Source organism: Phascolarctos cinereus, unplaced genomic scaffold (assembly GCF_003287225.1).
Source record: "Phascolarctos cinereus isolate Bilbo 61053 unplaced genomic scaffold, phaCin_HiC Scaffold_7;HRSCAF=346, whole genome shotgun sequence".
Taxonomy (NCBI): Eukaryota; Metazoa; Chordata; class Mammalia; order Diprotodontia; family Phascolarctidae; genus Phascolarctos; species Phascolarctos cinereus.
Genome location: NW_027556180.1, coordinates 12,715,035 through 12,836,930, shown reverse-complemented (window position 1 = coordinate 12,836,930; position 121,896 = coordinate 12,715,035). Strand labels below are relative to the sequence as shown.

Sequence of the window (121,896 nt, the reverse complement as noted above, 5' to 3'; positions counted from 1 at the left end):
GCAACGGTCCAACTACCTAGGGAGGTGACAACTGAGCCTTCCAAGGGCACCTCTGGAAGCAGAGGATCCCTCCTGTCCCCCAGTCTTTACCAGCTCACTGCTGTCAAAATCATCTCCTACACTGACCCCATATGAGCCCATCCTTGGCTCAAGAATCTTGAGAGACTCCGTGTTCCTTGTGCAAAAAGTTCAAACATCTTCACCTGGAATTCAAGGCCCTCCAGTTAGGCCCCCACTTCTTAGCTCTTTTTGGTGTTAATTTAACCATCAATGAACATCAGCATTTTACACTGCAAAAATAATACCACGAATTTCTCTGAGGTAGTTTGCTGAGGAGATACAAATTAAACCAAACAAAGTGGTAACAAGACAGCTCTATGCGTGACCCCTTCTGTGCTTTTGGTTTTCTTTTGTGTATAAAATAAGGAATTGTATTAAGGCCTCACTATCCACAGATCTGCCATCTCTATCCCCCTCCCAGTGTGGAAGTTCACCCTCTTACAAAAAAATGCATACGGTCCAGTGAGGTGGTGCATCGGGTTCAATATCTGTAGCTACAGACAGTTACTAGCTGTGGGACCCTAGGAAAGTCACTTAACCTGCCTGCCTCAGTTCCCTCAACTGTAAAATGGGGATAATAATAACATCTACCTCCTAGGATTGTTGTGATGGTCAAATGAGATAATTTTTATAAAGTGCCTAGCACAATGACTGGCACAAAGTAGGTCCTTAATAAGCACTTGTGTTTGTCCTTCCCAAACCAGGTAATGCACACCTGAGAGCACACCTCTCATTCTGCCTCAGAAGTCCCTTCCTCATTTTATCTTTTCAGCCTTGCCTCCCATCCCTCTACATGCATCCCTCTATTTCATTCAGATTTATCTCCTTTCTCTCTCTGTCTTCTCTCCTATTCCTCTCTTCTTTGGCAAGCCTTTTCCAACCTTTTCCCTCATATGTCAAATATACCAATGTACTTCCACAATCTTATATACCATATTATGGCCATTTGTGAAGGGGTCATTCTTTCAAAAGACTTGGAGCTCCAAGTGGGAAAAGACAATTAAATCAATCCTCCACCCCAGCTCTTAATTCCCGTGTTCTGCATACAATACATACTTAATTATTTGCTGAATTCAAGATTTTGTGACATTTTCCAAATAAGATATTAAATAAGATTTTTAGGAATAAAATTAACCATTATCATTACTTCATGACTTCAGGGAGCTATAAGGAAGATAATGAATTGTATTAATTTAGCATAAAATTATAATTATATGAAATTTAAAATTCCCTTTTCTATAGAGAATATATTCCAGTGCAGTATTTAAGACAAATAATGCTATGAAATTTTAATGATATGATTTTAATGTAGGATAGCTCTAGAAAGTACTGGAATTTTAAAGCAATTTAATATAAGATCTGAGAGTGGCTTTGAGTCATTCAGTTTGACAATGCGACTTTTTTCCCCCCCTAATTTTAAGGATTCAGTCTGATGAGCCTTCTGGTAAAACTATAGCTGAGAAGTTAGGAATGATGATTGGTATTTATGTCCCAAATGTGGAAATCAATCAGGCTAGTTCAACGATTCCACCATCTTGTGGATGATTTTGAGATTCAGTCTTTTCAATGCATAAAGGTATGAGAGGGCCAGAGGAAGAGGTCTAATTTCCATCAGCTCTGCAGAAAGGGAGGCTACTCTCCCTGGCCATGGCATACTGATAACTGTACCATAGCTAGGAAACTTCTCTGAAATAACTGGAAAGAGATATCTTTGGAGGAGACATCATTATTGTCTTGAGTATTTGATGGGTTTTTATACTGGGTGAACAAGGGACTAGCTTTGCTTTGGTTTTGCCCCAGTGGACCAAAGGTTGGAAGCTGCAGAGCCCAATTGCAGCACAACTTAAAGAAAAATCTTACAGCTTTCCCATAGTTCTGCTTGAGGATGCAGTGAGTCCCTGTTGTTGATGGACAGCCATTGATTTGCTGGGGATGCCATAAGGATACGTGCCCAACATGTAGTTTCAACTAGGTGACTATCTGAGGTGCCTTCCAACTCTGATATTCTGCACAGCATGATAACTTCTATCATTGGTCAGCAAGCATTTACTGTGTACTAGTAGGTGCTTAATAAATGTTTATTGATCATTGCACTGTGGAGAGCACTGAGAATACGAAAGCCAAAACCAGTCCCTGCTCTTGAGGACTTCCCAGTCTAATGGGGAGTGGGGTTAAACTCGGTCCTCCATTCAGCCATTTTTCTGTGTAACCTGCTGTAAACAGCTGTGTAACCTCTGAGCTTTGTTGCAACCCAGACCAGAAATTTATACATGAGAAGACAAATACAAGACTATTTCTGTGGTTTAAAAATGTAATAAATTAAGCTTAATTAAATTGTAAAGCAGACATACTGAAAGGGATGGGTTTTAAAACAACGAAAATAATTCTCCCTTCTTTGTGCCTGTTCTTTCGCTTTAGTTTGTTCTTTCCTCTTGGTTCCTTTTCTAACACCTTGGCTTCTACCTGCAAGGTGATTAACATGACCTCCTAAAACATTTCTGGCTCTGTCTTCCTGGGTGAGACAAGAATCTGCACTTGCATAGATCCCCTTCCTTTGATTTTTTTTTCAATGGATCCCCTTACTGTTGACAGCTGTAAGCAGTTGGTGTGTTAAGTGGAACAGAATGGAATGAAATGAATTACAGAGGGGATTTGGACTTAAAATTGACATATGCTGACCCTGAAAATCTTAACTCCATCAGGCGAATCTTCTTAATGAAAGTTCTTCTGGCCTGAAAGTTAGATAAATCATTGTCAAGTTCAAATCTGGCCTCAGATACTTACTAGCTGTGTGACCCTGGGCAAGTCACTTCATCCTATTTACCTCAGTTTCCTCATGTGTAAAATGAACTGGAGAAGGAAATGGCAAATCACTGCAGCATCTTCGCACATACTAAGTGCTGAAAAAGCACTTGTTTGCTACTTTCCTTTTGTTCCCCAGCTTCTTCCCCATCTCAGCTAAAGGCTCACCTTCTACAGGACGCCTTTCCTCATTCCCCTTCATTCTGCCTTCCCTCCACTGATTACCACCAGTTTATCCCATATGTAGCTTGTTTGTACCTGCAAGGGAACACCAGGAGGGTAGGCACCATCTTATACCTTTCTCTGCAGCCCCGGCCTACAGTGCAATGGCATACGGTTGGCGCTCGAAACTAGGGAAATTTAGGAGACCAGTGATAGTCCCAGAGAAAGTTAGGGGGAGAGGGAGCCCAAAATGGGAGCCAAGAGTCGGGGCGGGGGGGCGTTCTTCAGCTCTTTTCACTTTGTCTTACCTTTCAAGACTGAAGGAGATAGCATATAGAAATTCAGCCAATTCCCGGCTACAATTCCATTCCATTGTGTGGCTCAGCAAAGACGAGGCTGTAAAGCCTTTTAAAATAGAAAACTTGCTTTTAATGCACTGTCCAAGGTCACCGTGGTCCTGGAAAGAGAACAGGTGGTAGCTCGAGGTTCCTGTTCCAGCCTCCCGAAGTACTGGGCCCAGGGATAATCCATGCATTTCATTTCCCTGGTTTCTCACTAAGAATCCAGCACCATGGTCCTGCCCTGCAACACTGGGGAATGTCATGGGAATGAACAGGATTTCACAAATGACCAAGGCTGTAAGGTTGGTAGAGGGAGGACTCCAGGGCCCACCTCAGGACACAATGGGGATCAGCTAAATGAGAAGACCTTCACCTCTCAAGGGGAAGATTCGCATACAATGGTCAGTTATTGCATCACTAGCAGGCCAAACAACCCTGGAAAACCCGGAGCGGATTGGGAAGGTAGGAGATGGGAGAGGGGCTGGCTCAGGGGCCTCCCAGATAGAGGAGAGTGTGGAGCAGAATTGGCCATCCATCCCTGGGGAGGTCTCTTGCTCTAGATATGAGGCCTTGGCCTCAGGGTTAGGCTGCAAATCAGTCTCAGCATTTCACTTTGCCCTCATTTACCAAGACGTGTCGCTCGACACCTTGCACTCTTACCAGCTGTCCATGATTCGATAATCATTTATTAAACGCAGCCTTGCTGCAAGTGATGTGATTTTAGCTGGGACTTAAAGCAAGCCAGGGAGGTCGGAGAGCATTCCAGGCTTGGAGGGCAGTCAGAGAAAATGCCCAGAGCTGAGAGATGGAGGCTTCCTTGGGGGAATAGCCAGGAGGCCGGGGTCACTGATGGAAGAGAAGTAAAGATGACTGGAGCGCGGGGGGGGGTTTATGGGGGCTTTGAATGACAGAGAATCTTGCATTTGATCCTCTAGGAAATAGGGAGTCACTGGAGTTTATTCAGTAGGAGATGACATGGTTACACCCACATTTTAGGAAAATCCCTTTGGCCCCTGACTGAAGAATGGACTAGAGTGGGGAGAGACTGGAGGCAGGCAGACCCACCAGCAGCTGCTGCAATAATCCAGGTGCCAGAGGTTGAGGGTCTGCACAAGTGGGGGCAGGGTCAGAGGAGAGGGGGGGCATAGGTGGGCTTGCTAACAAGGCCAAAGGGACAGGCCTTGGCAACAGATATGGATATGGGGGGGGTGCGGTAAGAGATAGTGAGAAGGCCAGGATGACTCCCTGGTTGTGCGCCTGAGGGACTGGGAGGATGGTGTACTTGGGCAGGCAGGAAGGGGAGAGGATTTAGGGGGAAACATAATGGGAAGAATTCCAATTCCTGACATTTTCACAACAATTAGGATGGCTTTTAACACCCAGGATTACACTTGTAAATTCTATAGCTCAGTAAGACCTCTTCTAAACCAATTGAAATTCAAACAATCTTCCAAATTCTTCAACTATGACTTGCTCCTAGGGAAATTTTTAGTTTCCAACATTTCCTCCAGTACCTTTGGGAGTGCAGAGACAAGATACAAAGAAATCACAGACACAGTAATCCTGAAAGCCTGTCACTTCTTCCACAGCCCACTCCTCACCTTGGACAAGGCCATCCCTTGCCTCATTTTCCTCCTCTGTAAAATGAAGGAATAGGTCTAGATGATCCCTGAGGTCCCTTCCTGCCCTAAGACGTGGCTGGAGGAGCTGAATGTCCATTTTGAGGAAGACTGAACACTCCATCCCATCTCTCGGCCCGGCTGCATCTGCCACCCAGTGCCCTTGGCTCTGAGTGGAGCTCATGCACAGGCCGTCACAGAGACCCAGGCTATGACCGTGGGAGGGCCGAGAGGGTGCGAGGCTCCACCCCAATTCATATGCACCACAGTTTGGCCAGGTTGTGGGCTCTGTTCCCTCGCATCTTTAGTTTGCCAAATGGCTTGGAAAAGACCATGGTGACCAAATGGAAATGAATGTGTTTTAAGACTAGGCCAACTTCAGCATGAAACTTACTTATTTTCTGTAAACTAAAAAATGCATTTCCAAAAATGTAAGTGGAAGCAATGGGATGTGACAGAGGGCTCAGAGCTGGAAGAGACCCCAGAGGCCCCCTGGCCCAAGCCCACCATTTTACAGATGAGGAAACAGAGGCTTAGGAGGGGCTCATACATCTAAAGCTGGAAGGGAAACTAGTCCAACCCTCCTCGGGCTCAAGGAGATAAGGGTCTTACTCAAGGACACACAGGTAGCATTGGAGACAACATTTGAATGCAGGTCCCCTGAATCCAGAGCTAATGTTCTTCTTTACTGCTCCATGTTGAATTCAATTTGAGCGTTGAAGCATGGAGCACACAGATGACAACACTGGGATAGCAAACAATGGCAGATGATTCTGATGGGTTAAAAAAGATTCTGGTCCTGGAATCAGGGAGGCCTGGGTTCAAATTCTGCCACTGACTTCCCAGAGGGATAACTCTGGGAAAGATCTTAGCTTTCCTTAGGCTCACTTTCTCAAACTATGAAATGGAGATAATTCTCCCCTCACACCCGCCTCAAGTAAACTATACTCCTCAGAATCAGGGGCTGTTTTTCTTTGTGTTATCTCAGCCTAGCACAGTAGGTGGCATACAGTAGATGCTTACTAAATGCTTCATGAAGGGATAAGAGATAAAGTGATGTGAAAGTTTTAAAATCCAATATAAACGTTAGCAGTAAACCAATGACATCATCATCCAATTCAACAAACATTTATTAAGCTCCTACTATGTGCCAGGCCCTGTGCTAAGTGACAGGCCCTACCCTCAAGGAGCTTGTAATCTAGTGGAAGAGACAATGTGCAGACAAACCTATACAAAGCAAGCTTTGCGCAGGATAGATAGGAGATGTTATCTGAGAGAAAGCACTCCGATTCAGAGGGTCTGGGGAGCCTTTCCAGAGAAGGTGGGGTTTGAGTTGGGACTTTAAAGAAGCCGGGGAAGCAGAGGCAGAGATAAGGAGGAGGAGCATAGACAGCCAGAGAGAGTGCCCAGAGGCAGAGTCACTGGGTGGAGAGCACCGGTGAGGAGGAAGCTCTGAGAAGCCTGGAAAGCCAGGAGGGGGCAGGTTAGGAAGGGCTTTGGACACCAAAGGGAGCGTGTTGTATTTGCTCCTGGAGGTGACATGGGACCACTGAGTTTATTGAGTGAGGAGGTCAAGGGAGCTGACATGATCAGACTTGCACGCTGGGTAAATCCTGCTGTTTTTATTGAGATCTGCCTGTTCCTTCACTGCTGAAAGGAAGTCCTGGTGTGGGAAACTCCTTGTGAACCATAATTTATATCCTTAACAGAGCTTCCTGGGGCACTGGGGAGCTCAGTGGCATGGCCACGTGACCAAGGTAGGACTTGAACCCAGATCTTCTTGATGCCAAAGCCTATCCATTCCAAAGTCTATCCACAATTTTATGTTCTATCATTATAAGTAGAAGGATAAGATTTGGCCAATGAGGATGCAGTTCTACCCATGCCGATGCTTAGGAAGTCTACTGCTGCATGGGCAGTGGCAAGGTGGTAGGAGGAGTAATGATACAGAGGGGTAGATTGGCCAATGTGGGCCCGAGCATGAGGTGCCCCTAGGACTGACCCTTCATTGGCTGGTCTGCTCTTCTATATGTTTATGATGCCTATTTCTATCCTAACAATAACAAAAACTACACACATCTGATGGATGGCTCTCAATTATAGGAGAGTATCATTGGATCTGAGTCTGGGAGGCAGATACGAAAACATCTTTCCTTTCCCGTTGCTTCAAGTCCTGTTAATTAGACTACGGTGATTAGGCCGCACTCCAGGGAGATTATCCTTCATCCCTCCAAAGTTCTTTCTGTAGGCAGCTGTTAGCAGGGAGAGGGGAGTAGGCTAAGGTCCCCCACTCCCACACACTCCCCAAGCTTGTAACACTGAAGCTGAACAACCATTTCTGGGGAGGCCTGGGGGAGGAAAAGCTTCAGAAACAAGGGAAGCACCCTCCCCCTTTGCTGCCTCTAGCCGCCAGAGTTGTTTGAGCCAGCAAACCAAGGCAGCTTAACTGCCAATGATGGCCCAGCCAACTCTGTACGCTGTTCTCCGAGGACTCATCTTGTCTTCTTGTAACAGGCTTACTTTTAAATGTGGAAGGAAAGGGGTGCAATAGATGTGAGAAACAGACATTTCCTTCTCTATGTTTCTGAGGTTAGATCCTCTCTCTCTCTCTCTCTCTCTCTCTCTCTCTCTCTCTCTCTCTCTCTCTCTCTGTCTCTCTCTGGGTCTGTATCTCTCTGTCTCTCTATCTCTCACTGTGTCTCTGTCTCTGTATCTCTGTGTCTCTGTCTGTCTCTCTCTGTGTCTCTCTGGGTCTGTCTCTATCTCTCTGTCTATCTCTGTCTCTCTGTGTCTCTGTCTGCCTCTCTCTCTCTCTCATTTGGACCACAGACTTAAGACTCAAAGAGCCATCACTTGGACACATTTTAAACCCAGTCTGCCACTAGAATCTTGGCCTAAGCTCTCATGAAGAGTAATTACCGCCATTGCCAGTGGCTCTCCTTGTATGTTTTTGGTTGGGTTTTACAAGCCATATAAATCACAATAGCTTACATAAGCTAACAAAAATTATAAGGCCTAGATTCGGACTTTGTATACCAAATTCAGATGTAACCGCTGCCACACACGTTAAAGGAAAGAATCATGGAATCTCAGAGCTGTGGACCTCAGCTGGACCGGCTGGGAGCAGAGGAAGGAACCTCAGGGGCCATCAAGAATCCCCCCTCTACACCATCCCTGGTGAGAGCCTTTGTTGAAGACCTGAGTCAGGGACCACTTTTCACAATAGCTCTGCTTATGAAGAACTTTTGTCTCTATGCCAAGCCTATAGTTGCTCCTAGAGCTTGACACACTGAGTTTAATTTACCCAGGTGACTCTCATCAATTTTCTTTGAAGTTCCTTCTCCCTCTGCTCCACCTGGTTTCCTATTTTTGCTGCCATCCTACAAAGTTGATCATTTGTGAGGGCAGGTTCCAACAGATTAACAATATCAGCTTTCCGATGTCTCTAGGATAAAACCAAATTGCTTCTTTTGGCATTTGAGAATTTTAACAACCAGAATCTAGGTGATCTTTCCAGACCATATAAATATTACTCTTTATCACATGCTTTATGGTCCACAAATCATCCTTCTTGTTCTACCCTTAAGAAATTCCCTTTCTTGTCTTTATGAGTTTGCTTTGGCTGTGCCCTCTACCTGGAATGAACTCCCTCCTCCCTTCCACATCTTAAAGTCACTAGCTTCCTTCAAAGGTCACTTCAAGCACCAGCAGGTACTGAAGCCTTTCCTGATGCACACAGCTGCCCATTCTTTCCCTGATCCTTCCCAGCTCTGATACTGAAATTACCACCCATATACTTTTTATTATATATTTAATTGTATGGGTGCCTATAGTCTCAGCGGACAGAAAGAAGGTAAGCTCTTTAGTGGCTGGAACTATAAAGACTTTTGTCTTTGTATTCCCAGCACCCACCTAAACACAGTAGGTTCTGGCACCTAGATCGACGTATAGTCTTTAAAAATAATTACTGATGCTTTTTTGTATCTCTGTTACTTCCAAATAGCACAGCCACCATAGATTCTTTCCTAACAGAGAAATTAAACAACATAAATCAGCACGTTGACTGTGTCTGATAATGTATGCTCCATTCCATACCCATGGCTCACTACTTCCTTACCAAAAGGAGGGAAGGAGGCTTCTCTATCAGTCCTCACGCATTAGGTTTGGTCTTGACAACGATTGGTTCCAATCTTGGTGTCTCTTCTTTGAATGTTGCTTTCTTTTACATTATCATGATCTCCAAAGCATAGCCTTAAAGTGTTAAATTTACCTTTGAGTAATTCTGAAATTTAATGAGTAGTTATTCTAGAGTATAGCACATTCACTTCATTTTACTGATTCGAAGACTATTGAATGGTCTGCAAATACAGACCAGTGTTTTGGGGAAAATGCTTCAATTGTAAGGCAGAGTTTACAAATACTCAGTGAGGAAAAACAGTTATTTGGAATTGTTTGGCTGACTTAATCTAGGTCACTTCAAATCTGCTCTTTTTTATTGTTCAGTTGTGTCTGACTCATCAGGACCCCATTTGTGGTTTTCTTGGCAAAGATACTAGAGTGATTTGCCATTTCCTACTCCAGTTGATTTTACAGATGAGGAAAGTGAGGCAAACAGGGTTAAGTGACTTGCCCAAGGTCACACAACTAGTAAGTATTTGAGGTTGGATTTGAATTCATGAAGATGAGTCTTCCTGGTTCCAAACTCAGTGCTCTATCCACTACCCACCTAGCTGCCATTAAACCTGCCCACTCACTTTCAAAAAAAAAAAAAAAGATCAGCCTTTGAGCTGGAGCTGAAAAGTCTGAGAAATTATGGGTTCTTTGTGGCCCTGGGTCAGCCCCTTCATTAATACTTGGAACCTGTCTATTTCACTGGGCTGTTGGGAGGAGAGGGTTTCAGAATTCCAGCAGTGGGAGCATCTGTCTGGGGGATTCATTATCTCTGCTTCAGAAGCAAGGTCTCCTGGTTCACGGTCTCTGCACCAAAAGGAAATAGGAGACTTGGTCCATTTCTGAGCCCTTCTCAGTATCTAATCTGAGAGCAGAAAAAAAAAAGCGACCTTTCAAATAAATCAAATCATCCAAAAAAAAAAAAAACCACACACAGCCCCAAGAACTCTTGGTCCTACACAGCCTTTCATTCCCTTAAGTATAAACCTTTCCAAACACCACAACTACTTTCCAGAAATGGAAGATTTTTTTGCTTTTTTCCAAGGAACAACCCAAAGAGCTTACTTTTCCCCTAATAAAAACAGTGCCAAGAATGAACTTTTAAAAGGGAGGCACCCACTTACAACTTAGCACTGTTCTGTTCACAGATTCTGATAAAGGTCTGTCCTCTGTCAGAACCTCTGCTTAGACAACATTCACATCCACACTACATTGATTTCAATATAAGGAGTTATCAAATCTGACTTGGTCTAGGTGAAGTCAGATTTCAATGTCCAGTTCATTTAAATTTCAGGATGGCCGGGTAGAAAGAATGACAGACTTGAAATCAGGCAACCTTGGGAGAAAATTCAGTCCCTGAAATTTACTAGCTCTAGCTAAGCCATAATTTTCTCACCTTTAAAACTGAGACAATTCTCACATAGCTGTTGTGAAGTTCAATCAAGGAGCATTTTATTCAGCCCCTGCTGGGTGCCAGGAACTGAGCCAAGTGTTGGGGATACAAAGAAAGGTAACAACACAACCCCAGCCCTGAAGGAACTCCTGTTTTTATTGCAGGAGAGAAGAGGGAAGAGGCAACATGCAAACAACTATGTTCATACAGAATCCATACAGGGTAAATTGGAGCTAATCTCAAAGGGCAGGCACTGGGATAAAGCATGCCTGCACGTGGCTTCTTGCAGAAGGTAGGATTTCATCTGAGAACTGTAGGAAGCCAAGAGGTGGAAATGAGGAGGAAGAGAATTCCAGGCATGGGAGACAGTCAATGAAAATGAGCAGAGATGGGAGATGAAGCCCCGTGTACCAGGAATAGTAGGGGATCAGCGTCACTCAAATAAAGGAATGTCTGCCAAATGTGTTTCAATTTTTATAAGTTACACATTAATGACATTTATGATAATATTATTATTGATATTTAATTATCGGTGTCATTAATATGTTCCCAGGCTGTGGTCTGGTGGTGCTGCCTGGGTGCGGATTGGCTATTTCCTTTGAGGTGCTGCCCACATTCAACTTGGTTCTCTACTTTCACAACCTATTGAAAAGCAGGCTGATCCTTAACAAATTAAGCAGTGGGGTGGTGTGCAATATAAACTGGCCACCAATAGAAGTTCACTTCAAGCCACCAACCATGTAATATCATCAGGGATTATACCATGGGCATACTTTGGCTTTACTATTGATCTAGGAATATTAAAAAAAAAAAAAGGAGATTGAGACCATTCCACAGTAGAAAAATTATGGTACAATAGAAAAAATGCTAACTTGAAGTCATGGGAGATGGGTTCAAATCTGCACCCAGCCACTTATTGCTGGTGTGAGTTTGGGTAATGCCTGCCTCTCTGGGTTTAAATTTCCTGCTCTGTAAAATGAGAAGGTTGGAGAAGCGGCCAGGGAGGTCCCTTCCAGCTCTGAATTTAGGATCGGAGGGAATTTTAATTTGACTCTATCTGTGGTTCCATTCCCACCCAACATTTGGGCAATCTTTTTTCCACTGATCAGATTTATTAATAAGCCTTGTTGTTGCTGTTCCGTGATTTCAGTTGTGCCCAGCTCTTTGTGGCCCCATCGGAGGTTTTCTTGGCAAAGATGTTGGAGTGTTTGCCATTTCTTTCCCCAACTCATTTTACAGATGTGGAAACTGAGGCAAACAAGGTGAAGTGACTTGCTCAGGATCACATGGCTAGTCTGTGTCTGATGAGTCTTCCTGACTTTAGCCACTGTGCCACCCAGCTGCCTTTATTAAGGATTAGACGAAGGAGTTTTTTGTTTAACACTGACAAGATTAATTAAAACCCCATGAAGTAACTATAAAAGAGCCAGACTCATAACAAAACTGTCAAGAAAATATGTCTCTGATCATCTCCTCCCATAATCCTTCTGGAGCGCCTGGGACATTGGGAAAAGGATTAAGGGAAGGAATTACATGTTTGGAACTTGTCAAGACTGACTCAACAAGCAGCCTGAGAAAAGAAGAAAAAAGTGAAGGGGATACCTCAGTTTCTAAGCTCCTTGGATTTCATGGCAGTTACAATCCCATTCAGTCTTGCTCTTGTCTGATCTTCTGCTATCAGTCTGTCTTCCGTGAATAGGATCATATGATTACAGAGACAGAGAAACACAGAGAGAGAGAGGGGTACTAGTGTTATGTATTTACTTATACACAAGGCATGGGTCTTCCTGAAGCTGTGGAAAGCGACCTGGCCACTATTAGCCACAAATATGGTGCCATTGTCCTGTCCTTCTTGGGAGACCATCCAGAGATCTTCTGCCATCTCCACCCCCAACCCGAGTCTCTGGAGCTCTACGGCTAACTTGGGGTGATCGTCATAGCCTGCAGTTTTTAGGAGCCACTTGAAGAAGAAAAGGATGGGAAGGAACCTACTAATATCCTGAACCATATGGCCAACCCCAATGCCAATCTGGAATACTCTCCAGAATTATCTAAGAATGGTAGCTACCCAGCCAATTCCCAGAGGCCAAGAGATCTTTACCACCTATGGCCAGATGGCATATTTGGAACCTGGTCCCTACCAATGACTTTGCTGAACCATACCCTGGGAACAGACAACACAGCTAACATTTGGATGGTGACCATGGGCGTAGCAGCCCTACAGGAAACCCCAAATGAGGCAGAGAGATGTCTGATGTGTGAGCATTGGGATTTTGCATGCCAGCTGGAGATGGTGGCTACTTTTCATGCCAGCGAAGGAATTCAGGGAACTTAAGAAACAAGATGGCTGAGAGGAAGATGAGGGTGAGGAGGACAGCTTACCACTGACAAAGAAGATTCTCTCCACACTCAAAGCTTTGTGGAAGAGGCTCCTCTGAAGCAGTACCCTGAAGGCTTAGGCCTCAGACTTAAAAAGTGGACAATAGCTGCTTAACAACAAGGAGGCTGGGGGCAAATGCAGATGGAGGAAAGAGCAGGCCTTACAGGTCTTCTGCAGGCACAGAAGCATCTTGTATCAGCTGTTGGAACTGACCAGTTCATGGCCTCTCACCCAATTCCTTGGTCTCCATCCCTCCTCAAGCCAGGGAAGCAGATGCAAAGCATTTGCTTCTCAAGGAGTTGTTAAAGTCTGATGGGAACTCCCAAGGTTGGGGCTTTTACTGCTGTATTTTTGTTTGAGTTTCTATTCAGCTATAGGAAATTCCTTAGTTCAAAAAATTTTGGAGAGAAATAGACAGAGAGACAGAGAGACAGAGAGAGAGACAAACAGGCAGAGAGACAGAACACAGAGAGACAGAGATGGAGAGAGAGAGACAGAGACAGAGAGAGAGAGCTGGGATCGTAGGTGTAGGGCTTGAAGATACTTCAAATTTTGAGTCTAGTCCTGTACTTTTACAGATGAGGATACTGAGTCACAGAGAGGTTAGAGATTTACCCAGGACCTCACAGTTAGTAAATGCTTGACGTGGGGTTTAAACCCAGGTCTTTCTGCCCTTATTTCTACAGCCTTATCTTTCAGACATGCAACCTGCACACCTTGACCCCATCTCCACTCTGGCTCTGCATCATGGCTACCACAAACCTCCAGGATCTATTACAACTCCCCCACTGGGGAATTCAGCTCTGGCTGTAGTTACAGACCCTCAGCAGCCATGGTGGGAGCTTCAAGCATCCCATAGCTATGGGCTGTCTTGCTCCCCCAGGACCTTTTGATCTCAGAAGCTTCTCTAGTCCCAGTCATATGGAAAAAAAACAGAAGTTTCTCTCCATGGAAACAGTCAAGGGGTGAGGACCAAGCTGCTCATTTACATGAAAACTTTCACTGTCTCCTGACCTCCCCTGCACTTTTGCCTTTGTCTCAGACTCAGATTGAGCATGAGCTCAGGTGGGCCTGATGGTCAGGTGTGCTGAACTCCATGTGAGGTGTGCCCTCTGAGACCGTGACGTGGAGCTGAATCTGGGTGCCACCTTGGTAGAGCTTGCAATCCTCTTAGATAGTCCTCTGGAATGGGATGTAACATTGACTCCGCCAAAGGAACACAAGTCTTGCCAGGCCCTACCATGCAAAAAGAGCCTTAGGATGCATGTCCAAAGACGGATTGTCTAACCTCCAAACAAGAGCCCAGAGATGGGGAGCCTCAGTGCCAGGGTGAGCCCAGAGTAGTGACTGGGGACAATGAAATTTTTGGCCAAAGCTACTCTTGATGACTTTGAGTGGCACAGGTATTTCCATTATCTGCATGGGTGTAAGGATTGCTTACAGAACCTTAATGTAGGTACACGTATTTCAGAGGACTGACAATGAAACATGGCACCTGCCTTCGGACTGAGAGGTGGCAGACTCAATATGCTGAGCGAGACGTGGTCAATGTGGGGATTTGTTTTGCTCATGTAGATCCATTACAGGGGTTGCAGAAGGAAGAGAAAATGAAAGCTTGTAAACTGAAAAAATAAATTTAATTTTTTTGCAAGTACAGGCGAAGCTTTGGGTGAATCTCCGCACAGTCCCCACTGCAAGGTTGCTTCATTCTCCTTAGTTTGTTGACACAAGTCAAGGAGAAGAAGCTTGTTGGCCTTTGTGGTCCCTACAGGGACACCCAGTTTCAGAATATCATTGGAGACTAAAAGACGGAGCTCCCCTAATGAAGCACTTTCCTTTACGTGCAAGGCACCATGTTAGGGTGTCCATGGTTGTTTATAGTAAGCTATTAAGGGAGGCATTTTCCTTTTTAGAGGCAGGAAACGAAAGGTCAAGTCAGAAAGAGCATATGATGAGGGTCAGGAGATAGGGAGTCAAATGGGGCAGTGTTGAACTGGATGGAGCCAGCTCATACAGGCTCTCGGGAGCTGATTGTGAAATTTTCAACACAAGCATTTGGACCTCAGAAATCAGCAAATGCTATAAATCAGGACTTTATCGTTTTGTTGGTTGTTTAGACTTGGGAAAGTGATGGGGAAAATGCTGATGAGGCAGGTTACACTTTAAAAAAGTATAATACTGGAAAGCCAGTTGTTAAACATTTGCCAACATACCCTAGGTTTAACTTTTGGCTCTATTACTACCTGTGAAACTTTGGAGAAATCACACATTTTCCATGGGTCATACATACAGATATACAAGTATCTTTATGTATTTATATATCTCATATATCGTTATACATCTACTTCTGTCTCTACTTATGTTTATGTACACATATATGTGTAACATGTATATTGTCTATGTGTATGCATATACGTGTGTGTATATATGTACATATACATATATGCACACATTCACATATCTTTCCTTGACTTCTGCTACCATCTCAAGAGTCTTGCTTCTCCCTTTCAGCTATTTAACATCTCAGAAGAGTAATAGTCTGTACTTGCTACTTTCTCTTCACCCCTTGCAAGTTGACTTATGTTTCCACCATTTTGCTGAATCCATTTTCCAAGGTCATTTATCAAGGACCTTCTAATGTCCAAACCCAATGATTTTCAACTCCGTCCTCATTGTCTCTGAATTTCTATACACTGGACACTGTTAACCAGTCATTCCTTTGTGGAATTCCATTCTCCCCTGTCTTTTCTAGTACTACAATCTATTACTTCTCCTTCTACCCCTATAACCACTTTTTCTCCATCTCTTTTGCTGGATTATATTTTTCCTATAATCTAAATGGAGGCATTCTCCAAATCTCTGTCCTTCGTCATTCTCCCCTCTTCTTTCCCTTTAATGTTTCCCTTGGTGATCTCGTTTGCATCCATGGCTTGAATAATATTACCCCTTCATAGCTGATTTCCAAATCTTTCTCTACCCCTGACTCTCCTCCACACCAGACTCAACCCCCTCCTAGATAAATCTCTCCTGATGTTCTACCAGAACCTTAAGCTCAGCTTTTTCAAAACTGGACTTCAACTTCAGCCCCTGTACCTGCTTCCCCTGATGGCCTTGTTTCTATTAATGGCACCAGCATTCTCCAAGCACTTGGCTAGAAATCTCAAAGGTATATTTGTCTCCTCCTCTCACTCTCAATATTTGATCATTTGTCTTGTCCACCCATCACATCCACCCCTACCTTTCCATTCCCACCATCACAGAAGCCAGTGGAGTGCAGTGGGAAAGGTGCCAGATCTGAAGGTGGAGGACTTCGCTGTGAATCATAGTGTTTGCTCTATTTCTTTTTTTTTTTCTATTTTCTATTTCTATTTATCTAGAAATTTTTTATTTCTATTTCCTCTATTTCCCTAGACCTTGACTTACTAATCTGTAAAATGGGAGGTGGGTTCCATTAGATGATCTCAAAGGTCCTATACAGACCTAACTCTACTTAATTCAGATACCCATTCACCCTCAGCTGGATTATTGCGTTAACCTCTTAACTGGGATCCCTTCCTCTTTAGTTTCTCTCTGTCTCTCTCTGTCTTTGTCTCTGTCTCTGTCTCTGTCTCTGTCTCTCTCTCTCTCTCTGTCTCTCTCTCTCCAATAATCCATTCTGTACAACATTTCCAAATTGATCGTTCTATAACATAGCTTTGAATCTCGTGTTTTTACTCTGAAATAGTCAATGGGTCATCACTGGCAATTGGAAAAGGTCTAAACTCTTTAGTCTGGGATTCAAAGCCATCTGTTACGTGGCCCTAACCTCATTTCACACCATCCACCCTTTCTCTCCAATCAAACTGTCAGCTTAGTTGAATGGACAGAGAACAAGGACAAGAGTCTAGACTCAGTTCCTGACTTTGCTACTTACTGTGTGACCCTTGGACAAAAAACTCTGTCTCTGAGCCTCTCCTTCCTCATCTGTTAAATGAGAGGGTTAGAATAAATGACCTCTCACATCCCATCCAGCTCTTAATGCTCTTTGTGCCATACTGTGTTCATTGTTCCTTCAGGGGCATCTACCTTCATATTTTTGTTCCTTGAGCTGCTTCTGACTGGAAAACTGCTCAGTGGGGAGGAGGAGGAAGAGGAGGAGGAGAAGAAGGTTAGCTCTGGACTGAGATTTCATTGATAATAGTTTCCAGCAAGTAACTCCCTCAACCATTGGAGATAGGCACCTTTTCTGTAACTTAGATTTTAGAGAGAGCCAGTGATTTGACTATGACCACAAAGCCAGTGTGTCAGAGGAAGGACTTGAACCCAAGTCCTTTAAGGCCAGCCCTTCATCTTGACACCACTGATAATAATAATAATAATGTAACAAAAGTCTATGTGTACATATGCGTACACACACATTATTTTGTTTGCACCTCACAACCCTGAAAAGCAAGTCCTGTGAATATTGCTAACCCCAGTTTTCAAGTAAAGAAACTGAGGCTCCGACAGGTTAAGTGACCAATTTGCAGTCCAACAGCAAGTGACGATGAGAAGCAGATTCTGAGATGCCCAGAGTTTCGCCCTCCCGCGATCTTCTCCACCTGGTGGAGTTCAGCTCATGCTTCTAGGCCCCCCTCCCCCTTCCTCCTGCCCTTCATACTCCTCTTCAGGGGCTTACCAGTATCTCCTTTGTTTTGTGGTTATTTCTGTCTTGTGCCATCCTCATCCACCTCCCCTTGACACGATTGTGTCTTGTTCACTTTTAAATCCCCCCCCAATTAAATTCCAATCACCCTTGAAGAAAGCACATCTTCGATAAATGTTCATTGAACTGGTTAAGGAAATTACCATAGAAACTCATTTTCATCTTGAAACTTTGGCCCTTCTCATGGGGGAAAAAGAAGCCTTCCACCTTGGGTTTCTCCAAAGAAGATCCCTACCCCAAATCTAACTCTTCCCCTCCCACCTCCTTTCCCATTGCATCAACAGCCATACAATCAGCCCCTTCATTTTACAGATGAGATGATGGCGCACCAGGGAAGTTAAGCCACCCAGGCAAATTTGGGGTTTATAACCAGGTTTTCAGACTCAAAGTATCACGCTTAACTATTCTCTGCTGCTTCTTTTCAAATGCTGTTGGAATGCAGTATGATGTAGTGGAAAGAGGCCCTGAGTTCAAATCCTGACTCTGCTACTTACTACCTGTGTGACTTTAGACATTTAACCCATCTGTGCCCTACTTCCTTCCCCTGTAATAGGAGAGGGTGAGACTAGCCGACCTCAAAGGTCTTTCCCATCCTATCATCCAGTAAGTAAACACTGGAATTATTCACCAAATAGCCAGCAGACTTGTAGTCATTGCCTTGTGTTTCTTCTGACAGTGCTTTGCTTCAAGTTTTAGTGGGTTAAAATGATGACTTGGCCCTACACAGTTAGTCAGCAGTGATGAAGAGGACATAAGCTGTCATCACTCCAAGCCTGGACTTTAAAACAAAGTAAAATACACTCTTTTCGCATAGAAACAACAAGGATCTGTAGTTATTAACATAGCATTTCACACCCATTGAACCAAACTGTGGATGACAAGGAATCTCTTCTCCCACTGTAGCATTTAATAAAAGTGATGGTGGAGCAAGAGAGACACTGATGAAAGGAGCCATGGTATAAGTCACCACATTTTCTTGGAAAACCATGTAGAAAGTTAACAGCTAATATTCCTGAGAACGGCAGGAGGGAGTCCAATGGCAACAGCATTTCCTAAGGAGGAGGAAGCCACACTGCCTTGGGTGTGGCTGTGATATTTCATTGAATGAGGGAAAATATGGGGATGGACACTGGAAGCTCCTCTCTCATAACTCACTGTATTTTCTACTTAGAGGAGGCAAAATTTGAACCCACCCATTTCTCTTTCATTAAAATAGAAACGATAGCTCCCATTTGCCCCTTTCCCCCTTTGAGGGGGGAAAAGAAAATAGAAATTCAAAATACAAGCATTATAAAGTTTTAAAACCGGAAAACAATTTAGAAAGTAGCACTGGAGACCTTTGGTACCTGCTCCTAATTAACAGAGGTGTAGGGTAAGGGTGAGAAGAAGACACAGTCAGAGTTAAAGAATAATCACGTAACACAGACAGAGCAATAAGTCACAGCTCCTTCCGCCAGCAAGGAGAGTATCCTACGACCCCAGACTCAAGCCTCCAGTTAGGCTCATGCATGGAAAGAAGTGATTTCACTACTTGCTAGTGCAGACAATGACACTGTTGAAGAAGGAAATAGGAGGCTGGCTTAAGTATTCAAGAATCATAGAAATCTTTAATGATGTAGGATTTCTGAGCTGTAAAGGACCCTACAGGCTGTATATTACAGCTGACAGCTCTGTAAGAATCCCTCTGAATTCTTATCCTTTTTGAAATTCTTATTGGAATCATAAGGGATTTGGAAGAAAAAATGTAGTGGGGGAAGCTTAAGTGTATTTTATTTTTTGACAGATTAGTGCAAAATAATTTTTTAAAAATATATTCATTACTATTCTGATGGAAAGAGCATATGGTTTTAGAGTCGGATGACATTGGTTCAAAATCCCAGCTCTACTACTTGGTAATAATAATAGTTGCTTTTATATATATATATATATATGTATATATATATATATATATATACACACACACGTATATATATATATGTATATATATATATACACACACGTATATATGTATATATATGTATGTACATATGCATATATGCACACACATATCACATATATGTACACATATATATGTATTGCACCTAGTATGGGCATTATCTCAATAGGCGCTATTATTATCTGCATTTACAGATGAGGAAACTGAGGCAAACAGGTTAAATGACTTGCCCACAGTCACACAGCTAGTAAATGTTTAAGTCTAGATTTGAACTCAGGTCTTCTTGACTCCAGGGCAGCTAGCTGGTACAGGGGATAGAGCTCTGTGCCTGGAGTCAGGAAGACCAGAGCTCAAATCTGGCCTCAGGCACTTCCTAGTTGTGTGACCCTGGGCAAGTCACTTAACCCTGTTTACCACAGTTTTCTCAACTGTAAAATGAGCCCGAGAAGGAAATAGCAAAGCACTTTAGTGTCTTTGCCAAGAAAACCCCAAATAGGGTGTGTCTGAAACAACTGAACAAGAACTTCTTGACTTCAGGCCCACAGCTCTATCCACTGTGTCCCCTAGCCACGTAACTGACCTGGGTTCAAATTCCGACTTTGTCACCCATTACCCCTGGGCAAGTCTCTTTCTCTCCCGGCACTGCAATTTCCTCATCTCTAACAAACTGATGAAATGGGACTCCTTGATAACTAAGGACTCTTTCAACTCTAAGTCGACTAATGACATTATACAACTTCATAGTTTCATGGTCTTGACTGGGCTCATCACGGATCCAGTAATGAGCCTGGGAGTCATGAGAACACATGATAATTAGAGGGAGAAACAAAAGCAGCCTGAAATCAAAAAGGAGTCAAGGTATAAATCGCACGTTCGCATGAACAAAGGGTCATCCCACGGAAGGCAAACTGAGAAATGTGGGAATAAGGACAGCCTTAAATCAACATTTTGATAGTCATTGTTTCCAACTGTTGGGCCAACGAATAACTCTCCTAGAGAAATAGTGTGAAGGAGAGAAAAAAATGAAAGAGGGTGAGTGAGAAGGGAAAAAAGGGGAGGAGAGAAAAAAACAGTGGAAGAAAACAAAATCCTGTAACTTCAGCTTTTTTCATGTTTCCCACAGCTACACGTGGAGAAGTGATTTTGTTCATGTCCATGTTAAAATGTTCTAACAGGATAACACTTTTATTTCGGGCTTCCCACCCTGGAGAATCAGAAGCAATTGTGCTCAATTGATGTAGGATTTCCTCTGGTACATTTGCCAGAAGAACACAATCGCTGGCCTTGACGGATTTATTTGGGGATGTATAGTGTACATGGTAACGCTTCCCGATGGCATAAGCCCCGCAGAGAGAAGACCCAGCTGAATGTTGGCAGGGAGTCCTGGTACTTTGGCAGTCCTCACCACCTGCATTTCAAGGGGCTTAGCCTGGGGGCCGTCCCTTTCAGCTTTAAATCTGATAGAACTCACAATGGGCTAAATAAGCTATGGGCTGCAACGAGGGTTATGCGATGCTTGGTGAAGTGTGAATCATGACCAGCTGAGGAAGGACATGTATATTTCATGATCATACACCTGAGTTGTGTACACCTTTCTACAAATTCTCCTGAGAAATGCATCCAATCCACTTGTCCCCATTTTCCTTGGATTTGGGGTCAAGCAGACTGGGCGGTCAATGTGTGCTTCCTCTAGTACAGGCTTGATGATATCTATGGAATACAGTAGATTGTTAGCTATTCATAAGTTCAGTAAGGGATGTGAGGAAGCTGGCTCTGGGGGAAGAAGGGCAGTAACTCCTGCCCGGAAGGAACCCTAGTGCTTCTGCAGTTCTTTCCCACACGGAAGCTGCCCATATACAATGGAGAAAAGCAAGGGGACCAGGAGACCCCAACGAGACCTCATTGCAGCTCCACCTGAGACTGGTTCTGAGAGGCTTTTTCTGTCTGTCTATATTTGGACATGGTCGAGTTAGCAAACCAGATGTTTTGTCTGCACAAAGGGAAATGCCACACAAATATCTCCTGTATGTATGTGGGTGTTGTGCAGAGACAGCCTAGAACAAAGGGTGGTCAGCATTCCTGATTTAACAGTAAGGGATGGAAGCATGTGATTTCACTAACACTGGGTATAATCATCACTCTACCATCTTTGCATGTTGAGGTTTCAGGCACAGAGAAAACTGAAGGGAGCGACCAATGATTTTAACAAAGTCAGAGAGACAGATGCCTGATTGACACCCTCTTCTGAGACTTTGCCTACTCTCTGAGGCATCTCTGAGGCAGAGTTAACTAGACTCTTTCAATTAGAAGTCACTGGACCTTACCATCATAGGTACTATACATAGAGAAGCATATTCTGACAGAGGAAGAAAATTGACTGTTTGGACGTGGGTTTACATGATGAAATCTTGTTGGGAGAAATGATCAGAGGCTGTTAGAACTCATCAACCTCTGGTATCTTCTGGACAGATGCTTTCATTTTGTGGATGAGAAAACTGAAGCCTACAAAGGTTAAGCAATTTGCCTAGAGTCGTAAGGCTAGCCAGTTATTTAAAATACATAAGCACGTATTTGTGTATATGTATATATGAACACTTATCTTCCCCAATTGCTTGTCAGCTCTTTGTATTTCCAATCCCCTCATCTAGCAGGGTGCCTGGCACAGGGCAGGAGTTTAATAAACGCCTGTTGATGAATCGATTGTGGCAAAGAGTTAGTTAGGAGGAACAGCCCAACACTCCGGTGCAAAGGCTCAATCAAGGGGACAACATACCTCTTCATGGGTTATTTTACTCCTTCCAGAGCTCTCTGCCCCCTCTGCGTTTGCACCTGGATTTTTGTTTGTTTTTGTAGAATGTCATTTATCGCTCTATCACAGAATCAGAGAACAGCAGTGTTGGAAGGACCTTGGAGGTTACCAATCCAGACGAATCCCTTCGGCATCAGCCTCCAAAAATATCCAAAGTCAGGGGAAAGCCCTGGAGGGACAGGGACCTTGCTAGCCCCGAGGAGCTCCATCCCACTTTTGGACAGCTCAAGCTATTAGCAAGAGTTCCACATGAGAACACCAACCTCTCTACTAATGAATTTTTAAAAAATGACAGAAAATCACTTGGTTTGAGTAGTTTTACAATTTGCAGCTATTAAATCAATCCTTACTCATCCACATGCAGGATGCAACACTTTCTGCAATTGCTCTTACTCTGCTAACTTCAATACACTTGACAAATGAGGTTCCAAGAGATGTAGCTGAAGTGTCTCTTAATAGTGGAGATCACTCACAGTGATAATATGAAGTTTGTAGTTCAGAGGCTATTCGTGTGTTGCATGCTGGATGTCGTAAGAAGGCTAATGCCCCCTCTTAGCATATTTACACATAAATCTCTTAGCAGACATTTTCCTCCATGTGTTTCTGTTCTATCCTCGTAAGACTACTGAAGACCTTCCCTCCACACAAGTCTCTACTTTCTCTTTATTGTTTTTCTCATAAAACTTGGTTTAAAATTTAGTTTAACATGTTCTCAACCCAAAGAAATGGCAGATGCCACTTCTTCAATATATAAATTTTAATATTTGGGGGGAAGAGAGATTTGAATCAAAGTAACACATGGCACATGAATTATTTTCTTAACTTTTACCATGGCGGCTAGGTGATCTGCTTGGCCTGTGCAATTTTTTTCCAATTCATTTCACTCTGGAGGGCCATTGAACATTTGCGTGGTACTTTGTTGGTAAGGTAGCCTGAGCTTTTTGCATTTTTCAAGTGATCTGGGAGTACGGGAATACAGAGTTCGGGTGGGGAGTAGAGGAAGTGAGACAGAAGAACATTTGTCTGGAGAACTTAGCCAGTTGGCCTGGAACCTTGAGAATCTGACTGGCCTATGTGGGGGATATTATCCAAAATGGCTCCTGCCAATTTTTTTTTGGAACCAGACTTCTTTGGCAGTGGGAGAGACCAGACCAAATATGAACTACTACAAAATATAATCACTTCATACACAAACAACATCTAGTAGTCCCTCCCATGAAGACTGGGGAACACTGGCCATGCCCACATCTGCATGTTTGGGAGACATAAGCTCAAGGTGCTTTCAATCACCATTTTGACTTTTGAGTTTGTTGGTATCATGATGCTGGAGTTGTCTTATGACAGACCGATAACAATTAAGATGGTACATTCCTTTGTTTTCCTCTTTGGAAATTTACGAAATGCCTAACATCTAACTAGGATGGTGCAACTGTAGTGTCATCCCATGGTGCCAACATGTGGGGTGTGGCTTCCTCCTGTAAGATCGTCTTCATTTCCTTCTTCTTGAGGACCCCACCCCTTCCATCCAATTAAGTCAAGCCAAGAGTCCTATTGCAGTGGAAATGGGGATAAGAGTTGGAAGGGAAGAGGCTGCCCCCTCTCCCAGCATGACTGGCTCCACAATCAGCCTGTCCTCTGCACCAATGTCACCCCTACCCTGCCATAGTTACACTCCCCTCCCCCAGATGGTTTGGCCTCAAGTAAAACAATGTCTAGTTTTGGCAAGCCTGGTGTACTAGAGAAAGCCATTGTGCATTAGATAAAATCACAGATCTTCTCTCTGAATGTTGGGATCTAGCAATTCCAGCAGGAACAAAAGTAGCAAGCCTCATTCCCATCAGTAATTATATTTGCCGCTCTGAGTTCAAGAATTATGGGTTGCTTAAATGGTCTCAAGTAGCGCTGCTAGACCAGAGCCGACATCTTTGTTCCATTTTTCCCCATATGTGTATTTCACCCCAGAAGTCCTACTCTATGGCCTTATGTGAGTGACTGTATCCCTTGAATGGTATACATGAAGTGCACCCACTCCAATAGGCACCACTGAGCTCGAAAGGTTTCAGGCAAAGACCTGGTGATGGATTGTATGTATGATGGCTGGTGATTGACCCAGCTAAGTCTGAGGAGGGTCCTCACTCAAAAACGGACCTTGGGATCAAGTATTTTGGCCACAGACACTCCTCAAGCCTCCACCCAGCAAGAACATGAGAAGAGATGTCCAGCAGTAGGTGAGGGACGCCGAGGGCGTGGTCCAACAAGCCAATTAAAGAGGCTTGTTCTTTAATTGATCATTGCTTGGCTGGCACAGAGGAAGTCACAGATCCCTGAGTTAGGTTCAATCACATAAGAACAAGATTGATTCATGTCACATATTGGGTTTATTGCTGAAAATCCACATGCAAGATGACTTTTTTTAACTCAAACCTCAATTCAAATGTACTCTGGCAGTCCCCCTTTTAAAGAAATATTATATTATTGCATCATAGATTTATTATACTATTATGTTTATTATAGCTTATTGTAATACTATACTTTTGCTATAGTAATAATGAGCAGCTAGGTGGTACAGTGGATAGAACACTGGACCTGGACTCAGGAAGACCTGAGTTCAAATATGACCTCAGATGTTTACGAGCTGTGTGACCCTGGGCAAATCACTTCAACCTGTTTACCTCTGTTTCCTCATCTGGAAAACGAGATGAAGAAGGAAATGGCAAACCACTCACTCCAGTATCTTTGCCAAGAAAACCTCAAATGGGGTCATGGAGAATCAGATAGGACTGAAATGACTCAAAACCATAATAAGTAAAAGATACTTTAAAGTTTGCAAGTGCTTTACAAATCATATTGCATTTGTCCCTCAGAAGAAAGGTGCTATTGTCATCCCCATTTTCCAGGGGAGGCAGCTGAGGCCCAGAGAGGCTTTGCCCAAAGCCACGCAGCTGGCGAGGGTTGGGGCGGGATTGTGACCCGGGTCTTTTGGCTCCAAGCCTGGCATCCTAGACACTCGTGCTAGGGAGAATGGATCCTCTGAAAGGGAAGAACACCAGTAATTTCTGGCTTATGCACAGAGCTTTCTTCATAGATAAGGAAATCTGACTAGATTACTTACTAGCAATATCGGAAATGAGTCCTAGCAACTTTTGTTTGGTGGCCAGACTTTGGCGGCAAGACACGTGAATCAAGCAGGACGTCTTCCTTCCGTAGTCTCATACACTTAATATAGTAACAAATCAATGGCAGGTGACTGGAGGTTGGGGTGGGGGAGCAGCATGACTCTGCTCCTGTGGGCATGACTGGGGGACCCAGGCACAAAGTGCCCTCCCTTAGTTCATACAGCCAATCCTGAGGCTCCATGCATGATTAAACCTGCTGATTAGATATGGTGATTGTCTAATCAGTGATTTGAATGAAGGCATAGATGGCAAACTTAGTCAATCTCGGGATGGCAGGAAGCTGGGAGGGATAACTAACTCACCAGACAACAGAATTGGGATGTAGGAACGTGTGGATGGACTAGAAAACCCCAGAACAGTGCTAACAAGAGGAAGATGAATAGGGTCCTATACTGGGAGTCCAACTGCCATCTTCACGATTCATGATAGAGAAGCAATGGCTAGATAGCAGAATGCCTGAAAAGGGTTTTTAGTGAATCACAAGTTCGGTATGAGTCCAGAGGATGAGATCGTCATCAAAAGCCCCAAAACAAAACTGAACTAATCAAAACATAGGCTGCAGTGAGAGGCTCGGCGCCCAAGAAATCACAGAGCCGTTCCAACACTTGCAGACCATACCGCATGCCTTTCATCCATGGGTCATTACCTACACTAACCTAGGCTCCTCTCTACCCTTAGGATAATCAGTCCTTGGCCAAAGCCCTAAGTGTAGTCTAAGACTCACTGTTCCCTGCCCTACCGAGTCCACATCTAGAACAATCATTTTTGTGTCATGAACTTCTCAGAAAAAAAAATAGTTTTTAAGTGCAGAAAATAAAATACATCGGATTACCAACAATTATACTGAAATACAGTTATCATAATGTTAGAAATAAAAAGTTTAGAGACCTCTGAATAAGAATTCGATGGTCAGTTCCAGGCACCACCTTTTAGGACGAATATTGATAAACTGACCCATGGGGAGAGTGACCGCCGAAAGGTGAGAGGACTGGAAAACATACCAACAGTGGTTGGTTAAAGCAACTGGGGATGTTTAGCTGGAAGAAGAAAAAACTCAGAAGCGGCGCCATATTGGTCGTTGTCTTCAAAAATCGGAATATTTTTATGGTGGAAAGAGAAGAGACTTGGTCTGCTAGCCCTTAGAAAGCTAGAGCTAGGAGCAATGGATGGAGGTCATGGAGAGACATGTTGGCTCCATGTAAGGAAGACACTGACCAACAGAGAGAGCCATCCCAAAGTTGAAAGGGCTGTTTGGAGGCAGTAGGTTCTCCTCACTAGAAGCCTTTTCCAAAAGCTAGAGGTTGACTTGGGGTTGTAGGAGAGGAATTTCCTGTCCAGGCATGGTTTGGACTAGATGGCCTCTGGTCCCTTGTGAATTTCTGGATTGGTGAAATTAAAGAAGAGATAAGAAGGGGATGGGAATAGACACATGCATCTCTCCATCTGACATCTATCTAACAGCTACTATATTCTGAGCACCTACTATGTGCAAGGCATTGTACTAAGCATGTTTTTTCAACTATTATTCCATTTGACCTTCTCAACAACTCTGAGAGGTAGGTGATATTATTCCCATTTTACAGTTGAGGAAACCAAGGCAAAACGAGGTTACATGACTAACTAGTAGGTTACCCAGCTAGTGAGTGTCTGAGGCTGGATTTGAACTCAGGTTTTCCTTACTCCAGGTCTAGCACTCCATCCACTGTACCACAGGCTACCTCAGGAAGCCTGGCCCAGGTCAGCTTTGTTGAAGGTTTCTGATTTTGCTTCCTTATATCCCATCTATTACACTGAATTCGCTTTGCTAGAGTTGAAAATATGTGGCTAGAATTACTTGGTTTTATCCCATTTCTCTCACCCCTTCCTTCCTGTTCTGTCTCAGGCATTTCAAAGGTATTTTCTTACCTCATTTCTTGACTGTAAACCATTATCACCGCCATAAAACAGTAATCAAAATAGTCGTATATTCTCTTACCTCTGTCTTGCATGCCTGCCTTGCTCCTGCCCTTTGATAAAATGAAAGCAGTCAATGATCAACACCTGGCATGGTAAACGTTTATTGACTGGCTGATTGTGATGACAGTGACAGTAATCATGATGACAAAGCAGATAATGAAAACATAGACCTCTAACGCCTACTTAGTGTTTTCAGGACGAGTCTTCCTTTGTGATATGTTGGGGCTAATTCACCCCCATCATGTGAATCTCCATTGTTGTTGTTCAGTCATTCTTCAGTCATGTCCAACTTTTTGTGACCCCATTTGGGGTTGTCTTGGCAAAGATACTGGAGTGGTTTGCCATTTCCTTCTTTAGCTCATTTGACAGATGAGGAAACTGAGGCAATCAGGGTTAAGAGATTTGCCCAGGGTTATACAGCTAGTGTCTGAGGCTAGATTTGAACTCAGGTTTTCCTGACTCCAGGTCCAGAGCTTTATCCGCTGAGCCACCTAGCTGTCTCCTGGATACATTCATGCAGCTAGGAAGTACTCAGGCCACTTCTGTCTCCAAGTTCAGTGTTTTTGCCTCTAGGCCATCTGCCTCCCTTTGTGAAAATCAGTCTACAATCAATCTGTCCCTTAACATTCATAATAAACTCTGGTGTCATGCATTCTCAGCTCTGTCTCATGTGAGGTTTATTAAAGATTTTTAAAACCATCTCAGAGTAGTGCCTTTGGGTAACTTTGAATGGCTCCTATGGATTGGCCCGACTAGCTTTGTTTGAGAAAGTCTCTCAGCCCTTGCCTGCCTGAGGAATATCCTTGTTAGCATCTCTGCCCATGTGCTCAGCTGAGGGTGGAGTGCTGTGGGTAACCAACAGGCTAGCCAAGCATGTCTACCTTCAGAACCAGCACACCAGGAGCTAGTCAGCCCCATAGCATTCCTCACCAGATATTTTCTTAGGTCCGTGATCACCGTCCCCATCATTCTGAATCAGCACGTCTGATCTTCATGCAAAATATCTTTGCTTCAGGCCAAGAGCCGAATGATAGATGAGCAGGATTCAGCTTCCTCATCTGTAAAATGAAGTGGGTGAATTGACTGCTAAGCCTTTCTTGGCTTTAGTAGGATAGAGTGGAAAGGCCCTTAAAATCAGAGGAACCAGTGGGAAACCCCACCCTGCCTACTTCCTTCCTGAGTGACTTTGGGTCAGTCAATTGACCTTTCTGGGCCTCAATTTCTTAGATTAGATGGTCTCTAAGGATGCTTTCAGCTCCAAACCCTATGATTCTATGCCAAAAGCCATTGCATTATAGTCAGAATAAAGCTGGAGGTAGAGTCAGGAGAGAGTTGGCCTGATACTGGCTGTGTAACCCAGGGCAAGTTACCTCTCTGTGCTTCAGTGTCTTCACCTATCAAATAAGAAAAATGCCACCGTTAGTTACCTACTTCACAGAATTGTACAGGGTGTCTCTATGGTAAACACTCAGAGCACTATCAAAATGGCAGCTCTTAGCATGGTAGTGCCTGACAAACATCCTAGGATTCTAGGATTCCAAGCAGATCACTGACTTCAGTGAACTTGTTTTCCTGGTAAAGACATGGTGGCCCAGACTTTCCCAACATCATGTAACTACTGAGTAGCCATGCTAGGATTCAATCTCAAACCCTCTGAATCCCAGTTCTGGGTCCTTTCCTTTCTGTACCAAGTCCTCCGTCTAAGGGAATGACTGGCACAGGTGTTGCTACGTGTGTTTTAAAGTAATGAAGAAAGCCAGTCTCCTGTTAGCCCTAAAAACTCGTAGAGTCTGAAAAGGCAAAAGGCATTTCTCCCCAACCAATTTTATGAGTGTTTGGCTTTGCTAGACATCAGCTGAACACTTTGTCTTCCACCACAAGGAACATTTTCAGAGTTCCAACAGCACACTGTGTCCCCCATTTTTATTGCCACAGATTATCACGCAAGGAGCACCAAAAAAGATATGAAAGAGTTTCTTTGTGTGCCTACACACACACACACACACACACACACACACACACACACACACACACACACACACACACATGAGAGAGAATTTTGATCCACCAGTCTGCTCTCCCTGCACTTTCCCTATTCCTCTGAACCACACCCAAAGGTACTGGCTGCTGCCCCAGAGACAGTTTTCATGTGGAAGGTTTCAAAACTAATCTAGTTTGTTTAAAAATAGGGACTGTGTTTAAGTCCAAGGAGAAAGTCCTTTTTCTCAAGCCCAGTGAGGGAAACAGAGTTCTCAGGCTTTTTAAGAGTAATATCAGACACGCAAAATGTTGCTTCGTCAGGGATCTACTGTTTTTAGTGACAGGCATCATCGGTGACAGTGAAGGGATGCTGAATTATTCTGCCATCCTCTCCCATTCTGGGGGCTTTGGCAAGCTTACTTTTTGAACCTTCGTGTCATGGTGACATCATGGAATGTGTGCTGCTTTAATTTTTAATCCCTTTGTGGCTTAGGGGAATTTTCTACATCTAATCTCATAGGATTAAAGATTCAAAGCTGGAAAGGACCTCCCAAGTTAGGGACAGAAAAGCCCTCATTTTACAGATAAGGAAACTGAGGCTCAGAGATTTACAGAAACTTGTTTACTGACTCGAAGGGAGGACCTGAACGCAGTCCTCTGATTCCAGAGCCAAGGACCTTCCATCTGCTTCTTGGTTACTTTCAGCATTGGGTAATTCAGATCCTGAAGCCCCCAGCCCTTTGTTGGGTCATAAATAATTGTATTGTAGCAGAAGCTTAGGTCATAAACACTCCAGAAAAATGCATTTGCTGGCAGCCAACTTCTTAGAGATCCTGATTTATTTCGAACTGGGGTCCCATGCTTAATTTGTAATCCTGTTTTTCATTTTTCAACTTTTTCCCAAATATCTATGGGGATTTTGGTCACATCCAACCGTAAAAAGGGTAAGAGAAAGAAAAACAGTGGCATCCGTGGTTGTTGCTGGTGACCTTTTAAAGAACCTGAACTCACTTTAAACATCGACCTGACATGTTGTGTTGGAGGATTTGGCCCCACGCTATTTTTCAAACGGATCGTAGAAGGGTCTAGTATTTGGGATGAACTCAGCACCATGTACAGAACCCAGTTCTGCTTATTTTTTCTTCCAAAGTATGCTCATTACTACATGCCAGGCAGGTAAAGGGCACTTGGGAAAATGGGTCTTTTCTGTGTTGTGATAAACCTGACAGGGTATACTTTTTTTGAGACAAACTTACATTTCACTACAAATTACTTAATCTCAGCAACTCACAGATCAGAGATTAAGAGCTGGCAGAGTCCTTCAGGCCAAGGAGCCCAAACCCCTCGTTTAACAGATGAAGAGACTGAGGCACAGAGAGAGTAAGCAGCTTTTCTACAGAGGTAATAAGTGTCTGAGGCGGGATTTGCACCCAAATCTCCTAAGCGCATTGGCCTAGCCTTTTCTAATGCCTCGTCATAGCACACGGGTCATCCTGGGTTCTTGAAGGCTCTGCTAGTGGACCGTGAGCTCTGACAGGTTGTGCCACGTTTGCAAGGCTTCAAACAAAAGACTGTGTTTTTTCTGAAGGTCAAGCCTCTTGTTGCTTAATTCTTTGGTTATGGCAAACCAAGACATGAAGAAAAAAATACAAGATGGCCTTCAGTCAGATGCAGTCCACTTCAGTTCTGCAGGATACGAAAAATCACACAATATTTAATTTTTAGTCTATAAGCATTAACTCAATTGTTGGCATTCTAAAAAGATTCTTGCCCAGTGACTGAATCTGCGTACTATTGAAATGAAACAGATTGATCTTGACTTTCTCACTATAAACCAGAGGACAAAAAGAATTTACAATTAAATGAAGGGAAGAATGCAGGTTGTCCTGTGAGACACAAATATAGCAATTGGCAGAGTGGCTTGTTGGTGAATCGGACGTTAGCAAGAAACATAATTTTATGAGAAATTTGGTCATCCTATACTGGAGGGAAGATCATGAACATTTGAAAGGAAAAAAAGACCACCAAGAATATAATTGCAGCTTACATGCCAACATAGATTACAAAGAATGAAGAGACAAAGAAATGCTTCAAGAACTCAGTAAGATGATAATTAAATCAACACATACTTTAATGTTCAGTGACTTTGGGGGGAAATGAGCATAAGAGAGAACTGAGAAAAAATCACGCTGTAAAATATGGATAAAGAAAAAAATGAAAAAGATCAAAAGGGTTTTTTTGCCCCAAATAGAATCCTTATATAATATATTGTGGTGAGAAAATTGAGTCAGGAGTCACTAGGCAAAGTAAACATCAGAGATCATCAGAAAATATGAAAATTTTAAATTTAAAAAAAAAATTGTGATTAACAAGCTCGTATCTCTTTTCAAAACTAAACAATAAAAGAAAATCCTAATAATAAATGTACATAGTAAGCAAAACAAATCTTCACCATGGCCAGGTCCTAAAATGTATGTCTCATTCTGCATTTTTAGTCTACAACCTCTCTGGCAAGAGATGGGTAACATTCTTCATCTTTGTTCCTCTGGAATTGTGATTTATAATCACATTGATTAGAGTTCTAAAGTATTTCAAAACTGGTCTTCTTTGTGATGTGGTTATTGTTATTATTATATGAATTATTATGCCGGTCCTGCCCACTTCATTTAACATCAGATCATATAGTTTTGTTTTGTTTTGTTTTTCAATTTCCTCTGAAGCTGTCCATTTTGTCATTTCTTATGGAGCCATAATATTCCACTATATACCATACCTTTTTAGCCATTCACATATAGGTAGAATCCCCCTTAGTTGCCAGTGTTTTGCTACTGTCAAAAGAGTTGCTTTAACTATTTTTGTACATGTGGTTCCTTTTCTTCTTCCTGTGGTCTCTTTGGGAGTATAGGCCAAGTAGAGGTATCATTGGCTTAGTGACTTTGGGGCACAATTCCAAATTGCTTTCCAGAATGTCTGAGCCAATTCACAGTTCCACCAACAGTGCATTCCACTAACAGCCCTTGCTTTCCCATAAACCTTCCAGCATTTATAATTTTCTTCCCTTGTCATCTTCGTGAATCTGATGGGTATAAGATAGAACTCCAGAATTTCTCTAATTCAAATTCTCCTCATTAGTAATGAGTTATTCATATGTTATCAAGAGCTTGGATTTCTTTCTTCGAAAATTGCCTGTTCATATCCTTTGACCATTTATAAATTAAGGGAAGGCTCTTATAAATTTGAATTGGTCACAAATATTTTTTATATCCGACCCTTATCAGAAAAATTTGCTGCAAAGATTTTTTGCCACCTATTTATTTACCTTTTGATTTCTACTACATTTTTTTTGGTGCAAAACTTAAAAAAAAACATGTTATCCAAAGTATCCATTTTATTTTCTGTGGTTCTCTCTATCTATTGTTTATTTATAAACTCTTCCCCCAACCATAGATCTGAAGGATAGTTTCTTCCATGCTTCCTTAATTTTTTCACAATATCACCTTTTATGTTGAAGTCATATATGTATTGGGAGTTTATCTTAGCATACTATGAGAGATGTTGCTTTAAATCTAATTTCTTCCAGACTTAGCGGTTTTTGTCAAATAGTGACTCCTTCCCCTAGTAACTGGAGTCTTTGGCGTTATTTAACATTATGTTTCTGTGCTCATTGGCTTCCGGATGCTGGGTACCTAATCTGTTCCACAGATGAACCTCTCTAAGCCAATACCAAATGATGTCAATAGCTACTGCTTTGTGGTATAGTTTGACATACTGATAGGCTCCCTGCTTTTCCACTTTTTTTCATTGCTTCTTTGAGATTATTATATTTTAGCAGATCAAAAATCACTAGTCATTGATTTTGAAATCATCTTTAAGTCTGTTTTCTATGTCTAATCAATAGACTTCTTATAACAAAGATCAAAACCAATACCAAGTTAGAGGAAATAATAAAAATGATAAAATGATATGATGCTCCACTGAAGTAATTCAACACATTCTCTTTAAACAAGCTGTTGATGCTGAAATAGAATAAACTAAATAAATAGAATAAAAAGAAAAGACAATAGCATGGGCTACTTCCTAAGAAAGTCTAACTAATGGAAAGTTTAGCTAATGAGACCGAAAGATCCTAGAAGCCAATTCAGCTAGCCCAGTGGGGACTACCTTGTCTGATGGGGACACATGGCGGCCAAGTTTCAAATGCACCGAGCTCATTTGTGAAATCTTGTTGAAAAAGATGGCAGGATATTTTCAGAAGTGTCCCCTGACTAAACAAGAGGCACTGGGAGAAAAGATTTACACAAATCTTGGCCGTAGACCCAACTAACAGAGGTTATCCAGAGGACCTGACAAGAGGGAACTGGAAAAGATCCATATCCGTTGATGTGAGAAACTCTGACCTCCATCAGTGACAGGGGAGCTGCCCTGTTTGCACCTTAACATCATAGTCCCTGATGTGTTACATGAAGAAAGAGAAATAACCCTAAAGAAAACAAAGGTGAAAAGAGCAGCAGGTCCAAAGACAGGATACATAGAGGAAGGTCAAGAGTTTTGCTGGCATTGAGAGTTTTCTTCTCAAGATACCTGAAAGAGGATAATCTATCAAAAACATTGGGGAGGGGATTAAGATTTTATTAGTAGCAAGAAAAAATAAAGATAATGGAGAAAATAATAATAACTATTAACCCCCAAGCTTAGTTTATCAAGACTACATATTTATTAGAATGATCTACACAGGTATTGAGAGTATCAGTGATGAAGGTAGAAGAGAAGAGGTAGATATTTGGAAATGAGATTCTATAATACAATGCGTCTTTACAAATAGACCACAGAGCATATAAGGTTCTCTTGTGTGTATTGTTTGTTGACTATATTAAAAAGCATTTAACCATCAAAATGATGCCATAATGTCTGTCCTCCAGCAAGATATCTCTCATATGTAAGTCAAAATCACATAAAATTCCTTGAAAGTTTTGGCAACAGGGATAACTGTATTTGATGACCCTCCAGTGATTAATATCAAGTAGTGAATAAAACAGGGGGGTGTAGACTCTCCACTGTCACAGAGGGTGTTCAGTGTGGAAACTAAACGGAAGAGGGATTCTCTATAAAAGGTCAGGACTCCTATGTGCTCCTGTTGGCAGATCACCCTGAGCACATTGTGTTGAGCTCCAGAATGCTGCAGTGCTTCTTATATGGAGTCTAGAATCACCCAAAAGAATTCAGCTCAATTAGCTGTGCATGAAAAACCAAGTGGATGTAGAGTGCCTTTAGTTCAGGCACTGGCATGTCGTTGGAGATAGAATCCAAAGAGCTCGTTCATCAGGACCGATAGCTTAGAAAGATGCTGAAGATGGAGAATTTACTGGGCACGCAATTGAATAGGAGAGCAGGCTGGATTGCCCTTGGGAAATTTCATGATCCCAAGCTTCTCTCTAAAATTAATGCAGATCTGTTCTAACATTAATATTCTTCTAAAGAAGTTATATAGATGCAGGTCATAGGATGCTAAAGTCTCTGAAGAATCATTGCTGCAGTGATCCCAATGCATAAGGAAGCTGCAATATAAAACCAATGGTGAACTGCCTAGAAGATGTATACATTTAATTCAATTCAACTGAAATTGAATTAAATTCAATTGTACAGTTCTTAGCACATAGTAGGCTCTTAATTAAATGTTTATTGACTGACAGATTAAAAAACTTACATCATTGCCTGTGATGTACAGGGCACTTTGCTGGGTTTTGAGAACACAAAGACAAATGTGAAAAAAGTTCCTGCCCTCAAGGAACTTACATTCTCCTCAACAATACAGCTGGTAAACAGAGAAGTAAGTACAAAATAATTGCAGGAAGCAGAGAGCACTTACTAATTAGAGGAACCCAAAAAGGCTTCCAACTGGAGGTAGAAGCTAAGCTGAGTTTTGAAGAAAGCAAAGGTGAAGGAGGAATTAGAAGATTCTTGTTTGGAAGGCTAGCCTGCAGGAGAGAAGGGGGAAAGGGAATGTCTAGTTAGAGCAATGATGAGAAAGTCACTTTGGCTGGAATATGGAGTCACTGCTGAGGCGGTATAGATGATATTTCTGAAGAAGTAGCAGAGTTGCATTTTTCGGAGGGCTTTAAAAGCTGAATGGAAGAATTTGTATTTTGCCTCAGAGGAAAAGAGCCACTGTATATTCTAGCAGTGGCATGCACAGTGAGATGTGTGTGTGTCAGGATGATGACTTGGACTATTGTGTGGAGGGAAGAGAAGAAGCAGGAAGATCAGTCAGGAGCCCATTGCAATAAACACTTGATCTAGGTCATATCAACAGAGAGAGAAGGGGATGGATGTGAAACATGCTGTAAAGGTAGAATTGATATGATGTGACAACTGATTGAATAGGCAGGGACAAGGGAGAGTGACAGAAGGGGCAAGAATGATCCTGAAGTGACATACCTGGGCGGCTCAAAAAATAGTAGCATCCCTGGTGGAAAATAGGAAATTTGGAGAAGGCTGGATTTGGGAATGTGTTTATTAATCAGTAGAGCCAGCATTTTACAGCATTTTAAGGCTTCCAAAGTACATTCCATATTCCCTTACTTGATCTTTACAACAACTGTAAAACTGCTATTATCCATATTTTACAGATGAAGAAACTGAGGCAGGCAGATGTCACATAACTTTTGTCCAGGGTCACACAGCTAGTAAGCGTCCAAGGACAGGTTCAAATTGTTTTAAATGTGTGAGTTTGGGATGTTAATGGAATGTCCAGCAGGCAGTTGGTGATATGTCACTGGAAATTAGGGGAGATATGGGCTGGATGTATACTTTTGGGAATCACCCTAAAATAATTAGATCCATGGAAGCTGCTGAGAGAGAAGGGGGAGAGAGAGGAGAAAAGAGGACCAAGTAGAAAGCCATAACCTATAGTTGGAGGTAAGGACATCGCTTATGACCCAGCAGAAATAGTTACAGGAGCAGTTAGGCAGAAGAATCAGAAAAAGGGGTGTCATGAAAACCCAGAGAAGAGAGAATACTAGGAGAACAGTGGTCATAGGGTTGAGAGAAAAAGAGAGAGGCCAAGAAGAATGAGGCTGAGAAAAGACCATTGAATTTGTAATTAAAAGCTACCTGGTCACCTTGAAGAGAGAATTCTATTCCAGATCAAGAGCCTGAATGCCATCAATTATGAAGGGTTAAGAACTGAGTTCTAAGTGAAAAAGTAGAAGCCATGGGTATAGACAGTTTTTTTTTCAAATCATCTAGCTGTGAAGAGGAGGATAGATAAAGGATTATAGCTTAAGGGGATGGCAGAATCAAATGAAGACTTCCTGATAAAGAATATAATCAGAGAGATGGATGAACGGAAGAGGAGCACGGAGCAAAAAGCAGACAGTACTCCATTGAAGTCATTTGTACAATGGCAAGAGATGAAGAAAAAGGCTCCCATCATCTTGGGACCTTCCCCCTCCACCAGGATTTATGGGAGAATGTAAACATATCTCAAAGGGTGAGAGGGCAGGCATGAGTTCCAACCTGCATCAGCTCTCTCTGGGGCAGCCTTCCATCAGTGAGATCCTCTATCCACCAAAGTTACAAAGGGTGGACTCCTCATTTTTATCATACTCCTCTCTCTATTTCCAAATGTAGTATTCTGGCATTAGTTGTTCTCACCTACTTAAAAGTTACAGTCTGCTACATTTCTTCATTCTTCTTCTTCCTTACAAAGAGCAGGCAAGACATACTCAGAGAGAAAGACTAAAAAGGAAAGTGCTTCATCTACCAAAGATGAGGAGCAGGCTCTTTTGGCAGGCCAATAATCTTCCAGAAAGGATTACAGCAAAAGGTATTTCAGAAAACTTCATCCCTAAATTGGCCGCTCTGAGCAAGGTATTCAGATATCAGTGAGAAACAGAAGTGACGAAGTGCGAGGAAGCCCACAGAACACATGTTATTTGGGAGTGAAGCGTCCACTCCCTTTCATAAAGATTTTGAAATGCCAGGGAGCAGCACCATGCATCAGATTAGTACCTAAGGACCTTTAAATCACCCAAGACTGTGTAAAATTCTTCCAAGGAATGTGTTATGGTCTGCCCTCTCCTGGGACGTATTAATATACAAGTCACTTACTTGATTTACAATAATAAGAAATTTAGCTACAAAGGAATGGAACAAGCCAGCTGTCAACACCTTTACGTTCCTGGGCGCATGTGTGATGGTGCCACTCGTGAATGTGATTATGTAATTCCCCAGAAATCTGTGCCTAATGTCCTCCATTTTTGCTCCTCTCTTTACTGGCCCCTCCTTTTCTATTAAAACAAGCTACCTCAGAAGTATGAAACATATTTCCGAGGCCATCTTTCATTTGCATTCTAATCTTGTTTTCAAATCTCGTGGGAAGCATCTGTGAGTTCAAGAGAGGGAAATTCAGGAGCTAGAAGGGTTTCAGGTTGAAGCCTTCTTAAATCAGCTATTATTACTGATTTAATGGAATAATCATGGCATAAGGAAGAAAGCCAGAACCTTGGAATGAAGAAACCTGGGTTCAAGTTCTCACTCTGAGATAGACTAGCTCTGTGACCAGTGGGCGAGTTCCAAACTCCCAGCATGATCAAACCACAGAACTGAGGAGTCAGAAAGGACATGCAGTCCAAGCACACCTGAAAGGAAGTCCACTGTCCCTTACTTGCCAAATGGTCACTTAGTCTCCAATGGCAGAGCATCTCCTTCCAAAGCAGCCCATCCTTAGAGAGGCTCTAGTTGCTGGGAAATCTTTCCTTACATCAAGCCTGAAGTTACATTTTCACAACTTCCCTCTCTTGCTTCTGGTGAATACACAGACACACATACACACACACATACACACACACACACACACATTAAAGCACATATAAATAAACTGGTAAAAATATGTAAACATCAATATTCATAATAAATATCTATAAAAACAAAGATCAATAAAAACTTAAAAAGACTCAGTCATCATATTTTGGGCCATATTCACAATTCCATATCAATAGAATTTGCATCTGAATACCAGTGATAGAGACTCAGTAGTTGGGAAAGGTGAGTATAATCATTACTGTCTAATAATTGTAGAGTCTGTGTCCCTGGAGAAGATAATCCCTGATAACACTGAGGCAATTTGGGAAATGATGGCTATGTTTTACCTAATGTAGACATTTCTCCACCTTTTTGGCATCATGGAACCCTTTGGAAGTCTGGAGAAGCCTATGGACCTGTTCTCAAAAAGTTTTTAAATGCATAAAAATACATAAGAAGCCAATTTTATTGAAATGTGCTTGGCAAAATATTTGTTTTAAGTTTGTGGCCCCCGGATGAAGAACCCTTGATGTAGTGAAGACAGCAATGGAGGTTGGATTCAGAAGACCTGAGCTCTGACATTAACTGTATGACCCAGGGCAAATCACAGTATTTCTCTGCCTCACTTTCTTTGTCTATAAAATGGGCATTATGGAGCTTGCACAACATATCTACCTATAAGAGTTTTGTGAACTGGAGAGTACTGAAGAAATGGGAGCTAAAATTATTTCAGGAGGAATAAAACAAGGAGACCCAATGGTTCCTATCATGCCACCCACCATAACCAGGGATTTCTGGCTTTTTCCTGTTGGCCGAATAAAGCAGATTCCATAGTCATTGAGTTCAGTAAACTACTTCAGTGCTCCTCTGCCCCTGCCTTTCCTTACCCAATGAGGAAAAGAAAGAGAAAGGACCTTAAGATTGAAGGCAACTCCAAAAGTGGAAGGGGATCCAGTTCATAGATCATGGATCTAAGAGGACTCAGAAGTCCCCCAGTCTAATCCCTTCTTTTTACAGATGAGGAAACTGAGGCCCAAAAAGATATATTTACTTGCCTAGGATCAGATATCGAAGATGTATCTAGGGCAGGATTTAAACCCTTGTCTTCCTGCCTCTGAGTCTAGCACTGAATCCATTATACCCTGCAGTGGTCCTGATTCAGTCACAGCTGTTGCCCAATCCAGGGCAGAAAGGAAAGAGCGTTTGGCTAAAAGAATCTCTTGTTTCAAGCTGAGGCATCAGTTTCTCTGTCTTTTGGGAATCAACAGAGCAGGGCATGGAGGGAGAGAGGAATAGTTGATGTTCTCCCAGCTGCCCAAAAGGAGGGAAAGAAGAAGGGAGAAATTCAGGTGCTTATTAACTTTACAAAATTACACATGACAGGCATGAAATGCTATAAGGGGCAGTATACCATTAACTGGAGCCCAGAAACTTGGCAAATCTTCATTTCTCGTTGAGATTATTAATACTGGCATATATGCCAATGACCTCTATTGGTTTCCACCTGGACCTCAATCATAACCATTTATCACCTTCCAACAATGACTGGCTTATGATGTCATTGTAAAGTCTGAGACTGAGCAACTCGGTGCAGAGAGCTTTCAAGGTCTCACCACCCAAAGACAATCCATTTGTTTATGAGGTGGGCTGCCTCTCTCGCTCTGGTCTTAATAACAAGAGCGTTCAGGGTGTTGGAATGCTCTTTCAATAAACAGTGGCTTATCAAATGCCTCTACTGTACTGTTTCTATGACTACATAGTCCTCATACCAACAAATCAGCCCTTAACATTTAAAAAATAGTATGTATACATATCTTGATTTTCAGTTTGATTTACTATTGCTGTTGGAAGGTCTAGCATCACTTTAAACTTTCCAAAGCAGTTTCTAAGAGAAGGGGGTTGCTATGGCTCTTAGGGGAAACAAAGCCTATTGGTTAACTGTGGGGTGGGGGCTGTTGTCAGCTCTGAGCCCAGGGAGAGGGGAGCGCTGCCAACTTCTCACAGCACCTTGTCTCATCCTCATGCTAGCTTGCAAGGCTTTAACCTGGGCACCATCTACTCAGCTCTTATCACCCCCCAGTACTATTTTCCCTTATTTGTCTGTCTTTATTAATACCAAGACTCCTTTGAAGAGCTGGGACTAGGGCTGGAAACTTGGGATTTGCTTCGGGGCACTGGCATCTTCCAGTCCTTCATTGTGGTGGAAATAACTGATCTCAGCAGTTAGCAAGGCTAATTGGATAAAATAGGAAATTACCAAGGAGCAAGAGACCGCTCCTCTCCTTTTTCTTTTGCCTCTGGCCAGGCCTCTACAGATCTCTGCCCCAGACCACCAGCACCTCCTCCAAGGTGCATTTTGTGCTCTTTGCCCCCTCCCCTCAGTTTCTAGTGATGCCTTTGTCCCTGAGGGTGTGTAGGGGGGAGGAAGATGAGGTCCCAGGGTTCTCTTCACTCCACCCACAAAAACACTTCTCTTGGTTTCCTGAAAATGGCATATTCACAGGCCTTTCAAGGATAACTTACTACAATGCACTCCTGGGGGATGTTCAGTGGCCAAGAGGTGGGAGGGAGGAAAGAGAGGGGCATAGTACTTGAGGACCAGGGAGAGGATAGGTCTCCACAGTTGTGATTCGTCCAAGGCCTCAGTACTCGGCAGCTGAGGCCTCATCCCTCTTGACTCTCACTTCCCCCTGACCTGCTCTTGGCTTCTGGCTGTGGATTGCTCAGACTACACCATTCCTACCCAGCCCTTCAGAATTTGTTCTTCCAGCTCCCAGCTAGGAGATGTAGGACATGACTTAGGCAAGGACATTCTTCTTCGATCCACCAGTTCAGTTGTTCCCAGGATACCTCATCTCCACTCATTATCTGTGACTGGGGAAAGTGTGCCCCAACCCCCTCCACTTCACCCTAAGGGCCTTGGAAAGAGGGCCATGAAACCCTAAGATGGGCTGCCTCCCTGCCTTTCTTAGTATTGTTCCAATTCACCTTTCTTCTATCTCTCTCTCCCTTCATTCTTTTCTTTCTCTCTCCCTGTCCCTCCCTCTCTTTTCCTCTCCTGTCATCCTCTCCCCTCCTCTCTCTCCCCTTCTTTCTTTCTCCCCTCCATCTCTCTCCTCTCTCCTCCGCCTCCTTCTCTTTTCTCCTCTCCCTCTCTCTTCCACCCTCTACCCTTTGTTTCTCTTTCTCTCTGTCTCTCCTGTTTCTCTCTGGCTCTCTTTCTGTTTCTCTGTTTCTCTCTCTCTCTCTGTCTCTGTCTTTGTCTCTCTCTGTCTCTCTGTCTGTCTGTCTGTCTCTCTCTCTCTCTCTCTCTCTCTCTCTCTCTCTCTCTCTCTCTCTCTTCCCACTTTGCCTCTTCCACTCATACCCTAAAGACCATTTCAACCTGTCCTAGGTCCTCATGCCCCTCACTGGATGACTTCTTTCCCATCCTAGTGAGACCTCTCATTCACAGTTTGCACTTCCAGGTACAGTCAGTATTTCTGTTGCTATTTCCATACACCGGTCTAGAGCCATAGTCTGGAGACCCTTTCTTGTCCTCAGGAGCCAGTACCTTTCCTTCTTCCGGCAATGAGTCACTGACCTTCTTGGGACCCTACCTCCCTGGTGCGAGGAGTCTGAAGATGACATCTTTCATTCTTACTTTGATGGCATTAAAGTGGCTGATGACTGACAAGATGGGAGCTGAGGAGGGGCTCAGATCCAAGGACACAGAGTCTGATACTGGGTCTGGCAGCTTAGGGAAAGCTATGTGCACGTTCTTTACTTCCCTAATCTTTGGCTAGCAAAGCTATTTGGCTACATTCTAAGAACTGATGACTAGTTATATGGGAATTAGTTTTGAATAGAGGAAAAAGATGGTAATGAGGAAGAATGATGGCAGCTGCTCAGAGATAAAGGGAAACAGAAACTAGGCACAAACCCAAGGATGAACAGTGCTTATGTACAGCTTTACCCAGAGCCAGGACTAGAGTGGAGTGAATAGAGTTTTTGCCTGAGGATAACTAAATTTAGAGATACTGATGGAACTGTCCTGGGGCACAATTCCTCCACAAACCTTAATGTTACTGCCGAGGAAGCTCTTCTGAAAGTAGGAGGGAATTTTTAGCTATGGTTCTACTTTTGCCCAGAGATTGGGATAGGGGACCAACTCTTGTTAACATATATATGTGTGTATGTATATATATATATATATAATCATCTCTATAATAATATATATAATATATTCCTATGTTATATTATTATATATCATTAATTATATTATAATGTATAATATGCTATATAATAATTTTTATATATTTATATATACATACATATATATATATATATATATATATAGTGGCAAAGAACAGCTAAGGTGGTTTACCCAAGGCACTTACTGAATGGCATTTGAGGAGGTACATTAATGTCTATTAGCATCATTCATTTATTCAAAAATCTTTATTATACATTCGCTAAAAATTTACTAATACCTAGCATAGAAACTGCACTAGGTATTAAAGAGACAGAAAAAAACGAAATAGTTCCTGCCCTCAAGGAGATTCTATTCTATTGGGACCAATAATATATATATATATATATAGTGTGTGTGTGTGTGTATATATATGTATATATACATACACACACATTTATATATACATATACATACACATATATACATATACATATATACACATATATACATATACATATATAAGTGTGTGTGTGTGTATATATATGTATATATACATACACACACATTTATATATACATATACATACATATATATACATATACATATATACACATATATACATATACATATATACACACACACACACACACACACACACACATATATATATGCATATATATATACATATGAACACACAGAGTCCCCAAATCCATTGGCATGGGCCTCTCTTCTCATTGGAGGAGACCAATGCCTTGTCCCTGTGTGAAAGTCTCTTCAAGTTCTAGAGTTTCCTCAGGGGATTCTGGCTTCCAGATTCAAGAAAGATGGCTCATGTCAACCTCGCTTTAGGTTGCTGAAGGGAGAGTAAGATTCTGGAGAGAAGCTGACCCCAGCCTGCTACACTAGAGACTTCATGGAATTTCCCCTTTGGGTGAGATCTGGGACTCTCTCCTTCTTTGGAATGAGTTGAGTTATCTGGCCCCCAGTGATAGAACTCCTTCACTCTATATTATCTTGTAAAGACTCTCCAGTGTAGACTTCTCTGATTTCTATTTTTCTGTCAACTTGGATAAATGGGTTTCCTCACTACTTACTATGTCTGTTCATTGTGCAACTGGTATTTGGTAGGAAGAGAATCAAGCCTTGGATATAAAGCTTGGTCTTCCTTTTACCTTTAATGAACAGTGGCCAGAAATTTAACTTGAACCTGAAAACTATGTTCCTTAGACAAACTATTTAAGGGAGCAGATAGATGTAACCCTACGCTAGTACCCCTTCTCTCTGGGGAGAGCAGAAGAGCCAAGCTTCTGGCCTCAACCTCCTACTCCCCCTCCCAGCAAAAATTAAAGTCTCTGTAGGGGAGAAGAAGCTAGGGCACACACGGACACTCCGATGCTACATGTGGGGAATAGTCTCAATACACATACAAAATAAATATACAAAGCATACATATGGACATGTAGATGTAGGGTATTGTCTCGTGCCAGACAAGGATAAATAAAAGTGGTACATACCAAAGAGGACAATGGGTACAACCACACTAATCTCTCTCATGCTTCTGCTTCTTGAGTCATTTCCTAATTAAATTTCTTTCTGGGTCCAAAAGCAATCTGTGGTATTCTGCAAAATTGTAAAATATTACAGAACCTCTGTCTCTGTCTCCTCTGTCTCTCTCCTTTTCCCCTTTCCAGCCTGACTAGGAAAAACCATTTTCTCCTTTTGGGTCAGGTTCCTCTCTCTCAATCTCAAGCTATATATTTATAGCCTTGGACTCAAATCAGTGCCAATAGTCATGTACTTTAATAGCAGTATCAAATATCACAAAACGCAGAGAGTCATAACAAGGTATAGGAGACTAGAATATGGGGTGTAGCAAGGGCTAGGCCTATTCTCTCTTGCCTATCCACCCTTCCTCCCTCTCAGTCAAGAGAAGAAGAAGGAATCCTCTTGCTTTGCTGGCAGGTTCTGAGGACATCCCACCAGGGAAGCAAAGGAGGGAGAAAAGAGCCCAAGGCCACACTCTTCCTCTACTCTCTGCTGCAGCTGTTGGTGCCAGTCAGCTTTCTGTTTCCCTGTTTCCTTGCTCCAGCAAGAGCCTTTCTTCTGCTCCCGCTTCTTCCATCTCTTGCTTTGGGTGGCGACAAGGCCAAAGCACTCATCCCATGGTGGGCTTGACAGGAAAAGCATGGATCTGGGCACAGCCACACTTTCTCATCCATGCGTGGCTTCTCGATTGGATTCTTTCTCCAAGAGCAAAGCTCCTTCAAAGTCAATGGCCCAAGAAATGTGAGAGAGCTCAGATTCTCTGCCTGAGTACAGCCAGACTGTGGTCTTCCAGTGTCTCAGGGACAACGTCACTGAAAGCGAAGAGTCCCAGCAAATCACCTCTGGAGGAGGCCCCTAACCACAGAGAGGATCAGAAGAGGCTGCCCACAGCAGATGACGCTTTAACTGAACTTTTCTGTACACTAAGAATTGGAGGAGAGTGAGACAAAGAGGAATGGTATACAAGCAGTGAGGATGCACTGTTACCAAGTTGGGAGATAGGATGGATTATAAGGAGAAACGGGCCAGTAGTCTAGTATAGTTGGAATGCAGAGTATGTGTCAGGGAGTAATAGGACCTAAGCCTGGGGAGGTATGCTGGAACCAGATTCGGAAGGGCTAGAAATGTCAAACAGAAGAGTCTGTATTTTATCCTAGAGGTAAAAGGAAAGAGAAGAATGGAATGTAGCTTGATGAATATCAGGCTCTTGGATGCTATGAGAGAAGCCGGGCGCTGCATGGATAACAGCAGTCTCATTCCCCGTAACTTCTAGCCAGGCCTATGGAAGCTTAATGACATCTTAAATGGAAGATTCTGTAACCTCAGAAGGCCAGGACAGAGGGAGAGTCAGCGAGCAGCAACTCTTATACCAAAAAAAAAAAAAGACAAAACAAAGTCAAGAGTGCAGAGCAATATTAATCTCTTTCTACCCAATATTGACATGAGATCATATCATCCTAGTTAATTAAATCAGTAATGTGTTATAGGACACAAAATACGTTATTGGACAGATAGAACGGATGTAGCAATTATCACCTTAAAAGAAAAATGAGATAGAAATACCTCTTGTGTCATGATAAATAATTTAAAGATGGGCGTGGAGATGTTAAAGCATCTGGACATCCTCTGTCTTTCCTTCCCTCCTTCCCTTCCTGTTTCTGCCTTGTAGTGTCAGAGAAGATAAAATACACAAGGAAGGAGAGCAGGAAAAAGATGCAAGATCTTAACCGGGACAGGGAACAGATAGGAAGGGGATCCTCTCAGTGGAAGCCTGCTGGCAAGTGAGATAGAAGCTGTTTGGGGGCTTGGAAACAGGAAATATGGGCAGCCACCTACATGTGTCTGGAGGGGCCTTTGGGCACCAAGTTAAAACCCATGATGAGTTGGAAAAGAGTGGTTTCTGTTGTTGATACAGTTAAGAACCAAGAAGAAAAGATACACCTAGATATCTAAAAAATCTTGTTTGCTTAAAAAACTTTTAAGTATTATCAGTTTTACATGTTTAAGGTTTACTTACATTTAGCTATTCTGATAATAAAATGTCATATTTGCTTATATGCCCGGCATGGAGAACGATGGTTTTAAATCCAAGTGGGACGAAGTAGCAGGCTGCCATCAGAGGCCGCGTGTGCCTTGTGACTCCGTGACCCAAGTGGCAGCATAGCAACCCGTCACCGAAGAGCCATTCATCCATGAAAACAGCTGTGAAAACAAGCCAGGAGCAGAGGCAACATCTCTTGCTTCTTTCACTGCTAAGTTCCTTGAAAGTCACCTGTATTTGCTGCCTGTACTCCTTCTCTGTGCAATCTTTCCTCATTGCCTTGAAATCTGGATTCCACTGGAATGAAAGCTCTCTCAAACGCCACAAGTGACTACCTTTTAACTGCAGCAAGTGGCGCCTCCTCAGTCTTCATCCTCCTTGACCTCTGAGGAGCATGGGATGCTGTCGATGGGGTAATGCATAGAGGAATGCATGTACCTGCCCAGTTGGATACTCTTTGCTCTCCTGCTTTGAGTGATTCTCCTACGTCTCTCCTTCTTGCTTTGTTTTTCTTCTTTGACCCTCCTTAAGGCCCTGACCACATTCTACTTTTCTTCTCAGTGGTTTGGCAATCCATCGCCTTCACTATCTACTCATCAACAATCATCCCCATTCTGATATTGGCCAAATGAATATCATCACCTGGACCAATCTTCTGGGCAGTCACACGGCCTGCTGAATCTCTCTGCCTGGGTTTACTTCTAGAATCTCAAGTTTATCTCTTATTTAAAGATAAATTCCTTTCCCAATTTCTGTTCAACGTATCGCCCTTTTCTCCCTTGGCCTCCCCCACCCCCAACGCTAGCCATTGTAAGTCAGGCTGGATTTAGAGTTGGGAGGGAATTTGGAAATCATCCAGTTTCATGCTATCGTTTTACAAATGATGAAACTGAGGTTGAGGGACTGAAATAAGATCACACAGATAGGATGTGGCAGAACTCGAACTCGAACCCAGGACCTCTAACTCCAGATACAGTGAGTGTTCTTTCTACTGGTTCATGATGTTTTTCCCCTTCTTATCATTTTGGTTATCACCACCCTAGCACAGGCCCCCATGACCTCTTGCTCTGGCTTCCTAATTGGCATCATTGAGTCAGTCTTGTTTCCTTCAAACTATTCTACACTCACCAGATTAATCTTTTAATGTATCACTATTATCTATCTATCTATCTATCTATCTATCTATCTATCTATCTATCTATCTATCTTTCTATCTATCTATCCATCTAATCTAGTATTTGTTTCCTAGATGTAATTTTATATAATTCTTGTATATGATATTATATGTAATTAACAATATAACAACTAGATATATTTCTACAAATATGTATGTATATATACATGGATATGTGTGTGTGTGTGTGTGTGTGTGTGTGTGTGTGTGTGTGTGTATAGTGCATCCCTACAATGTTAGGCCCTTTGCTACACTGTCTAATGAGTAAACCTGAAACACCTTAATATGACATTCAATGCTGTGTACAATATCTCCAATAATCAATCTATCTATCTAATCTAGTATTTGTTTCCTAGATATAATTATATATAATTTCTATATATGATATTATAACAACTAGATATATTTCTACAAATATGTATTGGGTATTTTATATATATATATATATGTATATATATATATATATATATGTATATATATATATATATATTATATATGTATACTGCATCCTTATAACATTAAGCTCTTTGCTCCACTGCCTAATGAGTAAAGCTGAAACACCTTAGCACGACCTTCAGTGCTGTGTACAGTATCTCCGATAAGTCCATCAGTATGCATTTATGTCTGCCTTTATCTCACACTCCTCCCCTCGTATGCTCTAGCATTGTAGTGAGATGGAGCCGCATGAGTTGACAATGTATGTCTTGTGCATGTTGTCATTGATCAATTAATCAGCAAGGAATTATGAGTCTCTGCCGTGTGCCAGACACTGGACTAAGCCCTGCGGATGCAAAGAAAAGCAAAAATTGTCCCTGGCTTCAAGGGTCTCATACACTAATGGAAGAGACAACGTGAACACGACTGCATTCATTCAAGATACAAGCACTGTAAGTAAAAACAATCCCGGTAGAGGCATTAGCATTGAGGTAGGAGGGGGAATTGGGGAAAGCCTCTGGGAGAACATGGGATTTGATCTGAGTCGTGAAGGGAACTAGAAGCAGAAGGGAGAAGGAAGAGTATTTGAGGAGAAGAGACAAATAGGCTCTTCATCAATGCTCGCTCCCTTTCCCCCGCCCTGTGAGTGAATAGAGGAGGCAGCTCAGTAGAAGGCAGGGGGCAGACAAACATGGTATTGGGAAAGTGAGCATTGTGCCTGAGGAAAAGCAAGTGGGGACTCCATGAAAGGAGAAAAATACTCCCAGGGTGAGGAGTTGTGAGGTTCTACTTTACTCTACTGTGGTCTCTAAACCTTTGTGCTAAGTTTGAGCTTTTGTGCTAAGTATGTGTGTGTAGATTTGTGTACACTAGGGGAGAGCTTCTTTCCTTGCTATAAACCTTCTTAGTTAAATGTCCACCTCTAAAGCTAATTGCTATCAACTGGCTGATTGACGTAGAGGAGCACATTGGGTGGGGGCTTTTGAGTGATGGTAGCAAAAGTCACGCCTCTTCAAGATTTCCCCTAGGACACTGAGCAAGCGAGGGATTTTAGGAAGTGGAGGTGAGGAGGATAGGCACCCCAGGCTTGGATGATAGGAGATAGAATATATCTGTAAGACTAGAGTTGAATACTCGAGACTTACAGGCCACCAGGCAAACCTGATCTTATGGACCTATAGATCAGAGTAATCTCAGACAAGTTGTCTTGGATTCATGTCACAAATAAGGCAAGCACTCTAGAAATGCTTCAAAGGAAAAAGGAAAAAATGAACACTGATACGCTGTCGTTACGCACCCAGGGCAAACTGCTATTCACTAATACCTTAGAGACGCAAAAATTCATACTTATATTAGCTACAGTTCCCATAGTTCTTAACTGAATAGAAAGCTGTTTTTCTTTCATTTCATTTTAGTAAAAGGCAAGGTCTCCCACTGCATCCAAGGCCATCTCCAGTTGTCCTCATCTATATCTCACCACTGGTCCCAGATGGCTGCAGAAGAGAGATTGAAGCTGGTGACTTTGCACAGCCCTCCCATCACTTAAATCCAATTCACTTGGAAGTCATGATATCACCTTCCCAATGGCATGGTCCTCTTTGAGAATGAAGGACAAACACCAAGGACAGTGAGAGAAGCAATACTGTTCTCCCCTCTGAGACCCTAACCTGCCTGTGTAGTGCAAGTTGGACGTGTGGTCCCAGAGAGAGTGTTCCGAATGTATTCTGAATATAATTACATATGGATCTGTCTTCCCAATAGAAGGTAAGCCCCTGAGGAAGGGAAGTGCCTTGTATTAGTCTTTGAATCTTCAGCACCTAGTACAACACCTTGCATACAACATGCACTTAATAAATGCTTCTTGGTTGCTTGATCCATGGCTTGGATTTCCTCTTACTGGTCCAAATTCCAACTCAGTCTTGGTAGGTGATGTTCACAAGAAGCAAAGGACCAACAAATTCATTGTTTGAGAGTGCTAGATGGCCCAGTGGATAGAGTATTAAGCTTGGAGTCAGGAAGACTTGAGTTCAAATTTGGCCTCAGACACTTACTAGCTGTGTGACCCTGGGCAAGTCACTTAACCCTGATTGCCTCCAACAATTAAATTTTAAAAATTCATTGCTTGGTGCCTAAACCTCCAATAAGAGACAGTGAGGCTGACAACTTCTTGCAACTCTGCCTCACTTAAATTTAATTTACGCATGAATCAAAAGGGAAAAAAAAGGAAGAAGAAAAAGACTCTAGGACGTGCTGCTCCTCAGATGACTGCCTTATATATGGTCCATTGAAGCCTTTCCAGGGTAGCTTGTACTCCTGGGCTTTCAAAAATAATACCAGCAGATCACTCCCACTCCACAATGAGGTATCAGAGTGGGTCTGAGGTGGAGGGTGAGAAACAACGCATCTTTTTCATGAACTCTTTTTTTTTTTTTACCCTGAGCAACGTAAAGAAGAATCATTAATTCTCAGACATCACCGCAGGAAGAAAAGATAGGTCTTAGAAATAATAGTGCCTACCCAAGCATCCTTGAGTGATTAGACCACAGGGGCCCTCCCCACTGCGAGCCCTCACGGTGATGTTACGGAAAGGGGATCTTGTTTAATCTTGCCACTGTTTATTTTTATTGTAATGTTTTGCCAACCCGTGAGGATTTATTGTGCCACATAAGAGATGACACATTGTTAGGCTCTCCAGAGTTTGATTGGATTCAATGGCCTCAGAAGTCCTGTCAGCTCTAAATCTATGAACTTGTGAAGTAAGTCTTTCTAAGCCTTATTAAAAACATCAGAACCTCTTTATTTTTCTAATTAACAAAGGGTAAAGGTCCTCCCTGAACAGCTTTACTCGGGGACCAAATATAATGCTATGGCACTAGGTTGCACGTCCTTTCCAGTTTCATTTTTCAAGAGAAATTGAAAACCAGTGATTTGGAACCACATCCTCCTCCTCTTCCTCCTCTTCCTCTTGCTACTTCTTCCCCTCCTCCTCCTCCTCCTCCCTCTCTCCTCCAATCAGAGATTGCACCAAACCCATGACAGAAGCCCAAGTACTCACTATTTCCTTCCCAGGAACTCGTCTAAGAAAACTGGGAGCCACCCGATGCGACCTTTTAAGCTCTGTAAGGAGTCCTGTGCCCCCTCCCAAGACCTCAAGCTAGACCAAGGATGGCAGGAGCTTAACAAATGTTTATTAACTGATTGAATCAGAAAGAAAAAAAATTGAAAAATTAAAGTACTTTACATGATTTAAAAAAAAACACACACTATCTATCTGTAAAATAAAGGGAATGGACAAAATCCAAAGACTTTGCATATCTTTCTTTGTGCAAATGGGAGGAAGGTTTAGTCTTTCTAGGCTGGACAAATGACACTTTGTATTTTACTGTTAGGCATATGATTCTCTCCGACACTTCCATTTTCCTCCATATATTGAAGGATTTTAATTAATATATTGCTGCCTTCCATGCCACTGTGAGATCCCCCCTGTCACCTGTCTTCTGATAGCTGCTTGGCCCTGAAAGAAGTCATTTGTGTGGTCAAGTTGAAAAGACGTCTGGTTAGTATGCACATTTAGATTTGGCTTAAAATTATTTTAATGTAGGATATATATATAATACACATTATGTATATAATATATCTATGCAACACCTTTGTTACCTGGTAATACTGATGATAAAATAAAACTTGTTAATATTTTTACTGTCAAATGTCAGGCCTAATTCCTTCAGCACAGGCTAGTTTTAGTAGACCAGACAGCTCTTGTCTTCTCGGGAAGAAGACTGGACAGACTCCTCAGTCTGGCAATGACATCCTTTATAATCTGGCTCTGGAGAATCTTCCCAGGTGGATTCTCACATAATGCCCCCTGCACCCCAACTCCCACTTACTTTTCCAATCTTACTTCATATTAACCCCTTCATGTTGTTCCTTGTTCACACAGATTCTATTTCCCACCCTGGTTTCTTTGCACTAGTGACTTCCTAAACATTGAATACTCTGACTCCTAATCTCTCTCTCTCTCTCTCTCTCTCTCTCTCTCTCTCTCTCTCTCTCTCTCTCTCTCTCTCTCTCTCTCTCTCTCTCTCTCTCTCTCTCCCTCTCTCTCTCTGTCTCTCTGCCTCCCTGTCTCTTTCCATCTCTCTCTCTCTTTCTCTCTTTTCTATATATCTCTGTCTGTCTCTCTATGGTTAATTTTGATTATTTCTCTAGCCTGGCATTTACTTGTATTTATAGTATACCCTCAAAGTAGGCTCTTGAGATCTAAGACATCTCCAGAGGCCTCGGATAGAAAATGCTGTCCACATCCAAAGAAAGAATGATGGAAGTTGAATCGCTATCACTTATTTTTACCTTCTGTTGAGTTTTGTTTCATCTTTCTGATGGTTCCTCCTACTGGTTTTAATTTTTACTTACAACTTCACTAATGTTAAAATATGTTTAATAGGAATATAAATGTAAAGCCTGTATCAGATTGTGTGCCATCTTGGGGAGGGTGGGGGGAGGAAGAGGGAGAAAAATGTTCAACTCAAAAGAATATGGAAGTGATTGTTGATAAATCAAAATAAATTAATAAAATTTAAAAAAAGAATATAAAAAACAGATTCCTGTTATGCAGATATCAGTCAATAAAAATGTACAAATAATAAACATATAATAATATTTCAATAAACATATATTAGGTACTTACTATTGCCAGGCACCAAGCTACCTTTCATCTATCCGGCATTTCACAGTATGTTAAGCACCTATACATACGTTAATTCGATTTGTCTACAGAAGAATTCTGTGGGTGTACAATTATGCTCATTTCATAGATGATTCTCATCCAACTGAAAGCGACTCCTTAAGATTTTCAATGGTACTGTAATTGAACCCCTGCTTTTCACTCAATTACCTTGTATCAAATGATATGTAAAGGGTTTTACAAACCCTGAAGTATTATGTCTAAGTTAGCTTTGACTGTAGCTCTAGGCATTTTTTCTGACTGTGCCCCATACCTGGAATGCTCTCCCTCTTCATCCCTCCTTATCTACTGGTATCCATGTCTTCCTTTAAGTCCCATCTTCTACTGGAAGCCTGTCTCAACTCTTAATTCTAATGCTTCCCTTGTAATTATTTCCTGTTTATCCTGCATATAGCTTGATTTTACACACTTTTTTTTTGTCGTCTCTCATTATGTTATGAGCTCTTTGAGGGTAGGGACTCTTTGGCACAAAGCAGTGATTAATGCTTATTGACTGACTGCATTTATTTTGTCTTTGTTCCATATGTGTGTATGTATACATGCATATTTATGCATGTATATTTATTATATGTATATATATATGTGTGTGTGTATATATATGTATATATATGTATATATATGTATATATATGTATATATATACATATATATATATGTATATATATATGTATATATATATATGTACATCTTGTCTCTCTCCACCAGAATGCTCCTTGAGGGCAAGGATTGTTGTATTTTTTATCTTTGTATTCCTAATATCTAGCACATGATAAATGAATATTGATTGATTAAAAAAAAAAAGCAAAACAAAGTAGGCTCTTGAGGACCAAGGCTGTTTTGTTTTTTCTCTGTTGGCTCCCCAGGGGCTAGACCAGTGGTTTGCACATAATAGACACTTAATCAATGTGATCCAGTTCAACAAAAATGCATTAAGCAGCTGCCCACTGCATGCCAAGTACCCTTCTAGAGATACCCAGACATAAAGGAAAGAGTCCTTGCCTGCAAGCAGCTTACCTTCTATAGGAAGGAGACAGCAAACAGGTACAATGATAAGTAAATTCAAATGGAAACAAAGTTAGAATAATCTGTTCAATTAAGTTAAGTTGAATTCAAGTACTCAAAATTCTAGCCAAAGTAGCAAACTTGGCATTCCATTCATTTCCCACTACCAAGCCTTTGCTCAGTCTGTTTCCCCATGCCTGTAATGGGATGCCTCTTTATTCCTTTTAGAAACCCAGGCTTCCTTCAAGGCTCTCCTCCTACACTATTTCCTGCAGGAGCTTTTCCTGATCACTTTAGTTGTTTGTAGGGCAGCTGGATGGTGCAGTGCATAGAGTGCCAAGCTGGAGTCAGGAAGACCTGAGTTCAAAAGTGACCTCAGACACTTATTAGCTATATGACCCTGGGCAAGTCACTTAACCCTGATTGCCTCAGTTTACTCATCTGTAAAATGAGCAAGAGAAGGAAATGGCAAACCACTCCAATATCTTTGCCAAGAAAACCCCAAACTGGGTCACAAAGAGTTGGTCACAACTGAAATAGCTGAACAACACAGAGTTATTTGTGCTTTCACCCTCCCCAAATCACAATGTCTAACATCATCTGTGCTTATCCCACCAGCACTGCAGAATGTACGCTGATTTATATTCTAGATCTGTGCCCCCTGTAAGCCCTAGCATAGGAATAAATGTTTATTTCCATCCTTCCTTCCTAAAAACCAGGAACCCTGTTCTCTGAGATTTGTCAGTTTTTATAGGAAAGAAGATGTTATCATTTTACAAATTCCTGCAGAGGCTCACTTGATAACTAAGTCTCAGAAATAGGATGTTGCTCTGCTTCAATATTCTTCCAGCCAATCGTCCCCAAACTCCCCATTACCATATCATCTGCACAGTTTCATTTGCAATGATGCAAATGAGACATTTTGCTCTAGAGACTTTTCTGCTAATCCTGGGGGAAAAAACAGAAATAAAAAGATTGAGCTAGAAATGGGTCATTGAAATGAAAATTGTCAAATACTTGGTCAACTTGAAGATGAGTTCCTTGCCCACGTTCACTAAATAAGACCTCCATACCTTAAGGAAAAATGTTAGTCAAATTCCCTTCATCTAGGGAAGCAACTCCTATAAGCAAGGGGCCAGCCCTTCACATCAAAGACACTCACAATAGGCCAACCAGCCTGCAGAGGCAACAGTCCCTCAGAAGAAGAGACAGGAGGGAGCATGGACCAGGCAATGCAAACCATGACCACCATCACCATGGCCATTGTCTCCCCTCAGACCCTGACCCAGACATCCCAGAACCCTGAACTCAAGGACCTTTGGGACAGCAATTCCTCCAGCTCAGTTTCCTCAGATGTCATTTGGGGAAGTAACTCCTGTGGAGATGCAGCCTGGGGCTTGCTCCAGTAGAGGGGATAAAAGGTTTTGCCACCAAAGTCCTTGGTGCTATCAAATGGTTCCACATCAGAAATTGAGATGATTTTATCAGAGGAAATGGCATTCTAGAAGAGGTATTAACATCTACTTTGCCAACACACCTCAAGGACCATCAGAATTTTCCATATGACTTTCTGCTGAAACTTTCCTTAGATGTTCTCTCATCCATTGGAACGTGAGCTCCTTAAAAGCAGCGACTGTCTTGCTTTTGTAATAGTATACCCAGCACTTAGCACAGGGCTTGGAACATAGTAAGTGCTTAATAAATGCATCATTCATTCATTTAAATTGAAGGGCTTTGGTTTAAGATTGGGAAAGGAGTGTGAAACAACTGTATAATCACCTTGTTGGTTCATTTTTTATGCAGAATACCTTATACAAAATGCCAGGTTGGGTGAATCAGAAGCCAGAATTTAGGTTGCCCAGAGAAATACCAACAATCACAGAGAGGCAGACAATACCACTCTGATGGCAAAAAGTGAAGAATTAAGAAGCTTCTTGATGAGGGTAAAAGAAGAGACTGTAAAAGCTGGTTTGGAGCTTAACATAAAAAAAAAAAACAACTAAGATCTGGGCAACTGGTCCCCTCGTTCCTCACAAATAGAGGAAGAAGAAATGGAAGAAGTGTGAGATTTTACGTTCGTGGGTTCAAAGATCACTGCAGACGATGGTTGTAGCCATGAAATTAAGAGACACTTGGTCTTTGAAAGGAAAGCTATGGCAAATCTGGACATCGCACCAAAAAGCAGAAACATCACCTTTCCAGTAAAGATTCATATAGTTAAAGTTCCGGTTTTTCTAGTAGCAATGCATGGCTGTGAGAGTTGGACTATCAGCAAAGCTGAGCAACACAGAATGGACACTTTTGAATTGTGGTGCTGGAGGCAACTTTTGAGAGTCCCTTGGATGATAAGGACAATAAATCAGTCAATACTTAATGAAATTAATTCAGGCTGTTCACTTGAAGGTCAAATATTGAAGCTGAAGCTTAAATACTTTGGCTACATAATGAGAAAACAGGACTTATTGGAAAAGACCCTGATGTTGGGAAAGATTGAAGGAAAAAAAGAGAAGAGCATGGCAGAGGATGAGATGAATGGATAGTATCATGAAAACAATGAACATGGGCTTGGACAGACTTCAAAAGGTGGTGGAGGTTAGAAGGGTCTGGTGTGATATGGTCCTCAGGGTCACAAAGAGTCGGACATGACTGACTGAACAATAAAAGCAATGGATTATATGATGGAATCCAATGAGAAAGGGGGATGGAGGAGGTCTCCACCCATGAACATCTGGGGAACCAGCTCCCTGCAGACATTCAAGGGTGTGCCAAGATCCTTCTAGTTCTAGAGGTAGGGACATTAGAATCTGAAACCTTTTGGGAATCTCCTGACTATTAAGAGGAATTTCTTTATGTAATACCATGCACATATTCATTTCAAAACGTCAAATGCTGGTGTGTCCAGTGTCCTACACACACACACACACACACACACACACACACACACATACACACACACAAACACACACACACACACGTGCCCCCCAGTCCTATAGACACTTTTTGTGAGGTTCCATGGCCAAAAATGTTCTTCATTAGATGTCACCATGCTAGCCAGGAGCTACTTCTCACTTAATAAGGCTGTTCCATTGCAGGCTACATGCCAGCACCCAACACGTTTGATGCCTTCCCATCTAGGAAGGATCTGAGTAAGCACCAACTCCAGTGACAGCCTTGAGGAAGCTGGCACCATGTTCCTTCCTTGATGAAACCTCACACATTCTTCAGCACAGCCCAAGTGACTTTCTTGCTGTTCTTAGCAATCTCCCGCCTGTGTGCCCTTCCACAGTCTATAAGCCATGCCTGGAAGGTCCTCTCCCTTCACCTCTACCTTTTACAGTCCCCAAGTTCCTTCAAGGCTAACCTCAAATGCCCCCTTCTACCTTCTTTCTTTGTCTTTCTATTCATATTTCCTCAGTACCATACTTGGCATAAAGTACATGCTTATTATTAGCAATAGTCAATAAGTCATTTGTTAAATGTCCATTATGAGCTAGGCACTGTGCTAAGCTCTAGAGGTACAAAGAAAGGCCAATGACAGCCCCTGCCCTCAAGGAACTTACAGTCTAATGGGGAGACAACATGCAAACAATTATGTTCAAACAAGCTGTTAACGGTAAATTGGAGTTGCTCAACAGAGGAAAAGCTCTGAAGTTAAGAGGAGACCATCAAAGAAGGTGGCATTTTATCTGAGACTTGAAGGAAGCCAGGAAGTGGAGATGAGGAAGGACCGTCCATATAACCATAATAACGGCAATCATCTCATACAACGCTTTAAGGTTTGCAAAGCACTTGACATGTTTTCTTATTTGAACCTCACTACAACTCTGTGAGATAGGTTCTATTAGATTCCCATTTTACAGATGAGGAAACTGAGGTAGACACAGGTTAAGGGACCTACCAGGGGTCACATAGCTAATTCACTGTCTAAGGTAGCATTTTAACTCAGGACTTCTGGACCCCAAGTTCACCACCAACTCTCCTGCCACCCAACTGCTTAATTAATGTTTGTTTTTTGACTTAATAAAAATGAAATACTATTTCTTAAATGGAGATAGAATTTTAAATGTTGGAGTTGCTTCTTTGTGGTTATGCTAAGCCAGATCCAATTTAGAATATACAAGGCAAATTGGTAACTTTCTAGAATATGCTTTCACAGTTACATAACCTAAATTCTCATTTCTTTTGGTTACATTTTCATTTGTAAAAAAAATAGGTTTCTGTATTTATCATAGTGATTTATTAAGCATTATATAAGTTCCAGAATTCTTTTTTGTACTGACTGAATCTTATAAATTTAGAACTGAAAGTCAAAGTAAAAAGGTTCACTCCCGGAAGGCAGGATTTTTCCATCCCCAATTGTTGAGAGGGGCATTATTCTCCTGATTTTTTTTTCACAGAGGTAAGAAGCAATACTATTAGTAATTAGTAGATGTATTAACCTAAGAAGAGAAGCAGCAAAATAATCCAATTTTAAATTTTTTTCTATTTATTTTGAAGCATTTGGTGAAATGTCTTTTGCATCTGCTTTGTTTAAATGTCAATTTCTGGCTTTATGAGGGGTTTAACACATCAAAATAATATTTATAAAAAGCCATTAGAATCTAGAACAAAAGCATAAACACATCCACAATTTATTACTTTGCTAAGCTATGACACTATCGTTATGTACGTGAGATGACATGTCATAAGTTACACATTTTAAAAATTATAATCAGAGGACAAATCCCAGCAGAAGCATAATTTATTAATTTGTTGTTCTTTGAAAATCACTGGCTAATAAAATTTCCTAAAAAAAAAAAAATACAAGCCCTTTGAGAAGAGTTACCACCAAACAATCAATGGATGATTTATGAGGATGTACTCTACCCAAGGCATCATACAGGGCATCCTGAGGCTCCATACAGAGCCCTGCCCTCAACAAACTTACATTCTATTTGAGAAGACGCAGCAGGTGTTTGTCCCCAGATATAGGGCATCTTTAAAACATAGTTTGCACCCCAAAATGAAATCTCTTTGAAGGGAAATTCAAACACACCTGCTCATCTACACAGACACAGGTTAAAATACACTGAATTACTTGCATACATATATATACTACCTGCATTTATATGTATATTACACAGATGTATATATATATATGTATATATATATAAAAAGGGGATATTTTGGGGTGTGGGGAAGACTAGTACCTCTGGTGCAAGGGCTGCTCTCCACCTTTGGAGTCCACCTGTTCCACCCAGCTCTCACCTGTGGCTCCAAGAAGCTGTGGAATGCGCAGCAGTCTGACCCCGGGAAACCGTTTGGCAGATGGGCTAAGCCAGCTGAGGAGTATCCAAGGGGTCTCAAACACATTGGTGAGTTAGAGGAGGTATCTACCTCAAGCATGTGATATACATATGTGTACATATGTATGCAAGTACATAAACATACATATATACATACATATATATACATATACACACACACACACATACACACACACATATATACACACATACACCCATACACACTCCCTTCTACTGTCCCCGTAAGTGCATCTGCGACTACGATAGCACCTTCTCTTCTCCTTGATGGTGAAAAGTTATAACATTTATTATTTTTCTTCCATTTTTCTTCTCACACTGTAAAGATTATGAAGACAGAAAAAACAGCTGTATCGGACCGAGTGTGTATGTATCTAGATATAGCTAGAGATTGATAGGTAGATGTGCATGGTATATATGTATGTATAGAGAGAGAGACAGAGACATAGAGATGGAAATAGAGAAAGAGATAGGAGATCAATGCTGGAGGGAACATAATTGTGAGAGATCTGAGCTATCATTGCACAAGATGTCCAAAGAAGAGGATGATACCAAAGGAATAGAAAAAGTCTCAGAGCTTATGATACCAAGATACAAGACTCAGGAAACATTAGCTAGTGACCTATATGCCTGGTCTCTCACTTATAGGAATCTTTGGGTTATCCATAAATGAACTGAAAGCATACTCAGTAAGTATATGTTAATAAGGAACAATCAGAGTTTCTAAAGCAACATTCTCAGGAATGTTAACCAAGGGTCTATTAATTTTTTAAAAAATATCTTTAGATAACTGTATTTCAATGTAAGTGGCTTTCTTTATAATCCTATTTTATTAATTTGAAAATATTTTTCTGAGAAGGGGTCCATAGGCTTCACCAATGTGACAGAATGGTCCATGACACACAAAAGGTCATGACCTTTTCAAATGGACTCTATTGTTACCATTTTGCAATTGGCTGAAAGATGTAGAAGAATACAAAATCCTCTTGTGCTGATTATTTTTTTTTATTATGAAAATACATTTGACTGAGTGGAGCTAAATCTGTTTCACTGGTTCCCTTCCAGCAAGGTGCCTCTGACCCACAAGTCGATGGCATCCAATCTTCCTTGAAAAACTTACAAGAAATAATCCTGTTCAGTGACCCTCTGATCCAAAACATGAGACAAGGCATAGAGCAAAGAGATACTTGCCCACTGCAGTGTTTTCTGCTCCAGCAGAGAAGGCTGAGCACAGAATCCAAGGAGAAGAGGGGGCCCCTCCACCCTTTGTGGACAGTGAGGTCTTCCAGATGCTCCTGTTTGTGGTTATATGAGAACCCTGAAGGAATGCCTGGATGTAAGCCATAACCACTTAGGAGAATTTGGCCTAACCATCCATATAGGAAAGACCACGGAAATGGAGAATGTCTTGTGTCTAAATTATGACATGCAGTTGGACAGACAGCCTGTAAAGACTGTCCCTCAGTATGTACATGAGAGAGCCAGCACGGATGGAAAGTGAGTTGGGCCTGGAGGTGAGGAGGTGGGATTGTCTATGGGAAATAGAAAATCTCCTTGGATGACCTTAGACCTCCCACGGAAACAAGAATCCACCTTTTAATAGCGCCACTCTACCAGCATTACTAGATGGCATTTAGTCATGGAATCTAATGTTCTCTGAAGAATCAATGGTGTCTATTACACAGGGGCCATTGGAGAAGTTCACGATGGGTTCAAACTGACTACAACATGCAGAGAACCATTGAGGAAGAACAAGAAAACAAAGATGTCATCAAGGAAATGTGTGATAGGAAGAAAGAGTGGTCTGGTCATGTGGTAGTGGGGAAGGATGACAGATACAGAGTCTGAGTGCCCCATGGGTGCTCTGGGCATGGCAGGAAAATAGAAGGGTACAGATCTTATGGGAGGGCATAAACAAGAGGTGCAGACACAGGTCAGGAAGAGCAGGGTTGTGGGGAAGCCCCAAACAAGTGAGATCATGGGACAATATAGAGACCTCTCTATATGGACATGACATGCAGTTGGATAGACAGAGTGTATCCTTCAGTATGTATAGATAGATAGATGTACAAATAGAGAGATCAAGCAGAGGATACATTGATATATGGATATACAGATGATAGAATAGGCGGAAGGCAAATAGATGAGAGAGAGAGACAGAGAGAGAGAGAGAGAGAGAGAGACAGAGAGAGAGAGAGAGAGAGAGAGAGAGAGAGAGAGAGAGAGAGAGAGAGAAATGGATATAAGGTAGATATATAGATCGGTGTATGGATGGAGATTAAATAGATGGGTAGACCGCTGTGTTGATTAGTTTTGCTGAACCATCTCTCTTTCCCTTCTCATTTTAATTCTTTGGTGAAGGGGCATGGGTCTCTGAGTAGCAGTATGGAAAGAGATACATTTGGAAATGAAATTAAGGTAATGACAAAAGACACCAATAAAAATATTTTAAATATTATTCAAACATTTTTCAACCGAGCAACCAAACCAGAGTGTTGGTGGCAGATTTCGTACATATAAAAATGGTTTTCATAGCAAGATAAAAAACAACAAATACTGACTGAGAAAAGGTTTGATAAGGACAATACAACAAATTGAAGAATGATCTTGGTTTTTCAGAGGCAACATGGTAGAGGGGATAGATGTTTGCCTTGGTGCCGGGAGAACTTGGAACTGCATCCTGCCTCTGATAATTCCTAGCTATCTGAATGACCCTAGCCAAGTTGCTTAACCTTTATTCCTCATTGAAAAAGTGAAGGTAATGAAACGTTATAAAGTGAAGATAATAAACAGTACCTAATTGACAAAATGGTTATGAGGCTTAACTAAAATGATGTACTTAACAAACCTTATAGCTCCATGTAAATGTCAGCTTTTTCCATTATTAATAGTATCATTGTCATTACTACCCTCTTCTTTGGTCAACTTATAGTTTACTTTTGTGCGAGGCAATCATAGCTCATGCTCTTAGACTAAGTGGGTGTCAGCAAACTAGTTTTTGCACTAACTAATTATCTGTGTGACCTTGAGCAAGTAACTTGCCCTCTGGTGATCTTTTCTTCCTAATTCATAAAATAATGGGGCCATATTAGACTATTTCAAAGGTCCTTTCTAGCCTGAAACTTCTGTAATTCATTATGGCTTGTGTGTGAAAATGCTGCATCATTAGAAGAGATATTCATCCTTTGCTTTCCTCATGCCTAAAGTGGCCTAGAATAGACATTCAAAATTAAGCTTGCCATGCCTTTTTTATTAACTCATTTATTCAACCTACCATGAAAGTCAAATGATATACATGGCACCTTGGTAGGTACTATGGGAGACAAAAAGTTGAGCTATGGTCCCTGCTCAGAAAGGACTTTTATTGTGGCTTGGGAAGTGAGATGAAGACACAGGAAAAGTGAAACAATATACACTAAGTGCCCGGTGAGTGGTCAGAGAAGGCTAGATGCAGGAGGTGAGGTCCCATAGGCCTTGAAGGATGGGTGTACTTTGGAATGATGGAATGAGAAGAGGAGGATATTCTAGGTAAGAAGAAAGGCAGGAACCAAGGAGTGTTGGAGGCAAGAAGGAGGCTGAAGTGTTCAGGACACCTCTGGAGGTAATATGGGGTGCTGGAAAAAACTCTGGACTCAGATCAGGCCAAGCCAAGGTTCTAATCCTCCCTCTGAATGTCAGCATGACCAAGGGCCAGTCACTTGATTTCTCTGAACTCAGTTCTCTCACCTGTAAAATGGGGCGGACATACCAGTTACTTCACCGGAGGGTCAGCATTAATCAAACAATCAACAAGCATTGATTAAGCACCTACCAGTGCCAGCACTGGACTAGGCCCTGGAGTTCCCAAGGGAAATAGTGAAAATGAACCTCTGCTTTCAAGGAACTTTCCTTCTCTAGTAATGTATGAGAGGGACTTTGCAAGCCTTAAAATGGTAAATAATGACAGCGATTTGTTTCTAGGGTGAGTAGAGGGCTCGTGTTGATATTAGGGAATAGCGAGAGATAAGATTGAAGGGGTATAATTGGGTTAGCCTACGGAGACCCCCGCATGTTGGACCAAGGACTTCCATCTTTATCCAAGATGTTACTGGGGCTCTTAAAAGGTGAGAAGTGGAAGATACAAACGTGATGACTATCGTATTGTATGTTCATTAACTATAGCTCAGTGTCAAGGCACAGAGCTATGCTCCTGAGGCCCCATTCAGCGTTGAAGCTTTGCGATTATTAAATTAGAAAAGAGCAAATACAGGAATGTATGATGTTGTGTGTATACATGTCCACGTATTACATGCGGATTATAAATGTGTGTATGTATTTACATACAGATATACATACACTTATCTATGTGTGTTTTTCTAGTTTGGCGAAGTTTGGCTTTTATATAAATTGTTCCATTCGGAATCATAAGTTCAGATGATTAAAATTAAGTTAATCGCAATCCAAAGATATTTCAACATTGTTTCCATTTGATTTGGGAAATTGTCACTTGTGAAAGGAAATGGACATTTTCAGGTACTTAGGACAGTGTTGCCACATAAATCACACATTATATTCTCTAGGAAAGCTGCTAGACTATAAATGCCTCCAATTCATGGTCTAACATTGTGGTTCTGGAAAAGGGATGAGAATATTACTCTATGTAGAGTTTTATTGCTTCATAAAAGTAAGCACTGGTTAGATGTGTAGAAGGGTCATTGTGTCAGCTGAATGCATCTTCTTTATACAGACCAGGTGTTACTGATTCAGGGTCTGTCCAGTCGCCTGCAAAGGCAGCTTCCTGGCAGAGATCCAGAAGGCTTCAAAAGCAGCAGTCACACAGACCCCCATCAGCAACTAGGCCCTTCAGTCATAAATCAGAGCTAAACAGAAACAGGGGTGCAGGCTCCCAACAACCAGAAACAGAGCCCCTCCCTCTCCAGAAATAGATTCCATCTATCAGCATCAGCAAAGGACCCTATGTGGTGATCTGACATGCACTCTTCCTCATTTATTCCCTGAGTTTGTTGGAAAAGGTATCTGTAAGTTGGAGACTGTGGATTAAAACCAGACAGGACTTTGGACCCCAAGGACCTCTCTCTGGGATCCCTTGCATGAGGGATCTTTCATGGGACTCTGTGCATTTCCCTCCCTCCAGTCCAGCACCTATAGACACAGCACAAAGGGAGAGGCACCATGTCCTTAAGTCTCTAGAAAAACCTGCAGTGAGTCACTAGAAGGAGTAGAATGCCCTAAACTGGCCAGATCAGAAGAGCCGCTGGGAAGACACGGCCACAAATGTGAACTATAGTCTTTTCAGAGGGCGGTCCTGAGGGCCTCTGTCTGTACTCTAGAACATAGGTTCCCAAAGTGGATGATGCTGCCTCCTGCAGGGTGCTGGAAAGATCCAGGGGGTGGTAGTAGCCTTGGCTACAATTGGGGGGTATTGAATAAAAATAAGGGGCCATGGAAGCATAAGGAAAGAAGAGAAGAAAATCTTGAAAAACCATTAGGACTTGTTTCATCTGCTGTGTAGCAGAGTTAAAAGTCGTAGCAATTACATTATTTTCCAAATAAATATACAAAATGTAGTATAACTGATCAGTGGTCAAGTTTGCTGACAGGTCTTAACAAGCAAGTGTTGGCAAACTGTTGGGAAGCCCAGCATGCATCAGCAGGAATACATACATGTAATGACATGTTTAAAATACGATACTATATGGTTACATGATGCAATATTGCATCATCAAAATTTCAGTGCAGGAAAAAATCACACATTTACAATAAGTTATTATATTTAAGATGAGTTGTTTAAAAAATTTATATTTTTTTGAAATGATGCAAATTTTAAAAAATATTGAAGGGTTAAAGAAAGCAGATTTCCAGGGGGTTGCTAAGTAATTTTTTTTTTGAAAAGGGGGCAGTAGACCAAATAAGTTTGAGAACCTCTCCTTCACTTTGTTTTTATGGGAAAAACAAGCAAGCAAGCTTTCTATCTGCCTTTAGTTAATGGAGACATTCCTAAACCTGGTATTTAACAGGGTTCTTGGTCAACAATGAAAAAAATGATATTAATACATTTATAAATCCCTCTCAACTCCCTGAATGTCAACTGACAAACATTTATTAAAAACCTACTATGTGCCAGGCACTGGGCTAAGCACTAGAGATACAAGATAAGCAAACAGTATGAACAAACAAGCTATAAATGGGACAAATAAGAAATCATCAGCAGAGGCAAGGCGCTACAGTTAAGATGCGGTGGGGAAGGCTTCCTGTAGAAGGTGAGGTTTTAACTGGTACTTGAAGCAAAGCCAGCAAGTAGATGTGGAGGAAGAGGGCATTCCATACAGGAATGGGGAATAGCAGTGAAAATACCCAGAATAGCAAATAGGTGGAGCATGTTCCATAATAGTGAGGGGGCCACTGTCCCTTCATTTAACCAGTATTAAAGATGCAAACTTCTGGGGCAGCTAGGTAGCACAGTAGAGTACCTGCCAGGGTACGACCCTGGGTAAGTTACTTTACCCCAATTGCCTTCAAAAAAATTACAAATTTCTTAATTACTCACCTAGCCCATTTTCTGTGCAGAAGAATCCAAACAATCCACTTGCCATATATTTATTCCCATCCACTCCAAAGACATCCAGAGCATGCTTACAAATGTAGACCAACCAAACTGGTAATTGGGACATGAGGCCAGAAGCACCTCACTCACCCTTGCTTCAAGCAGATTTTCTCAGGCCCCTTGGAAGAAGCAGGTACTCGGGCTCCAGGAAGAATGATGGGGGCAGGGGGTGATCAGGGAACCCCTCCTAAACAACAATGTCTCAGAACTAAGTGGGACCTATCCAGATAGCATAAGTCTGCTCCAATTTTTACCTTTTCCAAACATAGAACCCATACATAAATATTTTCCCATGGGTTTAGGTGAGTAAGAAATTTACATTTTAAAAACTGATGATGTAAACAGTGTATTCCTTGCTATCCCCCCAGGGTTACCCTTAAATCCCAAAGGAGAAAAATAATGCCCTGGCTTCCAGGAACCAAATCTGCCTGTGGGCATGAGGATTTGGAGACCAGAGGAAGCAATCCTAAGAAGAGCAATGTGGATTTGGCCCAATAATGGCCAGATGTGAGGTCACTGCCTCAGCCAGAACCTAGAAGTTTCCTAGTTATCACTGGAAGATGGTGGCTGAGTGGCCTCCTCAAGTCCCCGCTATTGGCCATTGGGACTCCCAAAGGTACGAATTCGGAATGACTCTGTATTGGCAATGGTACGTCTGCCATTCAGAAATACTGAAGTGATCTCACTATTTTGATGAAGGATCAATTGAATTCAGACTTTTTTTTTCTTACAATTGCAAATGAGAGATGGTGGCCTAGCAGATAGAAGAGTCACCTGGAGATCAGAAGGCCCTGCATCCCAATCCTTGTATGGCCTCCTCTGGGTACCACTTACCCTTTCAGGGGCCCAGCCACCTGCTGATTCATTCTCCAGAGTACACCACAATGTCTCTGCTGTCTTTGCCTGCATTTTAATGAATGGCCTAGACTAGCCCTCATTTACTCTCCACACTATGCCACCACGGCCCTGTTTGGGTACCTCCACCCCATTTTTTCAGTTCCCTTTTATGCATTATCTTCCTTTATTAGAATGTAAGCTCCTTGAGGGCAGGGACTTTCTTTTAGCTTAGTGAGAGTAAAGCACTTAGTAGGCATTTAACAAATATTCTCTGTCTACCCAGCTGTCTATCTTTAATAGTCTATGATATTGAGAGAAAATGCCATTTGAAGGCCAGGTCAGCAGGTACCTGGCAAATAGTAAGAACTTAATAAATGCTTGTTGATTCAACTTGAGCATAAGCTAAAGACAGCAGCAATGCTGCATTCAGGAGTTCTCTATGTTGATGAAGCCACTGATATGCCCTCCCTACCCTTCCAAAACCCCCAGCCTAATGATAAAATGAAATATATTCATTACAGCTTAAAGTTCCTACTGGGATGTACTGACATTTCCTGAAGGCGATGAAAGTCAGAAGCAAGCCATTGTGTGCTGCGCAGAGTATTACTTTTCATTATTTAAGTACCTACTAAAAATATCCTCTTGGCCCTAAGAATTATCTCGTTTAAAAGACAGAGCTGTCTACACTTATTTTGTTATTGTTCAACCATTACCAGTCATGTTTGACTCTTTATGACCCCATTTGGGGTTTTCCTGGCAAAAATATGAAATGGCTAACCATTTCCTTCTTCAGCTCATTTTACAGATGAGGAAACTGAGGCAAACAGGGTTAAGTGACTTGCCCAAGGTCACACAGCTAGTAAGTGTCTGAGGCCAGATTTGAACTCAGGTCTTCTTGACTCCAGGCCTAGCGTTCTATCCACTGTACTACCTAGCTGCTCCTTCAGCTCTATATTATATCATTTTATGATGCTAGGTCATAGGCATATGGGCAGTTTCTACAAGATAGAAATAGTGAAGGTCTTTGGAAGCCCCTGGTATTACCTCAGGATCTCCAGATATCCCTTTTTATTCCATAAATTCAGAGATCTGGATCCAGAAGGGACGTCAGAGGCCGTGTTGTTCCTCCCTCTCATTTTATAGATGAGAAAACTGAGCCCCAGATTGGGCTTGTATCATATCACTAGTAAATATATAAGGCAGGATTTGAAACCGCATCTTTCTGACTTCAAGACCAGCCATCAGCCCACTCTTCCATATCGCTTTCCTGCCTTGTCCAAGGTCATTCAGGTAGTAAGTAGAAAAGGCAGGATTTGAACCTGGGTCCTCTGATTCCAAACCTGGTTTTCTCTGAACAACACTGTCTCCTTGCCCCAGGGAATGGGCCAAATTAAAGACGATAATTTGACTGGCCACAGGAGGAAGGATTTCCACATCCTTCTTTCCCTCTCAGGAGGCCCCATTCAGGAGATAAGCTGTAGCCTAGTCACCAGTTCAAGAAGCAGAGGCCAAGCAGAATGGAGATTGGTGGGTTCTCTAATGGGAGATAAACAATAGGTCAAGTCTATTCTTTTCATGGAGCTCAGTCATCTTGAAACCAGCTACTTTTTTTTCCAACCAATTACGGACTTCAGTCGTCTGAAACAGCAGCAGTAGCTTAAAAGGCAACTGAACTGGGGTTATGAGTCAGAGATTCTAATCACAATTGGGTCTCAGTCAAAATGCAAGAGGCCTTTCTGGCCTTTGCGGAATGCTGTAAAAATGCCTCCCCCCTTTCATTCCCCTGAGTTTGTACACTCACTCTCCTGTTTGCTCACTCCCTGTTGGGTCCGTTCCAGGAGCCCTGGCTCACACTTACCATCACGACCTTCCTGTGTCAGGAAGCATGTCCAGCTGCTGCTAATTCAGGTACGGTGACAAAGGAGGCTTCTTTTTGGCAGTCACCTTCAAGCCAGATGAACAAAGCAGTTGCATTGCAGTTGGATGGGAGGAAAGGAGAGGGAGAGCAAGCAGGAGTCCAGCCTCACGGATCACAGGGATTAGCTATTCCCAGATCTTCCCTCCCTTGTGCTCTCGTTGGGAGATCCTTTGCCCTCTTTTGGTTTATTCCAAGGTCAACACCCAGCCCTCCCTGGTCTCTGTGGCAGCTTAAACAGAAGAGGAAGAAGATGGTTAAGAACAGTAGTATGATGGGCATGAAGTTGACATGGCCATGGTGTTGAAACAAGTATCCAGCTTAATGAGGGAGAGACCAAACATTCACTCATGGGAGCATGGACTCATAGGATGACAAATGTAGAACCACAAGAGCCCTTAGAGGCCATGCCATCTTATCTCCCCATTTTATAGATGAGCAAACTGAGGCCCAGAGAATTTAAGTGACCTCCCCAAGATAACACAGGTAGTAAGTGGCAGCATCAGGCTTTGAATCCTGGTCTTCAAACTCTAAACTTAGCACCCTTTCCCCTGTACTTCAGTGCCTCCCTATGTCTTTACTGGAATTCAGTCCAGATGCTGCTGGACATATCAGAGAGAAGGATCGCCTTTGGTACACCCTGCCTCTTCCTCGGCTACTTGTTTGGTTCTTGGCTAGTCACTTCAATCTCATCTATAAAATGGAGGTAATGATGTCTATGGCATGTACTTCTCTCCCACAGCTGTTAAAAAGAGAAAAGGAGGTAATGTCTGTACCACACTTTGAAAACTTGAAGGTGCTTTTGAAACGTCATTTTTAATTATTAGTTTGTGCCCAGCATTCTATTCTTCACAGTGGGGCACTTCACGGGTAAATAAGATGGTGCTTGTGCTCTAGGGGCTTGTAAATACTGCTTGGTTTACTGGCAAAGACATGCTTGATAATCCATTGACATGTGTTCATGGGTACTGGAGAGACAGAGACAAAAATGAAGAAATCTCTGTCCTCAGGGAGCTTATTTTATCAAATGATAGAATATATAGAAATATAAGCATATATAATATAGTGAGATTGGAGCTAGGATTTCACTGGTATAGAGGACTTCCAGGTAAGGAAAATCCCTCTACTGAAGCAGGTAAGCACCTTGTGTGCAACTCATGGTCTTATGGAGGTGGCCTAAATCATTGAAATATTCAATGACTTGACCAGTATCACACAGCCAGTAGGGGTCAGAGGCCAGCTCTCTATGCAATATGTCATGCTCCCTCTTATAAAATGTGTGCATGTGTGTGTGTGTGTGTGTGTGTGTGTGTGTGTACACACAAAGTTATAGAAGTAGAAAAAATAAATAGAAAGCAGAGCAGGATTTAACAGCTCAATAGAAGACCCAATCCTCATTTTTTCTGCCGCTGTCTAATGTTACTAACCATTGCAATACTTAACTCCTTTCGTAAACTTAATCTTTGCAAACTGATTGCAGCAGATTTCTGAAAATCATGACCTGACCTCCACTTGCTTCAAGTGTGAAAAGCCGCCAAACACACACTGTCATGGCGACCAGTGCTGCTCTAGATGTCTTTGGTGGGGCCGACTGTTACATCTCCTTCAATTCCAGAGTCCATTTAGTGACCATTACAAACACATCCTGTAAGGCTACTCCTTTTCCTCAGTGACCCAGAGAAAGCTCCACATTAAAATGTTGCTCTTCTGGGAGTAGCGGAGGATCAATTCTGGAGGAAGAAAAAGTCTAGTGGAGCTCAGGAATAATGATCCCAGTGTCAATAAACCTCATAGGAAATCTCCTCTCCAGACTTGGTTTGTGTGGTGAATACAGCCTGCTGAAGATTATAGAGGAGGCACAGGGAAGACATTCACATTTGTCATCTGCTTATCAGTATTTATTCGGTCTTTACCTTACAAATTCCTTGAAAGCCCAGGAGGACTTTATCACTGCCAGGGTTTGAATTCATAAGAGCCTGAAGCAATCTTTTTTTCTTTTTTCTTTTTTTTAAATTGTGTGAGACAAAGATTGTTTATCCAAATCTGGACGGGAGGATAGCTGATCTCTCTATGTGAGCTGCTAGCAGGCCCTGCTGACACATTCATGTATGAGGTCTCTGCCTTAAATGCCTTTGAGGTTCTCACATGGTTTTCCACTAAAAAGGGGGTCCTGGCTGCAGTTCTAATTACAAGTCCCCTGCTAGTTGTGCTAACTAAGCCACATTTGCCAACAAGACCACTGAGAAATGTTAGAACCCAGGACTGGGTGCTTTTCTTACGATTCTATTCTGGGGCAGAAAAAGGAAAACCAAAGGCAAGGAGATCAGGGAGGTTGGGAAATGGGAAGAGAGTTTTCAGCAATGTCTTTTGAGGACTGGGGAGGGATGGGACTTGGGACTTGTATATCGACACATATTCAAGAAACTGACTTTAAGATGTCTCTTATAGAACCAGTTGCTTCTTGTATTTAATGAGAAAAATTGCTAGCGATGGAGTGGAAGCATCATTAACATCAACCAACCAATGAGTAAATTAGAACATCAAGTAGTGATTGTGTATGTTCATCACTGTGGGAGAAACAAAGGAACAGAGGATGGCATATCTGCCCTCAAGGGGTTTATAATCTAGCACGAGAGACAAGACCTATGTGACCTATGACCAAGGGTTCTCAAGCTCTGGGCTCACATAGATGTGGTCCAATCTTGAGGGCAGCCCTGAAAGAGCAATATCTTTTGGGGCTTGCTGGATCTACCCAGTATTTACTCTTGGAAAATCTCCAACAAGAGCTTGTCATTGAGCCTCTAGAACTGTAGGGGAACAGGAGGATGCCTGGATGCTCCCAAGAGACTGAGCCAACCTATTTAACTCAGGAGTATCTCTAGTTATTGAAACCCATCCTACAAGAGACAACAAGGAGTGGTTTGAACTGGTCATTTCATCTTGGGGCAACGCCAAGATATTTATGCAGAAAAATATTATCTTTTGTCTTGCTACTAAAATGCCAATGGGCATGCTCACACTTTGAGCGGGGAGAACCATGATGGAAGAAAGGGAATAAGCATTTATATAGGGTTTACTAAGCACTTGAAAATATTATTTCATTTGATACAAATATTCTCTCATTGATATCTCATTCGATTAATAAGCATTATGTGCTATTATTATCCCTATTTTACAGTTGAGGAAACTGAGGCAAACAGAAGTGAAGTGACTTGCCCACAGTCACACAGCTAGGAAGTGTCTGAGACTAGACTTGAGCTTAGGTCTTCTTGACTCTTCCAACCACACTCTAGCCACTACACCATTTGGCTGCTTCTAAGAGCAAGCAAAGGTTCTTTTATTTGTTTTTTCTTGGTTGGTTGCTTGGTTTGTTTTTTAAAAGGCTCCTCTCCTGGTAATCCATCAAATTGATCAAGGAACTCTCTTAATCAATCTCTTTCCTACATTACAGAAAGAAAATGAATAACAAAAGGCCATCCAATGTGGGATAAGTACCCGAGGATGGCTTGGAGAGCCATGCCTCCAACCCCAGTCTCCCCTTAGCTTAATCCCACAGCCTTGCTTACTAGTTGAACATTTCTAAATGGATGTCCCAGAAAAAAAGCACTGCCACGTTCCAAGAACTATATCAGAGATAGAAAGAAAAAGCAGTAATGCCCCTGCCCTTATGGAACTCACATTCGAAATCAACATATACAAGAATAGATAGGAACCAAACAAACTTCCAGAAGAATAATTTGTAGACCTAAAAAAAATTCACATGGAGGAACAAGAGGTCAAGAGTCTCCAGGGTATTATGAAAAAAAAAAAGAGGTGGGAAGGAAGGGAGTCTGGCAGCACCAGATCTCAGGCTATTACTACAAAGCAAAAGCCATTAAAATGACTTGGCACTGCTTAGCCTCTCCCATCCCCCCAAAAAGAGAGCTCAATCAGTGCACAGAAGCAAACACCATCGCATAGTGTTCGATAAAACTAAAGATCTGAGTTATGTGGGGAAGGACTGACTAGTTGAGAAAAAATCATTGGGAAAACAACAGCAGTCTTGCAGAAATTAAGAACAGATCAATCACCATACACTAAGCAAAATTCTGAATGAATATGTGACCTAAGCATAAAAAGTCACACAATAAACAAATTAGAAGAGTAAGGAAGAAACTACCTTTCCGATCTGTGGCTACGGGAAGAGTTCATGAGGAAACAAGTGATAGAATCACAGAAACTAACATATGCAACTTTGATTATATGAAATTTAAAAAGTTTTGCACAGATACTATGTAGTAAAAATTGGAAAGGAAACTAAAAAGATTTAAGTTTCTCTGGTAAATGTATAACATCCAAGATATATGGGGAACTGAATCAAAATTCTAAGACCAATGGATAATGGCCAAATGATATGAATAGACAGTTTTCAAAGGATGGCATCCAAGCTATCCAAAATCATATGAAAAAGTGTTCTAAATCAATAATTAAAGAAATATAAATAGAAGCAACTTTGAGGTTCTAACTCACACCAATCAGATCGGCAAAGGTGGCAAAAGAGGAAAAAGAAGATAAATGTTGGAGGGTCTGGGAGAAGATAGGGACACTGGTACATTGTTGGTGGAATTGTAGATTGGCCTACCCATTGTAGAAAACAATTTGGAATTTGTCCCAGAAAGTTCCCAAACTGTGCCTGCTCTTTAACCTGCTACATTGCTGCCATTTCTACGCCCCAAAGAAATCAAAGGAAGAAGCAAAGCTAAACAGCCTGTGGTACTGAATGGGGTGCTGTACAAAGTGATGATATGGACAGGTTCAAAGGAAAGTGGGATGACTTCCATGGACCTAATGCAGAGAGAAGTGCATGGAGCTAGGACAATCTACACAATGACGACATAAAGAAAAACAGCTATGAAGGAAGGGAAGCACGAAGGAAGCGATGATAAACCAAAAGAATGGAGATGGGACGGGACAATCACCCTCTAAAATTCAGGGGAAAAAAGACTTACATTTTCATAGATGGTTAATGGGGGAATTTGTTTTGTCAGACCATGTAGCCAGGTGGTGCAGTGGGTAGGTCACTGGGTCTGGAGTCAGGAAGATCCAAGTTAAAACTGGGTTTCAGATACTTCCTAGCTGTGTGACCCTGGACAAATCACTTCACCTCTGACTGCCTCAGTTTCCTCATTTTTCAAATAAGGATAATAATAGCAGAAGAGAGCAGCAATGTGGCACATTGGATAGAGCACTGGGCCTGGTGTCGGAAGATCTGAGTTCAAATGCCTCTTCATACGTTTACTAGCTGTGTGACCCTGGGCAAGTCACTTTACCCTGTTTGCCTCAGTTTCCTCATCAGTAAAAGAACTACAGAAGGAAACGGCAAAGTACTCCAGCGTCTCTGCCAAGAAAACCCCAAACTGGGACAAGAAGAGTCGGACATGACTGAAAGGACTGAACAACAACATAACAGCACAACTCCCAGGGGGACTGTGAGAATTGAATGAGAGAATATTTGTACCATGTTTACCACAGTATACAGTAAGGACTTAATAAATGCTTGTTTCCTTCCTTTGTATGAAGGACTTTATTTTTTATTCTTATTTTTTAAAAAATGCTGAATTAAGAGAGGATGATAGGATGATGGATATATTAATTTTTTAATGTTAATTGAAATAATTTAAATTTTAAAAATTCCAAACAATGAAGAGAAAAAGAGGAGATGGAAGATTGTCTCATAGAAGAATGCATGGGGGGAGTGGTGCTAGTGATAGCGGAATAGGAGTAGAGAAGGCCTCCTGCAGAAGGTGGGATTTAAGGTGAATCTTGAAGGAATCTAGGGAAGCTACTAGGTGGAAGTGAGAAGAAATAGCATTCTGGGTATGGAGCAGAGTAAGAAAAGAGGCACAGGAGTGTGAGAGGAATAGCAAATAAGCCAGTGTAGACATATCACAGGGGGCATGCCAGAGTGTAAATATAACAAAACTAGACAGAGGAAAGGGCCGTGTCACAAAGAGCTTTAAATGTCAAATCAAAGCCCATCCCTTTGATCCTGGAGGTCATAGGAAACCACTGGAGTTTATGGAGATGGAAATGACATCGTCAGACCTGTGCTTTAAGAAAATCACTTTGGTGATGGGCAGAGAATGCATGGGAAAGGAGACTGGAGGCGAGGAAGCCAATTGGGTGGCTGTTGATGGTTCAGTCAAGAAGTGATAAGGGCCTGAAGTAGGCTGAAATCAGTTCATGAACGATTAGGAGGGGGAGAAGCATGGTCCTCCAGGGCTGAATGGCACTGATGGACATGAGGTTAGACTTGAAGAATAGAAGAGGTTGGGGAAGTCAGAGAGGACTGGGCCGTTCATTATGGCTCACTGGGACATACAGTATAATGGGACTGGGGAAGAAGCGTGAGCACACAGAGAGAAAGGAGTGAATCAGTCAGAAAATCCCTACCAGCAGGATTTTCACTTGAGGTTATTCAAAGACCAACAGCCCTCTAAGGCAGGTGCATGTAGAACATCCGTTGCTTGGGATTATTGGGTTGTTTATTAACTTGGATAAACACTTTGACCTTGGCTCCATCTTCCCTGCTATCTATAGCTTTATGGTCTCTGCTCAGGTGAGACCAAGGTTCACTTTGGTCGTCAGGAGTCCTCCTGCCCTGAAGATCCCGTACTTCTCTAGCTAGTTAAACACACCTCAAAACAGTTTCAACACTTTTTGAATTGTAAAAGAAGACGCACCTATCATTGAGAGCCTCCATTCAAAGAATGAAACCCTTTTTCCCCATGCCATTTTCAGATCCCGACTGGCCTTGCACTCACACCAAAGCTGGTCCATCCATGAGGAATCACAAACAATTGTTGCTATGATCGATGCCCTTCTCCTCCTCCTCCCCAGCTTTTTTCCTGGGCTTTGCCTGTCACTGTTTACATACTACACAGCTTCAAGGGATGTTCTGTTTATAAAAGCCAATGGGTTGATATCTTAGAACAAAGCTGTGACCTACTTTTGAATGTTTTTTTTTTTTAGTTTTGCTCAGTAGAACATTTCATAAAGACATGCATTTAGGACAATGAAGGATTAATCTAATTTGTTAAAGTCACGTCAGAGAGAGAGAGAGAGAGAGAGAGAGAGAGAGAGAAAGAGAGAGAGAGACTCTTTTTGAAGTCTGCTCAGATTCTGTCACTTGGATGAGAAATGAATTGCAGCAAGACCCGCTCTTTCCAGGGCTCAGTTTTCAACCATAGGATTGAATCAAGATAGACTTCATCAAAGACAAAGAACAAGCAGAGTAGAGAAAGCTGTTCAAGTAATGACATTTATCACTGCCCTCCATGCAGGTCCTGCCTCCAAATCCAGGCCTTCCAGTAAATCCTTGGGTAACATGGGACAAGTCATTTAACTGTACTGAGCCTTCATTTCTTCATCTGTGAAATGAAGGTTTGAGCCACATGAACCCTAAGGTCTCTTCCAGCTCTGATGTTATCTGGATTTATAACAGCTAAGGGTATGAGGGGCAGACATAAAGGAAGAATTTGGTTACAAATGAGCAGAAAAAATGTCATGTAGCCAGGGAATGATCATTATAAAGCTTTCAAGGAAGCAGGAATGAGAAAGGTAAAAAGGCATTATCATGAGAGGTGATTTTCATCATCTGTATTAACAGCGACAGCAAAAAGGTAAAATCAAAAATGTTGCAATGGGGGCTTAGGTACGTACTCAGATCACCTAAGATGGAGGCACCCATGTGGAAGATGCCAGGGACCTGCTTGTGGGAGGGAATACTCTGTGCTGGTCGTCCATATGGGTGGGAGCGACCTCTCCATTAGCTATGTAGCCAGAACTGGCAACACATTTAAATGTTCCTGATGGAGGCTCAGCTGCTCTCTCTCGGGTGGTATCCAGGGATGAAGGTCTCATTACCTCACAGAAGGGAAGCCTGGGCAGCTGGGCAGAGACACCTTTCCTTTTCCATTATGTCCTGAGAGTTTTGTTTTGTTTGTGACTTACAGTGTTAAGTGCAGAGAGTGAAGTCTCAGCCTCAGGAGGTTGAGCCAGGGGGACCTTGGAGTCTACAGTTCCAGGCCTGATGTTGAAATCACCCTGGCAGGGAAGCCCTGAGAAGTTGAAGTCCCAGGATGCTAGTCCCGGGGGGGGGGGGCTGCTTTCTGGACCTGAAACTTGAATTGCTGCTACATTGTTCTTGTTATCGTTTTCCTTAGTTAAGTCGTGTCCAACTCTTAGCGACCCCATCTGAGGTTTTCTTGGCAAAGATACTAGGGTGGTTTGCCATTTCCTTCTCCAGCTCATTTTACAAATGAGGAAACTGAGGCAAACAGGGTTTAAGTGTCACACACCTAGTATCCGAGGTCACATCTGAACTCAGGTCTTTCTGACTCCAGGCCTTGAGCTCTATCCATTGTGCCAAGTAACTGCTAGTACTATATAGGAACTAAATTAAATTGTGAAACTTATCCCCAGAGCATGAGGTGGTGTAGGGGGGATTATATCCCTCAGGTATTTTGGAGAAATGTTTGTATGTTTGCTATGCTGTATCTTTGAGGTAAACATTCCTTTGTAAAAGCTGATCTAAAGCAAGAGGCTAAATGGAACTTGAGTGTTTGTGGGGTAGGGCCGCAGTCAGTGGGGCTTTGAGCCAGTGGCAGAGCTGAGAACTCCTCCAGGGTCTTAAGGATATCAGACTCTTGGGGGAGGGGTAGAATGTAACACACCTGGCCATCAGGCAGCAGGCATGGGGGAGGAAGAGAGTCCCTGTCACACTGGGCACCGTCATTAGCCTATTTTTAAGTTTTTCCTATTTATCACAGGCTCTACTTTTTTTTTATTTACTAGTGCTATAAATAAAACAAGGCTCCATCTGTGTGATTGATATAAATTGGGACAAGTTTATCTCAAGTCTGTGTAGTGTTTAACTCACAGCTCTTTTGTTTTCATTTGGTTTGGTAAATAATAATAATTTTGTAAAAAGACCTAACATACATAATTTTAGTCTCCTTTCAGGGCTTTCTCTTACTTTGTTGGCAATACAACGTTGCCTGAACTACCTTAATTCTCATATATATTGCACACAAAAATTATAAAAATGTGCTTCAGGCACTATGCCAACAGAAGGGAAGAGTAGAGGGGAGAAGAGTCTCCTGGGGAAGGGTTTCTGAGTCTGAGATCAAGAGTGAACCTAGGATTATCTCTCAGCTCTATAGGTAGGGGGAGATTTTATTACCAAACAAGAGACAGAAAGGATCATGGGAAATAAAATGGATAATTTTGATCACGTGAAATTAAAAGGGTTTTATATAAACAAAACAAAAGCCAAAATTAGAAGGAAAGTAGGAAACTGGGGAAGGGGGCCGGACTTTGACAGTAAGCTTTACTGCTAAAGGTCTCCTATCTCAAACATATAGGGAACTGAGCCAATTTTCTAAAAGTAAGAGCCATTCCCAAATTGATAAATGGTCAAAGGATATGAACAGGAAGTTTTCAGAAGAAATCAAATAGTGCATGAAAAATATTGCTACTAGGTCTGTATCCCAAAGAGATCAACCAAAAAGGAAAAGGACATATATATATATATATATATATATATATATGTTTATAGTGACTCTTTTTGTGGTGGCAAAGATTTGGAAGTTGAGAGGATGCCCATCCATTGTGGGATGGCTGAACAAGTCGTAGTATATGATTGTGATGGAATACTATTGCGCTATCTATGAAACAACAAGGGGGATAGGCTCAGAGAAACCTGAGAAGAATCGTATGAACTGATGTAAAGTGAAATGAGCAGAACCAGAACAATCTGCCCAGGAACAGCAATATCATAATGATGATCAGCCGTGAAAAACGTATATACTCTGAGCAACACAATGGCCCAAGACGATTCCAAAGGACTCATAATAACAAGTGTTATACCCCTCCAGAGAGAGAGCTAATGGATTTCAGGTACAAGTGAAGCATTTCCCACTTTCCTTGGCTTTCTTTCATTCTTTCTTTTTGCAACATGGGTCATATAGAAATGTTTTGCATGGCTTCATATGTATAGTGAGTATGGTATCACTTACCTTTTCAACAGTGTGGGAGTGGCTGGAGGGAGGGAGAGAATTTGGAACTCAAAATTTTAAAAAAGAATGTAAAAAAATTATTTTTAATGAATGAACCCGGGTAGCACAGTGTGTGGAGGTATCTTGACATATGTATTAATCTGCAGGTTGTCTCCCTCATTAGAAGGTAAATTGTTCCTGTCTCCAGGGCTTAGGCCAGGACCTGGAAGATTTTGTTCTTATTGTTCAGTCATTATAGTTGTGTCCAACTCTTTATGACCTCATTTGGGCTTTTCTTAGCAAAGATACTAGGGTGGTTTGCCATTTCCTTCTCCAGCTCATTTTACAGATGAGGAAACTGAGGCAAACAGGGTGAAGTGACTTGCCCAGGGTCGCACAGCTAGCAAGCGTCTCAGGCTGTATTTCAACTCAGGAACATGAATCTTCCTGACTCTAGACCCAGCACTCCTTCCACTGCAGCATCACCCACTGCCCCTGGCAAATAAGAAGAATTTGATCAGTGCCCGCTGACTATTGGATTCATGAATTGTGTGTCTTGGCTAATAAATTAGTTAGTTGGCTTTGCTGAACCGTTTTTTTTTTCCCTCTTGAAAAACAATTCCTATATGGGATGGTTCATTGGGAAGGGAAGGAGGGAAGGACATATTTGGAAATGACAGAAGGCATTAATTAAAATTGAGTTAAAATGAATCTAGATAATCTTGGCCTCAGAAAACCCTTGTGACCTAAACAAAGGAATCATTGGATATTCAATTCCTAGATGCAGAGAAGTATTCAAATTTAAAAATCCAAGCTCTGGACAGCTGAATGGGCATGGCTTTCAAAAAGAAACAGTGTGGTATAGGGGAAAGATGGCTGAATTTTGAGTCAAAAGCCCTGGGTTCAAATCTGTCCATTGCTACTTAGATGAACTTGTGCAAGTCATCTAACCTGCCTGGGTCTCAGTCTGCCCGTCTGTAAAAAGGAAGACAGACGTTGCTTTCTAAGGTCCTTTTCAACTTTAAATCCTAGCTATAACTTTGCTCTGAAGAAGCATTACAACTTTGGGTGAGTCACTGCTCTGGGCCTCAATTTTATCATATATAAAATAAGGGGATCAGGTTTAATCTAGGTTTCTTCTATTTCCATTTCATCTGTCCCCACCCTTCTAGTTAAAAAACCAAAACAAAAAACAACAACAAAAATACTACAGGAAAAATCCAGGACGGATGGCTTTTATGAGCCTGATGCCATAGATGAACACTCCATGGATAGAGACGACATATAGTTAGCCAATGAGAGGCCTAATAGATAGCTGAAGGGGTCAAGGAAGAGGGATCACTTGCTGGTACTTTGAAAGGACATCCTTCCTTCAGTGCAAAGTGCAAAGGACTTAGACTCAGGAAACCTGAGTTTGGACTCAGGCTCCAAGCCTCTCACACTGTGTAACCAAGAGCAACTCACTGCCTCTGAGCCTCAGCTTCCTAATCTCTAGAATGGGGGCAAAGGGGTTTACACTTGCACAAACTACCAAAAACAGTATTCGTAGAAAGCAATTTGTGAATCTTAAAGTATTATTATTGAAAGGCAGCATTGTGTAGTAGAAAGAGCGCTGTATTCCAAATCAGGACGACCAGAGTCCTGGCTCCACTGCTCACTAACTGTGTGATTATGGGTAGTTCACAGCTTCTCTGAGCCTCAGTTTCCTCATTTGTAAAATAATAACACCTGTAGTACATACCTCACCAGCATGTTGTGAGGTTCAAAATGAATAATGTATATAAAGATATTTGTAAACCTTAAAACATCATGTAAATAATTAATCATTTATGTAAATAAAAAAAAATCATTCCCTTGCCAGTATGCTCATTTTCCCATGAGCTCTCAGCCAACCTTTCCCTTTGCTCTGCCTCCCCCAAAATTGAAATTTAATATTAGGAACATACATGTTAGTCTTATCTAAATAGATGGTAAAAAAAAAAAGTTCACCTTTAAAAGAGTCAATTCAATTATTGTGCATTCCTAAAAGGGCAGAAGAAGAAACAGCCCTGTGTTCTTAATGAGAAGACCTGGGCTTGGGTCCTCCTTGCCTTTGCCCCACTAATTTTCTTTGGCCTAATTCCCTTGGCCTCTTAGCCTCTATTTCCTCATCTGTAAACAAGTATTTAAACCTGTAAAATGAGGTCAGGTTCAATGATCTCCAAGGATCTTTACAGCTTTACATTTCATTGGTTCATTGTGGGTTGGTTTTGGCTTGTTTGGGTTATTTCTTAGGGCAAAGGACAAAATATTTGTCCCCTATACAAGAAGACTGAACAGAATCAAGAACGTGGGGTCTGGATTTTGTTGTTGCAAGGTGCAAAACCAGAGAAATACCACCCCAATAGGAAGCCTAGGACTCAGATTTCTCGAGGCTTATGCAGGCATTTGAGTGAAGGAAGAAAGAAACAACACTCCATATTACTGAAGGTATTTCAATGGCTACATATCATTTCCCTTTCTTTAGAGTTGACTTATGGGGGGGGGGAGGAAGAAAACCTGTAAGTGCTTTAAAGACCATCTGTCCCCAGTGCTCCTTCTTTGCTATAAATCAACAGGACCTGACAAGGATCCCTCATAGTCCCACCAGTGCTGGGGCCCAGTCTCCTGTATTCGCCTTGGACCTCATGTGAGGGAACTATAAGGCATCCTTTGTCCTAAAAAGTTATTTCTATTTCTTCAGTTCCATATTTTAAAATTAACTTTACACTTTTCATTAGGGGGGAGGAGGAAGGACAGAATTTGGGAGCACCCCAATAGACAGCTCCACCCCAGAAGATGAGACTCCACAGTAACATCTAGTCCTTGAGCAGGGGATCCTAGGTTTGTAGGTGGAGAGCTGAAAGCCATCTTTAAGGTCATGTAGGCCAACCTCCTCATCTTATAGCTGAGGAACCACATTCAGGACCTTGGCCATCATCACCTATGAGTAGTATGTTCCAGAGTTAGGATTCGAATGCAGGTCCTTTGATTTTAAATCCAGTGCAATGTCCATATTTTCCAAACAGTTCTGATTCTAACTATACCATACCCAAGCAGAACTCTGTCCATCTTGTCTAAAAAGATAAAAGATAACAGGAAAGACTCTCTCAAATGCAGATTGAAATCTAAATACATTGTGTAGCATTTCCCTCATTTACCATTTATCAGAACCTATAAAAAGGAAAATTTGAAACAATGAAGCCATGACCACCATTAATAACTCCATTGTTTCCCTTTCTAACAGCTCACAGACTATCCTTTTAACAGTTTCTTCTCCAAAGCGCTGGCAAACATTCAAATCCAAAATGGCCCCCTAATCCAAGGGTCAACATGAAATACCATTGAACACAGTCTTGTGGCTACCTCTAGGGGGCACCATAGTACCCAGCCTGGAGTCAGGAAGACGAGTTCAAATTGGCCTCAGACACTTCCTAGCTGTGTGACCTTGGGCAAGTCATTTAACTTCTGTCTACCTCAGTTTCCTCATCTGTAAAATAGGGATAATAGCACCTACCTCCCAGAGTTGTGAGGATAAAATGCAATGATAATTATAAAGCATTTAGCACAGTGCCTGGCAGATAGTAAGTCTTATGTTAATTGTTATTGTTGTTGTTACGGGAGCACAGTGGAACTGAAGCAGAGGTGGTCTAGCAGAGGATGGCTAAGTCAGCCTTTTTCATCTTCTCTAATGTTCCCTTGTTATAGCTTCCCTGACCAGTGATGACCCCTTAAGCCCACTCTTGTTCTAAATTCTTGATCTCTATCAAAAAGAAGTGAATCTAATGACACTTAGTACTCCCTCCCCAATGAAACGTCCACACCCACGTATTACCATTTGTGGGTTAGAGTGTTCCAGCCTTTTATCCATATTTGTGGAATAAACATCTCCTTCCCCCTACATATCAGAGCAGGTTGTACCTATCATGTTTTGGACTTCAAGGAACAGTGATGAAGCCTCCCATCCTTAAGCTGGTCTAAACTATGGGGTTTATGGAATAATATGGCAACCACACAGTGGAACTCATTGCCACATAAGACATAAAAGGAGATAGAAACCAGATCTCCGTGGCATCTCAGCCCTGGAGTGTAGGATGAGGTTTGTGGGTCATTTAGTGAGACATTTCTATGACCCAGACTGATTTGCAGAGTCTAACCACATAGGATGCTAGAAGAAAAGGTTCAGTTAGGAAGTGAAGAGATTAAGGGGGAAATGGGGCAGAAGGGAAGTAAATGGTGAGAGAGTTTGATTTCTGTTGGCCATGCCTCTCTTCCTCTTGTGGACATTGAAAGTTTTATTTCCTCTCCTCTTTTGAACTTTGGAAGCCTCTGAGGCATTTGTCCTTCTGCCCTGGGGAGGCTCGTGCTTAGGCACACTGGAGAAAAGACAAAGCAGAACTACAAAGGCAGAGCTGGAGAAGGAGGTCCTGAGTTCATGTTCTCCCAATAACTGTCTAGGAGAATCATCCAAACGTTGACAGTGCACCCACACCCTGCAACTCCTCCCCTTCGGAGAGCGACCATCAAACTCCCTTTTCTTGTGGCAGGTATGGAGATGAAAGATTGTCACTAAGCAAATGAACATCTTCTCATCTGGGAAGCCTCAGGGAATCACCCTGTGGTGAAGGGCTGGAGATTTGCCGCAGTTTCTGGTGTTGCTGAGATCACTACATTTTTACTCATTAAACGGCTTTGGCTTTTGCTTGCAAGGTAAAGTCTAGATAATTTTGAAATGATTGGATTTACATAGATGTTTTATTTTGTTTTTCTGCCAACTAGGAAGGGCTAAAGTCATGAGTACTTGGGAGAAACAGGGGAAAAGGCAGCTCTAGGAGGTGACTAGGACTGGGAAATCTATTCTTGAGTGAGACATCCCATTCGAAGGGCAGATGGTCTCTTCAGTCTACCTTCCTACAACTTGCTATGTCCCTGACTTTGTCTGGCTGAGAGAAATGAGGTCACAAAGAGTCCCAGGAGGTCAGCTCTACCCAGTAAAAGATAGCCCTACCACTGGGTGCCCTATGCATTTTAGGGGCTGTGTATCTGTATACTGAATGCATGAAGTCCATGGTAAGTAAGCATTTACCCTTTTCAAAGCAGAGAGCTGGGGAGACAAATAGAAAAGTTGGTCTGCCCCTAATCTCCAGAAGATCCCATTCTAATAGGGGAGACCACACCAGGGAAGGTGTCAGTGGTATATACAATAGAAAGGCCCCATGGTCTCTAGTGTGCGGCAGCAAAGCACAAGGTAACTAATGTCTCCTCTTTCATGTCATTTCCACTGATAGAATTCTATTCCATTCAGATGTTGAAACATTTGACCAGCCCAAGGACTTTGGGGAAGAGAACTTTCTTTTCTGGGTCTTCAGTAGCTGAAGGTAGTCAGCAGTAGCTAGAAGTTTTTACAAATGAACCAATCTTGAATGAGAAATATAAGACCAAGCAGGGGAAGGTGGAATTCTCTTGGAGTTCCTGCCCTCATCAATAATGCATCAGTATCTCCTGCTATTTTTATCTCCACTTCTCCTTCCTCTTCTGGGTAAAGGGAATGATCTAGTGGTCCATGTCATAAATTCTGGAATCAGAAAGGAGATATTTAGGTAAGGAGATATTTAGGTAGACAAAGGGGCCCTTCTCCTTACTACTGAAATCATATTATGTCCAAGGGCCCTTCCAAGTAAAATTGATTCAGTTATTTTTGGTTGTGGTTTCATTGTTGTTCACTTGTTTGGGGTCATTTAGGGTTTTCTTGGTAAAGATGCTGGAGTAGTTTGACATTTTATTCTCCAGCTTATTTTGCAGACATGGAAACTGAGGCAAATAAGGTTAAGTGACTTGCCCAAGGTCACACAGCTTGTAGTACCTGAGATCAGATTTGAACTCATGAAGATGATTCTTCCTGATGTCAGCTCTGGTGCTCTATACATTGCTTCTAAAACCCAGCATGTCCAAAACAGACATCATCATCTTTCCCACCAAAACCTTCCTCTTTGGAACCTCTGTATTCCTATCAGGGAAACCATCATTCTCTCAGTCACCCAGAACCAAAACCTTGATATCATCACCTTTGCCTCCTCACTCTCACTCACCCTATGTATCCAATTAATTGCCAGATCTTCCTGTTTCCACCTTCAACATCTCTGTCATCTGTGTCCCCTTCTGTCCACTTCCCCAGCTGTTCTGCTGGTTTTGTGCTCCTCCACTTTGAGATTATTACAAGTCTTTAACTTGGCCTCCCTGCCTCCAGTCTCTGCCTACCTTGATCCTTTATTCAGCAGCAAAGGTGATTTTTCTAAGGCCAAAGTCTTCCCCTTGGTCATTGAATTCACATGGCTCCCTATTACCTTCAGGATCGAATATACACTCCTCTATTTATTTGGCCTTTAAGGCTCTCTCTAACCAGAGCCTTTCCTACCTTTCTAGCCTTTCTTCCATTCCACAAACCATACAATCCAGCTATAGCAGCCACCTAGCCTCGGACTGGGACTTCACAGGCACTGCCTTCTGGTCTTTGCCTTTACTTTCTTTGGCTTTTTCCATCACTCAACTCAAATCTCCCTGCGGGACCAGCAGCTCACTAGTGCCTTCCACTTTCAGGTTACCTTGCAATTTCCTTAGGAGATCTCTTGTATGTTATCTCCATGTTGTCTCCTCCATTAGAATGTAGATTCCATGAGATAAGGAACTGCTTTTGCTTCTCTTTGTGTTCCTGGAGCTCAGCACATAGTAAGCACTCAGAAAGTGCTCATCGACTGACTCATCCATACAGATACACTCTGGTGGGGGCGTTAACCTTCCCTCATCCAAAGACCGGTTCCTATCCTAGATTAAAGCGAATCAAAAAGCTCAAGTTTCCCCTAGAGTCAGAGGCCACTTAGCTCCTGTCTCCAATCTCTTTTCTTGCCAATCTTTCTGCCTTGACTTTCTGATGTTCATGGGTCACTTGCCTGACCTTTGCCCAAATGCTTCACCCTCTGTACCATGTGTATACCATGGTCCTCGCCATCGGGTTTCTGACTCATTGGTCGCTCTGAATCCAGGCTTTTGGCTGTGCCCTGATGTCTACTGGCCTTCCTGCACTCTGACTCACTGTTTTACCATAATCTCTAAATGGGGCAAGGGTCAAGACTTCAAACTCCGTGCTTGCTGGTGGATCCGTGCCCTTTCCTAAACCTCTGCTTCCTTGCCTCAGCTTGGCACTTTCAAGTACAGACCCATAGATTATGATGAAGCCTGTCATCTCTTCCAAATCTCTAGTCTAATCTCCTTTTTCTTTTCAGATGAGAAAACTGAAATTCAAAGGTGAAGTTGGAGTTGCCTACACCATGTGGCTCATTTGTGATGGAGGTTCAACTATATCCTAGGTAAGGATTCCCAACTCCTTGTACACCATGTATTCCACTCCTCCTCCCCTTTTCTCCATTTTCCCTTTTCCTTTCCCTTTCTTCTCTCTCCTCTCCCTCTCTCTTCCTCCCTTCTCTCTCCTTTTCTCCCTTTCCCCCCCCTCTCCCCCCCTTTCTCCTTCCCCCCCCCAAGTGGTTCAATGGATAGATCACTGCACCTGGAGTCGTGAAAATCTGAGTTGAAATGCAATCTCAAATACTTTCTACCTGTGTGACCCTGAGCAAGTCTCTTAACTTGTATTTGGCTCAGTTTCCTCACCTATGAACTGGGAAGAATAATAGCACTTACTTCAGAGGGTTATAGTGAATATTAAATGTATTAAGAGAAATAAAATCAGGGCAGCTAGGTGGCTCAGTGAATAGAGCTCTGGCCTTGGAGTCAGGAGGACCTGAGTTCAAATCTAGCCTCAGACTAGCCGTGTGACCCTAAGCAAGTCACTTAACTCCAATTGTCTCACCAAACATATATGTGTGTGTATGTATGTGTACATATAATATATATGTGTATATATATATATATATATAATGCTTTGCAAACCATAAAGTGCTATATAAATACTAGTGATTATGATTCTCTCTATTTAAAAGGCTATATATCATATGTTAATATGTTAATTTAATGTATTACCTATCTCTAATCCTTTACATTGTATCTCCATCTGTAAACCATGGCTGCCTGCAGTCTCGGTGCTTGGATATGAGGACAAGAAAGGACAGCCCAAGATTCCTTGCAAAATCATTGGCCCAAACCAGGACAGAAGCTTACTTAAAGATCGCAGGACCCTGATCTAGAGCTAAAAGTGACCTCTGAGGCCTCCTAGTCCAACCTACCATTTTACAGATGAGAAGACTGAGGAAATCTGTGAAAGCAAAGACAGCTTTGATAGTCTGAAGAGCAGCCATGAACTAGGTTCTCCTGCTTTCAAGCCTGTTTCTCATGAATCAATGACTAAAAAAATTCTGCTCAGTCCAAGAAGAGCCACAACTTATTTTACAACAGTTTCTTCAACGTTCGGGTTCTTTGCTTCCTCCCCTTCTTTTCCATCCCTGAATTTTCTCCCAAATTATGGGTTCACCATTGAATTCCACAACACAGAAAAAGGGAGGGCTAGATAGAGATTCAAGACTTTGGGGGAGCTCTTCTATTAAGGAACTGGAGGGTGGGGTGGGCTGATGCCTTAGAAAAGAGGAGGGGACATATTCAGAAGATAAGCAAAGTGTCTTGGAAGCCAATAGAAGATCGTTGAATATCCTGGAAGTAGATTTGAAAGATGCTTAGCTTCCTTAATGGTGTGTCTCTGATCAGAATATATTTGATGAAGTAATAAAAGAAATAAGAGAAGCATCTCCTTTTCTATGGTAAAAAGTAAAATCATCAAATCACCGAATGTGAAGCTGTATTGAAAATTAGCTTCTAAGTCACAGGGGTAACTATTCACTTTGAGAGGGGATTAAGAAAAGGTCCCCAAGTAGTCTGTAAAGGGCTCAGCTTCTATGATGATCTGGTTTATTAGCAGCTCAGGATTGAAGGGGTAATTTCCAAATGGGAGATGGTACTCAATTTCAAGGCAAATTACACAACCAGGGAAAATACCACCAGGATTGAGAAATATTGGGATTGTTTAGAGATGACTGGGCAGGCAGATGGCAAGTGGATCATGCACAGGCTAAATGGAAACAAATGTGAAAATGTACCTTGGCAACTCCCCTTCGTGTGTGTGCTTACACACATGCACTTGAGTGTGCGCACATGCACACACACACACACACACACAGAGAAATCAGTAAAATACTTTGTCTCTCAAAGCTTGTTTCTAAAATGAGGGAATTGAACAAGATGGTCTGTGAGGTCCCTCCTAACTCGAAATCTTATGAGTTCCAAGGTTGACTGGCATTGGGAAGGAGGGTAGAGTCAAGACAGTTTTTCTAGTCTGATGAAGGGAAACGGAGGGAGAAGGAAATAAGTATTCATATAGTGCCTATTATGTGCTAGGCACTTTACTAAGTCCTTACAAAAACCTAAATATTATCTTGTTTGATCCTTACAACAACCCTGCAAGGTGCTGGCAAGCAAAGGTGAAGTGACCCACGCAGGGTCACAGAGCCAGGCAGTGTCTGAGGCTGGATTTCAGCTCAGGTCTTCCTGAATCCAGGCCTAGCATTCTGCCCATGGTGCCACATAGTGTGCTTTAGGGTAGGAAAAAGTGTCTTGCCTCTGTCGATGATCTCCATTTTGTCCTGTATATAGCTCTTTTATGGAGAGCTCTTCCTATGTTGTCCTCCCTTTAGACAGTGAGCTCCTTGAGAGCAGGAATGAAGATTTTATTGTTATTGTTGTTTTAGTTGTTTGCCTTTCTTTGTATCCCCAGTGCTTGTGCCTGGCAATTAGTGGATGCTTAAAAAGAAGTCACAGTGGTTTGAACATCGGACCTGCAGTCAGGAAGGCCTGAGTTCAAATCCAGCCTCAGATACTTACTAGCAATGTGACCCAGGGCAAGTCGCTTAACTTCTGTCTGCCTCAGTTTCTTCGTTTATAGGGTGGGGATCTACCTCCCAGGGTTCTTGTGAGGATCAATGAGATAATATTAGTAAAGCATTTTGCAAACCTTAAGGTGCTACAAAAATGCTGGCTGTTATTTGTAATAAATACTGACTGACTGGCTGAAGAAGAGCCGATTCCAAAGATTCTATTGGAAACCAGAGCTGGAGCAGGAGAGGACCTCAGAGGTCAACCAGTTCTACCCTCTCACTTAAACCCAGGGAGGTCAACTGACTTGTGTGAAGTGCCCTAAGTAGTAAGCATCAGAGACAGGTCCTCTGAATCTAGAGATGATCTTCTTTCCCACTGTACCTCCCTTTCTCCACCCCCCCAGCTGTTGCCCAAGATGGCCTTGGGCAAAAGAATTCACTTTTCTGGATCTCAAGTTTCCTGAATTGTAGAATGAGGGATCCATGTCTTTTTCAGCCCTAAACCCTACAGAAGATCAGGAGAATATGAATTAAATGTGGTAGCCATTGAGGATACAGGAAAATGGGGGATGAGGAGAAAAGCAAAGATTTCCGGTCTTTAGAACCATCAGTAAAACAGCCACACTCAAATAGCTGGAATTTTCGTGTGGATTTTCACAATGCCTTTTTTCTAGTCTAGAAGGCAAAAGGCATCCACAGTCACCAAGCACTTTGGGATTCTATTATGAATGGTGGCTGACGACTTGCAAATGAGAGCCTGCTCATTTTAAATAAGCTCCTGAGAAGCATGTACTTTCAGATAAGAGCCTGTGCTCATAGATTATAGTTTATTTGGACACGATTTATGAGTCCTATTACAAGGTAAACATATTGGATTCATTTATGAACCAAAGCCCCAAACCATCACAAGGGAAACACTTTCCTAACATAATTGAAAATGGGTTTTCCCTTTTCTTGCTCAAGAAATAAAAAATAAAATGAAAACCTACTAGATGGAGATACTGCTTCCATCAAAGCAACCCCCAAGATATTTTTTCAGAAGAAAAAATATTTTGTTTTAAAAGTGCAAATGGAAAAAAAGAAATCTAATCTTTCAACAAAGGATAGTCTCTCTACTGACTGGTAGAGCACAATGCACTTTGTGGGGTAGTCCTCATTTCGTGGAAAATGGGCAGTTACAACATTGACTGTAAATTGAATCAAAGTGAAGAGAATTCTATTTTTCCATTAGTCTTCATTATGAAATGTAAATTTTCCCCTGTGGCCATAGTCCTGTAATTAAAGGAAGTTTTAGTTTTTGAATAAAGAAGGAATAAAGATATGTCTGGCCCATAGTGCATTAAATATTATAGCCTTGGTGGTAAATTTATAGGAGTAAGGAATGGGAAAGGGTTTGGATGCTTATTGATTAGAGAACGGATGTATAAACTATTACGGAAGCATAATGAAATATGATTGTCCAGTCCAGAAATCAAGGGTTCAGAGAAATATAGGTACAATTAGGTAAACAGATGAGGAGTGAAATCAATGGAACCAGGAGAAAAATATGCACAATTACAATTTAAACAAACAGAAACACCAAGAAAGAAATGAATCATTGGTTCATGGGGTCATAGATCTGGGACTGGAAAGGACTTTGGTGGTTATCTTGCTCAAGTCTCTCATTTTACAGATGAGGAAACAGAGGACCAGAAAAGTGAAGAGATTTGCTGAAGATCACACAGGGGGTAAGTGGCATACTTTGAAATTTGAACTCAGATAATAATCAATATTGTTCCTGGAGAAAAATAAGGAAACATATTTCTTTCTTCTTGGCAGAATGGCTACATGTGCAGAATATTGAGTATATTGCCAAAAATGGTAACTGGATCGATTGATTTTGTTCAAATGTTTTCCTTGGTTAAAAGGTTTCAAGGCTGGGAAAGGGAGGGAGAAGCTGTTGGGAGTATCCAGAAATGATTATAATGTCAAAACAAAGAGCATCAGTAAAAAGTTGTAAAAGAATGCGTTTTCCAATCTTTGCAACATTTTTCCAACCCTGGAATCTCCCTTTTCTTCTCATAGTCTGCTCTGGACTTTTTGTCTAATGCTACTCAGTTATTCAGTCACTGTGCATTTCTTAAGTAGCCACAAGGTGCCAGGCACTGTGCAAAGCACTGAGGATGAAAAGTTATCCTCGTGCAAACAGACACAACGAACCAAACAACAGTGCCTGCCCTCAGGGAGCTTATATGCCATTAGATGGAAGCAACATGTACACAGACAAACTAAAGATCAAAGAAGCAAAGTCATTTCAGCAGGAGAGGATACTCATAATTAGGGCTAGGGGAAATCAGACTGGTTCTCCTTTAGGAGATGGTACCAGTCTTGCTCACAAGCCCTCTTAGATGGCAGATATGGAAGGTGATGGAGCAAAGGAGACTGTCTTCAGACAGGTAGGAAGACTACTAGCAAATAACAAAGTAGTGTTAATTTGGGAAGGAGAATATTGGAGAAGATCTGCGAAGCTGCCGAGGAGATGACTGAGAAGGTGCCATTGAATCTCCCAGTTTCAGTCAAGTGGCAGGACTCAAGGGCATACGACCTAGGAGAGCTGGGACTAAACCCCAGGCTTCCTAAATTCCTGCCTCCTGAGATTCTGTTTCATTCCATCCAAATTAATTGGGGGGGGGGAACAAAAGAATCAAAATCCCCTAAGTGGAGCCACTTTGAGATATTAGCCTGTAGCTCAACCCTTCTTATATATTCCTGATTTTATGATGTATATGTGGCTTGGCTGGCAACCTTATCTGGACTTTGAACCACTGTACATACAGAAAGTGTTGGAGCTAAGATTCCAAACCACGTCTCTACTGACTCCTGCTCTTCCAATACGCCGTGCTATCTACAACTACAAAACATTGGACTCGTAGGCAGGGATTTTGTACTGCCCAAGAAATAGTTATGGAGCACAACAAAAGCATGGTAATGCTGCATACCTGCATCCATATAGCTCATTGGAACTTAAAACACTCAGGGTGTCACAAAACACACAATGATGCAACAGATATCAGTACTTAAATGCACAGCCACACAAACAATATTTCAAAGCAACTTGAATGACCAATACAACAAACAAAATACATTGAAAAATATTACTGTCCAATAATAGTCTGAAAGGAAGAAAACAAAACATTGAGTCCTTGCGGTATTAGAGCAATCAAAACATACACCCCAGAGGAGTCTGCATAAAGAAGCATGTCTATTTTAACGTAATGAGATATGTGTTCTCAGACAAGTGGAATGGTGAATTTGTTTTACATATTTATACTTATTCATTAAAAGGAAGCACTTTTTATTATTTTGGTAGAGAGACTTAGGAGTGGAATGGGAAGAGTAATTGTGATACAAAAAAAAAGAAAAATAACAATTAAAAAATAAACACATGAGTGTACAAGGAAGTTCAGAACGAGACACAAGCAAACAAAGCAACGTTGGAATATACCAAAGCAGCTTGTATTTGGGGGAGATTCACATATTCATGAGCAATTCTTTTTTCCTCCTCTTTGTACAGGAAAAGATTCATGGTTATTGATAAGTGTCTACTAACTCAATGCTGATAATTAAAAAGGGAAATTTTAAAAGGGGGGGTTGTTGCTGAGAGTGTTGGTGGGAGCTATGTCAAAGACTCACTTTGCCCATTCACAGCATAACCCGGACCATTCTTAATTGTTAATCTGCTATTTGAACTCAAGTGATAGCTCACTCTCATTGGGATACTACCTTGTGATATACCCTGGAAGAGGAGAAGAGAGAACTATGACAGATTTCAATAAAGCTCTATATTTTAGCCCCATCTTTGATGCTTTTGGACAGCAGCCATTGTAAAACTTGTAGAAAAAATAAAATTCAAGACCAGTGGAAGGAAGTTTGCTATAAAATATATAAACATGTTATCATATATGAAAGACAATACAACCACAGATCCACTTCAGCTACTTATTAGCCATGTATCAAGGGAGATAATGTATGTAAAGTACTTTGGAAACCTTGCTTCTACCACCTCAGTCCCTGGGCAGAGTGGACTCAAAGTTATGACTGCTTCCTTACTTACTGGAAAGGGTGTCTCAGCTTCCCAGACAATCCATTGCTGACTGGGTCAAGCAGGTCACTCCTCAGGGCTGGCTCCTCATTAACAACAGCTGCTACTACCAACTACCAACTCCAGTGGCTGGTGAACCTTTGACGCCTCTCCTGATCTTGGACTCTCACAGGATCACACGAAGGAGAAGAACAAGAGTGCCGTGCATTCATGGCCACATGGCACCCATGGGTGAGAGGGAGGATCTGAAGCCCTTCATCCACCTAGTGACCCACTACAGGTCTCCTCTCACTTCTTTTGAAAGATGCCAGGGGAAAAGAGAGAGTCCTGTCTACCCAAGTGTTTAGTGTAACGTCTTCTTCTAGCTCTGCAGCCAGTTAATAGACTTTGCTACAGTGTGGAGTAAACCAATAGCAAACAAGATACCTGTGCATACTCTGAAGTGGAGAGGAGAAGGGTGCTTTCATTCCACTGTGCAGTTCCAAAAATGGCAGAACACATTGTACGTGCTCTAAGAAATTGGCCCTTGTGGGTCAGCCTCCCTTCTGTCATTATGCTACCCCATCATCAGACTGTCCACGATAATGAATTTTTGGCCAACTCTTTGGACGATCTACAAAATCATACAGAAGATGTCATCTGCTTTGGCAATGGCGAATAGTGGGGAAATCACAGATTTATGAACATTGGACATATCAATTTTCATTAGATTAACCTATGTATTCTATTTCTATCTTTATATTTTTTATTTTTGTTGATCTCATTTGTTTTAGTATCACCTTCATTTGGGGAATATCTCCCTCCTCTCTCTTCACTGAGGCATCTCTTACAACAAAGAATAAAGGGGAGGGGGGGGGAGTTCAGTAAAACCAACCAGTATAATAACCAAATCTACTAGTATTGTGGTGCCAATCTCAAATGGAAACAGGGCCACTAAATTGTATTAAAGATCCCTGTGGGACACATAGACTTAGAAAACCAAATGTTAACACTATCTATGTTCTATTGTATTTTTGTTTATTTAAAAAATATTTCCCAATTGAATTTTAATTTGTTTTGACTAGCATTGGGGAGTTTTGCGATGATAATGCAGCTGGTTTGGAAGTTAGATTTCTTTAAGAATATTTTTAATTTAAACCACTTATTAGCACTAATATCTAGGTCTACTAACATCAAAACTAAAAAAGAAATAACCACAAAATTCTCCAGAACATGCCATGTCTGTTAGAAATAATCCAAGTCAAATGTTAACTGGTGGCCAAGCCTACTAAACATCTTCCTTGTAGTCTTTCTATATTGAGACCTCCTTTACTAGTCAAATTTAAATTACAAGTAAATATCTCAGACCTAAACTACATGGCCTCTCAATTCCCTAAAGAATCCGAGATAATGAAATACATGCCTGGTTTTCCACAGCGCCCAACTGCCTAAGTATATCTCCATACAGGACTGAAAACCTAATTCTACTGAATCTCTGTGAAGGGTGTGCCTCAATGACATTGATGCCCCTTTCCAGTTCCAACTTTATGATCTGATTGTCCTTTATGATTCCAAAATGCTATTTATGTATCTTATCTTGTTTGATTCTCAAAGCAACCCTGTGACTTAGGTCATAGTGTCATAGATTTGAAGAAAGGAAGGAAGGAAACAAACATTTATTAAGCACCTACTATGTGCCAGGCACTGTGCTAAATGCTTTGCAAATATCTCATTGGTAAATGTTGGAGAAGATGTGGGAAAATTGGAACGCTGATGCATTGTTGGTGGAGTTGTGAAATGATCCAGCCATTTTGGAGAGTAATTTGGAACTATGCCCAAAGGATTATAAAAATGTGCATACCCTTTGACCCAGCAATAGCACTTCTAGGTCTATATCACAATGAGATCATAAAAATGGGAAAAGGACCCACATGTACAAAAATATTCTTAGCAGCCCTTTCTGTGGTGGCAAAGAATTGGAAATTGAAGGAATGCCCATCAATTGGGGAGTGGCTGAGCAAGTTGCGGTATATGAATGTAATGGAATACTGTTGGGCTATAAGAAATGATGAGCAGGCAGACTTCAGAAAAACCTGGAAAGACAGGTATGAACTGAGTCTGAGTGAAGTGAGCAGAACCAGGAGAACATTGTACACAGTAACAGCCACGTTGTGTGATGTTTAACTTTGATAGTCTTAGCCCTTCTCAGCAATGCAAGGATCTAAGACAGCTCCAAAAGTCTCATGATGGAAAATGCAATCCACATCCAGAGAAAGAACTATGGAGTTTGAATGCAGATCGAAGCATACTATTTGCTCTTTTTTTTCCTTCTATTTTGTTTTGTTTCTTCTTTCTCATGGTTCCGCCCCTTGGTTCAAATTCTTCTTTACAACATCACTAATGTGAAAATATGTTTAACAGGAATGCATATGTAGAGCCTATATCAGATTGCATGCTGTCTTAGGGAGGGAGGTGAGGAGGGAGGGGGAGGAAATTTAAAACCAAAAAGCTTATGGAAGTGATTGTTGATAAATTAAAATTAATTAATTATTTTTTTAAAAAAATTATCTCATTGGATGCTCAAAAATAACCCTGGTAGTTGGATGCTACGGTTATCCCAACTTTATAGCTGAGGCAGACAGCAATGAAGGACCTCGCTCAGGTACTAAATGTCTGAAGTGGGATGTTAACACAGATCTTCCTGACTCCAACTCCAATGCCCTGCAATACCAGAGGAGAATCTCTATCCACTAATGTTGATCAGAAACTCCCATAGTCCTACTAATCCTTACCCGACCCCATTCCTATCCACCTTATGTTACAGGGTCATAGATCTTGAGTTAGATGTGGTAGATGGTGGACTTTTCATAGAGTTCTCCTTGGGATTGGTTGCCTGCTGGGTTCTGAGGATTGTCACCCTTGGAGGGTCCTGAAGTTGCCTTCTCTCCACCCCAAGAAAACCTCATTTCCTGAAGCTGCTTTTTCTTTGTCTGCCTCTTCCATCCTTTCTGCTCCTGGTTGGATCCATTGTTTGTTACTGGTCCATTCTCTCCAATGCCATGGTCCATGGTGGTGGGGAATGTGATATTGAGCTCATTCTCCTTCCTCTCTCCCTTGTTTCCTTATGGTATAGGTGAGGAAGAGGGGGAGATTGGCTCATGTGAAACTTGACTGCCTTTTTACCAGAAATCTTTTTTCTCTAACATACATAGACATACCCAGACATGTATCTAATTCTTTCAACCAATCCCAATGCATTTGCTGTGTGTGATTATCTACTTCATGCAATGGTTCAGAGGTAGCACTTCAGCCTTTCAACTTAAGAATTTCTTTGTACCTTTGATTGATTTAATAGACCTGTAGATTAAGTCACCTGTAGACTACAGCTTTCGTTGATTAAGTCAATCTAGATTTCTCTTTTATAATAATTGATGTTGGAGGTATAGAACATCCCCATTACACAAAGGAATGGGTATACTTAGAATTATAATTAGTATATATAACACATAAACATAATTTATAGTTCAGTCTTTTAATTCCAATGCAATTGAGAATACTCCATGGAGCTGCTATCATATGGCATATCTTCAAGATATATAAGCTTATTATATATTTTTCCCAGGGCTCCTTCTGTTAGCTCAATTTCATAAATTCTTTTCATTTTTTAACATATTAAGTCATCCTTTCCCTTTCCCCCTGCCACCAAAGCCTGAATTTGGAGACTGGGGCAATTTTATAGCTGTGGGTCTACAAGGAAGCTGGCCAAAGCCTCTACCAGGGTCCTGGAATTTCATTTTGGAAAATGACCCAAGGAAGAATATGTCAGAGCATTATTGCCATTTTTGTTTGTTTCAGTGATTAATGTCAAGAAAGTCCTTGATACTATATTAGGAAGAAAGGAATCGTTGACCTGTGTGGGCTGCAAAGTGAATCAGGAGTGTTAGTGGAGAGAGAGAGGGCAGGCACAAGAGATAATCTCACTTAATACCTGCTGTGTCATGCTGACCTTTAGAGTCAAGTACTAGCTGATGTATTCGCAAGTGAGCATTTTCTTCTGCCATCAAGTCCTACAATTTTGTCCCATTTTTTTTCTTTTCTTTAAACTAGAAGCACAGTTAGTTTTAAGTTTTCCTTCTTTGGTAAATGGGTATAATTCAGACATGTTTTTATACAGCGACATACATGGCCAGAAAAAAAAAATAAAGATGTCTTTGTCGTGCAGTATAGATGACAGATAAGCACATTAAGATAAGGCCACACATTAAATTGGAGCCCACATGACATCAAAAGACACAAGAGGACAGCCCTCCAGCCCGTGAAGTGAACCTGCAGTCAAAGATTTTAAAGAAGAAATAGACAGGAGCTGTTCAGGATGTTCAAGGATGGAGGGAATCAGGGCCAGATTCTGAGAGGGAGGATGGACATTGATTAGACCACAGATTAATCTAGTGATTAAAAAGCAGCCTCCTTCCCTCGATCTTATCTTGAGTAAGGATTTTCCTATATTCCATTAGAAAGCTACCCTTTTGACTTTGATTTCTAGAAGCACTTATAAACTCATATAACTTACAATATTTGGAGATGACTTGGGCACCTAACCAACATTTCTTCTGATAGCTGGGAAGAATCCCTGGAGACATTCCCAGAAACCCTGAAACATCATTCCTATTAGTCTAACTTTTCAAGTCTACAACTAAGAAGCTTTCTGTGTTGAGCTTAATAACCATCCCTCTATGCTGCTGCTGTTGTATTGAAATTCCCTGAAATAGTAAATGGTATCTACTGTAGGAGGGCTTATGGCTTTTGCCAAGGTAAATTAAGTGTTCAGGTTTTTTTTTAAAAATAAACACTGTAGCCTTTGTGTACATTTAGTAAAGTGGAAATAGCAATACTTACATAGGCTTCATCATATGCTTTTCAAGCCATATTTATTGTTCCTAGAGTTAAAGGAGTAGGTTTGTTGGGTTCCATCAAAGAGAAAGCCAGTCTCGTTTTCTATTGTTACAAATAGAACATAGTTTAAGGATTTGGGGAGGAGTCTGGACCTGTGATTTGATGTAGGAAATTTCTAGTGACAAAAGGTCTACAAATGCAGATAAACAACCCTCATTCAATTTACAGTCATTGAGAGCTGCCTATGGGCAGTGAGAGGTGGTTAAGTGATCAGGTCCAAAACCCCAAGGTCAGATTATGATCTGAAAGCGAGCATTGGAATCCATAGGCTTTGTAAACTATGTTAACTCCTCTGCTAACGTAGCTGCTGCTGTGTATGTGGAAAAGACTGTGTTTGGTGCAAATCTGAATGGGCTCAAACCTCCCTCCAAATCAGACTCTTTACCCCTTATCCAGGCTCCATGACTTCATTCTGCAGCCTGAAGCCCATACAGACATGGCACCTACTCTCATGCATTCCATCCTGATACTGAGGCCAGCTTTCTAGCCATAATGCACGCTGCCCCATAATGTAAAGCTGTGGACATTTTATTACTCCAACCCCCTGCCCTAGTTTGATACATATGGAGACTGGCATCAGTCTCATGCAGGGGTTCTGAATCTGGTGACTGTAAACCGATCTTCAGATTTTACCAGACTGCCCAAGGGGTCTTTGAAACAAACAAATCAACCATTGAAGAGCTCCTGGTCTAAGGCCTAAAAAATCTTGACTGGACACTAGTGATGTGTGGCCTCAGGACCTGGGGTGAGGGATTGAACAAATCCCAAATTGTTTATTCTTGAACCTAGAATCAATGCTGGCAAGTGAGAGGGTGAGACTGACTGACTTCTGAGGCATTTTTTCAGCTCTAGACCTGCAAGCCTGTGATTTGAAGACCAAAGCCTTTGAGATTAACATTCGAGGAACATTCAAGTACTTCTACCACCTTCCAAATGGAAGCTTTCAAAGCCCAATTTGTCGTGACTGCGCTAAATATGAATCAAACCTTGCATTCACTTATTAGCTGCATGACCCCAGGAATCATTCTCTTAAAACCTCACTTGATCTGTTTCCTCATCTATGAAATGGGAATAATTATAGCCCCTACCTCACAGGGTTGTTGTGACAATCAAGGGAGAAAACAATCTCTCTCTCTCTCTCTCTCTCTCTCTCTCTCTCTCTCTCTCTCTCTCTCTCTCTCTCTCTCGTGTGTGTGTGTGTGTGTGTGTGTGTGTGTGTGTGTGTGTGTGTGAGAGAGAGAGAGAGAGAGAGAGAGAGAGAGAGAGAGAGAGAGAGAGAGAGAGAGAACTATCATTGTGTCTAAGGAGCTGGCCTTGAAGCCAGAAATACCGAGTTGGATTCATGCTTTTCAGACATATTAGATGGCTGATCCTCAGGAAGTCGTTCAATCTCTCTGTGTTCTAGGCAATTCTCTAAGATTACAAATTGTAGAGAACATGCCAATCTGCATGAGTGGAAGGATTTTCACTGTCTGGAAATTCTCTATACCAATGAAATCAAATCTAGTCCCAATCCCATTGTGAACATCATTTTGCAAAGCTGTCTTCTGAGGGTCTATCAACTTGAAGCCAAGTTTCTAAAGCGGTCCAAGGTTCGATATCACGATAATAGTAGGAGTAAGCCAGAAATTCTCTTGCCATATGGCATATTAGTATAAATCACAGACTATCCTTCCTTGGCCCAGAACACTCTCCAAGCAGACTTTCAGTACTTGCCTTACGTTAGGGAATTTTTTACTTTTTTTTCTTTCTGGGACCCTAGTTTGAGAAGTTTTGAAGAATCAGTTGGGTACTCGAAAGTGAGTTCAGTTGGATAGGTTATTGTTCTGATGTGCAGCAGTGGAGGGACTTTCTGTACTTGGAGTTCCAGCTGCTGCCAAAAATCCCAGATCTTCCCCATATCAACATGTATTATTATTTGTGTAAACCTTTCCTAAATTAGAACAGAAGTCTGGTAGCCAAGGTGAAAACCCAGCATGGAATCTGACTCAAAGACCCCCAGATGCTGAGATACTGAGACCCATGGAAACCTGGAGGCTTATTCTCTTGACTTTTTGAAATTCAAAATGTTAGATTCTCCAGATTAATCTCCATCTAAAATGAAAGAATGAACACCAAGCCAGGAAAAGGACTAAGGTCCATTTACTAGGGCCATAAGTCAACAATGACTTTCACCAGACACTGTCAGGGAAAGAACCAATCCAAGGGCAGAGGTCTCCCAAGAGTGAGTAGTAGTGGAAGAGACCACTCTGAAGTATTTCAATATATAAATTTCAATTTGTGTTACAAATCTGTAGGTAATGTCAGACTGTTCCTTTGGGGAGTAATTAGGAATTTTCACTTACACAGTTCAACATGAAGTATTTTCACCTAAATTTTGGGTTCAAATTCCAGCTTTAGCCTGAGAAAGGGCATCGATTTTATACTATTTTGTGCTTTAGGAATCTTCATTTTTTTCTTTTACTTTCTGCATTCCAGAGCCAGGATTTGAGTGGTCCCTGAGCTTCAATGGAGCTCACTGTTTGGAATTTGTGAAGCTGGAAAAATCCTTGATTTGGATGGGTCCGCACTGTTTTGTTGGACAGCTTCCACTTAAGTTAAAAATGCTATACTGTGATGAGAATGATGATAAATTGTTCCCAGGAAAGCTATAAATGAGTATTTATTCTGTGTAGGAGTCACTGATCACAGAATAGAAAGAAAAAACACCATGAAAATCCAATCTAAATGTTTTATTGTTAAATCCCATGCCCTCCAGCTTCTAATAATCTAATTTCTGTATGCAGTTGGATAACAGATCAAAGAACCCTCTGTACATATGGAAAGAAGAGAACTATGTCTACATGCACACATCATAAGAATGAATGACTTATAAACATACTGAGGCAAGAGTAATGGGAAGGTACGAAATGACCTTATACATGCTATAAGCAGAGTGTAGGAGCATCGCACGTAAGCCTCACTACAGCCAGCTCTGGCAGCATCATAGGACATATTTTTAGAAGAACAAATTAGTTTTAAACAATGACTCAAATGTCTACAACACAGATATGGTGTTCTTTAACACCAGACCCATGTCTTTTTCCATTCACATTTCCTGGGGGGAAAAAAGTTCATTCATGGCAGCCAGTATGTGAATAATCAAATTCCTTTTCATGGATGGTGAACCTCAAGAGGGGCAGAATTTCACTCTGGACAAACATCTTTGGATGTACCTCAATGGTTTGCATGTACCTATCAGGAACTCCCATTCTTTAAGATGGACCACAAAAAAAAAAATGGTTGAAATCAGCTCTTGCCCATGACTTCTCAAATTTATGGGGCACGAGGGGCAGTCCATTGACTGATTCCAGCTGGATGGACCTAAATTGTTTTAAGGAATACAGGAGATGGCCTCTAAGGAAAAGTCACTGAGCATCTTACCATTACCTTCTCCAAACTACTTTGACAATGGAAACTTCAGGTTTGAAATATATTAACAGAACCCATCAATTACTGCCCTAGCAGATGGTTGGGGTATAAGGGACTGGTGGAGTGTAAAGGGAAAATGATGGACTGGGGAAATTTGGGTGCATCATAGAGCTAATTAAGACTATAGTCATCTTTAGTCTAGGAGCAATATGGATCAGTCACGGAGGAGATGGCCTCCAAGTGAGACAGACTTGGATTCAATTCACCCTTTGACCTACACTGGCCAATTAGTTCTAGACAAGTAACCTCTCCATGTTCCAGACAACTTTCTACAAGTTTTCTTATCCTAGGCACTGTGACCTTGCTTTTGAAAAGTATTTTGATAATTCTACTTCAATATAATTGGTTTCCTTTGCAATCTTCTGAATTTTATGTTATTCATTTAATAAAAGTCATTTTGAGAAGGGATCCATGGTTTACACTGGACTTAATCCCCATTAGATCCCATGACACAAAGGTCAGGGAAGCCCTGCCCAAAACAAGTGGCAGAGAAGGTGCCGAACTTCACTGGCAAAAAGGTTCCTCACCAAAGCTCCAAGATAAAGACAAACACAGGTATAGAAAGTAAAAAAAAAAAAGTTAGTCATGAAAAGTACACTGTATGATAAATACCTTCATGAGCATATGATTTCACATGTAATATTTTAGAAGAAGGAACCTGGTCTAGTGGAATAAAGATTGCTGCTGGAATCAGAAGAAAGTGGATTTCAATTCTTCCTCATCCTAATCATGTGATAATGGTAAGCCATGTGCTCAGGCACTGAAGAGTGGCTGATGCTCATTGATGGAAGAAGTTTACACACACACACACACACACACACATACACACACACACACACACACACTGAAATAAGAGATCTGAAGTCTTCCAAATACGTGTGACACCACAATGTCCTTACATACACTCCATTGGGTGCTGTGGTTGGCCAGCTTTCTGTAGAACACAGTTTGAGACACTGTACTCAAAGACCACCACGAGTTCAGTGGTGCAATCACAGGGGCTTCTTGACTCAAGAAATGGAATGCTGAGGACTCCCATTCACTCGGGAAGAGATGCCAGTCTTACTGCATTCAGAACTGGGTAAGCCAGTTACAGGGCAAAGCAGCAGACCAGGTGTCGGGGCTGAGACCAAGCTCAGAGCTAGTCACCGAATCAGTCAAAATGCATTTAGTAAGCACCTGCTAGCAGCAGCTAGGCAGCACAGTGGATAGCCCACTGGGTCTGGAGTCAGGAAGACTCATCTTCATGGTGAAGTCCAACCTCAGACGCTTACTAGCTGTGTCACCCTGGGCAAGTCACTTCATCTGTAAAAAGAGCTGGGGAAGGAAATGACAAACAACTCCAGGATCTCTACCAAGAAAACTCCAAATGGGATCATGAAGAGTCTGACATGACTGAACAGCGACAACACCACGAGCGCCTACTGTGTTCCAGATACCACGTTAAGCACCGGGCAGACAAAAGAGGCAAAAGATAGTGTAACCGAGCGGCTCACAAGAAGCAATTTTGATTCTATGGGACAGCTAGAATAGATAGAATTTACACCATGCCTTACAGTTTGCAAAGCGCTTTAGAAATATCTCATTTTATCCTCACAACAACCCAGGAGGGCAGGCGCTATGATCATTCCCATATTATATATGAAGAAACTGAGGCACACCAAGGTGACATGATTTGCCCAGGGTCACATAGTTACTAAGTATCTGAGCAGGATTTGAACTCAGATCTTCCTGACTCCAGGTCTAGCACTTTATCTATTATGTCATCCAGCTGCCAGGAAGGAGGAAGGAAGGTTGTAGGTATTTTTTTTTGGAGGAGGAGGAAAAGGAGGGAGGACAGAACTCAGAAGAGATGCAAGAACATCGGGTCTTCTTTAGGAGAAATTCCAGGCTCTGCCCTGGGAGGTTGGGGAGAAAGGGGCTAGCAGAGAACCTAAGACCCTTCCCCATGGGAAGAGTGCCCAAGGCAATATGAGGCAGGTGAGAGTCTAGCCAGGAAGGCTGCCACCCTGAGGAACAGAGCAGGGATATCATCCTCGGAGGTCTAGGAATGGTGGAAGCAAATGCATCTCTTAGAAACTTCCTCTTTTAGCTAATGTTATTTGCAAAGTAAGTAATAAGCACAGTAGCTTCTATACTGCAGAAGGAATGCAAGTCCTATCTAAATACGATGGCAACAATTTGAAAAATTGCATAACTAAAAAAATTGAAAGGTCATATGTTTTGCATGGCTGAATATGTATAACTTATAACAAATTGCTTACTATCTCAGGATGGAAGGGGTGCAGGTGAGGGAGAGAGAAAGAAAATTTGGAACTCAAAAAATTTTTAAATGAATGTTAAAAATTGTCTTTACATGTAACTGGGGAAAAATGAGATATTATTATAAAAAATAAATTTAAGACTGAAAAAAATGTCAAAATGTGCTGTCTGCATATCAACATCCTGGGTCAAAGCCCTTTTCATGGCTCTGCCTGAACCACTCTACACATTCCTACAGGAGATTGCCTGATGATCCATCTAGTTGTCACTCCAGACAACTAAGTGGATGGCACCAGTTCAATCTCCCTCTACCAATTACCTTACGTGGCTGAATTTTTGTGGGGTGTACTTAGTTTTCTGGAAATTTCTGAGCAAAAGATCTTTGCTGGTTCCTATTTTAGAGAATCCAGGTAGAGAGCCACTTGCCTAAAGGAGGTCAAAGTTTCAGTTAGTACCTTAATTGACCTTGACACTTCTCAGTTTCAGGACTGACCTTCAATTTCCATTTGCCTATGAGAGACTGGTCAAGTTGGAAGTCACTGAAAAAGTCAGACTTTTATCATTTTCTTGAGAATTTTTAAAATTAATTTAAATTAATTAATTTAAAATAAATAAATTAATTTAAAATTAAAATTTTAAATAAGACTTTAATATTAGTCTGAAATTTTCCAATATTGTTTTGATACTAGAAATGTGTGTGTAATTCTTATTAAGATGGATAAGAATACCAAATGTGAGCATTCATTTAAATATGATACACAATTTAAAGAAATACAATTACTAAAGTAAAATTATGTATCTCATCCTTTCCCCTCCACTTATAAATTCTCAGTCCATGTTTCAGCTGAGTTTTGCCCTCAGGTTTGTGTACACAACAACTTTGGTCAAACCCACATTTATCTAACCAGCCCAGCTTTAGTACTTCTCTATTTCTCTTATTGGAATCACCAACTTCTGTCTAAGCTATAAGTTGGAGTGAGTCATCTTTGCTTTCTCCCAATCCTTTGACTCTGTTGCTCCGAGTCTGATAAGTTAAACAAATCATTTTCTACTTTTCCATGTTCATCATCACCGTCACATTGGCCTCTCACTGTATTTTGCCTGGACATTTGGGACAGCCTCCTTTCTTCCAGTCTCTCAGTCTTCTAATTTGCCCTTCACATCCCTTTCCCTAGATTTCCCTCCATGCTCATCTTCATTTCTTGGCTCTTCTGGCTTCCTTTAGGTCCCATCTAAAATCTCACCTTGACAAGTAGCCCATCCTGATTCCCCTTACTGTTAGTGTCTTCCTTCTCCAATTTATCTTGTTTACATCTTGTTTTTAGAAAGCAGTTTGCATGTTGTCTCCAACACTAGAATGTGAGCTCCTTGAGGGCTATGTTTGCTTTTTTTTTAAATCCCCAGTATTTAACACAGTACTGGGCACATGGTCAATGTTATCTAGTCAATCGGTCACGTCTGACTCTTTGTGACCCCATGGACCCCAGCGCGCCAGTCCCTTCTATTCTCCACTATCTTGCAAAGTCTGTCCAAGCTCTTGTTCATTACTTCCATGACAGTATTTGTCCATCTCATCCTCTGCCATCCCCTTCTCCTTTTGCCTTTCATCTTTCCCAGAGTCAAGGTCTTTTCCAATAAGTCCTCTTTTCTCATTATGTGGCCAAAGTATTTAAGCTTCAGCTTTGGTATTTGACCTTCTGGTGAACAGCCTGAACTAATTTCTTTGAGTGTTGATTGATTTGATCTTCTTACTGTCCAAGAGACTCTCACAAGTTTTCTCCAGATTCACAATTTAAAAGCATCAGCTCTGCGGAGTTCAGCTTTCCTTACAGTCTAACTCTCAACAGCCACACATTGCTACTAGAAAAACCATAGCTTTGACTATATGGACATTTGGTGGCAAGATGGTGTCTTTGCTTTTTAGTCTTCTGTCCAGATTTGCCATAGTTTTCCTTCCAAGGAGCAAGCGTCTTTTAATTCCATGGCTGCACTCACCATCTGCAGTGATCTTTGAGCCCAAGAATATAAAATCTGACACCGCTCCATTTCTTCTCCCTCTGTTTACCAGGAAGTGATGGGACCAGTTGCCAAGATCTTTGTTTTTTTTTTTTATTTTGGTTTTATGTTAAGCTCCAAGCCAGCTTTTCCATTCTCTTATCTCATCCTCATCTTAATTCTTCTTCACTTTCTGCCATCAGAGTTATCAACTATACATATGAGATCACTGATATTTCTCCTAGCAACTTTAATTCTGGTTTTTGATTCATCCGGCCTGACATTTCACATGATGTACTCTGCACATAGGTTAAATAAATAAGGTGACAGTATACAGCCTTGCCATACTCCTTTTCCAATCTCAAACCAATTAGTCGTTCCATGTTTGGTTCTAACTCTTGCTTCTTGACCTGCATACAAATTCCTTAGGAGACAAGTAAGATGATCTGTACTCCTCTCACTTTGAGGACCTGCTACATTTTGTCGTGATCCACACAATCAAAGGCTTTAGTGTAGACAATGAAGCAGAAGTAGATATTTTTTCTGGCAGCAAAAAGAGAAACTCTACATATGTCTTCATCCATTGGCTGACATTCCCTGAGTTTTCCAATTTGTTGGCATATTGAGTGCAGCACTTTAGCAGCAGTGTCTTTTAAGATTTTAAATAGCTCAGCTAGAATTCCTTCTTGTTAGCAATGTTTCCTAAGGCCCATTTGACTTCATTCTCCAGGATGTCTGGCTCTTGATGAATAGCGAAACCATCATGGTTATTGGTGATGTTAAGGTCTTTCTTGTATAGGTCTTGGGTATATTCTTGCCACCTCTTCCTGATCTCTTCTACTTCTGTTAAGTCTCTATCATTTTTATCTTTTATCATGCCCATTTTTGTAAGAAACATTCCTTTGCCACCTCTAATTTTCCCGAAGAGACCTCATCTTTTCCATTCCTTTGTTTTCTTCTATTTCTTTGCATTGCTCATTGAAGAAAACCTTACATCATAGCTACTTAATAAATACTTGTTGACTGAGAGCAAGAATAAATTCATCCACGTTGCAGTAGAAATGCTTCTGAATTTAGAGTTGGATGACTTTGGGTAGAATCCAGGCTCTACAACTTACTACCCCTGTGACCTTGGGGAGCTTAATTAACTTCTCTGGCCTTCAGTTTCCTCATCTTTAAAATAAGTGGTTTGAACTAATTGACCTATCACATTCTTTCCCATTCTGAATCTTTGATCTTAGAGTGTTCATTATTGAACTTGGTCTGGAGACCACCATGATGGGAAATTGTTTTCTGGCTTTGATTCAGCTCAGAAACCTGCCATGGCAGGGGAGATGATAAAATAACTAGCCGAATATACAAGTTTTCATACAGATTGTAGTATCATGAGTCAGCAAGAGTTGCCATCTGATCCAATCAGCCTTTAGTATTTTGAAGTCAGGAAAAATAGTCTAGGAGGTTTTAATCCTAGGCACTAAGAATTCGTTATTGGTATCTGTTAAATGAGGGCTTACTCCTGGCATTACATTACAAACAAGATAGTCAAGGTATCAAGACATTATAGAATTGTGGCCTGTAATACTTACGGCAAAGCTGAAATCACATCAGGCACCATTTGCCTTGGGATTGGGGGTCTAACTGTACCCAATGAGTGGATAAGTCTTACATAGGAGTGATGCCAGGAAGTGGTATTCTTTTGTGTGGCTAGGTGGTTGCTCATGAGTATTGTGGGAGTAAGTCATGAAACAAGGACAAGTTTTTGAAAGTATATCTCCTAGGTCAGAGATACCTGTAAATGGTGAGACCCTCTGCACTTCTGTTGCTCTCATTCAAGTCATTGACGAGAGGCATCTTGTCAGCATGGCACAGCAGACAGAGCTTTGGGGGAGTTGGAGTCAGAAAAGTTTGTGTTTTAATCCTACCTTAGACACTCATTAGCAAATCATTTCATGTGGCTGGGATGCCTGTTCTTCTCTAAAATAAGGAGATTGGAGTGCATGGCCTCGAAGATCTCTTCCAGCTCTGAATCTATGAGCTTGGGGAAGGAGACTTGATAGGGAGAAGGGAGCTAGCAGTAATGTTACCACCCAAAAGAAGAAAAGAAAGAAAGGAGGGTCACTGAAGCAGTTTTTAAAAATGCATTAAAGAGAACAAAAGCAAATGCAGAAGGAAATGCAGATAATCAGGATAACTTTGAAATGAACACATTGAATTAATTACATATATGTGTATATATATATTTTAAAAACAAGCTAGTAATCATAGTTTCATATTTAACCTATTCTGTTGCACTTTTTTTAGAAATGTTCCTTTTGGGAAGGTTTGCATGAAAAATAATACTTTTTGGCTTAAAAAAAAAAGACTTGTTTTTGATGAAGCCATGCTGGCTTTTCTAAGTATTTACAAACCATACTTCAATGGCACAGTCAGAATTTTGCTAGAAATTGATATCAAGCTTATTGGACCATTGTTTTAATTCTCTATCTTCCTTCCTCTTTAGATAATCAGGATTATTTTCTATTCTTTAGTCCTAGAATACCTTTCCTGTTTTCCAAGGTCTTGTGAAAATCAATAGCAGTGATTCATGGGCCAGATTTTTCAGGATCTTGGAACGCTGTACAACTGATCCTGGTAAACTGCACTTACAGGGCCATCTGTGTGCTCTTTCACCATTACAGTCAATTCAAACTCCTTTTATTTAGAACCCCCTGTATGTGAGCAACAGTACATGGAACTATTTCCCGCCTCGTGATAAAATCCCTATGCATTAAAACTGGAGAATGTTGATATTTTAAGCGTTCTCTCAGCCTCCATGATCCTGTCAGGGACCCAAAAACCAATGTATGGGCATGTGCCTGGCAGCAAAACAGAGATTCCTTTACTATTATAGAGACTGTCCTAGCACCCCACCCTCCATGTAATTCCCATCCTTCAGTCAAGATACTGATTTTACCTAGTCACATAAGGAAGAGAAGAGGGGGGACCGTAGTACCTTCTGCTTGGGGAAACTTCTAAATTAGGGACCCTTCCTGAGACTGTAGAAACTCTGTCTGGAATATGCTTCCTGCCTCCCTCAACCCTGGAAACAATGGCAGCTTCTGACCCAGCCCAGCCAGAGATGGAGAGAGAGAGAGAGAGAGAGAGAGAGAGAGAGAGAGAGAGAGAGAGAGAGAGAGAGAGAGAGAGAGAGAGAGAGAGAGAAAGCCATGAAAGGAAATGGGGTCAGAGCCAGTATGGGTGATGGTACATAGACTAAAAGAAAAAGCCCTGGAACGTAGATAGGACCAATTATGTTCCCACAGATGCTGCTTTGGTCTGGGACCAAAGTCAGTGAAATGAAATCCTCCAATTTTGGAAAGGACTAAGGAAGCTTTACAATATAACCCTGGAGGGCTGGGAAGAAGGGTGGGGGTGAGGGGAACTGTACTCACCATAAAGAAATAAAGTAACAGGAGAACATAAAGATAAAAGGGCTGAAACACTAAAAAAAATTTTGAGGAAGAAAATTTAATTAAAAACCTAAAGCACAAATAGATAAATCAGCAAAAAATGATCTTGAAATTATATGGAAGAATGAGTACTAAATCCTCATTGAGAACACAAAGCGGTCTTGACAAATATTCCCAGACAAAGAAAAAGTGAACCAAAGCTTGATGAAAGACAGAATCCTGTAGAAACCCAAGAAATCAGGAACAACAATATAAAATACCAGAAGTATTCAACAGATAAATGAAATCTATACAAAAAGAAATTAGTAGGGAACAAAGATCAGAATTTACAGCTTTCCAAGCAGAAATAAATAACGTATTAGAAAAGCTTCAACTCTATGGTGGTAAGTTTCTCTGAAGAAGCAAAAGAAGGGAAAAAGAGTTTAAATGGCCTTTTTTATGTCAGAGAGCTGAGCAGCCAGCAAAGTACTTAGTGTAGAGAAATATCTGGAAATCAGTGGCAAGGAGGAACAAAATAAGCAACAGCATTAAATTATTTAATTTTTGCTTGGAAGAACGAGTTTTTGTTTGTTTCTGTCTGTTTTAGGGTGGGGTGTAAATGTGCTATCTGCAAATTAAAGGTTGAGGAGATTAGGTTGGGGATATCCCAGAATTAGTTTCACCCCTGGGATGAGCTTTGATTTGTGGGAACATGAAGAGAAAGGAGGATTAAAGCAGCAGGTACAACTAGCCCAAATTATGGGGCACATTCCAAATTCTAGTGATTCCCTACAGAATGATTCTAGCTTTTGGCAAGACTAATGATAAAGCTCTGGCATATGGCAGCTAGGTGGCTCAGTGGTGGCTTAGTGGATAAGTGCCAGGCCTGGAGTCACCTTCCTGAGTTCAAATCTGGCCTCAGATACTTCCTAGCTATGTGACCCTGGGCAAGTCACTTAACCTTGTTTGCCTCAGTTTCCCCATCTATAAAATGAGCTAGAGAAGGAAATGGCAAACCACTCCAGTATCTTTGCTGAGAAAATCTCAAATGGAATTTCACAAAGAGTCAGGCATGACTACAAACAACTGAACAACAAAATGTCAGGTCACTGAATAGCACAGTCTGGACTCCTAATGGCCTTGGCATTGGAAAAGAGGGTGCTCGAGGGGTCGGCTAGAAGGAAGGCAACGCACAGAGGTAAGAGCATTGAATCTAGAATCAGACAACTTGGATTCAAACCCTGCCTCTGATCTTTAACTCCTTGTGTAATCTTATAACTCCCTGTACTTGAGTCAGGATTACCAGTTTTGACAATGGAATAAATTCTATGACTCACTACTATAAGTGGTATAAGCTCCATATTCCCTGTAGGACCTGGTTGACATCCCTCTTACTGATCGGTCCAAAAGGGTTAGGATCAAGGTGCCTCCTCTGTTTCTGCTGTGGTATCAAGAGCCCTAGTTCATGGCCCTTGGAAGGGGAAAGTGTCCAACGTTAGATTAGGATGGCAAATGGGGGTTGGGAGGTAGAGGAAAATAATTTAGCATCTTCCAGTCCTAAGTGAGACCATCAAGGAGACTGGATTTTGGAACATCTGACCTTGGCTGGAAGAAGTCATTGAGGCAAGTTTAGGGGAAGCTTGTTGGTTCTGGCCAATCCCTTGGAAAAAATAAGCCATAAGAGTGGCAGACTAATCTTTGAGGATGAGTTTTCAGAGGTTAATACTGACCAGCTACAAGACAGTTCCCCAGTCTCATGAGATTGAGGAGGTTACAATTGAAAAGAATCAAGGGCAAAATAGAGTATACAGACAAAATCAAGAAACAACTGAACTCAACAGAACAACTTCTCGAGCTTCGTAGGAGTCACTGTGGGATGGGGATGAGGGGTAAGGTAAAAGAACAAGATGTTTCCTCCTCAGATCTTCCCCCATCTAGCCCTTTCATGATCTCTAACCCTCTAGGAGCTGAGCTATTTCCTGGGGAAATGGAGGAGGGCGAGTCAACTAAAGGCTCTGAAAAGGTCAGATTCCATAATTTTTTTTTTCTGGAGCCAAAGAGGGTTCAAGGCCATCTCCCACTGTTGATGCTAAAAGAACAGTGGGAACTTTCCACCACCAGTAGCTAATAGGGGTGTAAATGACTAAACCTTGCTCTTGGGGGTGAGGACCATTATTTCTTCTGTTCCAAGGCAGATCCTTATCCTCCTTAACACTATACACTAGCCACCTCACTGATGCCTGGCTGCCATCTCCCAGCTCTCCTATCTATCTGATCACTCCTATTTGCTCTCATTTGCCTGGACTCCTTGCACCAGTTTTACCTTCAGCACGAGCATCCTTCAAGTCTCCACCCTGGGCCCTCTGGTCTTTTGGCTCCATGTTCTCTCCCTAGGGGAAAGGTAGAGTAGCAGTTTCCAAAGGCGCAGTCATCATGTCTACGCATCTGATTCCACCCTTTACATAACCAGTTAGCTGTCTCTCTCTTTTTAAGAAAAGGGTCTTCTAATACTAGATCATTTGTTCTTAAGACTCGAAAAAGCAAGGCAATTCTGCAGTGGTCCATCCGATTTCTCCTTATGACGTTAGTCTGTTTAGTTTATCTGTTTTCTGTTTTGTTGATGTGGATATTTTTGCAGAGTATCATGAATTTATTTTAGACTATTAAATTTATCAGTCTGAAGTCGTACGGCAGAATCACACAAAGGTTTGCTGGAAAGCGTTTAATAACCAGCTCTTTCTCTAAATATACAGATATACATATATGTCCTAATGACACACTTTTAAGTTTAATATGCCTCAGTAACATCTTCTCCATCACTTAAATCTAGACAATCAACATAACACTAAACCAAGCCATGATTCACAGACTTTGCTGATCTCTGGGGTGCAAATGTTCACACTGAAAATGTCACAGTTGGTCTGGAGAGCCAGGTCAAGCTGGGTCCAGCTTGCCCTTGGATCTATATCTTCAAAAATGTTCCTGATTTCTTTGGCCTTTCAAAACAATGTTCTCCTTTTTAATTAGGTGGTTTGGGGGGTTTTGTCATCGCTAAATAAATCTTGATTTTTAAGAACAGCTCCTAAATGACTTATTTAGACATATGTGTTACCTAAATGCAAGTGGGAAGTGGGAGAGAATAATTCGGTAATCTTCCAGCCCAAAGTGGAGGCTAAGCTTGGGGGTGTCATCCTTGGCTGGGAGAGGTCACTGAGGCAAGTTTAGGATATTTGTGGATTCTCCTCAATCCCTTGGAGAAAGGAATTATATAAATATATAGTCCAGAAGGAGAGATCAGTTTTTTCAATCAAAGTTATGCTTTCTTATTGGTCAAACAGTCCATGGAAATATGTAGAATTGACATTAATTGATTATTTAAATGATTAGATTCTTTCACTATTCTAAAGATGAATATTCTTCTCTAGTTGTTACAGTCTAATCAATCAATTGATCAATAAACATTTATTAATTACTTACTATGTGCCAGGTACTGGAAATACAAAGACAAAATGAAAGGGTCCCTGCTCTCAAGTTACTTACCTTTTCTATTTGAGCTTGGGTCCATTCCAGAAGGGTTGGACCCTAAATGCCTCTGACTCACCCAACCTTCACAATGACCCTGGGAGTGTAAGTTCCAATTATCCCCGTTTTACAGATGTAGATACTAAGCCTCAGTAAGGTAAACTGACCTGTCCAGGGTCACCTAGCCAATGGGTGTGAGAAGCAAGATTTGGTACAGGTCTGTGCGACTCCAAAGGCAGCACTCAATCTTTAGGACACATTGTTAAGAATACACATGTCAGAGAAGTTGCTGATGTGAATCTGGGGAGGTCCTTTCCACTCCAGCAATTCCCAGCTTTGGGAAACCACCAGTTTGGAAAAACGACCCAGGCCACAAGATGATCTGTACTCTCAGACTTCTGCTAGGACACTGGTCCTCAAATTTTCTCATCAAAGAATCCTTTCACACTCTTCAGAGTCACTGAGAACCCCTTTACAAAGAACTTTGTTTAGGAGACGTATACCTAGCAATATTTGCCATGTTAGAAATGAAAACTGATTCTTTAAAAATAACTTATCTATTAATTCCTTTAAAATGGGAAGAGAAGGGAATATGCATTCATATAGCACCTACTGTGTGGCAGGCACTGTGCTAAACATTATAATATTATCTCATTTGATCCTCACACAGCCCTGTGAGGTAGATGGTATTATCATCCCCATTTTACAATTGAAGAAAGAGGTAAACAGAGGTTAAGTGACTTGCCCAGGGTCATACATAAAAACAATAAGCCCATTCCATGTTAATATAACATTTTATGAAAAACAACTATTTTCCAAAAAAAATGAATGAAAACAGTGTCATTTTTGGCAAATTTCTTAAATGTCTGGCTTAATAAAAGACAGGTGAATTCTCACATCTACTTCTATATTTAATCTCTTGCCAAAAGTTGTTTTGGCCGATATAAATGAAGAAAATCTGGCCTCACATAGATGCATAAAGTTGAAGAAAAGAAGAATGCTTTAATAAGCAAATAATCTTGGAATCATAATGAATGGAGTTTTGACCTCTTGGACCCCCGAGAGGGTCTCATGTACCACACTTTGAAAACCACTGCTTTGGGGCTATCATCAAATGCTTCTGGCTAATTTCCTTCTTCACAAAATGAAAGATGGCTCCTATTTGTGCAGTTTCTTAAAGATTAATCAATTTAAATAAAATATTTTAGAGAAAGATTTTACATCATTTGAGGAAGATGGTATCTTTTAATATTGCCGAAATTTGGTCTATTGGAATATATACCAGGACAATACTATATTCTGTGTCTTTGTCCAGGAAAAGCTGGGGTCATTTTAGGGGAGCCTGAGGGATCAGTTTGGTCCCTGCTAGAATCAGTCTTCTTCCTAATCTTAGTGTAAGAAATATATAACTTTCCTCTTGCACTAAACCTACCAAAACAGAATGCAGGAGGAGACCACCTTTGAGCTTAAACGGAAAGAAACAGAAATTCTTATTCAGTCTCTCTTCTGAGTGATTCACCTCTTCTAATGAAATGGCCTGATAATCAGAAATAAGGATCAGAATTAGGGAGTAGTTTGACTCACAATTCCAAATGAACTGGTGACCTCCTCCTTGACCTTGATTTCTTGTGAACCACTGGAATCTCAGCTAACCTAATCATGTTATCAGTAAGTGCCAGGACCACCCTGCACTACCTACATCAAATCTGAGCTATTTTTAATTTAGAAAAAAACAAGTTACATTAGGAAGGGGCAAAGGGAGGCCCAAACATGCACACATAAAAATACAAGCCTCATTATTACAGTTTGCTAAGTGATTCCTAAGAGGGATGAATAGTAAGAAAAGAATTCCCAAAGCTCATAACCACCATTTTCATTGCTATGAAAGCTTCTATGCCAGATTTTAATTACCAGGAGTTTAGATCATCAAATATTACTCCCTTTTTTTGCTGAAAAGTGTTGGTCTTCTTAATTAAAATATTTGGATATGAAAACCAATTTAAACCATTCCCCTTACAGCATCCAGTTTCCATACGCTAACACTAAGGATAAAATGCTGTTACTGAAAGCCCGATGCTCTGTGAAGTTGGTGCTGGCCTCCATGGCCTCCTCAGTCAGCGTGGATGCCCAGTATTCACTCCTGCTGTTACCTGATGCTCTTACCTGAAAGCCAACACAAGTGGAGGAGGTCCCCAAAGAGCCCCTGGAATGGTGGAACATTATTCATGCTCTGAGTTCATGTGCAATTGTTTCCATTATTTTAATCTTGATATGCGAAAGTTCATTTTTTTACAGTTACCTTTCCTATTTCAAACACCAGATTGCCATCCTTAAAATTGCTTTGAAAGCTATTCAATTGGACAAATTGTCATTATTAATAAACGTAATACACATCTACAGAGGACTTTACAATTCTAAAAGCTATAAAGACACTGTGATGTAAATAGCACTGCTAATAACGTCCATTTTATAGATGAGCAAACTGACAATCAGAGAAATTAAGTGATGCTAACTTTGGGTAAGTTATTTAAACTCTCTGAGTTTCCTCATCCATAAAATGAAGATGTGTTAGAGGTTCTATATGGTTCCTTCTAACTCACAATCCTAAGACTTACATAAAGACTGGAGGCTACTCAGAGTGAAGTCTGAATTGAAAACAGGATTCCTCCCACTAAACACAGGGTGGGGTCAGTAAACACTTATTCATTTATCAATTATTTAAATGTCTTAAATTTTCATTTTAGTATAAGTGTAACATTTTGTTATGATAATTAGCTCTTTTTAAGCCTAGGAGCAATTTGATTGCCCCTTGGGTGGACATGACTCCCTCTGATGCTTTAGGACATTTATAGTAGGTGAAAAGTTAGGAATACAGTCAAAATTACTCCCAGCCCCCAGTTTAAGAAATTTCTAACATTTAGTCAAAGGCTTGGCTCTCTGCTTTCATTTACATTTACGTCTATCTCTAGCTAACCTCTGACCTCTTTGTGGTTGAGGCAAAACTTAGGTTGCTAGAAATTCAGGGGTGAAAAAGCAACAGAATGTTTTGGTGGAAGGAAAGTTAAGAAGGAATCAGGGCTCATTCGTGGAACTTCCTTCAGGCCTCAAGGAAATCAATCCAAATGAAGAGCCAGTCATGTTTTCAAGGATGTGATGGATTTTGTTTGGGAAGGGAATGTCAGACAATGGATGAAGACATAGGTGGACTGTCTCTTTGCCACCAAGAAGCCAACTCCTTCACTAATGGGATGGGATGTGACTTTGTAAGATAAGAAGAGTTTCTACTTTGTCCCAGCAAGAAGACGTGTCTATCATTTAAGAGAGTTAGATTTAGAAGGATTTTCTCCTAGATTCTGTGTCTGAAGTTTGGTAGTTGCTTTGTGAATAATAAAGCTTGTAAGGTATTAAGGAACTGGTTGAACTCTTAATTCAATCAACCAACATACGCCCACTTATGGGCCAGGTACTGTCCTGGGAGCTGTGGATGCAGAGTCAGAAACAAAACAATCCCTGGCCTGAATGAGTGCTGGTGGTAGTGGGAGAGATGACAAGTATAGCAAGCAATGAGCACAAAATGTCTGCAAGGTCAATGAAGTCCCAAGCTCTTGGAGGGTTTCTGAGTCTTCCCATGCTTCCAGTTTGACCTCTCTGGGCCTCTGCATTTCAGATGTTACCTCTGTTTAGGACTTAGCATCATCATCAGAGCTTATGTGAAAATGAGATGGCTCTGTGGAAACACACACACACACACACACACACACACACACTGAGCAAGTATGCAGTTATCTCCAGGATCATACTTATCAATTAATTAGTAAGCATGGATTAAGGACCTACTATGTGACAGGCATTATTCTAGGTGGGTGCCGAGGAAACGAGGACCGAACCAAACGAATACTTGCCCTCAAGGGAGCCGACATTCTGTCTGTGCACACAGTAGGCACACAAGGCAGTTTAAGGCAGGAGAGTAGTTGAAGTTGTGAGGAATCAGGGAGGGCTTCATGGAGAAGGTTGTGCTTGAGTTCATCTTGAAGGAAACTTGGCATTCTAAGATGGAAAGGTGAAAAGGAAGTTCCTTCTGGGCTAGGGGATGGCCAATGCAAAGTCTCGGAGATGGGGATGGAACGGCTTATGTGAGGCTACGTCATGAAGTGGGGGAAGCAGAGTAATCCATAATGAGGCTGGAAGGGAACATGGGGCCATGTTGTAAAAGGAATTTAAGAGCCAAACAGAGGATCTATCTCTGATCCTGGGGGCAATGGGGAGCCCCTGGAGTTTATTGATTGGGGAGTGCCATGGCCTGAGCTATGCTCAAGGAAAATCTTGACAGCAGTATGGAGGCCTGGTTGTAGAGCCGAGGGGCTTGGTTCAGGTCCACCACTGAGGTCCAACGATTGAGATTATACTGGTTACACCCAGATGTATATGTGTGTTGGAGGGCGAGGTGGAGCGAGGGGGGATTGACCCAGACACTCTGCCTTCTGCCCTCAGAGACACTCAGCCAGCCTTCTCTGAACCACCATTTCTACATCCCCATCCTCCGACACTGGCTCGTCCTGGTCTCTCCACATGATCCAGCCCCAGGGACCGTCTCACCAAACATTCCACCACTGACCTCTTTCACAGCCCTGTGCTTTCCTGCAGATCTCAGCTTTACCTTAACAAGAGCGTAGCATTGACGGGGCAGTGCCTAGAGCTGGGATTCTTAACTTGGGGTCTGTCATTTTAAAAAGAGCGTATGTATGTGTACATATGTGTGTTTATACACATGTACATATACATACAATTACACATATATTTATATAACCATATATGTTTATATTTTCTCATTTTCTAATGCATATTATTTGAATAATTCCATGGCTGAATGGATTATTCTACTGCTTATGCTAGTGTCCTAGACCTTGTAAGAGTCTAAATCAGGAATTTCAAACTATTTTTGTGCCATAAACCCCTCTGGCAGTCTAGTGAAAACCATAGACCCTTTCTCAGAAGAATGCTCTTAAATGCGTAAGATAAAATACATAGGATTACAAAGGAAATCAGTTATATCAAAGCGCATTTTCATATATTACATATGCATACAAACATATATATGCATACATATAAGTATATTTATATGTATCCTTAGGCCTCAAAGGCTGGCATAAACAGAAGAATAATCCACACCCTTCAGTAAATGGAATTATTAAGACAACAATTAGCATTGGCAAATTACTCCTTCTAAGAGAGAAGCAAACATAGAGATGTATGCTGTAGTGTGGTTTAAAGAAAGTCACGCACCTTGCAATAGCTCACTGCCCGACTTACCAGTCTCTCCTTAACTAAGTCTTGGCCTCTTATCATCTTTGTTCCAAAGCCTTTGTTCTACCCACAGACCTTCCAGGGTTGGGAAAGGCCCGTTTTCAGATTTCAGCCTTCCCTGGCCTCTGCACTTAGCTTGAAGCTTTGTCAACAGAAACCCTTAGCCTGCTTTCACTGAGTACGGCCACCTTATCAGAGTGAGGCCACCCCCACATCCCTTGGGGTCCGCCAGCTGTAAGTACTCATCCAAGAAACCAGGCTTGCTGCACCTGGCCTCCTGGACTGCATGCACCTGGTTTTTCAAAATAAAATCTTCCTACTCATGGGTCAAAATAGAAAAGAAAACACAACCAAAAAACATATTCTTTGCCTCCATCCCCCACCCCTCCCCCACCAGTGTTTCTTCTTAGCCCCCCAGATGCTCAAACCTTCCCCTAGAAGTTTACCTTCCATTTATTCTGCGTGTAGAGGGTATGTGTCTGGTTATGTGCCTACTGTCTCTTGGGTTATATTGTAAGCTCATTGAGGGCAGGGTTAGTATTTGCCTTTTTTTTTTATATTCTCAGAACTCAGCAAAGGGTGGGTCCGGACAAAGTCATAATCATAATAACTAGCATTTATATAAAAGGTCTGCAAAGTGCTTTGCACGTCACTCATTTGATTGCTCGGCTGAGTACCAGGACCTGGCTGCCTAATTCACCAGGATGGCGGCTGCCTTCTGACCCTCCTTTGAAGCTGAGGAGAGAGCTGCTTTGCATTGTATACCCTGCAGGGCCAGATAAATGTCAGCTATTTTTATGGCACGGGTAATGACCTATTTTTTCATGTTTTGGCTTTGCAAAGTGGCGTCCTCAAGCTGGTCAGGATAATGTAGGGATCCCTGCGATTCCTATAGCAAGAATCACGTTTCTTAGCCTCCCCAAGCTAGTCTCATCTCACCGTCACCTTCAGAAATGGTTCCAGGACTGGCTCAATTCCCAACAACTGTCTACACTTCATGAGATTTAGGATGAGAGAGGGTCTCGGAGATCCTCAGACCCAACCATCTCACTTTAGGAGGATTAGGTTTGCCTGTTCCTTCTGCTCCTGGCTCTTGGCAACATCAAAGTCTCCTAAGGAAGGAACCCTTTCTCTGCCTCATTTTATAAAGTATGAGCCAAGGAAAATGAGAAACAGGCAGTTTAAGGGATAGCATATAGTAGGCAGTTAATAAATGCTTGTTGCCTGCCTGACTTGGCCACGATAAAAGACAAAGTCATGGAGCCAAAATAAAAACCCAGGTTTCCTGGTCATGAAACAGCGTTGCTCATGTTATAGCAGGCTCACTCCCTCGGAGACTACCTAGTGGAACATTCCCCAATTTCAAGAAACAGGCATGGTACCTACTTTATATGGAAACTTACAAAAGATTGAGAAATGGTCATAGATGTCCACGGTTGTTGTGTCTCCTTGGCAAGTAAAAAGAAAAATTAAAGCACAGATGCCATGGGAAAATGAGAAAGCAGAAGTGCTGGGGACCTGGGTTCAAATCCTGACTGAAGCTTTTACTCCCAGTATAACCTAGGACAATTCATTCACTTGTCTGGATCTCGGTTTCCATACCTATAAAATGAAGAAATTGGACTCAGTGACCTCCAAGTTTCCTTCCAGCCCCAAATGTATGATCCTGTGACAGCATCATCTAGTTGCCCATAAAAAGTAGGAGACAGAAGAATAAAAACAGACAGAAAAAAAAGACTGTCCCTTGGGTGACAGTAGCAATCCAGTTTGCATTTTTAACAATGCTTTGGATAATCAGTTGTTTAACTTATTAACTCCAGCTCTGACCTTGAGAAAAAAGGAGTATGTTTTTCTAGACTCCAAAGAGCCCTATTAATTCCAATCGGACTGAGAATTTGTCATCACCAGAAACACTGGCATTTTCACTCAATAGGACTGAAATCGACCAGGCATGGAGGACACTTCCCTCCTCCTGGGTACTGGCAATGCCCAGAGCAAGATCAGGTGAGTAACCATTAGGCACTATGCTAGTGGGACAAAATCGGGGAAACAGATTTCTTAAAAAGCTATGGTAATCCAGAGTCCATCCCTTTCTTTTCCAAACAGAAAAAACCTCAGGAAAGGGAGGAAATGGCGGCTCAAGATATCTAGGACTGTCATGTTCAGACCTGGAGTTTATTTTTAGAGTTCACTTTACCATGAATACATAGCTGGCCACCTTTCGGGCTGACTCAGAAAAGCGGCCTTTCCTGTTCATTTATAGCCCATGTGATTTCTGAGTCTCCACCCTAATGGGAAACATAAAAAACCAGAAAGTACCGCGGTAGGGCTGGCTTTAAGAATTACAATGCCAGGTGCTACTCCCTCCCTGAATTAAATTAACAGGCCCGGAGAGACACATCTGGAGAGGAGCCTCAGGAATTGCCAGGAATAGGTGTGACCCCGTTGGAACACAGAGAAAGCAATTGGAGGCTTGACTCTTTTCAGTGTGATTGGCCTATTTTAGATAACTCCCCTCACCTCCTGAGCAATGAGAGAGCCCAAGGCTTCTGCAGCCGTTTTGTTCCTGGGGGCTGCTAGCCTGCCATGAAGGTCTGCCTCCCTTGGAAGCTGATGCAATGCTTGTGACTCCAGGGCTTCGGGGGACTGACTGAACTCTAAGGGATGGCAGGCCGAGAATGCCATGAGTAGGTACAAAATGGCAGCCTGACCTTGGCGATAAAAAGGACAGGTGCCTTTTGAATGTTCAAACTCCTAGCATATAGGGGTAAATGGAGGAATTATGATTTCTGGGACATTCCTAGGACCCGCTCCCTCTTCCTTCTGCTGGAAATGCCCTCACTCCTAACTTCAGACTCTAAGAATTCCCAGATTCCTTTAAAACTCAACTCTTTTCCTGGTCCCCTCACCTCCTAATGCCTTTCCCTCTAAAGCTGCCCTCTATCTAGGAAATGAGGCCCAGAAAGGTTGGCTCATGATCTATTAGGGGAAGATGACACATAAAAGGAAGAAAAGGTGGGTTGGGGAGGCAGGAAACATGGAGGGATGGGGAGATGGGATGGGATATCTGAAAGGGGGGAGCACGATGAAGTCCTGCAGCTGCTAGGGAGATGACCAGATGGCTGTTCTGGGTCCTCCTCAGGCCGAGAATCCACCATCCACCCTCCTCCCTCTCCCACAGGAGGGAGGGAGGGGCCTAGGGTTGCAGTGCTAGAGAAAGTACTCTGCAAGTCCTAGAGTGCTACATGTATGTGAATTATGTTTTATGCTCCTATAGGAGGTGCTGTGTGCTAGGTAATGTGAGTATAAAGACAAAAATTAAACAGCCCCTGTCCTCAAGGGGATTTATGTTCTACTAGAAGAGTGTAAAGTGATTAGCACATCATACAGTTCCTGCACTAAGACTTTTGGGACACGCTCTACCTAATTCTGCCTGCGCCTTCAAAAGTGATTCCTTTCAAAGGAGTAATTAACAACTGGTCTAGGCTAGTGTGTGGGTGAGTTTGTAATTCAAGAGGGCTTCCATACTGTTAAAGGGCCTGAACTGCCTGTGCATTATCCTATTTCCTCAATCCACAGTTAGTTTTGTGACTATCTCGGGGGAAAGAAAGAGCTAACTTGTCTCCATCTCCTTCCTGGACCTCCTGAACCTTGGCAAAGGATCATAGGGCTGGAAAGGATTCCAGAGATCCTCTGGTCCAAACCCTGGCCCTGAACACAGGCATTAGCCATCAGAAGGGGGCCTCAGGAATGTGCTGGAGCCAGCTTCTGTGGGGCCCACAGAACAGACTGTTAAATGTTCAGTGCGAGCATTTATACTTTGGGAATCAGCAAATGCTACAAAACAGGGCTCAATTTACTGTTCTGTTGACTGTCTAGACTTAAGAAGATGTTGGAGAAAATATTAATAATGAAGATTGAACAGAAAATGTGTCATGCTACTTTTTTTCTTGGCGAGCCAGTTGTTAAATATTTACCAGCACACTCCCCTTTTATTTATTAAGTGCCTACTATGTTGCTAGGCACTGTGCTAAGCACCAGAGTGCCTGCCAACCCATTCCCTAAAGACTCAAATCTTGTGCAAAACTCATACAAAGAAAGACGTCAGGTAGACTTAATAGTATAATGGTTGAATTTTTGCTGCTGGGCCAATCCATATAGCCAGTGACTTTCTGGGGAAATAAAAGAATTCCTCTGGAACATCTCTATGGCATTTCACAAATTACCTTATCCAACTAGTAATTCTTAGCAATTATCTGGCAGATAATATCCAATGAGTGTTGTACAAGCCTGTGTTCATTGCTCATACAACCTCATATTCCCAGCTCTTTCTTACAGAGCTATTTCACTTTCATAAAGAAATGAATTTTAGCTAGAATAGGAAAAGTGTCATTAACCTCTCTCAGATATGCCAAATTGTACATAATTGGTTCACTCTTTAGCTTCCTGGTGAACTAAAGTGGGACATAAAATCGTTACATCAGAGACCTATGACTTCTGAGCTCAGAGATGATTTTAGTGATAGGGGACCTCTCTCCTTCTGCTGAGACAGTGTGGGAATGGATTTCTTGGAGTCAGGGAGACATGGTTCATATTCCACCTGTGACCCTGAATGACCATGAACAAGACACTTTTAATTAACCTCTCTAAGCAAGTGGCAATATGTTTGCAAGACTTACTTATCTGCTAAGTAATAGAGGAATTAGGACATATATGCATGTTCTTATAAAGACAGTATGACACAGAGCTGGTTTTTAGAGTTATAATTTAGTAAAAGGCTTCAACTATTTGTCAAAACCAAACATGGCAAAGAAATTGAGGGGACGCCCATCAATTGGGGAATGGCTGAACAAGTTGTAGTATATGATTATAATGGAATATTACCGTGCTATAAAAAAATGATGAACAGGCAGATTTGAGAAAAAACCTGG

General features: G+C 41.7%; 1 pseudogene; it reads left to right on the top strand.

Annotated features, from left to right (window-relative positions):
- The first annotated feature begins 8,065 nt into the window (after positions 1-8,065).
- LOC110210211 (N-lysine methyltransferase SETD6-like) lies at positions 8,066-92,712 on the top strand (annotated as a pseudogene).
- The last annotated feature ends 29,184 nt before the right edge of the window (positions 92,713-121,896 follow it).